This window comes from Ostrea edulis, chromosome 9 (genome assembly GCF_947568905.1).
Source record: "Ostrea edulis chromosome 9, xbOstEdul1.1, whole genome shotgun sequence".
In the NCBI taxonomy this organism is placed as follows: domain Eukaryota; kingdom Metazoa; phylum Mollusca; class Bivalvia; order Ostreida; family Ostreidae; genus Ostrea; species Ostrea edulis.
Genome location: NC_079172.1, coordinates 42,595,503 through 42,739,681, shown reverse-complemented (window position 1 = coordinate 42,739,681; position 144,179 = coordinate 42,595,503). Strand labels below are relative to the sequence as shown.

The 144,179-nt window shown below is 35.7% G+C and overlaps 7 protein-coding genes across 11 annotated transcripts; 4 read left to right on the top strand and 3 right to left on the bottom strand.

The window, feature by feature from the left end:
* Nucleotides 1–7,860: 7,860 nt before the first annotated feature.
* Nucleotides 7,861–15,582, top strand: LOC125659702 (uncharacterized). The gene is made up of 3 exons (XM_048891451.2): nt 7,861–8,405; nt 11,895–12,079; nt 14,777–15,582. Exons 1-3 carry the CDS (start codon nt 8,068–8,070, stop codon nt 15,010–15,012), a joined length of 759 nt encoding a protein of 252 aa, XP_048747408.1. The 5' UTR covers nt 7,861–8,067; the 3' UTR covers nt 15,013–15,582.
* An 8,764-nt stretch (nt 15,583–24,346) lies between these two features.
* On the top strand, nt 24,347–47,301 carry LOC125658759 (protein FAM43A-like). Of its 3 annotated transcripts, none has more exons than XM_048890155.2 (5): nt 24,347–24,483; nt 24,738–24,866; nt 31,715–32,048; nt 35,838–36,930; nt 45,692–47,301. In XM_048890155.2, the coding sequence occupies exon 4, from the start codon at nt 35,880–35,882 to the stop codon at nt 36,900–36,902; it is 1,023 nt and encodes a 340-aa protein (XP_048746112.2). In that variant the 5' UTR covers nt 24,347–24,483; nt 24,738–24,866; nt 31,715–32,048; nt 35,838–35,879; the 3' UTR covers nt 36,903–36,930; nt 45,692–47,301. The 3 variants fall into 3 exon arrangements, with proteins under 3 accessions (XP_048746112.2, XP_048746113.2, XP_056005268.1); XM_048890156.2 differs by having other exon boundaries at nt 31,715–32,189; XM_056149293.1 differs by lacking the exons at nt 24,347–24,483; nt 24,738–24,866 and adding an exon at nt 31,523–31,581.
* An 11,930-nt stretch (nt 47,302–59,231) lies between these two features.
* Nucleotides 59,232–62,641, top strand: LOC125664437 (uncharacterized). Its single transcript, XM_056149290.1, has 8 exons — nt 59,232–59,445; nt 59,796–59,971; nt 60,148–60,293; nt 60,470–60,689; nt 60,819–61,012; nt 61,276–61,344; nt 61,566–61,801; nt 61,952–62,641. The coding sequence occupies exons 1-8, from the start codon at nt 59,342–59,344 to the stop codon at nt 62,286–62,288; spliced, it is 1,482 nt and encodes a 493-aa protein (XP_056005265.1). The 5' UTR covers nt 59,232–59,341; the 3' UTR covers nt 62,289–62,641.
* Nucleotides 61,006–65,084, bottom strand: LOC125658392 (uncharacterized). 3 transcript variants are annotated; one of them, XM_056149292.1, is made up of 4 exons: nt 64,803–65,084; nt 64,590–64,608; nt 63,806–64,105; nt 61,006–61,370 (listed from the first exon to the last, which is right to left on the bottom strand). In XM_056149292.1, exons 1-4 carry the CDS (start codon nt 64,824–64,826, stop codon nt 61,366–61,368), a joined length of 348 nt encoding a protein of 115 aa, XP_056005267.1. In that variant the 5' UTR covers nt 64,827–65,084; the 3' UTR covers nt 61,006–61,365. The 3 variants fall into 3 exon arrangements, with proteins under 3 accessions (XP_056005267.1, XP_048745591.1, XP_056005266.1); XM_048889634.2 differs by lacking the exon at nt 61,006–61,370 and having other exon boundaries at nt 62,778–64,105; XM_056149291.1 differs by lacking the exon at nt 61,006–61,370 and having other exon boundaries at nt 62,778–64,023; nt 64,590–65,084.
* Nucleotides 65,085–80,184: 15,100 nt separating this feature from the next.
* LOC130046517 (uncharacterized) lies at nt 80,185–85,632 on the bottom strand. The gene is made up of 4 exons (XM_056149289.1): nt 85,555–85,632; nt 83,118–83,555; nt 82,686–82,822; nt 80,185–82,419 (listed from the first exon to the last, which is right to left on the bottom strand). Exons 2-4 carry the CDS (start codon nt 83,518–83,520, stop codon nt 81,433–81,435), a joined length of 1,527 nt encoding a protein of 508 aa, XP_056005264.1. The 5' UTR covers nt 83,521–83,555; nt 85,555–85,632; the 3' UTR covers nt 80,185–81,432.
* A 4,330-nt stretch (nt 85,633–89,962) lies between these two features.
* Nucleotides 89,963–116,777, top strand: LOC130050160 (uncharacterized). The gene is made up of 5 exons (XM_056149287.1): nt 89,963–90,332; nt 102,474–103,103; nt 103,186–103,227; nt 104,767–104,814; nt 112,839–116,777. Exons 2-5 carry the CDS (start codon nt 102,485–102,487, stop codon nt 115,973–115,975), a joined length of 3,846 nt encoding a protein of 1,281 aa, XP_056005262.1. The 5' UTR covers nt 89,963–90,332; nt 102,474–102,484; the 3' UTR covers nt 115,976–116,777.
* A 1,869-nt stretch (nt 116,778–118,646) lies between these two features.
* Nucleotides 118,647–119,381, bottom strand: LOC130050536 (uncharacterized). Its single transcript, XM_056150746.1, has one exon. It carries the CDS (start codon nt 119,379–119,381, stop codon nt 118,647–118,649), a length of 735 nt encoding a protein of 244 aa, XP_056006721.1.
* Nucleotides 119,382–144,179: the final 24,798 nt, after the last annotated feature.

Sequence of the window (144,179 nt, the reverse complement as noted above, 5' to 3'; positions counted from 1 at the left end):
TGGTTATATCTTTTGAACCAAGAGTGATAGATCTTTGATGTTTCAAACATAGATGTCAATTTCTTTTGTTATCAGAACTGTCAACGTCGACCTTGGACTTTGACCTATTTTTCAAAAACTTTTAACCTTTTGAACAAACAGTTAGGTACAGTCATCTGACAACTCTTGTTTTTATGTACATATTAAGCATGTTATTTAATTGTTTAAGGGTTGCTGCTCAATTTTTTTCTGGGTACGTCATTTGTTAAAGTTTGATGACATCTAAAAATTCCTAACCACAAAGTACTTTTTATCTAATATATTGTACCTGACAACTTCATATGACGTGTTAACTGTCCCGAGGAAAAGATAAAGATTTGGGGTATTATACTGTGGATATTTATCAAGTTTTGTCTTCACACAAGTTTTACCTTTGAACTTAAAGCACGTCAGTCTTTAAATTGGTCTAAATGTTACTATAGCAACAATTTTATTTGTTTTAGAATATCAATATTGTGACTCTCATACAACTTTTCAAAAGTTACATTGCTGTCTGGCGTAGTATTTGCGATTGAGTTTGATTATTTCAGAATGTTTTCAATAACCAGTCAGATTTTTAAAAAATAGATTTATCCTTATTGTATCCATGGGAAAAGCAAATCTATGAAGAAATATGATCCAATTGCTTGTGGTATATTTAAGTCTCTGTAGGACCACAATGTAAACTAGTCATTTGTACTAATCGTGCTATCCTATCTAAATAAAGAATTTATTATATATAGCATATAAATTGGCATGAAATTTGTTTTTAAAAATTGCATTTTAAAAGTACACAAATATCAATTTTGTTAAATTACAACTATTCATACGATGCATATTATTTTTATTTAGAAACGTTATTTTTTCAAATTTTGCAATTTGTCACCATGGCAACCAGGACCCATAGCAACAAAAATGGTTGATACATACTTCTGGTCATCTGATGTGAAATAATAAAATTATATAAGACTTAAAAAGATAACAAGAACCATGCATGGCAAACAGGTTTAGGTGGCTACCAGAATAAAAGCTCTACAAGCAGGAAAAAATGCCCAACTTGAAGTGTTAATATATTTACTATAATCGAGAGTCCAAAGACAGATTTTTGATATATGGTAAATATACGTCTTCTCTATAAGAAGAAAGTAATTTTGAATAAATCAAAGCGTTACCTTTTGACTACTAGTTGATTCAAAAGTTATCATTTTCTGCAATTTATCAAAATCTGGAATCGTGCCAAATTTGTGACCTTTGTGCACTTAAACGGAAGTAAAATTTTAGATTCCCACTAAACAATATGAATATGCATATCCAGTTGTTTTATAAACTGTGTCAATTTTTAAAAATCCATTTTCAATAACCTGTTAGAATTTTTAAATAGAAAGGGTAAAATATACATAATTTTACCCTTTTGTCAGAACAAAAGTTCTATTTTTAGTAACATGGCTGCAAATCCCTATCCAATGACTACACCCCCGAAAAAAATATGCCAAAGTATTTGATATTGATGTACTTTATTACACTCAAAATATGTTGTTGATCAGACAACCCTGCTTCCATCACATTTTGCATGCTTTTCTCGTAGACAAGCTCTTAAATCAATGTTAATCTATTATATATTTTAAATTACCCGCCGCTAAGAGAGTGGCCAATGAAGTTTATTTTATGACGTCACGCCGTCGATTCCAGTTTATTTCATCAGCAGCATTGTAAACATGACAAATCATTAAAAGTTAAGTTTGGAGTCCTATGGATTTGAGCCCATTCTTTCACAAGTAGAAATTAAGAAAAGAAGACGTTCAGTCGAGTCGCAGACCAGGCAGACGGTACACATACAAATGTATCAAACCTCATCTTGTCATTACGCAAATGATGGATCCACAGTTTACATAGTCTTTCTTTTCAGATGACTTGGTTGGGTCAGGAAGTTTGAAGAAAAAAAACCCCACACCTTTTTTCATATCTCCCCTTCTCATTAGTGTAATTAACTGCTTGACAGGAAGGCATCAACCTATTTATTCGTAAAATCTACCATATGCACACCTTTGATGATCTTAGAATCTCATCAAAACTGGAACAGACGGTATGACGTCAAAATTGATTTTTGTGGTCTTGGATACAAAAGAGTTCCACATCATGGCAGCCTCTATAGATGGCGGGAAGTTCAATTCTTAACGTTTTCAAATTAGTACTGAAGCTTATCTAGGCCGTATTTCAATAGAATAGTATGACCAATTTTATAATATAATCAACCCTATCATTTATTTAAAAAGGTTTTTGATTGCTTTCCCCTTAAACATTATAATTCATAATACAATAAGATTAAAACTAAGTGGATTGAAAATCAACTTAGAAATTGAATTTTCAAGGGAGTGCGTGCTGAAAATGGTCCACCCGTTCGCGGCGAAAGCTTCTAATAGATTTTTTCAATCCACGCTGAGTTAGCATCCGCGCTTTGCATTGTGACGTCAAATGCTGTATATTTCATTTCTTGTTACTTTATGTTCGCCGGTCTTAACTACAGGGAGGGACCGAACTTGGTAGATAGTGTTTATTTGTTTAAATGATATCTTCTTTAACATCATTGATACTAAATTGAAACTAAATGAATATTTTGAAGGAGAGGTAGCCTTTTATTAAAAACGTAAATTTCATTATCCCAGGGTTTGGTACTAGGGTGGGGCCAGAATTGTCATTGTGATTAAATGTCTTTATCATATGGAATACTTCTTTAATTTTGCTGATTCTTTGTAAAACCTGAAGGCATATTTAGGAAAAGCTGAAAGGGATGTACAAAAAATGGAAATTTCGCAATCCAAGGGTGGATCCAAAGTAGTCATATAGTGTTAATGTAAGATATATACTAAATTGTGTGAAGTATTTCATCACTGGGAACACTTTTGGGGGCTTTTGTGCATGTGGGTTTTTTTAAAATCAAGGAACACATCTTGTTTTATACTGCTGCTAAGTATATATATAAAAATTAGCCGGTATATACCGTAAAGGAAACTTATTATAGATTTCGTAGCCCTTGGGGCTAGTGATGTACGCTTTAAATAACACTCAGCTGACCGATACAGTATGTGGGCCTTTTGTTTGATATTATGCGTGGAAACAAATCATTGGGAATTTCAAAAATTCCACCAATGTGCCCAATGAGTATAGTAAATTTCAACCTGTTTTCAGAATTTTTATTCCAAATTTTATTCCGGTTTGGTAATCACTCGATCCCTAGTTTTCTTTTTGCTATGGGAGTTCAGGTGGTATTAAGTTTTGAAATAATGTCCTTAGAACGAAGAGTGATGTGAAAACAAACTTGATTGTACTAAAATAATGAGACGAAAGGACAACAAAAAGCTATGAGACTTAAAAAAAACCCATCGAACCACTACTTGATGAACCGCGACTCACAGCCACCGTAGACACTGGGTATACACGACTATTATATAGTGTTGGTTGTCTCTGTGAAGAAGTCTGGACATGCGGGGATAATGAAATGATGAAGCTCCTCAACCTTCAGAGTAAACTACTAACATCAATGCAAACCGAGTCAGGGAACATGTCAAAGGACATAGCAGCGACACGGGACGGAGATCTTGTTTATACTGACTTTCATAATAAAACTGTAAACCTAGTGAAGAATAAACAGATACAGACCGTACATGCACTTGTTTTTGTGTGATGAACTATTAACTGAAAATTATTCTGTTAACTACCGGTATGTAAAACAATGTATATATATATATATACAAGATAAACATGATTTAGAATTCAGTCTTACGTTATTACTGAGCACTTGATTAGATTTGTGGAACTGTAACAGAGAGTGACCCCAAACGTCCAGTCTTCATCACAGATCTTCAGATTCAAGGTCACAGTCTTCTGTTTACCATCACGGCACTCCACAATCCTAAAAATTCAGCATAGACAAAATGTAATTCAAATCAAACTATATTGTCAAGAATTGTCGTTTGCAGGAGTCCTGAAATTTACAATTTATGTCCCTATTGTCCCAATGATGCTTCATACGAAATGAAAAGAATCAAAATGGTAGTTATCAAGAAGTTAGAAATGTTCAATTGTGAACACACAACGCACGACGATCTGAACAACAACCACTACGTCACCTAAGTTGTAAATTTCACGACCCTTGCACCCATGGGGTCTGAGGGGCGGGACAAAAACTGCCAAAAATCGACCATTTTTCAAAAATCTTCTTCTCAACAACAGCACACGTATAAGAAAACTAAATCCACCATGGTTTAGAGAAGGAATGCCTCTACCAAATTTGTAAATTTCATGACCTCTAGGACAAGGGTTCTTAAACCCATGGCAGGGCCAAACTTACTATATAATGCTTATGTGTAAAACACTTGAATAACATCTTCTTTAGTGCTATTGATACTATATTGAAACTAAATGGATAATTAGAAAGAACAGGTAGTCCTTTACCAAAATTGTAAATTTCATGTTCCCAGGGGTAGGGGTTTTGTATCAGGGTGGGGCTAAAATGGTCAGTTATTAAATGTGTGAACAATAGAACATTTTTAACTTTTGATAATTGTCGTTCCTATTGTTTTTAAATTCGGTACGAAGCATCGTTTGGACGGAGGGGGGGGGAGAGTGAATTGTAAATTTCTACACCCCTTGGGCATTAGGGGCGGGGCAAAAATCCCCCCCCCAAAATCTACAACCGCATATGTGCAAGAAAAACTAAACTTCTACAAAAATTGTAAATTTCATGATCCCTGTAGTAGAGGTTCTGACTTCAGGGAGGGGTCAAACTTCGTATATACAGTGTATATGTACACAGAAATTTAGATAATACATTTTTTAATGCTATTGACACTAAATTGAAACTAAATGGATATTTAGAAGGAGTAACTAGTCCTTTACCAAAATGTAAATTTCATGATCCCTGGGGGATTAAGGGTTTGGCTCCAGGATGGAGCCAAAATTATTATGGCGATTATATTTTCTTTTTCATTTGAAATACTTTTTGAAGTTTGCTGATATATTGGTATAAAAACTAAATGCATATTTAGGAAAAGCAGAGAAGGATGTACCAAACTTGTGAAATTCGCAACCCCAGGCTATATTGATTTTAAGACGAGTCCAAATTAGTCATATTGTGTTAAAGGGGCTTGGACACGATTTAAGCTGAAAATTTTCAAATTCTATTTTTTTCCGTTTTTATTGTTTACATTGCTTAACTAAGTATTTCTAATGGTCAACCAAAATTTTTTTAGTTACATGTACAATACAGCACTCACAAGTCTTTTTTATGTAAACAAGGCTCGTGCCATGTCTTTGTTTACATAGAAAATAGCATGTTTAAAACAAAATGAGATGTGCTTAACACTAGAATATATTCAATTATATTCAGAATTAAGTTGTGAGTTGAAAAATCTACCTTTAAACGAACTTTTATTCGTATATTTAACCTATACGTAAACAAAAACATGGCAGGAACCTTGTTTACATAACAAAGAATTGTGAGCTCTGTATCTCCCATGTACCTTGACAACTGATATTCAAATTTTTATTGCCCATTACCCGGTAGAAATACCTTAGTTAAGCATTCTAAACATTAAAATTGGAAAAATAAAATTTGAAAATTCTCAGCTCAAATCGTGTCCATGTCCCTTTAATGTTATTTATCATATTATGTAAAACCTTTCATCACTGTAGGTACTTTCGAGGGCACTTAAAAAAAAGCTGTGATCTTAGAACTTATACATGTACTTTTGTTGATTATGGTATCAAAACAGGAGTTTTCCCCTAAATTCCATAGGCCTTGGGACTAGTGATACTTATAACTAATACTCAGGTGACCGATAAGGCCTGTGCGTCCAAAAGAGTAAAGAAAATTTATATGGAGTTTTATAAGAAGAGATAATGTATTTCAAATTTTGAACATCATAGAGATTTCTTAGAAGTCCTGTACATGTATCTGTATTTATCACAACCAAATGAACCCCAAAACCATATCAACCCATGCATCCATTATTTTGTTTTTGTAGCAGGTGCCCTTTAAAAAGAAATCTGGTGTAAATCCATGTAAAATTTTATACACTAAACTAAATTTCACTTTTCTGTAATGAAAGTAATCTGAAGTTGTCTGCACATGATAATTGATAATGTCGTTTGAGAAACCACAGGCACCGGTCATTTTGTCGGTAATCTTAGTTGTCTATACCATACCACCCCTTCATAAAATACACAAAGAATGAAACGACATTTTAATCAAAACTCTGATTCAAAATAGCTCTAAAATTCTCCTTTTATTGTCAACTACCTTAAAGTTTTTTCTGATCCAGTATTTCCGATATATATGTCATTGATCCACCATAAAAAGAATCATCATCCACGCATATAACCAGGAATATTCAAAGTTCTATAAACTCTCTCTCTCTCTCTCTCTCTCTCTCTCTCTCTCTCTCTCTCTCTCTCTCTGAAATCCAGAAATAAGTATAGCAAAATCTACACAAGGAAAGCCGTTTCATAGGTTTTTAGCTACCAAAAAATCAGTAAATCTAGTAAGTTTTTGAAATGCCGAAATCGGAATACGGTCGCTGATCCTGCGATCGACCCGTTTTAGAGATAAACATAGACAAAAATGAATCAATTAACTGTGTGTCTACGGTAACTTAATAAAATCGCACTTGCATTTATTCCAATATTGTTTATTTATTTCAATATTGTTTATTTATACATGCAAATAATTGTGTAATCCAACATATGACAGCCAAACAGAGTCGCTCTGGGTAGGGAAAGAGTTCGTCAATGAATAGATATGATACAATATAATGAATATAATAAACATCACACGAATAATTCAGTTGCATCATACCTATAATTAAATGTTTAAATAGATAGTATAAATATGATCAGCATTTTCTTTTCAAGCCAATATTTTCAACAAAAATACAAATGCAATTTATTTAGTAATTTACGAATATTTCACAACATAATTTTTAAGAGTCTAAACAACGGTCATCAAGGTTCTTTGTGCTAAATGTTAAATTATTTTGGCAATTAAAAGTGCGTGCTTCATTTCAAAATCATCAATTACTTTCAAGCGGGTAATCCTTTTAAACATCAGTTGTTGAAACATATTTGTAATTGAATTAATTTGATAATTTTATAATTCAATTATTATTTTGATGCAGTGTATTAATGCATACGTCATTTAATTTAAAGTAGTTCTATATAATATAGAGGAGAACGACAATTTTTTCCACTATCATTTCATCATTAAGACGATTAAAACCTGTATTATCATAAATTCTTTTTGTTTAAATAATCAAAATGACAATTATTGTAAACAAGTGTACTATTGGGGTTACATTATTTACTTTAGGGCAGGGCTCCAAATTTTTCAGTCGACGAATTGACCATATTACACATGGATCACAAAAAAAGGCAGTTTTTAATCATTTTATTTATTATTCTGTGTTGTGGAAATACAATATTGTAATCATAGAAGCATATAAATTTAGTCTGGATTAATATTTTGCATGAATTGGATTACTTAAAATCCAGTATTTAAAAAAGTGCTGTGAAAATGGGCCAGTATCTTTTACAGTGTTTGGGTTTCGACATTATAAAAACGTACTAGATTTACCGTTTTGGCATGTAAAAACTTGGTTCAGTATGTTTGTAAAAGATTTTATGTACCTAGGTTACAAACAGTAACCTCTGAAAATTGTGTGTTATAACATGCAGTGTTAAGAGAGAAATCACGAAAGAAAAAATTGCCATCTGGGACTGGGACTTTGAGCTTTCGGCCCTCACCAACCTGAAAAAGCCGAAATGAACAGGTGCCGAATTGACTCGCACCTGTTTAGATCTACTTTCATTTTACAATGGTGACTGATCGACATTCCGGAGTTACCACGCAGCAGTACGGTCTTATCTTCGTCGAATGGATTTTCTTTTGTCGTTTACTATTTATAGACGGATGTACACTGTAAACATTAAACTTCAACCTAAACCTCGACCATCCAGAACTCACGAACTGTGACGAAGTCGCAGTTAAAAACATTCATGGAGGATAAACAAGAAGAAACCGTCAAAAACGAAGCTGATGCATGCGAAGCAGTGGACGGAAGTGCCTTTGATAATAATTGGCGTTACGTTGCTTCAATGGTTTCCATTATTTTCTTTCTGGTGTCGTTTGATGCAGACGTTATTTTGGCTTATGAGTACCACAGAAGACAGATGCATCACGCGTTTAATGCTACAGCAGCCGTATTGGTGACTTCCGGTGTAGTGATAGGATGCCTGAGCACAGCGTGGTCGATTCTGAATGAAAGTTGGACAAGATATCGTCCTCTGTATTTCGTGTGCCTTCTGACCAGATTTCCGATTGCAGGATTCGCAAGGTAAGTTTCTTTGTTCATAGCTACATGTATAATACCCGAGTTAGATGTATCAGGAGCGGATCCAGGAATTATTAGTGCTTAAAGTTGCATGGACACAATTTGAGCTGAACATAATAAATTTCATTTTTTTCCATTTTTCATTCTTGAATGCTAAACTAAAGCATTTCTAATGGTCAACTAAAATTTAAATGTCAGCTAGTTGTCAAGGGGCATGGGAGATACAGAGCTCACAGTTCTTTGTTATAATCAATCTAATTAAAATTAGATGTTAGATCCGCTCGCGTACTCACATACATAATGTATGCGAGTACGTGAGCGGATATAACATCTAATTTTAATTAGATTGTTGTTATAATGTAAGCAAGGCTCTTGCTATGTTTTTGTTTACATGTTAAATATGTACTAGTACAGCTGTGAAAGTTGCGTTTAAAGCAAATATTTTCAATTTACAAGTTAATTCTGAACACAATTAAATAGTTTCTAAATAGTGTTTGGCACATCTGATTTTGTTCTAAATATTAATATGCTATTTTCTATTAAACAATCAACATTTGTATATATATGTATTAACATAAACGTGCATGGCACAAACCTTGTTTACATAACAAAGAATTGTGAATGCTGTATCTCAACAATTGATATTCAAATTTTGATTGAACATCAGAAATACTTCTGTTAAGCTGTCAACTTAAGCATTGTAAGCAATAAAAATGGAAAATGTTCAGCTCAAATTGTGCCCATGCCCTTTAAGGCAGAAATATACTAGGAGGCCCAGGGGCATCCTCATGAAATTAAAAAAGAAAAGGAAATGAAACAAAATTGTGCATTTTAAGAATTCTCTGGAATCTATCGCGAAGTATCCCCCCCCCCCCCCCATTTCTCCCGTCCGGTGAAGTGGCAAAAATGTGGTGTGAATGTTTATGTTTGTCCATTACAACCTCTATATTTAGTTATATAGCTTTATATAGCTATTTCAGATAGCTTGATGAAACTAGTTTAGATTGAATTTCTCAAGTACAATGGCTTAGTCAAAAAGTTGCATAATAATTTTTGAACATGTTTATTCTTGGAACAAGACAGAACACCCTTCTTAATAAACTAAGTCGTTTTACAAATTTTCATTCAATAGAGAATTTTCTTTGTGTCCACTATCCCTGTGTGTGTTGAGGCATGGCTAAACACTGGGACTTCTGACTTCTTATCCATTGTTATCTTGATCCTCAATGGCTTCTATTTAGTAGCTCAACAACTTTAAAATAATCTTAAACATACAGTAATTTTGAATTAAAATTCTACTTGAGGAACTTAGTTTACAAAGTACTTTTTGTTTATGTACCATGTGTTGTACGGAGTGCATGGATGAAATCATACCAGGGTTTTATCCAGCATTTAGATGTTACTACTCATTTTATATTTAAGGGGAATTTTTGAGAAATCCAATCACGAGCTTCCAGGGGATGAGGATGGGGGACATCCATGGAATATAATATCCACAGATCATTACAGCCATATAAAGTTATTGATTACTCATTTTATCTATATTGTAAGTCTGACAATTATAGAAAATAACTTGGAATATGAAAAAAAGAAAAGAAAGATTTTTGTTGAAAATTCTTATACAATTTTGTGAAGTTTCTACAAATGAAGGGGATTTTTTATCTGTGGAAGGGGAAATATCCATTTGTTGCCAAAGGGGAAAGGTACCTTTTATCGGTAGTAAAAACAACCTAGATAAATCCCTGCATACATTCAAAGAAATTCAATTTTGTTTTAAGCTTTTGTTATCCTATATTCAGCATTGAATAAAAGTCATAGAGGATCAAGATAACAATGGATAAGAAATCAGAATCCCCAGTCATTCTGTAAACCTATTCCATAAGTGGCATTACCGTATGTACACCCTCAACATTATTAAGTTTATAACTTTAATGAACTAATGAATACAAACAATGTGGTTTTTGTTGTTGTTTTTTAAATCAGAGGCAAAATTTGTTAAGTTAATTTTTTTCAGTGTTGTCTGCTCTTCCTGAAATTATGGACTTACACCTAAGTATATATTTATTTTTGATTCTACCCTATTTATTTTGTAATTGCACAGGAATACAAATCATCCCAAATTAACCAAAATCACAATACATTGCAAAAAAATTACAATCAAAATATATCCGCATTACCACCATGCTTTCAGTGAAAATTTTCCAAAAGCATACCCCCCCCCTCCCCTTTCCCGTGAATTATTGGTCTTTTCTAGAGGTAAAATTTCATAAGATTTTATTACCCCCCCCCCTTTTAAAACTGCCCTTCTCATATATCGATGACCAAAATGGAGGAGATTTCAGTGGTTCATAATTTTGGTTGATTGATTATTATCAAGAGAGGAAGAATCCTATCGCTTTTTAGGTTCAAAGGTCAAGGTCACTATGGGAATTTCATAGAAAAAGTTTACATTTACTTAAATTGCCGACATTGCTAGGGATGCTCCGCTCTGCGGATCTCTTGTTGAATTTACTAATAGGACTGGAGGTTCTAAATCATCTTTGTCCATCAATAAATATGTACATGTCTCCATTATGAAACATTAAAATCATTCTTTGGTTAAGTTGTCGGGATATTTTCAGCCGAGTTGCAACGAAGTTGACTCGACTATTGGTATGGTGATGCGGGCGGACGGGTGGGTGGGCGGTTGGGCGTCAACAATTGATTTCCGGATGATAACTCGAAAAGTTTACAATCTAATCAAATGAAACTTTGATATATTGTTGGGTACCAGGTAAGGAAGACCCCTATTGATTTTGGAGAAAAATGGTCAAAGGTCAAGGTCACAGTGACCGAAAATAGAATGAAAATTTCAGAAAAATTTGGTTTCCGGATGATAACTCAGAAAGTTTAAATCTGAATCAAATGAAACTTTGATATATTGTTGGGAACTAGGTAAGGAAGACCCTATTGATTTTGGAGAAAAAGGTCAAAGGTCAAGGTCACAGTGACCGAATATAGAATGAAAATTTCAGAAATATTTGGTTTCCGGATGACAACTCAGAAAGTTTAAATCCGAATCAGATATTGTTATGTACCAGGTAAGGAAGACCCCTATAGATTTTGGAGAAAATATGTCAAAGGTCAAGGTCACAGTGACCGAAAATAAATTTAAAATTCCAAAAAAAATTTGGTTTCCGGAGGATAACTCGAAAATTTATAATTTGAATCAAATGAAACTTGGATATATTGTTGGATACCAGCAAAGCAAGGCCCCTATTGATTTTGGAGAGAAAAAGATCACAGGTCAAGGTCACAGTGACCGAAAATAGATTGAAAACTTCAGACAAATATGGTTTCTGGACAGTAACTCGAAAAGTTTAAAACTGAAATTAGTTCTTCACAATTATAAATATGCCACATCATTCCTGACTTTACAATGTATCCCATGCAACTCGGCTTATGCACTCCTGGGTTCATATATTGATTTTTGAATGATGTATTTGTTTTTAGAGATATAGATATAGTGAGTAGATGGATCAGCAGGAGATTTCACACAGAACAACACACATTTGAACAAGTGTATAGTGATGCCAGAAGCATACGTCTGTACGATGTACTGATAGGAAGCACTCCACAATTTATACTCCAGACTTCCTACTACATTGCAGACTCGTCTCAGACCGATTTGTACCTGGGTAAGTGTCAAAATTTATGTTGTTTTAAGGAGGTATGCTACACCAGAGAAATTTAATATGAATGAAAAGTGGAGGACAGTACAGCAATATTTTGAAATTAAAAACTTTTTAATTTACTTTATTTAGTCAAAAATGGAGTTTTAGTAAAAAGCAATCTGAAAAAAAATTAATTAAAACCCCTGCTGGATTCGAACCGCGATCTACAGTTCAGCAGTTAACGTGCTGACCTACTGAGCTACTCAGTTAGGTCATGATGTTTGAAGGCAAATATTGCTGAATTGCTATTTACATTTTCATCCAAGTTTTTAAAGGAAGTCGGCCATTATAATGATGTGTTTTTGAGAACTGAGTGTATTCCATGTAAATGTTGAAAGAATATCAACTTCGTTAAGAATGTTTAGGAGGTTATTTTCCAAAGGCGTAATAAGTTGTTCTAATATTTACATAATGGTGTGAATTTAGTATTGTACATTTTACGTATGTAGGTCTTGATCTTGTGGGGGGAATGATAAATTATAAGTATAGTCCGGTGTCAATCCATTTTTGTCGCCGTTTTTATAAAGTTTCTAACGCTATTTCATTGTAAATTGAATATGAGCTGTGATACCTTGTTGCACCTGTTCCCATGAGGCCTGCTGTCTATGTTTTCTGTATGGTAGATTGAGCAGTTGTTCCGTATGGATGATATCCAGATATTTTAAAATGAGTGGTCGGAGGAAAGAGAAGAACATTGTTTGAAGAGTTTGGCGTTTTAGCTTAAAATTTTAGATGTCTTTAAACAGATTTGATTTCTTAGCGGTTTTTTTTTAGTTATCGTGTCTATATGTTAATTGAAATTTCCATTAGAAGATAGACTTAGGCCTAAACGTTTATGTTCAGTTACTTCAGGAGTGGGTATTTAGAGTTTTCTCAATAGGTTAATCATATTTCCGTAGCCTATGTAAATTCTCTAAAGCTTAGAATAATAAAGAATTGGATTAAACTATCCTAAATACATGTACATGTACATGTAATTTCTTTGATAACGTTTATCAATCAGATTCATACACGTTTTTATCCCCTCGCAATTCATTGCTAGAGCTGATACGGTGAAGGGACCATTCAGGTGTGACCTGACTTGTTAATTTTTCGATCAGTTTACCAATATTAAGTAATTGGTTTATCGATTTTTTAATGGATAGTTCACTACACCAATAATTTCACATTCATATTATGTTTCGTAACTGGCAATTTTGTAAGTTACGAGTGTATATGTATAGTGATGTATTTTGCGTTTCCTCGAGTCTCAAACTGAAAAAGAGCGACGATGCTTTGAATAGTAATACCTATTTTTAAAAAAAATCAAATATGCTATATTAAAATTGTTTTGATATTCTATGGTAATTACGATGATTGACGATATTGACTTAATTTGGCTATGTTATTTTATTTTTTTTATATATATACAAAAATTGGTATTGTAGAGAGTGAGTAGACAGCAATGTTACAACGGTGTACAATTTAAATTAAGGAGGCACTCTACATCGTCACAATGACTGACTTCCTTTTAAAACATGGATGAAAATATTTAAATATCAGCAATATTTGTCTATTTATTTTAAAAATCCTCGCCTAGCCGAGTAGCTCAGTAGGTTGGCGCGTCGATCTGTAGATCGCGTGTTCGAGTGCAGCAGGGGTTTAAAAATTTTCTAAGATTGCTTTTAACTAAAACTGCATTTTTTGACTAAATAAAGTAAATTTGAAAGTTTTCCATCTCATGATCATGCGTTTGTAACATCTGTCTCTCGAAATTCGACTCTTTATTGCTTACTGGGACACATCTATTGGATGCTTTGACAAACGACAAAATTTTATACTACAAAATAAGTCATGAACTGGAACGATTACGGATGAGGTGTTTGTAAAGATGAGAAAACAAATCTGGTCCAATAGGTTTTTTTTTTCTTTTGTCACCCTGAATGATTTTTTTCATTGACTCCTCCACGTAATAGATAATACATTGTCGATATATCTAAATGTAGAATTGAAGGCCACAGCAAGAAATTTTTTCTTCTCACGTAGAAGTTTTTGATTAAATTCTGCTTCATAGGATAATAAAAACAGGTCAGCTAACAAAGGAGAACAATTCGTGCCCATGGAAATTCCAACAGTGTTGGAAGACCTCATCACCAAAGATGTGATAGAATGATAGCATTATCCACACATGTGATAGAATGATAGCATTGTTTACGCATGTGACAGAATGATTGCATTATCCACACACGTGACAGAATGATAAGATTATCCACAGATGTGATAGAAATATAACATTTGATATCAACAAACGTGACAGAATGATAGAATTGTCTACACACGTGATAGAATGATAGAATTGTCTACACACGTGATAGAATGATAGAATTATATACACACGTGATAGAATGATAGAATTGTCTACACACGTGATAGAATGATAGAATTGTCTACACACGTGATAGAATGATAGAATTGTCTACACACGTGATAGAACGATAGAGCTAGATTATGTTGGAGGGCAACATTAATGATTGGGAGCTAATCCATGGATTACATGATTCAATTTTGTTTATCAAATTAATCATAAGATAATATACAATGAATTTTACTGTTTACAAACCAAGAAACAGAAACATATGATTATAGACCTATTATGTAATGTATTGTTTTGCATTTTTTCAGCCTTTTTACGGAGAGTGTCTGCAATGTCTTCCTATGGTGTCATCATGTGGTCACTGACAGTTTACATACTATCATCGTATCAAAAACCAGACCCCTCCAAGGAAGACAGGAAATCCAGCATCATGGGAATAATACTGGACTTTTTCGCGCGCAAAACAGCTGTTGCCGTGTTCGTCTCCAGTCACGTGGTGTTCGCATTGACCTATTACCTCTTCAGTATTTCCACTACTGTGTAGCTGATATTGAATATTTGTTTAATAAATGATCGTCTTATGCTTTGGTACAGTCAACAGATGTTTGTTTGCCACGATTGTTTGGACAGTTTTATTTATATATTTTTACATTCCACAATTGTACAAATGCATAGTTGTCATAGATACTGGTACAGAACTACAGATAGTTGTATGTGTCATTTCGTTACGTAGCTGTCAACTTGTCATACATACTGGTAGAGAGAGTTTTACAATATGTGTTATACATTTTTTTACGTGTACATTCCACAAATGTATACCTGTCATGCTTGTAACAAGAATATTCTGGGTTTTTTTTACATGCAACAAATGTATACTTGCCATGTTGTGTAGAGAATATGATGTTTAGTTACATTCTGTAAGTATATAGCCGCCATGCTTTTAGAGGGAGCTTTACAATGAGTGCCTTATGTTTTGTTGCCATGCTTCTTTAGAGAATATTTTGTTTTATTTTTTTACATTCAACAAATTTGTATATGACTTACTGGTAGAAAAAGTTTCTACACCACAAATAAAAAATCCATTTGATTTTCCATTTGGATAATGTTATGATTATATACATTGTTGTTTAGAATATATCTGTTTAATGTTTTAAGGCGGTAGGGTTGAATGTTGTTGAACGGAAGCTTGCGCTGTGGTGATCAGTGCCTTTCTGACACTTTGCATTGACCGTAAACGGTTGGTTATAATTAAATGCGAACCTGTTTTAAGTAATTTGGGTTATAGAACTTTTCGGATATACATCACATAGCCTGCTTCGTGAGGGCTGAAGGGAATTGAGTACAGAATCTTCTAAGCGAGGCAGTCAAGAAAAGGAATGACTGGTTGTCCATAGCAGATTTCCTAGACCCGTGATTACATTTCTACAGCTATGAAATAAATGAATAAAAAGAATAAGATTTAGAAAGTTATGTCCACTCAGGCGACAAACATGGTGTAAGGGTTGATTAAATATATTCTCTAGAATTCCTTTTTACCCCCTGACGTTTAGCGGACAAAGTTGTGTAAAATTGTGATAAGATATGCTGTGTACCGACATTGTGACCTCCGTGGCCGAGTGGTTAGAGCATTGCGCTCAAAATCACACGGGCTCTCACCTCTGTCAGCGCGGGTTCGAATCCCGCTCGCGCCGGTAAGTGAGAAAGTTTCCCAGTTTACTTTCGGAAGGTCGGTGGTCTCTTCCCAGGTACATTGTATCTGGGTTCTCTCTTCCACCAATAAAAACTGGGCGCCACCAGATAACTGAAAAATTGTTGAGTGTGGCAGAAAACATCAAAACAAACAAAAGACATTGTGACCAGTCAACACGGGATGCTTACTCCTCCTAGGCACCTGATCCCACCTCTGGTATACCCAAAGTCCATTTTTGCACAAATCTTAATTTTGTATTCCTTATAAGAGTTATGAAATTGATCACTGTTCGTTATCTTCACATTTTCACGAGGGAAACTGCATTGATACACATAAATGTAGATATCACAGGTCAAAATAGAAAACTATTAATTTCCCTCTAATATATAGATTCATTTAATCAATAGTCAACTATGTAATGTGTTGTCATCTGTGTAAGGATGTAAGACATGTATAAAAAGAAGATATGTCAATATCAGAAAATCACACATTTTCGTTAAACAGCATAATAAAATGCATAACAAGACCTATGGGCCACAACGCCCACCTGAGTCAACCTGATCCTGCTGTTCTTCAGAGGAAAATATAAACCTTTTTTTTTTTTGCTCTCTTTATTCCCACGAGAAATTTTAAACCGATATGATGACCTCCACTTATTTCAAATGAGGTCATGACTTAATCCAATTTAAATCCACACTATATTTGGATTCCCTATATTCATGTACATTGTAAAATTTTATCCCCGATCCTAGTTTAACCCTATGGTCCATTTTTTTTTTTAATTTCACATTTCCCCCATACATTCTCAAGTGAAACTTTGAATTCGTATGGTGGCCCAGACCTACTCGGGGTATAAAATTAGCCAGCTAAATTGATTTTGAGAAACTGGAATCTACATTACAGGGGTATATTTGTATATTGATGAACAAATGAAAATATTGATCTATATGTTGTTTTAACGTACAATGTAACAGCTGAAAATCACCTTACCTTGACTGTCTCCAGATTTGGTCAATATTAAATATTGTCCATAAACAATCGTATTGAAGCGAAGTTAAAGTTAAAATCAAAATATCCATCCGTTTTGTGCTGACTTCTGTACGTACGTCATTCCTTTAGGTTCTCAGTAGGCCACATGATACCTGAGTTTGTGTGACCGGTCGACAGAGGATACTTGCTCCTCCTAGGCACATGGTCCCATCTCTGGTATGTCCAGGGGACCGTGTTTGCCCAACTCTTTATATTGTATTGCTTATAGGAGTTATGAGATTGATCACTGTTTGTTATCTTCACCTTTCATTTATACGCTGAGACAGTCGGGGTGATCAGATGTCTGTGTCTGACGGTCGGGGTGAAGAGTAGCCAGAACGTGTAAGGTTTTACAAGTAAGGTCCCGAAATAGCGTCAACTTCCCATATTGATGTAGCAATATTCCATTATCACCTGTATATGGTGTTTATGTTTCTCAACTGTTCCGATGCATAAGAGCTTGTTCTGCATATGATCATTTTTAAAGCACTTAAACGTAGCTGCGCTTTATTTAAATCTAGACAGACTACTAACAAATTGGTGTTACAGGGGTTTCAACAGTGTCGTTTAAAGTCAGCATTTTGCGAATTTTATAGTCGTTACAACGATCTAGTTCGCCAATACAACCTGCCATTGGGTCGAATGCTGTCCACGCGTTCGCAATTGACTACGGGATGCTGGGATATTATAGCGCACAGATATGTTCGTAACTGCAACATCGTGGAAACCGACTTCAAAGGTCTCATACTCGTAGAGCATGGCCGTGACAACGCTGGTGGACAGTTTAATTGGTTCAGCGATGAATTTCGATTTTTACTGCAGAAGCCTGATGAAAGACCAAAATAAACACTTTGTGCAAAATGGAATCGAGGAGGCTGGGCGATTTGGAGGGGTAGTGTTATGATGTGGGAAGCAATATCCTATACAGATAGGACAGCTACGTTAACGGCTACACGGTATATCGATGAAGTCAACAGCCACACGTGGTTCAATAATGCAGCATCCTAGATCAGTATTTTTTTTTATGTTGACGTTTTCGGGAGAAGGCTATAGTTCCATAGAATCTCCGTAATGTTGCAAAATAATTTTAGGAATAACCGATAATAAGCTCCGTGTAATAGTCCCAAATGTGGTTTACACCAAAAGGAGTATCAGCTTTGTGCTTGAACATGTCTAGACTAATAAAGGTGTTTTTTTATATTAAATATCAATTCGACATTTAGATACATCGAAGACGTATTATCTATTAACAATAATAATTTTCATTCATATGTCGATTCGATATATCCCAGTGAACTCGAAATAAAAGACACCACAGAGTCCCACACTTCTGTTTAATACTGAATAGTTAAGAAATGCATGCTGATATTGCACACTTTCACCTTAGATGCCAATATTGGTGAATTCTCGTCTATTTTGGAGTATCTTGAGTGAAAAGGGATATAATTTAACAACTAAATACTTTGGCTATATAATAAAAGGGTTATCGAACTTATATTGGTGAATATTGACACTCGTTGGCTGTCAAAATTGACTCGCAAGCTCGTGCATTTTAACAGCCAACTCGTGCCAATATTCACCAATATAAGTTCAGTAAGTTACCCTATAATATTGACTAAGAAACAGAGAATATCATTTTATTTATGTAAAGAAAGTCAGCAAACGTTTAGACTGATCGAAAATGTTGCGGGAAATAATCACTCCCGGATTTGCACCATTACAGAGGTTCTCAAGAGTTGTAGCCCTCTTCCCCCCAAAAAAATCGGAGAGGGTTACATTATTGCAGCTATATGCTATCATGACAACGCCGGGCAAACACGGACCTCTGGACACACCAGAGGTGGGATCAGGTGCCCAGGAGGAGCAAACGTATCTATATCTTACCACCTGCATACTGCATATGGTGTTTATGTCTCTCAACTAATTTGATAAGCAAGAGCTTGTTCTGCGTATGATCAGTTTGAAATCGAGACAGGCTACTGACAAATAAGATGATGTTACAGGGGTTTCAACAGTCTCGTTTAAAGTATTTTGCAAATTCTGTGATCTTTTTAACGATCTAGTTTGTTTGCTATTACAACCTGTCATTGGGTCAAATGCTGTCTGACGTGCCCGCAATTGATTACGGGATGCTGGAATATTATAGTGCACAAATCTGTTCGTGGCCACAACATCATGGAAACCAACTTCAATGGTCTAAGACTCATAGAGTATGGCCTTGGGAATGCTGGCGGACAGTTTGGTTTACCGCAGAAGCCTGATGAAAGACTCGGAGTGAATAGGTGCCAAAATGAACGTTTTGTGCAAAATTGCATTCAGGAGGCTGACCGGTTTGGAGGGGGTAATGTTATGATGCAGCAATATCCTATACAGGTAGGACAGCATTGGTTCACATAAAGGGTACTTACTGGTATATTGATGAAGTCATACAGCCACAGGAGGTTCAATAGTGCAGAATCTTGGAGCAATATTCCAACAGGACAACAACAGACCACATACTGCTCGTCTAGTTTACACGTGATGTTCTGCAAAGACACAATATACAGGTTCTTCCTTGGCCATCCAAATCATCAAATTTGAACCCTATTGAAAATGCAGAGACCAGATTGATAGGTACATCCACCAAAGACAACGGCAACCTCAGACTCTGCAACACCTGGCTCTAGCTCTGCAGTTAGAGTGGAACAACATCCTTAGACAGATTTTAGAGACTTAATTGCGGCAATGGGAAGGCGTTGTCAGGCCGTCATTGGTGCTCGGGGAGGGGGCACTATAGATATTGAACTTGGGTGACCTTGAACTGATAATGATTGCAGTTATCATTAGTGGTTGTGATACTTTGATTATTGACCCAGTGTTTACATCATTATTGTATTTTAAATAAATCAATTATAAGTATTTCTCATGTACCATGATTTTATTTATGGTACCGTATATTACAGAAGTTATCCCTCTTTGACTAAAGTTTTTTTTTCTTCTGCCCGATCTACGTCACGGACAGTCGTCTCAGCCTTTACGTAATGTGAGATTACTTTCAGGCTTATTTGAGGAAATACAAGGATATTACTCAGGGCACCTACTCTAGTGTGGTTTCTGCGGAATATATACGCAAAACCAGCAGCTAATAGGAATGGCAGATTTCAGAAAATGTTATATTTTGATTAAGTGGCCACCCTTTCATTTGATATAGATCGTGCACGGAGCGCCACTGGTTAGTCTGGGAGCAGTCTGCTGTTGCTCAACAGCACAAGTTTCGAGTGACAGGTGTTAGCTTTGGTTCGTTCCGGGCTATGTAAACGGTGTTTCATTACTCTCTACTAATGTACACATGTAGATACATTATTAGAATACTTGAATAATTTTTCTGACTGAGTTGTGACCCTTGGAGTTAGAAAATCCCAAACATTCAATGTCCGCTCATCACCCCAGTCGTACTTGGACATTTTGAATTGTAATTCAAGATATAGATACACCAAGTGAATACACAGATCAAGTTCGTATTTTCTTCTGGTGGGAAAAGATTGGCAGAGTGATGCCCCTTAAACTTGGGAACTTTTATGCAATAATTATTCAATTTCTGCCCACTATTTTAAAGTCATATATATAGACATTTTGAATTGGTTTGTATTTGGTTTTGGTCCAATACAGGTCAGGATGTTTCAGTCAGATAACGTTCGGCAGAGTTATGCCCCTTCGACTTCGAAAATTTTAAGTTTTACATTAATTCAAAGTTTCCGCTCAGTATTTATCTCAATCATATATGGATATTGAAATTCAAGATGCAGCATATATTATTATCTATATAATTTTTCGTGACATTTCCTGTACAATTCACTTGCATTCTATCTCGTTTCCACAAAATATCTTGGGATATATTGCCATGTCTGTTTTAGAGTTAGCATATTTTGATAGTTCCTGGTTGTTGCAGTCAACTCTTATGTATTACAGTAAGTTGTATATGGACATTACTGTTGAAAAGACTTTAAAACAATTGGTTATCGAACCCGGGACCTTTGCATTATTATCAACTATGGGACTATTACTATAATACAAAATCTTAAACATATGTTGGAATTCATACAATTCTTCATATCGAAGAGATGACAATACAGCCGGTCCCCCCTAAAATGTTCAAAAAAGTAAATCGCGGTATCTTATTTCGGAAAATGTACTAAACGATAAAAGAAACAACAATTTCTTCTACTCCAGGAGAAATAAATGACAAAATCTTTTGATTTCTTGATTACTTTATTGGGAGAACTTATTTTTTTCCCCAAAAAAACCCCTTAAAATTTGTGTCATTTTATTAATTTCACCTTATTAAAATGATAGAAAATAGTACAAATGACTAAATAGGAGAAATATTTCAAGCCCCATAAAATCTGTAAAATCCAGGAGCTTCCGGGGGCTTCGCCCCCTGGACCCCCACCAGGGCTTTGCCCTGGACCCACTGCCTCATAAAGTGGCGCCCCCCGTAACCGCAATTCCTGGATCCGCCCCTGGTTAAAGTCAATTAGATACAAGATGAATAATAGACTGTCAGTGCTGGATTTAGGGGGGGGGGGGGCGCAGCCGGCGCGCACCCCCCAAATTTTTTCAAATTTAAGGTAAATCGTGGTCTCTTGTTTAGAAAAATGTAAACGATAGAAGAACACTCATTTCTTCCACTCTCGGAGAAATAAATGACAAAATCTTTTTATTTGTTGAATTACTTTTATTAGGAGAACTTACATTTTCTCCAAAACCCCTTAAAATTTGCGTCATTTTATTAATTTCACCTTAACAAAAATGACAGAAAATAGTAAAAATGACTGCACAGGAGACATATTTCTAGCCCTATAAAATCTGTAAAGTCCAGGAGCTTCCGGGAGCTTCGCCCCCCTGGGCCCCCACCATGACTTCACCCTGAACCCACTGGGGGGCCTCAAGACGGCACCCAGATCCCCTGCCTTAAAAAGTTGCGCCCCCCCCCCCTAACCGCAATTCCTGGATCCGCCCATGACTGTTGTATCAAAGTACATATATATATATATATATATATATATATATATATATATACACACAGCTGGTCCCGTGATTGCGTACCGACTGTACATCTATTAGATGTTTAAAACTGATACCTTACTTTTTACATTTGTAACCTGATATTGTAAAATATCTTGTTTTGTAAAAGCTCCAGTTAAAAAAAGTTTGACGCAGAAAACTGGTTTGTTTTTGTTTTTGGTCAAAAATGTCCACGGTTATCGCTCGATCATGACGTCACAATGAAATCGCGTACCCTTGATTTATTGATCCAGGAGTGTATCTATGCGACTCTTTTGTATAGTGTTATATAAAATGAAACATTATCAAATTAAATGTAAATATATCAAGTTTGTTGTTGTTGGGTACTTGTAATGTATTGTTAAAACTTCCCCAACTTCAAGAAACCAGTTTTGTTTCCACATAAAAATCTTTGACCATGGCGTTACTTTAGATGATTTAATACTGTGCTTATATACCAGCATGTTTACTATGAGTGACAATTCATTCATTTTCCTGAAGTAAAAGAAGACGTCATTGCTAACATTAACTTTAAAACGGGGGCCCGACACTTATCAAGAGGCCAGTGGTGTGTGTAGTTTCCCTCTTCACAGCTAAGCTGCAAGTCCCCGAAACCAAGTCAATGAAATTAAATGTTAGTGGTTTCCGGAATTGAGCTGGTTGCAGTTTGTTCTACTGAAAACATGCTGACATTTAGTTCTCATATGTAAACTCATTTAACAGAGCAGACATCCTTTGGAGTACTATATCTCAGCGGCAAGGTTAGAATATAGTATCATTGAAAACTGCATATAACTTTCAAATTGGTTTGCAAGGAAATCATTTTACTAACTAAAGCGGAGAAAGTGATATCAAATTACGCAGACTGAAAGATGTCCCTAATGAATGAAAGACTCCTATTGATTCAAACTTGGTTTTTTGCATTCCCTATAAGTGTTTCGAAGACAAGACAAAATCCCGATGACTGTAAATAAATACCACGACTGATACACATAGAAAATTTTGAATAGTGACTTACTTTACAACTGTGAATAAGAAAACACGTTGTAATTTCTAACTTTTATATCAAGAAAACTACGTGAACCAATTAAAAATAGTTTTAACGTACACATTTAGACATTTGACGTCAATTTAGCAAATCAAAGTCTTTAGATACCAGCGAATTTCTCTGAGGGCATAGGACGAAAGTCATCGCGTTTTCGTCACAAATTGTAGAACATAGCAATACGTTCTGGATCAGTGATCACGTGACTGTCAGGTTTACGAGGCCAGTTACGTCATCCGAAGAGCAAACGTGTTCAAATTGTGTGAAGTAATGACTATTTCAAATATAAAATCGCTGAATATATATGACTCAGTCTGTGTTTCTTAATTTTTACATCCTAATCAATATTGTACATCGATGCCATTTTATTTGGTCTATAAATATACATATGATGCCATGTGTGTAAACATGTAGGGCCTACCTGTATATATCCCTCTGGCGTATCTGAGTATATCTGTAAAATTTTACATTGTACCCTATATGCCACAAGTATAATTAGTGGTCTAATAGAAAATAAATGAACTTGATTGTTCAAAAAATTATGAGATTTCATTATACATCCTCTCCATAAATGTCCATCCTACGGTAGATCATAAACCTCAATTTTAAAGGAACAGCAATTATCGGTTCACCTTGAAAATTATCTCAAATAAAACTAGATTTACTGACTTGCAAATGGTTTAAAATTTGATTTTAAAAATATATTCATAGAATCATTTGAACAATTTTCTACAAAGGATATGATTCTGACTGTGATATGATGTTTGCCTCCTGGAAAAAAATTATTTCCTCCCTGTATGCATTTTAATCATGTGAATCATTTGCGTGTGCTATTTTTATACTCATATCTACATACTACTTCAAATATAGAGTGTTACATACATAAGTACCAGTGTTTGGATTGATTGATTGATTGTATATTTTTAACTTCCCTCTTGAGAATGTTTCACATACATGTATATGGAGACGTCACCATTGCCGGTGAAGGGCTGCAAAATTTAGGCCTATGCGCGACGCTTTCGGCCTTTGAGCAGGGAGGGATCTTTATCGTGCCACACCTGCTGTGACACGGGACCTCGTTTTTTTTTTTCGGTCTCATCCGAAAGATCACCCCATTTAGTCACCTCTTTCCACAAGCAAGGGGAAATGAGGACCAATTCTAACCCGGATCGCCACTGGAATCCAGTATTTGAAAATATATTACCAGGGTATGTTACACATGTACCTGTATCAGTATTTAAAACTATCGATCTGCCAGCTTTCACTTTGAATAAGAAATATCAGGAAATTATAGCATTTACTTAATGTTTACATGAGATGATTTTGTGAATTGAAATATTTTACTCTGTAATTAGAGCATATAACTTAAAAAGTAAAAGGTTTTTATTGAAATGCACAATTTTGACTTCCGCCATATTCAAGTACACACACTTAATGTAATATCTAAATATTTATTATACAGCTAGTGCATCATGATGTGAACTAGGATCATTTTTCAATACGGTATTGAAGTGGCACAATACACGCTGGAACCTTGAAGGAACCGCTATGTGATATTCTATAAACTCTCTGGAGTTATATCTTTGACAAGGTAAAGTTATTAGTATCTTCGAAACTGGATATCTTATTGAGTATATCAACAGCAAATGATATCATTTAAATAGTCTATGGAAGTTGATAAGACATACATCATGCTCCTCGGTGTTATTATTGGTTTGGATATTTAATAGGTCGTTGAACTTCAACCATTGCCAGTCACGTGATAAGATCATGTTGAAAATTGAATTGAACAAATTCTACTGACAACATCCATTGGATCACACACGAGTACTAGTATTCTAACAGTTGAACAGAACGTAATAAAGATGTACATTATTATAATTCAAGTTTGATAAATATTTTTTTTTATTGTAAAGAAGTATTGGATAACGATCTGTAAGCCTATAAATACCTCCATCTATGTATACATGTTTCACAATTGTTCATACAATGTACACCTGTATGTAATTCATGAATATACTATCAGTCAATTCGCCACGGTAAATCTGAAGTTAACTTCATATTCAAAACAATAAATAATTTTCTTTTTTTTTAAATAAAGAAGAGGCCCATGGGCCACATTAATCACCTGAGCAGATGTATTTTTTCTCCACCAAAACATCGAAGTCCAGATGTATGACCCAGCCCAGACCCCGGGTGTCATGATGTGAAGCTTTGGAATTTGCATTACATGAGGAGGTTTGCATATTGATATGACGCACTATACCCCCTTGTGGTTCTTGAAAGCATAAGGGTGTTACTATGTAAAAACTGTGATCCTCCCCTGACCACATAAAATCACGGTGTGAACAAACTAGCCTGATTCCCGAGGCCTTCCGAATTTCAAAAAACGGAAAGCCTTGAGAACCAGGCTATGGACAAACATACACGACATGAGCATATGGAGATTTTAAAAGAATGTCCCTTAATACTGGTATCAGATCTAGTGTTTCACACCAATTGTAAATGCTGCTTAATGATGTCCCATTGATTTGTGAAAAATCATCGACATTTTTTGATATTGGGAATTTTTCAAAATTGAATTCCTCCATGCTTGAAAAATTACATAGATTTGATATATAACTATTGATTTTTGTAATTATAGCTTTGTTTTGCGACCTTTTTTTTTTTTTTTTTTTTTTTTTTAACATAATGCTTCATGCAACTTGCAAGCACTTCATATTAAAAATCGAAATTGTACAAAGTTCTAAAAACGCTTGAATAAATGACAAAACATCCTGTTAATGTCCAATATTTTCCTTATCAAAATGCTATTTTTCATAAAGTTGAAATAAAGCTTTAATCGCTTAATCTCCTTGAGAAATTTTGGGGAATTTTTGACAATATTTCTGACGTAGAAAGTACCTGAATAAGGTAGTAATCTTTATGCATGAAAAACACTACTATCTGTAAAACTTTTAGCCTCTCAGAAAATTATGAACCCGCTTTAAACCCAGAAGTCATGGTGCAAACAAACTTGGCTCTCTATTAGATGATGATTCCTGCATATTAATTTTGAAAGTTGTACTGTTTTGGCTCTTGAGAAGTTTCTCAAAGAGTTTCTCTAAATTCCTATGTAGAACGTCAAACGTCTATAGTTCCCATCCCGTGGGGATCCGGGTTAGAATAGATCCTCAGTACCCCCTTGCTTGTCGTAAGAGGCGACTAAGTGGGGCGGTCCTTCGGATGAGACCGTCAAAACCGAGGTCCCGTGTCACAGAAGGTGTGGCACGATAAAGATCCCTCCCTGCTCAATGGCCATAAGCGCCGAGCATAGCCCTAAATTTTGCAGCCCTTCACCGGCAGTGGTGACGTCTCCATATGAGTGAAATATTCTCGAGAGGGACGTTAAACAATATTTAATCAATCATACTAAATCGTTCCCGGTACTGGGATCGGGTGTCATGATGTGAAGAAACCCCATTGTACTCTACAGGAAGATTATTTCATACTAATATATTTACATTCGTTGAACCTTTTTTTCTCTCTCATTGATTTCAATTTCTTTCAATGAATACATGTTTGTTGCAAACTAGTTCGGTCTGGTTTTTTAGTACCACCTGTCGGGCATAATCATCACCAAATATGGAGCGTCATCAAGGTTAACGGTTGTATTGGCTGTTCCGTTTGAAGTAACGAATGGGTCAACGATATAGTATTTTAGTATTTAAATCTAGTTAACCTTTTAAAAATACATAAAAATATCAATAATAAAATGCCTTTCTTTGTTGTTTAATCGGATGATGGTAGCAAACGCGTGGTATGAACTAGTTTATTCCAGTTTTTTAGTACCAAATTTTCTGCAATGTTTGCTACCTTCATCACCCAATAAAACACAACAAAGACATTTTATTGTTTAAATAACAAATTCAGACCTTGGGTTCTTGAGAAGAAAAATTTAAGAAATCCTTATTAGATACATTACCTTATTAGATACATTACTATGTAAGACCCTTACCGTGCCTCATACCAGACCCCAGGTAACAAGGTGTGAACAACTCTGAGTCTACACCCGAGAATGTCTGCATGTTCGTATGACGTATAGTGCCCTTGTGGTGCCCACAAAGATGATTTCAAAGAATCCTTTCATACATTACTACATAAAACTTTAAACCTTTATTGTGGCCCCGCATCTTCATTGTATATCGAATTTAGGCTTTCTGACATTTGTTCTTAGGAATATGACTTTAAATCTAAACCTACGAGTATTTTCACGTTTTCTTATTTATCCCCCCTCCCCTAAAGGATACATGACCCTTCGTTTGAATAAACTTGACTCCTATTAACGCAAGGATGTTTTGTGGCAAGTTTGGTCGAAATTGGCAATGTGGTTCTTGAGAATAGGTCAAGAATATAAAAAGTTAACAGACGGTATATAGACTATGGACAAGGAACAAACTTCAGTCAGAAAATGTCACGTGTGTTCAGAGATTTAGGTTGGCTGATTAATTGAAATCGACTAAAGTTTAAAAGATTTCTTTAGTTAAGGACATTACGTACTGTGTTCATGATATGTTTGTTATTCTCATGGTTATTGGTACTTTGGTGATTTTGGTAAATGTAAAAATAACGATGATTTTTCTCTCTCAAAACCTCGTTTGCACTGTAGAGAAGATAGTAAGTAGAATACATATATCTATCATAATTACATGCGTGAATAAATGTGTATATGTACAAGTATAATTTTACCACAAGGGCTAACTCTCTCAATATAATGATATTGATAAATTTACACATTTTTATAATTTCTTTCTTGCTTGATACATTAAAAGTTGTTGAAATTTTCATTACATTTGGATTCAAAAAGATAATATCTATATGAAAATCAACTAGCGCTTAGTTCAGTACCATTACCTTTAATCAAATAAATAACGAAATTTGTCTCCAACATCATTTCTTCCACATAACATACATTTTCTATCTTATCTCTGATATTTCAAACCATCTTCCTGCTTTACTGGCAGTCTGGCATTTCCAGTTCTTGTAATGATAATAATAATAATAACAATATAATAACAATAAAATCCTAACATTTAGCAGGCAATTCTAACAAGCATTTCTCAAAACGTAAATAATTATTGAAAATTCTAACATTTAAACCGTTTAGATCAACTATTCATATTGCTTTACCAAGCTTGTCTAATTTGGTCATATAGTACATGTAATTAAACATTTTGTGCTTTAACCATATTGGATTAACTTCTTTTGTAGCCAAATATTACCCAAACAACATCCATTCAAGCACAAGCTCTCGACATTTTAAATATCTTTTATTGAAAATTATCTTCCTATAAACAAACTATTGTTTATAGAAAGACAATTTTTTTTATTAAAGATATTTAAAACGTCGAGTGCTTGTTCATTCAGTATATATACGTCTTACGTATTTGCGTCAAGGATCTCTTTAAAAAATTCTGGAAGTGTTGAAGAGACCTTTGTGCAATGAACAAATAACAGTTTATTCCAGAAAAAATTTCATACGCATGAGTACTTTGACATCTAACTCTCTATACATCATGCAATACGGGGTAGTTGACTTTTAAAAGATGTAATACATGTTTACAACACTTGAAAAGCACTGGCCAACACTGAATAGCTAAACCAGCACGCTTCACATTCATATGATAATAAAACTGGTTCCACAATTCTATATCAGACAACCAGCAAGTGACGATGTTTCCTGTATCCACCAGCTTTGCCTGTTTTATTTTACATTTACGTGTATTTTATATCATACATTTGTATACTTAATTAAATAAGTTTTATATAATGTCACACCCAAGTACTTAGATTTGTCAACAAATCTCCAAAATTGTACTATCCAACTGATATGCAATGTGAAAATTTACAATTTCTGTACTTAATATTAGTTTTTTGTTTTACTATTATTCACTTTTATTACGGTGCCATATTTAACACTATTTAAAAAAACAACCCAAAACAACCATCACTTCGATGCAGTTGAGTGGGGGTAGCTTGACTTGCATTGTCAGTAACACTTCGAGAGTTCTTAACTTTCGCTTTCTAAGGGACGTTGCAGCATGGTACAACAGACAGTTGCGTCACATATGACCATAGTAAACTACGTCTTTTTTTTTAAAATTACATATCTATTATACAACGCCCTAGTCAACAATGTTCTTATCATCTTCTATAATAAAATGTACATACGCTCTCTCCGTTTTTTCTTTGTTCATTTCTAAATATATTTACATATTGTGTACTTTTCTAATAATTTGATTTCCTTATTGTTCATGTAATCTCCCATGGAAGAAAATAAAGAATGAATAAATCAATATTTTATTTTCATATTTGCTTTGGTTGTAATGAATTGCTAAAGTGTTAACATTGATGTTTTATACCCAATAATCATAATCATATCGTTATAACCGTAGTGTCATCAGCATAAAAAGGTAATGATAACTAACACTGATCAATCTAATAGCTCTTAAAAGGAAAATAAACGAGAGAGTTGGGCAAACACGGACCAAGGGATGTATACTATAGGTGAGGTTGGGTGCCTAGGGGGAGTAAGCATCCCCTGCCGACTGGTCGCACCCGCTATGAGCCCTATATCTTCATCATCTTGCAAACGGAGTTATCCACAGTAAAAATCAGTGTGCCAAGAACAGTCTAACTTAAAGAAATAAAATCGGTATGAAACACGTCAGACAACATTTGACCCAATGATAGGTTATATTGGTGAACTGCTCATACAAAGCTCTTGTGTATCAAATCAGTTGAGAGATATAAACACCATATGCAGGTAATAATGGAAGATGGCTACATAAATATGGAAAGTTGACGATGGAGAAGCTGAAATCATCCCGTTTGTCATAAAGTTAGTTTAGTTTACCGTTGTTAGTTGTTTGTTTGTCGTTTGCATCTATGTTCAATAAAATATCTAATTACGAAGCAGATGTGGAAGACATATTTGTGGAAGAGATATGATTTATTTCGAGTTCCCTGGGATATATCGAATCGACAGATGAATATCAAGATGATTATTGTTAATAGGTAAAATGTCTGTAAATATCGAGTTGAAGGCTACAGTAAGAGATTTTTCATCTTATGTATGGCTCACGGCGGGTGTCACCAGTCGACAGGGGATGCTTACTCCTCCTAGGCACCTGATCCCACCTCTGGTATGTCCAGGGGTCAGTGTTTGCCCAACTATCTATTTTGTATTGTTTATAGGAGTTATGAGATTGATCACTGTTCGTTATCTTCACCCTTCATGTAGAAGCTTTTGAATAAATTTGCTTCACAAGAATATAAAAAGGTCAGCTACATGTAACAAAGGAGCACAATTAGTGCCCATGGGAATTTCAGCAGACTGTTAGAAAAGCTAATTACCAAAGATTACAAAGCTCTTGTCAATGAGGAACTCCAGCATCTTTTTAATATCAACTTCAGAGTACTTGCACGTATCATATAATGGCAAATTAATTGATTAGCAATATCTTTTGATGACCGATTAGTGTTGAATCCGTATGTATGCATTTTATTTTGTATTAACATATTCATATGATCACATCACAGGTACATTGTACGTGTATAATAACTATATGGTCAGTAATGTTAATATCTTTCAGGAGGAAATAAATGCCCATGGACATGTAGATTTTGTACGTGTTTTTCTGTTTACTACAGAATGCTGTATCATTCCTGGTTCCGTTACTCGTTCAGAAAAAAAACAAATACACCCAAAAAGAAAAGAAAAGAAAAAAAGAATACAAACTCTATTCTTAGTTGTACACACCTTGTTAATTTCTTAGTTGCATCTTGTTCTTTTCTTAGTCGTATACATCTTGTTAATTTCTTAGTTGCATCTTGTTCTTTTCTTAGTCGTATACATCTTGTTAATAACTCAGTTGTATGCACCTTGTAAATTTCTTAGTTATATGCACCTTGTGAATGTTAGATAAATTTTAGATGTATAATTCATCGAATGGACAATAAATTGACATGACGTATAACGATAGGTATAAATATTCAATAAGTGTAATGTAATAATTCTTGCTTCACTAGTAATGCAGCGTAATAAATCAACAATTAAATAATGATACCCTAATTCATAACAGGAAAACATTCCAGAGTGCTTAGAATAACACCTGAAACTGAATCTTTCATTTCATGCGTAATTTCACGGTGAGTTAATTTGTATAATGGGTAATTAATTATTAAAGATCCTTTATAGCGTAATATGAAATATTTTAGAGAATACTTCTAATAATGTTGCAGATTCAAGAACTTCACACTGAATGGTTTGTTCTCTAGTTACACAAAATTACATTTTTAAAAACTCCGATCAATGTCTTATTAGATACTCGTGTTTTCATAGTGTTTAAATACTGTTCACTGAATAAGCTTGGTAAGGGGTATTTTTAATCGTTACAGGACCACAATAGCAAGGAATGCGTCAAATATTTTCTTACCTGTTCAAGAGTTCACCTGGGGCGCATGAACCAATCAAAAAGCCAGGTTTTGCACCACGTGACTCCACTGAGAATATGGACTTGTCATATCAGTGAAAAGGTGTACGTACATAGCAGTGTTGAACACATCGATCGATTGGGAGATCTATAATTTCTTGGGAAGACTATAAATTGTGTCAGGAACATTGTTGTCGTTATGGAGTAATGGATCACTTTACACCAGAGTCTTGTATCATAATGCAAGAAACGAGTATCGAAAAATAAGACTTTGACAACACGGAAATAAACTTCACAAGGTGAGACCTTCAGTTTATACAGGCTCCGGACGTTTTAATTTTTAATACGAGTATGCAGGTGTAAAGGCAGGAGAGAGAGACTAACGCCACATGTCAGTTGCAAGTTTGTTTTAAGCTCAGAATGTGAATGGTTTGCTACAAGTAAGTATAACAGTGTTTCGCGTTAGTAAGTAATAATTCGATCTGTAATCAGTATGTAGATCATTCAATCATCTAACTCAGAGCTGTCACGGCACTACCGATGCCCCCGGGTCAAATTAGCCCGCTAGAGACGCGTGAAGTCTACATGTATTCAATTTATTCGGTACTATTGGAGTTCGCCCCCATCGCGTCTGTCAAATGTATGTTAAAGCTTGGTTATTCAGGTCACTGGTTTTATCCCCATTCTTACATCTGATTATTCAGTGATCGCTGGGCTGGTTTCTTTATACGGATTATTTTAAGTATGTAAATCAGTGACTGGAAGCTTTTATGGATTGTATGTAAATACATGCATGACAAGGTGAAAAACTGCGCCCTCAATCACAAAAATTTGGTGTTATATATTTTACCGATGACATTCTGTTCCTGATTTTCCTAACTCAAGGAATTACAAAACGATATTCTATTCTATGATATGACTATTAATGTAAGAGAGACACTTATATTTTGTCTGGTGACAGAGTACATTGGTAGACAGCATTGTCGCTAGCCATAATAGATTATTACATGTACATTATAATCTGTACACATTACAGAAATGTGAAACAAAGCATAACGAGACTGGTTGTGTGTTGTTACTGATAAACCCCATGTTGCTGGGTTTTTTTTTTTAATCCTAAGGGCGATTTATGTGCAGTATATGTTGACAAAACATAGTCAAAATGTGACATTTGTTGTAATAACGAAATATTCCAAGGGCTTGCTGCAGGTGCGAGAAAACGTCAAAGGTCAAAGTTCGTTGTCTCATATAGATCTGTGTGCATCAGATTGCCCCACTGATAGAATACTTTTGTATAGTACTTGCAATGCTTACAGCAACAGTGCTTAACTTGGGGCAAGGTACACGTTGTCATAAATTCAAAGCACTCTTGAAGAGTCTGTTTTACTACATGTACTTTCTGTAGTGAACTGTCACCATTCCAGTATCTCGGCAATCTGTCGAGCGTATTTTGTCGTTTATCAAGGATTTGAAATATAATAGTACATGTTATATTAATTCACAGACTCCCTAATATTACATATTCCTATCGCGGCATGCTGCAATTCTTTAATCCGATATTGTTAGCTAAAGGCCATGGTATTGAGAGTATGTTCCATGTAACGAGAGAGAGAGAGAGAGAGAGAGAGAGAGAGAGAGAGCGTCAGAATGACATGCAGCTGTCGACTTGATGTATGTAGAGTTCTCTCACACACTACTAATGTACCAGTGTAATGATGTACATGACAGCACAGATTGTTATGTGCAGTGTACGATGCGTACAGGATACATTGTATACCGAGTTTGCAACAATTACTTGGCGGATTAATTAAGATAAGCTTTATTTCAAGTCAACAAGGAAACATATTTTAAACCGACATATACATATGTACACATGTAGGATAATGAGTTTATTACAGGCACACCAGTAACAGTTACTTGGAAGGTCGACATTATGAATGCATTTAACAACATTCGATTCCAAATGTTGCAAAAATGAAATTTAGAATATCATTCTGAAGTAAAAAAAAAAATTTAATTCCTGCTCACATAAACGACAGCTTCCCAAAAGCATATTGAAAACACGTATGCTAATTTATGCATAACTTGGTTGCTTGGAATGATTTGTATTGAAATCCAAATGGCATTAAGTGTCTTCTATATAAGCGAAATATACACGTTTCCTTGTAATTAGAATACGATTTCAGTGCATGGTTTAGTAAGTACTGGTATATACTCAACATAAAAATTACCCCTTTCAACAACATAGAAATTACCCCCGCAACAACATAAAAAATACCCCACCCCACCCTTAACAACACCCCCCCCCCCCAGATTTCCAGTAAGTTTTGTAAGATTTCTGTTTGGTAATGATTTTTTAATGTCTAAACCTATGCAAGTAGTATCTGGGGGATTTGCCTTTAAACTGCCATATGGTATTATACTTTAACAATTGAACAAGGGTCGGCGAAATATAAATAGCCAAAGGTGGCTTCTATGTAATAAAGATTACAAGTTTAATATCTTCATAAAATATCTTTAGATAGGTTAAGCAATACAAACTCTTAACAGTGATCCCCTGATCGGAAAAATTGCATCATAAAACCTGGATCAACAAGTTCTAAACATCTTCAAGCAAATCCAACGGGCTATTTAGAATCCTACCATATCTGAGCTTATAGACAAAAATGTTTGGTAACCATGTCCATAATTGTTACTTTCCGAATAACTTACTTAAAAAAGCTCAAAAAGAATGAACAACTTCATCAGCTGAACCAGTACACACAGAAAAAAAACCCCAACAACAAACAAAAAACAAAGAAACAATTTCTGTCGTTTCAAGTGACAACTGACAGTTTGTTATTGTTTAGTTTGTTTGTTATTGTTTTGTTTATTTGTTATTGTTGTGTTTTGTTTGCTATTGTTGTGTGTTGTTTATTTGTTATTGTTGTGTTTTGTTATTGTTGTGATTAGTTTGCTATTGCTGTGTTTAATTTGTTTGTTATTGTTGTGTTTTGTTTATTTGTTATTGTTGTGTTTAGTTTGTTTTTATGTGCGTTGTTTTATGTCCCAGTCGAGATTTTGTTCAGTTTTTGGGAGACACCTGTAGGTGAGGTGTTTCAGAGTAAGACTGTATACGACTTTAATATTAATTTAAACAGATTTTATTATGAATAACATAATAAGGATTAGGCAGCAGGCAATGCCTATATAAGCTTTAATGATATGGGAACTTGTAGTTGCATTGCATTATGATAAAACTTTAATATAACGTAGTATTGAATGAATTTCACTATCAACAACAAACACAGGTGCTCCCTTGTCTGATAGATTTAGATAAAGGAGTTATATGTAAATATAAATTATAACATTGACCTACATACTGGAAGTCATAATTGGCATAATTTCCGAATTCCATGTCATAACTATACGGAAACTATCATGAAATTCGGAAGTTATGCCAATTATGACTTGTAGTATGTAGGTGAGTGTTACAATTTTCATACTCACAGGGGGCACTGTGTGGTATGGTCATGTATGCGCGCGCACACAGACAAACACACACAGACAAACACACACATAGATAAACACACATACACAACCACACACACACTGAGACTGACACACACGTAGACACACACATCTCATAATAGTTATGAATTACATTCTAGTAAGACTTATGTGAATAGAATACAGAAGCAAATTACTCTATGTGTACGCCAGACAACATATTCTCGTAAATCATACAATTCCTCCTATATCAGTTTTAATTGCAGTTTTCATTGTCACTCTCTCTCATTTGCATACTAATTAAAACAGTATATGAAGAAACATCTACACGTCGGACTTGGTCTTTTTCTTTCTTTTGGCACTTCCTGTAGTAATTTTGTCGCCAGTCCAATCTTTGAGCAGTCAAATTTAGAACATTTCAGATTTTATTTTCCACTAAATATGCTTCAACTAAATAAAAACATAAAGCAAATGGTTACATCAAAACACGAGGGTGTTATATAGCGTGGGATAAAATATTGTTTCAATATAGCTATATTGCATGCAGATCAGTTTTGATTTCATTCGAAATTAATACGAAATTCTTTGTGGTTTTGCAGGTAGAATGAACCTATTTCAACTTTAAATTGTTGTGAACCAAAATGAGTTTGTTCAGTTGGAAAAAGAACCTGTCAATTAGTGACAAAGAACCTAATTATAAAGTTCGTTACCTTGGAAACGTTCAGACGACATTGATGCGGGGAGATGGTTGTGTGGATAAACCAGCTCACGTTATTTGGAATAATCATCTTCGCCATACAAATCCCGGGTTAGAAATGAAACTTACGATTTCAAGTTCTGGATTACGGGCGCACACAAAGGAACAAGGAATGACGGAATACAGAGCACATAGGATATCCTATTGCATAGCACATCCTAAGTATCCCAGGCTGTTTGTCTGGGTCTACCGACATGAAGCCAAGAGAATGAAACTAGAACTTCGATGTCATGCTGTGCTTTGTAAAACGGAAGCCAAAGCCAAAGCAATGGCCGTGCAGTTACATGAAAAACTGAAATTCGCGCTCAAAGAATTCATGCGAGAAAAGACGAGAAAACAGAATTCCCGCTTAGTATTACAACGAACAAAATCGGTACCCCAGTCTGGGGAGGTGTTGCCTAAGAGGACTCAGATTCTTAGCACTGGCAAGAACTTCAAACCCCCGATTTCAAAATCAAATACGGCTCCGCGACTGGGTGCAATAAGTGAAGATCTGGAGCAGGACGAAGTCCTGGAGGAGGAGTGCGAAAGTGACGTGGAAGACAGTGACGATAGCAAATCGGAACCGGATACCGTAAACGCCTTAACTCTGGCCAAGGAATCGGGTGCCCGGAGTCCGAGAGAATCGGACTATAACGGAATCGAAATGTTAGTTCCTCGTGTCATTGACCTAGAGATCGGTAATGATTTAGAGGAATTGAAAAATGACAATGATGTGCAGTATTGTTTGATAAATGGCGATTCTGACGATGAGAGTTCGGAATCAGGATTTCACGAGCAGGATCAGGATTCTAAAGACGGACTCAATGTTAATGACGACACTAGTCTTGGAGAAGAAGAAGTGTGCGACTACCCTTCCGGTTTGATGAACCATGTCTCCGAGGCAACGGAAGTGACTTCTCTATGATGTTATCGCCAGTGCTTAAAAATTGCAGGTAAATGTGATGGTTTTTTGTCGTTGTTTCTATTTGTTTATAAACATTTTTGTGCGTAAAAAAAAATCAAACAAATATATCATGTAGCAGTACATGCACTTAGTACTGCTCACTAATCAAGGGCCTGGCGATTTGCACTGGTCACAAAACTAAAAATACAGAATTTAGTGGCTTGGCTTGTCGTTGTCAGATATGCAAAAATTTGACAAACCATATGACAAAGAGTCGCCTAGGGCTAAACAAGTCGGACTATTTATATCTTTTACCAGCTATTTCGGTGAGGTTGCATTCTTTGTCAGCTAGCTGTGAAAGACGGGAGAGGGAACTAGGTTTGTACTTCCAGTTGTCAATATTTTGATAGATATTCATTGAAATATCTTAAGAACGGCACACTCTAGCATCAAAAGAAAAAAAAAATCTCGAAAATTATTATAGACTGATTTAGTAGTTCAGGAGTTAAATAATCGCTGTAAAGTTCTTTGTTATGTAATGTATTACATAACACATTATCAACCAACATCACATGTAACATCATGTGTTACGTACGCTATTAACAAAATTAAACATTGCATTGACACTAAATTAATCAGGTAAGGATTTGATTGACCTACATAAATTGGTACACGTGTAGGTAATTCATTATGTAAATGGAAAACAAGACTGTATGTATTTAGAACGAAGTTAATCTTTACGACGCATTTAGTCATGAGATTAAGAAAGGCCACAAGTCTGCATGGATTTAGATTGACCTGCTATTTTTGGCAAAGGAGTTGAAAGGGTGTTTTCAGGACGTTGGTTTGCCTATTACCGAGCTAATGCAGATTTTTATCATATTGCATTGCAGTGGTTGTATGCAGGTGTGTGTTTATCAAACCTTTCAAATTTCAAATTTCAGTTTTGTTGCAGAGTTGTGATAACAGTCTTGAGACGTGTGCACTACTTTCAAACGCAAAATTATGATCGAACAAACTCAAAGTTACTGATAAAAAGCATGGACAGAAACTTAGGCATTTTTGGTTTGGCTTCCTGGTTTCGTGGAAATAATTTGGCTTTCTCTGCTTCATGATATCTTTGAAATGATTTTGCTTATTCCCAACATAAGGACAAATACTACACCAGAGAAATTTGATGTGATGATGAAAAATTGAGTATATGTTCAACATTTTGATTTTGAAAATTTTCACGTTTACTTTATTTAGTCAAAAAATGATGTTTTAGTAGAAAAGTGATCAATATAAAAATTAAAACCCCTGCTGGGCTCGAACCCGCGGTCTATACTCCTGTGAGTGGATAAGCTACTCAGCATGGCAATTAGATCTGAAAGGGAAAAATATTGTTGATATCTTTATTTACAATCATGGTTTAAAAGGAAGTCAGCCAGTATGACGATGTGGTATATCTCCTTAATTGTTGTCAAATAATCCACAAAGCCTAAAACACTGTACCAGGCACAGTTTAAAAGCGGAGATCAGCTGTCAAGCCTTGTTACATCACAATATGCTCGTCACTAATATAGAAATTTAAACGTGCTCATCGTCAGACACATGCGCCATGAAATATAGTGCCAGGACGAGGCAACCATTGATACGTCTTAGAGGGGTGGGGGGTCATTTGTGACATGTAACTTTGAATTGCACGTTGTCCTGTCTTTAAAACTGGTCCACAAAATTGCGAGAGAAAAAACCCCAAACATAATGACGTTATTATCTCCTTTTATGAAAATACTATGTGTTTTAATTTAGCAATCTTCATTAAATGAAAACAGGGTATCCACACAATTAAATCCAGAGAATAAGAATAAGATGGATTGTCCTGCACAACGTAATGTACTATGCTAATTAGGGTCATCTGTCAGAAAGGCACTTGGAAATTCAGGAAGAACAATCGTTGGGATTCTGTTAATTTTTAATTGATTAATTAGAATGTCCTACAATTAAACGGTTATCAAACTTTATAGTGTTTCACGGTAATTTTATATCTAAGGCAGCCTGGCGTGTAGACCTGACCGTCTAACCTACTGTAGCGCATTCGTCTTCAATTTAAATAAATATTTCCACGATTCCGCCGACTTTGACGAACAAAGTGACCCCCTAGGCCATGAACCTTGAACTGCTGACCTCATTTAAAATTGCATATGGAAGAAATCATAGAAAGTACAAAAATATTTGAGCTAGTATGAGCCCCGAATATAGAGGTATGCAAAAGTAAAGTTGGCAGTATACATAATGATTATCCTAGGCATACATACTTAAAATCCTTCACGTAGCTAGTGTCCTGTTCTGTATTTTATGTTTAGTTGGTGCCCGAGTAAGATTAATGACCAATCATAGCATTTTATTGTAGGGGAAAAGAGGTCACCTTTCATTTTAATCCATCTCCTTTGCGATCTATACATATAAACGAGACGAGAACTGAGACGAGAACTGGGAGAGGTGTAATCAGAATGACGGAGAGAGTATACAAGATCGTGAAAGTCTCAGATGTAACAATATTGTATTGCCAATATGTAATCCAAAACACCACCCGATTTATAGCTTCTCGTATTACTATCAGTTATGTAAACGTGGCACGACATTAAAAATTACATAATTTCTCGTGATTAAATGGACGATGGGTAATGAAATTACAAACAAAAGGAATGATCTGTATTCATTTTCAGAGCTCATGCGATTGATAGCTTTCAGGAAGGACACGTGATACAGTGCAAAATGTAAAGTTACTTAGAGTCCCGAAGCTGTAAATCTTAATGCTTGTATCAGTGGAGGGCATTGTCATATAACAAATAAATTCCCCATGTATTGTAAGTAGTCGCCATGTGTATGTAATTGGGGGTTTTCACCCTGGCTGTCGGCACGTTTTCGCGGACTTGAAGTTGGCAATCTAATTTGGCACTTTGTTCCTGATTGCTAATGTCTGTTGTTGATTTATCGTTGTTGAAATCGATAACTAATGAATCTCAATAGCAGGTTAAAATAAACATACAGCTTTCTAAGCGGTTTAATGAACTTCCCGGTCCGGAGCATGCTCGATTCGTGTACAGAGAGTTTTTAGATCGTATATAAAAGGAATCACGATAACAATAGCTGCTTCTCTTTAGTGTACGAGTCTAAATCTTACTGCATATTAAATAAAGGTATTACACCTCTCTCTCTCTCTCTCTCTCTCTCTCTCTCTCTCTCTCTCTCTCTCTCTCTCTCATACGAAACGAGACCTGTTTGTGAGACACTGTTCACTGCAACCACGCCCAGCCGCGGCAAATTTGACCTTGACCCATGACCAAAACCAATAACTAGCACTTGAAGTATGGTCATAATATACACAAAACCTCCACATATCTAGTTCATTGTGACCTTGATTTAGGGAAAGGGTTAAACTAGGTGGTGTTTCTGCCCATTCCCATTCACATATTTGTGAATAGAAAAGCTTTCGTTTTGCTATACAAACAGCTCCGACAATGATCAAACATTATACTAAACATCAAGACCCGATTTATAAGAAAGTACTTCTGACCATGATTTAAGTTGCGGAAGGACAGAGAGGTAAAATGGCAGACAAAAAGAAAACAGTACTGTTCAAGCTGTCTGTTGTTGTTTGTTTGTTTTACGTCCCGTCGAGAATTTTTCACTCATATTGAGACGTCACCAGCTGTAGGTGAAGTACCACGAATTTAGACCCATGCTTAGAGCACAGGGTCGTTGCAGTGTCAGATAACGGTTCTTCATCGTGTCAACGCCTGCCGCGACACAGTACCTCCGTTTTGAGGGTCATATCCAAAAGACCCGTAATGCCGAGCGTTTGACAAAGAAGTAATCACTACCTATGTCTGATGCGAGCATGGCAGGAAGCAGGACTCGAACTCACGACCTCCGGGTTATGAAGCGAACGCTCAACCACTGAGCTGCTGTTACTAGTCCTGTCTAAGCTGCTTCCTTTATAATTCGTATAACTATATTTCACCTTTAATTTTAATTTCCAATGGTAAAATTCCACATATTCTTAACACAAAATAAAGTAATTGGTTTAACCCAGCTTTTTATGATACCAAAGTGAAGATGAACGTAAATTTTGTTGCCATTTTTACAAATTGAAAAGCTATATGGCAAAGGCTTAGTCATAGCTTAGAAAAACTGGGAAATTTCTGTAGAGTACACGTGCGTTCATTCATGTTCACAGCCCGTTCGTACATTTACGACCGTATTGTCACAGGACAAGCTAGAGGACATCTTAAGGCTTGTCTTTTAAACGTTTACGTGTAATTACAGGTATTTGTGGGCAGGAACAAGTGTTGATTTTCATTAAAGATGGATTTGTGCAAAGTCAGCCTTACATGATAATTTTGTGAATGAATAATTACATTGGAATTTAGCAGACTGTGTGGTTAGAAAGGGCAGAACAACTCGAAAATCTATGGTTATTTGGTCTCGGTACCTGTGTTATACAGTAGCCACGTGCCGGTCTTTCTTTCTAGAAATCGAGAATATTATAATATGCGAAGTCGCAGTTACGCTAAGTCACAGTTACGTTTTCACAGTTACGCTAAGTCACAATTACGTTATCACAGTTACACTATTACAGTTACGCTAAGTCATAGTTACGCTATCACAGTTACGCTAAGTCACAGTTACGCTAAGTCACAATTACGTTATCACAGTTACGCTAAGTCACAGTTGCTGTCTGAAGTATTGAGCACATTAAAAGTAATATTTGTGATTCCGGCATGCGTAAACTGTACCAGAATTCCAAAGGTCACACTTGAACGCTTTTGCAATAACTTAGTATATCATATGTGGCAACTTTGTCTTCAAACATGCTGTGCTTTAATATATATATATATATATATATATATATATATATATGATAAGCAGTTTATTATTTTCTATTCTCAAACGTGTTTTGTAATAAGAGTTTTTGGAAATGGAGAAAAAATACATTTGTCTACCTTTTCCACCTGGAAAAATGACAGCAGTCGATGTCTGGAGGGCTAAGTGATACAGCACATTTTCTATCTTTCTGTGTCATGGCTGTTATTAATATCAGATAACACATAAAATCGTCTTTCGTTTGACCTCTGTACTCGGTATGACCTCTTCTTTCTTTGCATACACCTTTTCAGACTCCATTTCATATTAGAAATAACTTCCCTTAGAATGAGGTACCTTTTAGAGGTGTTTACAACTTGATGTCGTGAGTTGTTTTTTCTTTAGTCTTTGTTTGAATAAAACTTCTCTACTGTGAAATAGACTCTGGCAAATTCCTACGGTCTCTCACTTCTTTACCTAACACTGCAGACCATTCATTTGGTTCTTCTAGCTGTTTCTTGAATTGTATTGGAAATTACTTTAAATTTTGTATCGCTTGGGATAAAAGGACGAGGAAATAATTTATGTATAAGTGTACAGAAATTTGTAGGATTGTGATTTGTTAAAAAAAAAAATCTTTACAAAATGTATCGCTTCAGTACAGACTGAAATATTTCATTTTAGCAGTACATTAACATTTTAAACTCTAGCTTTGGGTCACTGCGAAATTTAGAGCGATGATGTGAAATTATTTTTATATTATATGGCAATTTGAAAAAAAAAATGTCTTTTTGTAATGAGGTAATGATTCTTTTATTAGAAATATATCTATATTTATTTCACTGCTTGACATGGAATTACCGTTTACAATAATAGTAGTTGGTTTAGTTAATCAAACTATCATTGCCTCTTGGTATAATCGATTTAATAACCGTGTATTTTCCAAATACACAATTGCCAAATTTTACCGTTAACATATCGATATATCGTAAACGCAATCTTATCTAGTACTTTCAGATTAATGAGATGGACATGCGAGAGATGCCGGGTTTAGTAGGGGTGGGGGGCTGAAATTGATGGTCCACAGTACCATTAAAAAATACAGTTCAGGAAACTTGAAACGAATCCTGACGGTCAACTTCTGGAAATCCGGATATCCAATAGAACCGGGAATATTCGGATTTTGCCAATATAACACTAGGTTGGATTTAAAGAACGCATGGGAAGAATAAAATTAGTTTGATAACAGCCAGGATTTAGGTAATCTACACATGTTTACCTATATTTAAAACAAAAAAAGAAAGGCATTTTATTGAATATAAATATAATTTATGCATTTCTAAAAAAACAACAACAACAACAACAAAAAACCAAACAAACAAACAAACAAAAAACAACAAATAAATTAGATTTAAGTACTAAAATATCATATGGTTAATCCATTCCTTACGTTACACAGAACAGCCAATGTACCCTTTGACCTGGATGACGCTCCATATTTGGTAATGGTTATGCAGACAGGTGGTACTAAAATCCGGATCGAACTAGTTTGCAATAAGCATTTATTTTCATTGTATATTTCAAAAGAAATGTAAGAGGGAGGATTCAGTGAATGTACAGTTTTAACATTGTTAGTAATTGAAACCGAATGTTAATTTCGAACAAAGTTTTAACTTTTGAAATAAGCTAATTACTGCGTATGGATACACTTGACCTAAAGTTCATGATCGAAATGCAATTGAAATGATTAAAATGTAAATATAAGAAATGTGTTTCAGTCTTTGGAAGTACCGTTATATATAAGATGAGATTTACATTGAACAGCACCAGTTACACGCGCCATTCAATCTACCGATGTGAACAGACTACAAATACTGTACATACCATCGCATATACAATACTTTCAAAAACCGAAAAACATTTTTTCAAATATGTCTTATCTCGCAGCCAGAGGGTTAGGTTAAGTTATTAATAAAACCCATTTAAAAACATTTTTGAATGCAGAAAACGACATGCGAGTTATTTGAGACCTGTCATTTTCGTGTGACACACAGAGAAGAGTGCTGTCTACCTGTCGGTATTAATGAAGATTAATGAAGCAGAGTTGGCTTTAGCAACATATGACATAATATTCCTGGGGTAGGCCTGGTTCATATGATACTCAACTAATGAGAAAGTCTCACAAATCGATATTCTTGGAAAAGATGTTGGAAATTGTGTTTTAGCTATAGCAGAGGTACTACTATGGAAAATAAGAAGCGTGGTTTATTTGCTTTGATAGAAATTAAATCATTAATCTGATCTTTGATTTCTAGGATATTTCTTGGTCAATTAAAAAGGAAAAATTACGTCATATATTTTCATGACTTTAGTACGTATTCTGCAATTGTTGAGATCGAGGACTTTTACACTATGGCTATTGGTCTTGTTATTTTTCCATTTACAATTATCCAGAATTTTGCATATTTTCTGTACGAGTATACATCCGTATGCACGCTTAATTCAAAAACACAACATCGACTTAATCATTGTTAATACTTCTGAGGTATGACAGTTATCGTATTGAGTCCTTATCGCCTAATTTGTAGCAATTATTCTATACACCCCCGTTGCCCATCATCTCAGATTAATCATCAGCGCTGACGAGGTAGCTGTCTGTCTACACTAATGTACCTAGTTACGCCCTTATAAGGCGATTTAGTGTCTCATTTGGAATGGAAATAATTCCGAAAAAGCTTCAGATTTGTCACTTTGTGTTGAATTCTTAGTGCAAATTCAATGACAGCATTGTGTAAAATGCGTGCACGTAGCGATAAGATAAATAACGAAATAAAAGTATTACATGGAGCAGAGACATGTATAACATGAAATAAATGTCTCTGCATGGAGAGAGAAAAAAACAACCAGTGCTTTATAATTTCCTTTCAATGGTCATACAATTCCTTGTAGATCATAATCACGTGTACTTTAGTTTTATATTTATTGTTATTTTTCAATTTTTGACACAACAAATGTATTTTTCGTCATCAACGGAGAAAGAAGTTTTTCCGAGTTCTGTTTTCCCATTTACTTCGCACTCAACACTGATCTGATCTGATCCAGACTGTCATAGTTTGCTTTTACATGTAAAACCTCTCGTAAGCAAGACGCGTGGGAATAATTTTTTCCTCATATTTACCTTTAAACTTTGTATAATATCCCTAACACATACTGTAAACAATCCAAAAATGTTATGAATTGTAAACGTTCCAAAAACCGCTCAAAGAGCAAATATTGACACAGTACTCGAGGTTTTTAATAGATCAGCATACACTCTTGGATTTTGCTGCCAGTGGTATCTTGGAGAAGTTCCATGTCAGAAATCTGATAGTTTTAATGGCAGGCAAAATCTATCTTTTATAGTGGCAATTATAATAGATCCCGTAAGTGTCAATTTCGGGAGTCAAGTTTAGAAATAACACATACACAGACCTTTGCTGCCATTAGAGAAATCTTTTTAAAATTGGTATGATACCGTCAATAGTGTCAATTGAAATACTGGCCTTACTGGGGGGGGGGGGGGGGGGGGGGGTATTTGATTAAAGAAACTAAAGGTACTTTAACGGTATAGAAAAGGGAAGTTGGATTGAATTAGACGAGACGGGGGTTAAATAGAGAAACAAACGGAAGGTAGCCGGGCTTAGTTCCGGTGAAAGTTATTCGTTCAGGTCAACTTCTGTATATGTGCTAGGTCTGACATATGTGTTTGTGTGCGCGTAATTAATAAGATAGGGCGAAGGCAGGTGGACCCCTTCCTTGTTCACCTCTCCCTTAAACCCTAACATGACACAATGCATACCAATGACAACCATGCTTTTCAAAGAGACCGTATTACTACCTCATATGCGTACGCACAAACAGGAAGTGGGTTAAGTATGTAGTTACAAGTATCCAAATTCAATGTATGCATTTTCTTTTTACAGTTTGTGATAATACGAAGATGATGGACGATGATAAATCGCACCAGATGTCAAGGAGAGACTCTCACTCCGACTTCCTGAACACAAGTTCTACCAAGGATCTGAAATCACCACTTGTTACGTTTTGTATGCATTATATGTTGAGGTTTTTTTGTTATTATATTTTTTTCATATTGTTAGCCCAACCATTGCTGTGTACTTGTAAATGTAATCAAAGTCTTTCATACTGCATATACAGGTAGAAATGGAGACATCACGGTATCATAATGTAAAAGTCAACAGGACGCACCACTGTAGATAATGAACGTTTATATATTTTTTCATTACGGAGTAACATTGCAGATATTGAAAATTTTCTTTGCTACTTGTGGAATATCGTGAGAGATATGATAAAAGAAATAATATACTCGCGTAGTATCTCAGAACTAAAACAACATACCCGATACATTACTTATATTGTACTATAAATCACTAATATGTAACACTAGCTAAGATATTATTTTTGATACACGCCACTAAGTTTTATACTGTATAGATCTACTTGGGTTTTAGTTGTTGTTGTTATAACATGTACCATGGAGCAATTATATTTTTGCAAATATTGCTTATTTTTTGGAGAGAAAAAATCACGTATGAGGACAAAAAATATAAGAATCGGACTAATAGCTCAGACAATCATTTCTATTTCATTAGCTACACGTAAGGTGTATTTACCACGTGCGTGTAAAGATATAAACTAAATTGTGCATGTATAGATATAAACTAAATTGTGCTCATAAGCCGTAGAGGAAGATACACCGTACAAAATCTGTCTATTCAAAATGGGGATAAGGAAACTATAGCAATGGTTGAATTACGAGGCAATATTGAAGGTTAACCGAGTGATTGTGTTACTGTCTAAACCCTTTTGATCTCCTTCACGTAAAGGCATGTCTCATCATCCGGTGCAGTTCAAAATTTGAATCACAGGAGTTAAAGGGGGTATTTAGGCCATCCTGGGCTCCTTTGGCTGACAGACATCTCTCTAGGTTTCTTTTACTGGCAGACGACATCTATCGGTGTTTATGTTCCTGCCTAGACTATAAACCGTCTGACCCTGACTTTTATCTGGCCTCTGTGCCAGGACAGAAACGCGCGATCTCTTGTCGTTCGCGGAGCGGATGAATACAAATATTTACCAAACTATACAGAGATTTTGTAATTACTGATGAAAATAACCTATGTACACAGTCTTGTTGATAATGGAAAGTATCGTTAAGATTTCAACTTGTTAACAAGAATTTACATGATAAACGGTTATAAACATTGAGAGTGTCACTTCCTCTTTCGCTCAAAACAGTTGATTTGCGTACATATTGATATTATGTTCTACCAGTAACATGTTTTTTAAACAGTTGTGTACATATATTTATGAGTATTTTTTTCCAAAGTTTATCAGTAGCAATTTACACTATCCCTTTTTTAACTGAAGGACCAGAGTGATTGCATGATGATGATAATGTTACGAAAGTAAAATTCATTGAGATGTCTATACTAGTATTTTTAATTATCTAAATTAATTAATCAAGATTATATCACTTTGGTTTTAAGAATAAAACGCCTGATGAAAGAAAGTCTTACTTTTTTATTGCAAAAAAAAAAAAAAAGACTGAATATGAAATGGTAGAAAAACGTCGTCTAGAAGCACACCAGGTTTATTTCGTTGTTGATGCTGCAGGTACCTATATCGATCACTCGTACCGGAAGTTATAAGAAAACACGCCCACAGAATTTTATTTAAAAGGTGTACAACGAAAGAGGACTTTCTGTAATTTAAACGAAATCTGAAAAGTTGGCCACTACATATTCCACTGGGTCTAGAAAGAAACCGTGCAGAGCTCTAAATGCAAAACGTTTTATCACATGAAAAGTGAAGATAACGAACAATGATCAGTCTCCCACAAGGAATACAAAATAAAAAGTAGGGCAAACACGGACACCTGGATATACCAGAGGTGGGATCAGGTGCATAGGAGGAGTAAGCATCCCTTGTCGCCCGGTCAAATTGCCTACTGAATTACTTGTGGTTTCATGCAATGTACCATTAATAAAAATCAGTCAGGAATGTGACTTAATTAAACTGACATATATATTTAAGTTAGTGGACCCACGAATACGTAAATGGAAAAATTTCTACAGGGGTCAATTTGTCACGACATTGACGGGGCGGACCCATACAATATTTTGAGGGCCTTCCATAAAAGGGGTTGCAGTCCTCAAAGTGGGATTATGAAGGTCAAGTGGTATGCGAGGTGACTACATGCAACTAAAATGGAAAACGTAATAATTTGATTAACTGGCAAAGTGATTCCTTAAATTTGAAAAGAAAATGAGAATATATGATTGATTAATTGTATCTTGCTCGAGAATTTTTCACTCATATGGAGACATCACCAAGACCGGTGAAGGGCTTCAAATTTAGGCCTTTGCTCGGCGCTTACGGCCATTGAGCAGTGAGGGTTCTTTAGCGTGCCACACCTACTGTGACACGGGTCATCTGTTTTTAAGGTAATCTCCGAGGACCCGTGACATTCACACCTTATGCCGTGCGTTTGGCGATGGAACTGTCACTACCTGTTTTAACGACTTAGGTTTGTTGCGGACGGGATTCGAACCCCGGCCATAAAATCCACATATGAATAACACTGCCTAATTCCGTGTTACTTTCCATACCCCCCCCCCCCACCCCCACCCCCACTACCCTTTCATTTGTATGGAAGCGAGAATTTTACACCCAGTTGTAAGTTGTGGGGGAAATTATCACAGAGGTCAAAATCAACCAAAGTGGGAGAGATTATTTCTCCTGTAGAGATCAGCTGGAACTGGTTCCATTTCATACAGTGTATCAAACTGACAAAAGTCGACATGTGATGATGATGCGCATTGGTCTGCTGTACTCATCTGAATGTGTTTATATCAGCACTATAATCAAGCATCCTTGTGATGAGGTCCATTTCCCTTGAAGGCCACATCCACAGCCGATAATGTTCAGAGACCGCGAAGCTTTACCACGGTCCCCCGCTTCTCTATTGATTGCCCGCAGCTGATCTCGACTACGAAATCGCTCCCAAAATTAACTCAGTCAATCTTTCGTGAATATCTAAATAAAATCGAATCTGTAGATTTTATGCAGCCCTGTCTGCAAAGTAGCCGCACACAAACAAACAAACAAACGGGATACCCTTAGTGGCATCGGAAAGGTAAACTAAAGAGTACACAATAGAATTCATTTCCGTGTGAAGACAAAGATTAATGTATTCGAGGCTTTCGGGGCCACGGGGATCTTAAAATCTCCACATTGAACCAAGGGACAAAGTTACGAGCAGAGCTGTTGGGAAGCAGCGTCTTGTGGATCAAAGGAAGTGGAATGTTTAGATGAGGTGAATGACCGATTGATGGGAGCTTTATCCTCCCTAGCGTCAACAAAACATCAGTACGCGGAATGGCGTGTTTTTATTTTTAATTTGTTTGTTTTATTTTTGCAAGCATCGCGCACACCATTAAAGGAACTTTTTACTTCATGATTACTATCTCAACCAGGCACCCACTTTCAACATTATAGGTAATTTTAATCTGCAATAATTCTATGGACAAAAATTTTAAATTTGCAATATTTCTATGGGCAAATTTTGTCTCATTTGTTAAATAAATCTGTTTTTAAAAATGTTCAACTGAAGTGCTCCCACAAATACCGGAAATAGACAATGTTGAGAAATATAAACCTTGAAAGATGCAACATGTTAACAACATTTCCTCATATCAATTCAATCAATACATGCACCTTGCACCTTGTATGTACTTTTTATTGACAGGAAATATATATGTAGTTCAAAGTCTAGTCACTGCAAACCCTGATCTCCTTCAGACTTACCTGCATAATTTTATGGTGTTTATATCTCTCAACTGTTACGATAAGCAAGAGCTTGTTCTGCTTATGGTCAAATCGAAGCAGGCTACTGATAAACAAGTTGATGGTGCAGGGGTTCCAACAGTCTCGTTTAAAATCAGCATTTTGCAAATTCTATGGTCGTTATAACGATCTAGTTTGCCAATACAACCTATCATTGGGTCAAATGTTGTCTGACGTGTTTCATACCGATTGTTAGACCGTTCTTGGCACACTGATTTTGACTACCGATAACTCCGTTTACCTGAACAAGATATAGGACCCACGGTGGGTGTGACCGGTCGACAGGGGGTGCTTACTCCTCCTAGGCACCTGATCCCACCTCTGGTATATCCAAGGGCCCGTGTTTGCCCAAATCTCTATTTTGTATTGCTTATAGGAGTTTTGAGATTGATCACTGTTCGATATTTTCACCTTCACTAGTATCTTTTCAATAAATGTATGTTTAGAATACGTTTATGATATCATTTTTACCGCAGTATTTATCACGTGTTTACTCCTTCATCCGGTGGATATCATCTATTACATGAAATATAATTATTACACTATGTTTTTCAACGCCGTTTGTGACGTCACAAACAAACTCAATATTACGTAGTTTGTTTACAAAATCTCAGGAAGCAAAATTCCCAACAATACAGTAACGTACGTTAATGAATAACTGGGGAGATGGGTTTTAACATGTGATTGATTGATTGAATATTGTTTTACGTCCCTTTCGAGAATGTTTCACTCATATGGAGACGTCACCACTGCCGGTGAAGGGCTGGAAAATCTAGGCCTATGCTCGGCGCTTATGGCCTTTGAACAGGGAGGGATCTTTATCGTGCCACGTCTGCTGTGACACGGGGCCTCGGTTTTTTGTGGTCTCATCTGAAGGACCGCCCCATTTAGTCGCCTCTTACGACAAGCAAGGGGTTACTGAGGACTTATTCTAACCCGGATGTGATAAAAAGATGTCTCGCCAAAGCTCGGGGAGAAAAAAACACAACTCGTTGAATATAAATCATATCAAACCATAAACCATTGGATATCCTATATATATTAAGCAAAATAGATTACAGAAAGAAAACAATTTTCACGATCGAATTTTCTCTATTGCTCTAATAGTCTAATGACCTGAGCGCCTATGGATAAAATATTTAAAACGTGGGTAAATTAGTTCTATGGTAATTGGTAATGATACATGTAATTAAGCTTCCCGAAACATAAAAAATGTAAAAAGAGACAACATAGATCGGAGAGAAATATTTATATATAGTTCGAATTTCTTCCATTGTTAACATAAGATCTACATTGAGGTTACATTGTAGTGTGCAATATCCTTGACCCAGGCGCCTGTACTTTTGGCAAGGACGAGAGAACCACGTCTATATTTACTGACTCTAGCTTGATCTTGACCTTAACATTTGTATTCAAGTCGAATTCTCGTTGATTGTGACCTTGACCTTTAATTTGACAATGACCCCACATCTCCACTATATCCGCAAATAAACACAGCGCTGTCTTGGTGAAACATGTGCGTTGACTTCTACATGGATTTGGTAAAATATGTGGATAAATATTGATTATGGTGGGGATCTCTGATCCCACCTCTGGTATAACCAGGGGTCCGTGTATGCCTAACTCGATCTCTATTTTGTATTCCTTGAAAGAGCTATGAGATTGATCAATGTTCGTTATCTTAATCTTTCTTTCAGGAATACATGCGAATGAAACACATCAAGAAACATTATCGATCTAATAACTTCAATTTCATCCAATCATTGGGCACCTTCTAACAAATTGTGAGCAGCGTTCGATATTATAGGGTTATTTAACTTATATTGGTGAATATTGGTACGAGTTGGCTGTGAAAATGCACGAGCTTGCGAGTGCATTTTGACAGCCAACGAGTGTCAATATTCACCTATATAAGTTCAATAACCCCTTTATTATATAGCTACAGTATTTAGTTGTTAAATTATATCCCTTTTCACTCAAAATACTCCAAAATACACGAGAATTCATCAATATTGGCATCTAAGGTGAAGGTGTGCAATATCGTCATGCATTTCTTAACTGTTCAATATTTAACCCGTCATTAATGCATGAAGCAAAGTGATTTTGTGAATGGGGACATTATAATTTATGTACAGTAAAAATTTGCTTAAGTAAATATCAAATACCGGCTCTGTCAGATTCGGAGGAACGCCGTCTACCATTTTGGCTTGTTTACGTCGTTACGGTAACGTCAATATTGAACGCTCATACTCGGAATGTTTCGGGCGCATACAATTTACGCAATGCAAAGTTAGCGTTCAATAAATTCTCAGGATATTGAACACCAACATTCTCTAGATTTTACGCAGATTTTAGACTATTTATTAGCTATATAATAAAAATTGATATTGATACAGTTCTTGTATTACAAATCATAGATTAAAATGAAAATCAAACCTTCATAAACTTACATGTATTGATGAATATAGAAAAAAATCGTCTACGTATTTTTTGATTATCAGCTGAAGTTTGCTATGTGTTGTGCTGTTCTTACGAACATACAGGCAAACTATATTGAAATACTGTAATCAATGTCCAAGTTTCTTAAAAGCATATTCATGTTGCTAATCATTACAATAATGGTATTGTTTTTACATGAAGAAATGCTTTAATAATAAATCTGTATAGACAATCACTACGACTCCCTCACACGATGCACACTTTAATCTTCGTTAAGTTGGAATTCAGGATATTAAGTATTGATTCATTTGATTCTAATTTCCTTTCCATCTACAATCAGCGTCCTGTGAGAGCATTCATTTGACAACGCCTCCGGAAAATGAAAACTTTCATCATTAGCGGGGAATACAGGGGTTCACCAACGAGAGAGAGAGAGAGAGAGAGAGAGAGAGAGAGAGAGAGAGAGAGAGTAAAACTAACAGGACCCAGTTGCACGAGGGTTAGTTAACTTTAACTAACAGTTAATTTTACATTAACTCTTAATTTTTATGGTGATAACTAGATGTTAACTGTCAGTTAAACTTAACTCATCTTCATGCAACTTGGTCCAGTTTGATAAATGACACTTCTAGTTATGAGTGGACCCTGTTTGAATGAGAATACGTTTAAAAGTGATCTGACCTTCCAGAATTCATTTTGAAAATAAAAATGTGACATTATTTTCACTACAGCGTATTACATGTGTAGAAGTACATAGAAGTATACAACACCTGTTGTAATACTCTCTTCTGACGTGCATCCTTTGGAGACGAAATTCATTTTTGACAAACAGCAAATATTTCTGTATTGATTCATCCTATGTTTGATCGATTTCACAGAAGAATGCCCCCGGGCTGCATTAGGTGATCGCGATATACACATGTAAATCACACAAAGTTTGTTATGATAGAAAACGCCGATCTTTCAAATATTCAATAGTATCTTCTTGAAAATATTTAATATAATTTCTTCTTGGTATAAAATTGAAAGGGCTTCATTGACTGTAACGCTGATGTAAATACTAATGAAGGTTAACAGGACCTGATGGTCATAGTCTGTGTTTGACGAGTATATATGATAAAGCTGTGACCTATATATACATGTATATACATTTCCAATGTTTTTGCCTTTGGTAGCTTTACAAATTGTAATGATAGCAATACGTTACATTTATGAACAACTGGCGTATTAATCTGAAAGAATATAGTACGTCGAATTTAACGACTGGGAATTCCAAAAGAAATTAAAGTAAGAACTTGAATGTAAATATTAAAAAAAAAAAAAATCATTTTTGAAAATACATGAGGGTATGAACTGCGACGCTTCAGCTGTAGATTCAAAAATGAAATGCGTTTCTTAAAATGTCAAATATTATCGAACGAGTTTATGGATCACTCTTTGATCAATATTAACATTCTGTATTATATTGTAAGATATAAGGATCTGGCATTAAACGTAAGTACCATAGTACGAGCATAGGCACCTCATATTTGCCCCCACATTCTTTGATCCACCATTTTAATGTACAAAACAGTAGCTATTTAATAAGAACTACATGTATTTCCTGAAATTCGTGAATTCTACCTACGTCCACTGTACAATGCATCTATTTGACAGGAGGTTGTTCAAAGTGTGTGATTTTGTATCGGCTCGTTCCATTGGTCCGTCATATACATGTATAGCCAATGATATATAATGCATGTAATGCATAGCTTCGTAAAATAAGAAGCATTTTAGGAATATTACACTTCACGCATTTCAAGGAAATATTTAGTAACATTATATCATGAATGGGTGCTTTTTCCATGTCGCTTAAGTAATACATTCGATGGCGGGTCTGACCAAACTGACACTGACTAACATCTATAGTAAATTAGCTTCGAGCAGAGAATTGTCACCGTGTGTGGGAATGGGATGGTTTGTCGAAATCACACATGGATATACATGTAAATGAAAGACCAATCAAGCTACACCCCCTAACTTGCCACTGACCGGAAATCAGAGCTCATTTACATTGAAAATTCCGATCAAATGGAGTGCCCCTGATTACTGACAATTAATAGTTTGTTTTTCACTCTGGTGATATTTATAATGCAGTAAAACTGTATAACCTAAGAATTTAATAAAAGTGCAAAATGGCATTGGGAATTGAAAAATAAATCCCTGAATTTTCCGGGTATAGTTCTTTTTAGTTTTGTTTTACACAATCAAAGGATGACGGCGGATCAAGGGGAGTGTGGGACACACGTCAGGTGTCGTGAATCAGAATCCCTCGGTCGTCAGTACGTCTCATCTGAGATTACACTGACCAGCATGGATACTTGATGTTCAGGTGTAAAGGATATATGACTGAATAAGATACATACTACATATGTAACATGTAAGAGATGTCAATGAGCCATCTTTCAAGTTTTACGCTATATACGAGGGTTGATTCAAAAGTTCACGGAATTCCTCTGCAACTTTTTAAATTTTTCAATAGATTTAATTCAAAAGTATACATGATGATTTTTAACCTACTCTGAAATTATGCGCGAAATGTGTCTGACAAAATACGGGTAATGCCACTTTGACAGTTGTCATAGAAACGGATGTTGTGAAAGGCGTGGGAGACTTAATATTGTGTTATTCTGGCTATTTATGAGACAAAAGCGAGACACGTAATGTGATACCAAATTGGCGTCATAATACTATCAGTTGTTGGAACTATTAAAAATGTATACAAGTTTTATGGATTTTACTGATTATTTAGATATTCTGTGTGTGGTTTATTGTTGATCATGACATCATTAGAAAATATAAAAAATCGATCAGTTATTCTTAAAAGTTGTAAAAATCTTGTGAACACCCTGGCACAGACGCATAAATTGATAACACAGACAGGACGAGTAATAAACATCTCGCGTTAAAGTGGCACAAGAGAAAGATGATGAAGGGTCTGGCAAGTCGGTAGAAGATCGTCTTTTTCTTCTTGAAAGAGTGAGTGTGTTCATGCATTTGGACCGCCGACACACTGTGCGGGATATTGTTGCAGAAATTGGGATGCCTAGACTCTTTTAAGGCAGAGATGAAGAAGGAGATTTAGTGTTTTATTGGTTTTTACGTCAAAACAGGCGAATGTGACACGAACAAAACAGGTGTATGTGAAACCAAAATATCAGGCGAATGTGACGCGAACAAAGCAACCGGAAGTGACGCGAACAAAATAGGCAAATGTGATGCGAACAAAACAAGCTAATGTGACGCGAAAAAAACAGCCTGATGTGACGCGAACAAAGCAGCCGGAAGTGACGCGAACAAAACAGGCGAATGTGACGCGAACAAAACAGGCGAATATGATGCGAACAAAGCAGGTGAATGTGAGGCGAACAAAGCAGCCGGGTGTGACGCAATGTTTTTAAAGTAACGTCACGTCAAAGGCTCCCTTGGATATCGCAACATACCACGTTCAATTTATATTATGTCGTTGCTTCATCACAATGAAATTGTGGGGAAAAAATCCATGAACGTTTGGATCAGGCCTCGTATTTCATTAAAAAATCTTTAAAATATCTGGACATCAATATTTACAAAGCCTTTTATAAAGGTTTGACCAACAATTATAAAGATATCAAAATTGAAATACAAATAACAATTTTCAGCGCTTATTTCGTTATATATAGAAAACCTTGAGCGTAATATTCTTATAATGATATGATATGTATGGGTATTTAGAAAAGAAATACATGTAATATGTACATCTGCGACCATGCAGAAATTGTAAATATTTGTAAAAGTATAGTTTAAACTTGAATGGTTTGATTAAGATAGTTTAGAAAAGTGCTTATTTTGATTGAATTATGTAGTAAAAATGATATAAGTTGACAAATTGATGGCACAATGCTGTAAATGTAACCAGCGCAGATATTCCGTACCTAGCGATATTTCCCATTATGTAGATTTAATCCAGAGATCATATTATTTTACTCCAGTCTGTACTCGGTATGCATCATGTTTACCTGTTTAAAGTACAGTATATGCACATTTAGATTTAAAAAACCCACTTATGAACAAACGTGACCCCGTACAGACGTTGTAGCACGAACAGCCTGCGACATTGTTGGTAACAAATCAACACCTGCTGAAGAAGATCGGGACGAATTCAACATGTCGGTACAGTCAGGGCACACATAAAATGGATTATATGCAGATGAAATCAAGTTTTATAAGGTCGCATACGTGTTAACGTATCATCACCCAATATCTGGAATAGACAGAAATCAATCTGAATTGGACCCAAATACATGTACATAACCTAATTACTCCCAAGACAGTAACTAACCATCCGCGTGGATCTGTCATATAAAGACAAAAAAAAAAACGTCTACACCATTTTTATAACTTTTATTTCGCAAATTATATGGTCGTTATCACGATCTAGTTTGCCGATGCAGCCTGTTGGGTCAAATGCTGTCTGACGAGTTTCATACCCATTGTTAGACCGTTCTTTGCACACCGATTGCGACTACTCATTTCTCCGTTTACCTGATCAAGACATAGGGCTCACGCCGGGTGTGAACGGTCGTCAGGGGATGCTTACTCCTCCTAGGCACCTGATCCCATCTCTGGTATATCGAGGGGTCCGTGTTTGCCCAGCTCTTGATTTTGTATTTCTTTAGGAGTTATGAGATTGGTCACTTGTTCGTTGTCTTAACCTTTCATACAAAATTGTGAAATAAAGAATATATTTGATTTAATGTCTGTGTGAATATTGTTAACTTGATCGAACGTCATGATGGTGATGAGATATAACGCAGTAGACACCATGATTCGGGCTGTATCTTGAACTCATGCGTATGATCAGAGTTCATTTCAAAACAACAGTCGACTACACTACTTTACGAATATACGGCGAGTTATTTTCTCCCTCAGTGCCCTCGTCCGAAAATAAATATTTTCTTGACTATTTGATTATAAATCAAAACAGAAAATGTGAATAGGTTGGTTGCGTTCGTTACAAGATCGCTTTTAATAAGCAAACATCAAATCGACAAAGCTGAAAAATCACTAATGAAAACATATGAATTCAAAACTGAAAATGGACTGAGTGGGAGGGAAGTATAAGGCACATAAATACAAAAGCGACCGTTGTTGCTTGTAACGAACCTCGCACTGCCGGAACACTGACCAGTAGCAGTATATATACTAAACGCAAATGCGCTCATGCATGAGCTCAGAAACCCGCGAAATGTATTCACGGAAAATAACGAAAAATGACGAAATGTATAACGTAAAGAAATGAATGTATGAAGCGCCAGCTTCGAGAAGGCTACAACATTCATGTAGCCTAGTTCCCGAAGCTTTCCGAGTGCAAAGCCCGGATACTAGGTTAGCTACAACGAAGTTACCATTTGGAAATATTTTTGAAAGGAAGGGTTATTTCTCATATATAAGGTACATGTATATGATTAGTGAAGTTAACCTTTTCAAAATGACCTTGAGTGACCTTTGTCTAAAAGCCATTTCCCTATTACTTATTTGTGTGATATATGGTCAATTCCTGTTCAAACACTGTTGAAATAAGGTACTTTTTCCTTATTCATATATAGTATATGTTCTGAGTAACCTTGACCTTTCAAAAATCACCTGAGTGGCAGTGGTCCAAAAGATTAATAACTTGAAATATTGTTGAAATGAAGATGTTTATTCATATATATGAATATGTGTTCTGAGCGACGTTGACATTGAGTGACATTTTTTCTGAAAGCCATTTTCCAATTACTTATTGTGCGATACATGATCAATAACTGTTCAAACAGAGTTGAAATAAACATTTCTTACTTATGAAAGGTTGGTTGTATATTGTTTAACGTCCCGATCGAAATTCCACTCATATGGAGACTTCACTATTGCCGCTGAAGGCCGCAACTTTTAGGTCTATGTTCGGCGCTTACGACCTTTGAGCAGGAAAGGATCTTTCTCGTGACATACCTGTTATGACACCTGAGGGCCTTGGTTTTTGCGGTTTTATCCGAAGGAACTTTTATATCTTCTGACTGACCTTGTCATTTCCAAATTGGCCTTGAAAGTCCTTGTTCTACGGTAAAAGTCCTTGTTTCAAGAAACACCTTAAATTGTGATAAATTATATCAATTTCTGATGAAAGGTTTAGGAGATATGAGCTCAGACGGACGGACAGACATGACGGCAACCATTTGCTCCCTCCGAAATTTTTCGGAAAGCATAAATTTGTTTTTGAAAATGCATAAGAGAATGAACTACGCCGCTTCACTCCGGCATTTTTATCATGAAGTATGTTGGCGTGAAGCGTCGTACCACGGCAGTTCATACTCTCATGTATCCCCCCCCCCCCTGCTCTCTCTCTCAACACGGGTCATGAACATCAATCACAATATGTATTAGAATGGGGTATAATCTGAACCCATGTAGACACATTTCACACAGAAACAATTAACAGACTATTTCCGTTACCTGTTGTTGTCTCCAAGCAGCACGAATGCCACGCCCACTCCCAAGATCGTGTAGATTTCATGATAGCGGGAAGTGTTGACTAACACCCTGCCTTTAAATAAGCCTAGATGAACACCCGCGTTGGCGCGAGAAATCATAATATACAAATAAATAATATTGCATAGAGGAAAGACATTTTAAATGTGCACGTTCGTTGCGCACATGAGTTGAATGAACGATATCTTTAATTCAAATGAATGAATTAAGTACGATATTTGAATAATAATAATAGTTATGATATAATATAAATAGGAAGTCTCGTGGACCTCTAAAATTTGTTATTTATAACATAAAGTATTGTTATCCATATTAAAAATCATATAGTGTAAATTTTTCCATTGGACTTGAAAATTCTTCTTTATAAAAGATAATTCCTATTATTATACCTCAGTATGAGAATTCTATGCTACACGTAATCTGATTGGTTTAGACAGTCACGTGCCAGGGATGACAAAACTTCATATCTCCCACTCAAACCTCATGTCTCCCTATCATATTATATACTTTCAATTTCATCTCTTCTTTTTTCTTTAAAAGTTTGCGGGCATATATCACACGATATATGCCCTGAAACATTCCGGCCCGCAAATATTACGTCACAATCAATACACAAGCAAATGGTATTCGCCGACGACCGTTACCGGTTCTAAAAATTATGTCGTTATGGGGGATACGTTAAAACGCTTTATTTCACTTAGACGCTTGTAAACACTGAAATGGAAAGAGAAACTTACGTAAAGTTTTCCGTCTCTCGACTCAAAGACGAGTTAAAGAAAAAAGGAGCCACCACGAGAGGCAGAAAAGCCGACCTTATAGACAGGTTTGTAGTTTCATACCTCATAGCCGTTATTTTCGTTTGTAATATTTCAACAAATTCGTAGCTCTGCACTCATGCAGACGACGGAGGATGTTTACGCCGGCATGATTATGCCTAAATATTGTTTTGATGCTCAGTGCGACAATTCTTTTATCAAAATGCATCAAAATTCAATAAATTAATGTGATATAAGTTATATTTATGTCATCAATTATACGTAATAATTATAGTACTATACGGACTGTTGTTATTGTAATACATGATACAATGGCATTCACTGACATGTACTAGTACGTCTTGGTACCTAATATTTTTTTTATGGGAAGTGGACATTGTACAGTACTTTATTGTAGGCTTAAGGCATATGATAGAAATAAAGATTTCAAGAATGACCCAATTCATATACCTGAGCCTTTGGAAGTTGATTGGCCAACGAGGGGATTTCAACAGCTCCAGGAATCACATAAAGAAGAAATCCCAGAGATAGGCATTGAGCAGATAGACATGTATTTTGTACATAGATTAGCAGGTTTGTTCTTATAATTTACTTGTATGATTAAGAACAACATTTTTGTAAAACATACATCTAACATTAGGAGTCATTTAATGAATGTGCAATATCTTATAGAATAATTTGTACATATATATAATTATGTGTTTATAAGTAAATAAATTTTAAAATCATGAGCTTGTACTTATGTGTAGGTGACAGACAAAGCACTGGTGATGTCAAGGCTATCGAGAAAGGAAGGCTGCTTGTTGAAAGTGATAGAGTCTTGGCTGTGTCATATTTAAAGGAAGATAATTCCCTGTTCTTTACAGGCATTGTTGGCGCAGCCATGAAAACAAAGGCAAGTATTACATTTAATTTGTGGATATAATATACATTGTAGTACTAATTGTACATGTACCATGTATGTTATCAGTTATTTTCTCTTATTTTATTACTCTGTACTGAGATATTTTTGTAAAAATAACTAAAAAAAATTATATTACCCAGAATACATGTATGTATTTCAAATTAAAGGTAACATACAACTTCAAATTAAAATTTGACAAAAACTCGGGAGACATCTTGAACAGCCATTGTGAGTGTCCTGCAGGACGAGGTCCCCATGGAACTTGCAAGCATCTTGCTGCTGTTGCCATAGTTTTACTCTCTTGTTCTGAAGGAAAAGGTTTGAGGATTCAGAGATCATGCACAGAAAACCTGCAGACATTTCATAAACCCAAACATTCATACTCAGGTAAAAATACATGAATATTATGTGATGTTCCATGATGAACAGAAGCAATAGTTTTATGACCATATATTGAATCAAGTACAATAATTTATTTTTTTTCCACATGTTTAACATATTCAAATTTTGATATAGGTTCACCAGTCAAAGCTGAAGATCTGCCCAGGAAGCGGAATCTGACTGATGATTTTTTAAATGATCCCCGCCCTGAACATCTAAAAGGTGTAGCTGGTTACCCGGATAGGGTTCGCAATATGGTCTTAAACCATTGTGCAGAGACCTCAGACAATCTGACATACAGATATCTCATCGAGAAAGCAAATATTCAGGTAAACATAAGCATGAAAATGCATTACTCACACAAGCAAGAATCTCACTTAATGTCCCTGTACATCGCTAATTATAAGCAGTGTCAAGTCAAAAGTATCTCGCTAGTGAACTTATAGCAAGCTATATTAGTAATGCATATAAAATGTTGATTTTAAAATTATAAGTCTGTTAATCTAAAGCAGTAAGTAGTGATGGGTAAAACTGCACATATAAAATAAAGTGTTTAATAACAAACAAACTGTAACACCTTTTGTTTCACTAGGCAGCAGTATTGGACCATGATTATTTGGAAAGACCCTTCACAGAGTATTGGGTTCAACGAGCTGTTGAGGTAGGTCTTTTGTTAATTGGCTTAAACTGCATTTCAACAAAATTAAATTTTATGACATTTGTGCAAATGTTGTATATGTGTTAAAATAAGATATAATGTGCAATGTAAATTGATTGCAAGGATTTTTTCTCATGTTCATATGTATTACTAATACCATGCAATTTTATACTACAAAACACAGTACAAGATATATGGTTTTTGTTATATACAATTTTTTAAAGGTAACAGCAGATAAAGTAGTTGCCATTGAGGAGCAGACACGTGGACAAGCCAGCTCAAATAATTGGTTCAAGGAGAGATCATGGCGGATCACAGCCTCAAGATTTGGAGATATCTGTTTAGCTACAGACAGGCGTAATAGGCAGAAACTCTGCGAGTCCCTATACCAGCCTTCTGCTGCTGTATTTCGCAGTGAAGCTCTAGTCCATGGAAGTACCTACGAGACACGTGCTATTAGGTATGTTTTAGTGTGAGCTAGTCAGACAATCACGTGTACAGCAGAGACCTGGTTTGTAAATCTTAACGCTCTATATAAGCATTGGTCAAATCAGTAAATTATTATTTACATATATTATATGCCTTTTCTTATTTTTATCTCTCATTACAGATCCTTTGAAAGAGAGACTGGCCAAGGTGTTCAAAGATGTGGTTTCTTTGTTGATATGGATCGACCTTACTTGGGGGCATCACCGGATGGACTCGTTGGCAATGATGCACTAATTGAAGTCAAATGTCCCTTTGCTGGTCGCTTTGAGAAGATTCAGCCTGGAAAGTACTTCCCATATCTAACAATGGACTCTGTAACTGGTGAAATGAAATTGAAACCCACCTCTAAATATTTTTTCCAAATACAAGGCCAAATGCTTATTGCCAAAAACAAATTTGCTATTTTGTTGTATACACTTTCAAAGATTTGTTCATCCAGAAAGTACATATTGATGTAGAATGTTGCCAGAATTCTCTTCTTCCAAAGCTTGATGTATTCTATGATAAATTTTTCATGCCATACTTGTTATCCTTGCTGTAAAGTGGAAGCATATATGCAAACTTGTGTAAAAGTTTCTTCTAAATGATTTATCGAGACAGTTCATTTTTTTTTATACAGAATCTTTTTTGTATTCATGATTTCATTAGAGTCTGCAAATGATTCTTCATGTTTTTTTGCCTAAGTTTCTGCCCAGAATGCCAATCAATTTCAGATGAAATACATTGCATATCCATGATATGAAATTTTCTGTATCGACAATATACATGTAACAATGCATAGATGTTGGTTATATAAAGTGTTAAACTTTTTAAATTGATTTTTAAAAAAAGATATTGTACTTTGACCCTTTCAAGGTAAATAGCTTTTACACTTAAAAGTTGATATGTCTACCAAGATCCTTGTATGATGTATCCCTTTGAATATTGACAGCACATGTTGCATAAAGGATACAAAAAAGGTACGATACATTTAAAACTTGTAAGCAGAAATATGAACACAACTCTCAAGGGATTCACTGTATGTGCAGGGCATACATTTATTAAACTTAGACATGTATGCATGTACATTTTGATATACTACTGGCACATGTTTAAGCACTTTTATCAACAATGCAATTCCTAAAATTTGACAACATAAAACAAATGTACACAATTCTGGAAGCTAGGGGGATTTTTGACATTGGTAGCTCATGTTTCAAAATTTTGAACCTCTTTGCAAGCCCAATCACCCTCTCTACATGAATACGTTTTGAGGCAACTCGCCTATCTCTAACTATTTCTTCGGGGTCAAGTTGGCTTTTGCCCTTGAGAAACGTAGGTGTATTAATAAAAACATTCTGATTCGCAAATAAATCTTGAACAAGAATTCCCCGATCTGCCATAATGCTGTCACCAGCATCAAATTTGCCTACATCTAGCAGAGTAGAGTGTTCAATGATTTGTCTGTCAGACACAGAGCCCCCATAAGTAGAGGATACATAAGATACTGCTCCATTTGGAGTTACACCTACCATGGTTTTCAACGTGTTTTTGTGTTTATAAGAAGACCATGTTTTGGATTGTGCCTCAACATTTGATGGTTTGTGAATTGGTTGCTCGGTTGCATCTAAAATTACGCGTGTATTGGGAAACTTTTTAGCAAAATCTGTTGGCATATGTTCTTTAATGATGTCTTTAGAAGGCCAGAATTGTTCCTCTAACTCTTTTAATTGAAAATACAAAAAGTTAATCCAAGTTGTTACAATTTTAGAAACAGTAGATTCACAGACTTTAAAGAGCATAGCAAGTTCCACATCTTCTTTTGCTTGTCTGAGTTTCATCAGAGTTAAAAACAACTGATCTTGTGGACTTAATAAGCCACATTTGTAATTCAAGTCAAAAGCTGCTGGCCCAAGAATATTAAAAAGAAGCATGAAATGATCATAGCCATTCAAACCAGTGTAATAAGAAAGCATCTTAGTGTCCAGTTTCATACCTTCAATTGAAAATCTACCTAAGGTAGGTATGTCACACTGGATTTCTTTCTCAGCTGTTGAACACATTTCTTCTGGCATGGATGTGGACATACTTGTAGATGACTGATCTACGACAACTTCGTGATGTACAATCAATTCATCCATATACATGGGCAGGTCTTCAATCATTGGAGTACATGTATCTTGAGTAGACTCTCGCAGCCTCTTTCGCTTAGCTCTGTCAGACTCCTGGGTAGTACTGGTATTCTTGAAGTCAAAAACAGAGGGCGCAGCTCCATACTTAAGTCGTCTTCGTTCACCTGTCACAAATTGAATATGTTACAGGAATGTTGGTTGTAAGTTATACTTTATATTTAAAAGCTTTAAGATTCGCTAATTATAAACTAGATTTGTTATAATTGATTTACATAAATAGTCATGTAGCAAATTCAACCTTGCATTTTTAGCAGTCACTTCTACTGTAAAAAATATTAGGTGGGGGGGGGGGGGGGGGGGGGGTGTCACCAAATATATGAAAATAACACCAGAAAATGGTGATTGTTAATGTGGAGACCCAATCTAATTAAAATTAGATCTTCCATCCGCTCCCCAGTTTGGGGAGCGGATGGAAGATCTAATTTTAATTACATTGTGTGGAGACCAGGACTCAGCTGGTTATATGTGTGTATATATATATACATATATGGTATCATAGCACTCTTTCATCCTGTAACGTTTTATCAAAGCAGTATATGTCTCGTCATATAGCCTAGTATTATATTAAATGAATACTGTGATACATACCACATGTCAGTAGTTGCACCTGAAAAAGAGTAAAAACAAACCACAAAGCAACGCATTCAAGAATGTAAAAAAGAACGTTATCAATACACGAATACAAGACAAAATGAAGAAACTTTATAAATCAATATTTGAAAGAAGGAAAAATTCAAACAATTCAACAAATCAATTGACGATGCAGCTTTATATAACTGATTGATAGGACCTCGATCTAACCTGATTCGGTGATTTTGTAGTCATCTTCTGTGAAGTGTATATGGCAAACAACGTCTTCTTTTCCTGGGTTCCATAATTTTTTTGTTTTCCTATCCATCCGTTTGATCGCTACCCTCCATTTCAAGAGTAATTCCTGATCTGTGGGAAACTTGTGACCCCCAAAACCACCACAAAGTGGAACACAACAATATTTCACCATTGTTTACTTCAAGCGTCTAATTGATAAAGCGTTTTCAGTATCCCCCATAAACCGTGACTAATATTTAAAACCGGAAACGGTCCTGGCGTAAACTATTACTACGTCGTTAATTTTCAAATTTTTCGTGTTTTTCATCTTTTACTCAGTTAAACAAATAAAGAAATTGTAAAAAATAAATTATTGTTAAGTTTCTAAATGAAATTGAAAGTATATAATAAAAAGGTTATAGACTTTGTATGGGAAAATATGTCGACCTCGTTTTTTGTCGCGGACAGACCTCGCAAGCTCGGTCCGTCTACGCGCCAAAAAACTCGGTCGTCATATTTTCCCATACAAAGTCTATAATTATAGGTTATAGACTTTGTATGGGAAAATATGACGACCGAGTTTTTTGGCGCGTAGACGGACCGAGTTTGCGAGGTCCGTTCGCGACAAAAAAACGAGGTCGTCATATTTCCCATACAAAGTCTATAACCTTTTTATTATATACTTTCAATTTCATTTAGAAACTAACAATAATTTTATTTTTAACAATAGCTTTATCAGTTTAACTGAGTAAAAGATGAAAAACACGAAAAATTTGAAAATTAACGGCGTAGAAATTTGATTGTGACGTAATGTTTGCGGGTCGGAATGTTTCCGGGCATATATCGTGTGATATTTGCCCGCAAACTTTTAAAGAAAAAAGAAGAGGTGAAATTGAAATTATATAATAATAATATTTTCCCATACAAAGTCTATAACCTATAAATATTTACCCCTTGGGCAGCCTCGTGCATTTTCCGTAAATTTAACGTCAAGGTTGACGAAATGTATTGTGACGTCACAATAAGTCCGAGTCATTCTACTTTCATAGTTCGTAAGGCAAAAAAATATGCGGATCAGTTTTGGTTGATACAAATACAAGCAAGTAAATCAGCATTCAAGGAGAATGGAAACACAAAAACTGGTTATCATATCACTGTATTTCGTAGTTTATAGCTTCTACCGTACTACGTTGACGGTGCGGTGTTACCGTTGGGGCGATCTCAGCTACATACAATGTATAGATGAGCGGACTTCAATTTCAAATGCATTTTTGTAGTCTTGCTTTGTTTCGGTATAATAAACAATTTATTGCATGAATGTTCGGGAGAGATGAAGATTTATTCACCCAAGAAAAATCATATTCCCCTCGGGCGTTGCCCTCGGGGAATATGATTTTTCTTGGGTGAATAAATCTTCATCTCTCCCTCACTATCATGCAATAAATGTATATTATTATACCTCAGTATGAAAATTTTATGCAACGCGTAATCTGATTGGTCTAGATGGTCACGTGCCAGGAATGACAAAACTTTATATCTCCCTCTCAAACATCATATCTCCCTATCGTATCAAGGTAGACGAAGTGTATTGTGACGTCACAATGAGTCTGAGTCATTCTACTTTCATAGTTCGTAAGGCAGAAAGTAGGTGGATCTCTGATACACAGTTGAATCGCATGGTTTTGGTTGATACAAAAACAAGCAAGTAAATCAGCATTCAAGGAGAATGGAAATACAAAAACTGGTTATCATATCTGATTATTACTGTATTTCGTTGTTTGTACCTTCTACCGTAATACGTTGACGGCGTGGTACGTGTTACCGTTAGGACGATCTCAGCTACATTATATTCTCCCTCACTTTGTTCGTCCGAATATAAAATGATTAAACTTTAATGATAACAAAAGACACTATATAGGAATGCTGCTCGCTAGAACATTTATTATCAATGCTACATTTCATATTACAACATATATGCATACAATAAACTTGCAGGGCTTTCCATCCAATATAAGGCCTAGTATATACGCTATTCACCTAAGTTCTAGCGAGCAGTAGAATGGTTAGAAACGAACACGCACTGACTATTAAAACTACCCGACCACGTGACTGACACTACCCGGGAATAAAACTCACCCAAGCATAATATTAATACAATGTACATGTATATAGATGAGAGGACTCCAATTTCAAATGCACTTTTGAGTCTTGCTTTGTTTCGGTATAATAAACAATTTATTACATGATAGTGAAGGAGATATGAAGATTTATTCACCCAAGAAAAATCATATTCCCCGAGGGCAATACATCTTCATATCTCCCTCCCTATCATGCAATAAATGTATAATATGCGAGTTCCTTATTAGAAAGTTTTACTGTAAATATAGATTATTTCTCTTTGAAAATCTTTAAATTATGAATGATACATGTATATAATTAATTAATTAATGGGCTTTGTATATGCCAATATAACACAGTCCATCATAGAATGATGCACCTTAGAGGACGTATCTTATAATAATATACGTGTATATAACACAATAAAATTTCGAAATACAAATGACTTTGTCAGTGTTCTATGTTATATATCAGTATACACATCTTGACCACTGTCCAGCATTCCTGAGAGAATACCACAGTATAAATTTTATAAATCGACCGGACCGCGGCGTTCTACAACTGTCACGGTAACAAAATAGCCATAAAGATGAACACATATTAATTAAGAAATTACAAATCATCCTCGAAGTCAAGTGCACTACACTTAATCAAGAAACCCTAAGAATACTTGTAACACATTATGATCAGCTATGATGACAACAGTAGTGTTTCAGAGACCTAGTGAATAGCGATGTCGTTAATTGACAGACTTTAAATTACAGAAAAGGGCAGCCAGAATTATATTGAAAGTGAAAGTAACTCAGACTTCTACAGCTGATATTTTTAGTGTTCTTAAATGGATGCCTTTCATGATTATTTTGTATATAGAAAACTAGTGCTTGCTTTTAAGGTTCTTGATAACATGACACCAGAATATATGAACGTTTTTAGTTTTGTCAGCCAAGTTAGTTCCAGAACAACAAGAAGTAGCAATAGTGGCATTTTATATTTACAAAAATTTCGAACTAAATATTATAAACGGTCTTTTAAGGTATCCTCCACAATTTTATGGAATCAGTTGCCCGAGTCTGCAAGAAGCTGTGGTTCTATTACATCTTTTAAATCAGCATATTTGCAGCATTATTACTCAAATAAGTGATATATATATATATATATATATATATATATATATATATATATATATATATCTATCTATCTATCTATCTATCTATCTATCTATCTATCTATCTATCTATATATATATAAACAGGGATTACTTGGGGTATGACAGAAGTACTTGAAGACCTTGATTTTGCGGACGATATTGCACTGTTATCTCACCGTCATCGAGACATGCAAGAAAAAACCACCCAGCTCGCAAAAACAGCTGAAACAATTGGCCTTCATATGAACACCTCCAAAACTAAGATCATGAAGGTCAATACCATATTAGAGGAACCTATATCTTTAAATGGCACAAACATAGAAGATGTCACCAACTTCCCATACCTAGGAAGTAAGATCACCACTGATGGGGATTCAAAGGCAGATGTACAAGCTCGCATTTCTAAAGCCACAGGAGCGTATGCTGCTCTGCGGAACATCTGGAGGTCAACAAAGTTTAGCACCAACACCAAAATTAAGATCTTCAAGAGCAACGTGCTTGGGTCCTACTATATGGTGCTAAATCTTGGAAAGTAACCAAGTCTATTTCCAACAAGCTGGATTTATTTCAGACCCGATGTCTCCGCAGAATATTGCGCATCTTCTGGCCTAACACCATCTCAAATGACGAACTGTACAAAAGGACAAACACCACTCCTCTATCCCAGACGACCAGAAAGAGAAAATGGCTGTGGATAGGACATGTATGCAGAATGTACCCAAATTCCATTCCAAGGGTTGCTTTGAAATGGTCGCCAACTGGCAAGAGAAAGAGAGGAAGACCAAGAGAGACCTGGAGAAGATCCGTGGAGAAAGAAATGAAAGATAACAACTGGAGTTGGGGACAGGTCCAGAAATAGGCGAAAGACAGACCAATATGGAAGTCTCTGGTGACGGCCTTATGTGCTGACCAGCACGAAGAGGACTAAAGGTAAGTGATATATAGATATGATGTATATGTTTATTTTCCCCCCAGTGATATCGTGTGTATATTTTATGTATATATTTATTAGGTGCAGAACTGTAGCTCTCAGAAAAAATATTTTGACATAACAGAGAGCTACAGAGCCACCCCTTATAAAAACCTTCGATTTACGTCGCACAAAAAGCTGCGCACGGTTGAGGCCTTATATCGTTGTATTCTTGAGTTGCTGTCTCATAAATTTTATATCAAAAAATTCTTAACATATTTTCCTACTATACTTGTGTCTAAACATACCTTCAAATATTCATTGAAGCCCCATACGACCTGAAAACTCCCAGCTTCAAATGATTTCGTTTGTTGACGTAGCCATGTTTCAGAGAGCTACAGTTCTGCAGCTAATATTTTATATTATGTTATCTATTTTTCTATTCTCTCATTATCTGTCTGTGAATATGTTTTATACAGGACCACGATGTAAACTAGTCATTTGTACTAATTGTGCTATCCTGTCTAAATAAAAGAATTTATTATTATTATTATTATCAAATAGGATTTTCAGCCCACAAGCCCCCTCCATACGCATGCGCTGCCCCCACCCCCATGGGTGACAATGTCAATACGAATGTTCCCTGCAAGATTAGAGCTGAAGAACTTTCTCCTTTACGTTCGGGATGCGGCATTTATCTTAATTTTGTTGGGGTTCCGCTAAACGTTTTGATTTTGGTTTTCTCACCAACTACATGTACTTGTTATATTAGTGTAGTAAAGAAAGAAGCAAAAACAAGGTCAAAACATTTACGAACTTAGACTACATGTAGTATATGGGTGGTCATATTCTGTAACTGCTTTCAAATATCTTGTGTACTTGGAACCATTGCATGTACATAATGAATACCAACTGCTTTAACGTCTTCATGTGAGTGAAAAATTCTCGAGTGGTACATTAAACAATGTACAACTAACCAAATAACCAACAAACCAACCAACCAACTGCATAAGGTCAGCTCCGTTCTTCTGTTAACAAAAACAGCTGATTTATCTAAGGAATAAATTTGATAGGAAATCCCTACGTATGAAACTGGTTTCCTGTTTGTCTGTCCCTCTCTTTGTCAGTCAGTCTGTCCGTCCGTCCCTCCGTCAGTCTGTCCATCGTCCCTCCCTCTGTCTCTCAGTCAATCTATCCCTCTGTCTGTTAGAAAGTCTGTCCATCTGTATGTTAGTCTGTCTGTTAGTCTGTCTGTCCATCAGTCCCTCCGTCAGTATGTCCCTCTGTCTGTCCATCGTCCCTCCTTCTGTCTGTCAGTCAATCTATCCCTCTGTCTGTTAGTCTGTCTGTCCATCTGTCTGTTAGTCTGTCTGTCAGTCAGTCTGTCCATCAGTCCCTCTGTCAGTCTGTCTGTCTGTCCGTCCTTCTGTCCGTCACGCAGTTTGTCCCTCTTTCTGTCAGTCTCCCACTTGGTTTCCAGACTTTTTTCGCCATGCCTTAATTAGGAGGCTAAAATTTGGTATGTGGTTTACTACTTATGTTTACAGATCAACTTTACGTTTCGTCACAGCTGAGTGGTTTTTATGAGATTTATGACACTTTGTGTTGAATACAGTTTTCCTGTTTTGCTTTGGTTTGTTGTTGTAGTTTTTTTGTTGTTGATTTCTTTTTTAAATTTGACATGTGCTCACCTAATGAGCAGATACAAATGAAATTTCACTTTCGTTTACGGTTTACCTAATCTAAAACAAACTAAAATTCGTATAAAAAAGAGTGTACTTACTTTTTTGCTCTAAAATTAATTTAAAATGACTTTGTGTGTATCCCGTCAATCCTCTTGACAAATACATTTAATGACGTGTTGCGTAGACACGTTAATGACATCACGATGCTTTGCGTAGCACGTTATGTTTTTGACCAATAAAGCATGTTTCTCAGCTAATCAGCTAAAATTATTTACCAAACTTTCCTTATCGGTAAGTCAAATTAACGTCAAAACCTCGGTAAATACACACTATTTAAAGCTCCAAGCTGGTAGGTTTTCACTCTTCTCATGGCGCTGAACAGAAGCATCAACGACTGCTGCTGACACGTGACAGGCGTGGACGGCGGTGTGTCCAGCTTAATTTCATTCCTATCCTCTCCAACTTGTCAATATCATATGTCAATCACGAAAATGATTGTCCTCGGTTCATATATTGAAACGCATACATGTACATCAAAACAAAGCTCAATTTGTTATGAAATAGACGGACATTACTAGATCGTTTACGATACATTTACTTGGAATCTCTTTAAATACCAGGTACAAGTGTATCATGGAGGCTACATAAAGATACATAAATGTTTATTGAAGCAAAGTGAGATAATGACCGAAAACAATAGTAGGAATTGCTACACTGTAATATATAAATACATGTACATTCATACTTAACAGAAACCTCACCTGTTGTTTCATGTTCGTAGCAAAATCCTGACTACATTGTTTCATGTCTAACTTCTATTAATGTTTGATAACAAGTTTTAAACATTATATCCACCTCGAAGTACCTAGAAAAAAAAATGTTATATTTCTTGAGAACTTTGACACCTTTAAGCCATTTAGACAATGTATTTGGCTCTAGATCCAATTGTCCGCGTAATCATTACCAAATATGGTGCGTCATCAAGGTCAAAGTGTACAATGGTGTTTCGTTTAACGCAACTTGTGTCAACGATATGTTTTATTAATTAAATATAATTTTTATTTCTTGAAAATACATTTAAATGAAAAGCAATAAAATGTCTTTCTTTGTTGTTTTATCCGGTAATGAAGGTAGCGATCATTGCAGAAAAAAAAATTACATAACCAGCTAAAGCTTGGTACCTTCACCACCCAATAAAACAACAAAAGACAATAGGTATTTCATTGTTTAAATGACAATAATTTTGATATATCATATAACATACTAACTACATATTTTGAGGAGACATCTGGCCTAGCAGAACTTCGGTGGAATCTAATTAGAAGATACAGCATTGACTGTCTGACAGCTGTATATTTCTGTTCACGAAAGAAAAACCCCATCTGATATTGACATGATTCGCAAGGCTAAAAACTGGTATTGAACATGTATAAGAAATCAAATCAGTTTGACGGAACCTTATCCAAATGTAGATATATATATGTTATATCACATTTATCAGTTCATTGTAATTAATTCCTTCTAATTGATTCTCACCGCCGCGATGGTCTAGAGGTAGAGCGTTCACCCCGCAAGCGGAAGGTCGGAATTCGAATCCCGGCCTTGACAGACCTAAGTCGTTGAAACAGGTAGTGACAGTTCTATCGCCAAACGCTCGGCCAAAGGTGTGAATGTCACGGGTAATCAAAGATTACCTTAAAAAATGACCGTGTCACAGTACATGTAGGTGTGGCACGCTAAAGAATCCTCACTGATCAATGGCCTAAATTTGAAGCCCTTCACCGGCCTTGGTGACGTCTCCATATGAGTGAAAAATTCTCGATCGAAACATTAAACAAGATTCATTTACAATCAATCAACCATTTAATTTTTATCGTTCTTTCTCTCTTTTGAAAATGACTAGGACGCGTTTATATTTAGGAAGTTATACCATATTTATCCATAAACATATATTACACTTGTAAGCAATACATGTCCCCTACCGGCGATTGACGGATGTAATGTTGTTTAACCTTGAACTGTAACCTAAAATATTGGTACCAAGGAGGTAAGTGGAATTGAAATTATATATTGTCAACTTCATCTACTATCAGTTTTTCATCTGTGATATATGGTGTCCGGGTAGGGCCATTTGCAAAAGCGTGACTGCGTGTTAGTCACAACAGGCCGTCACGCCAACAAGCAACGCGCCTTCGCGCTCTCACGCCAACAAGCAACGCGCCTTCGCGCAAATAAGCAATGCACCTTCGCGCCGTTACGCCAACAAGCAACACGGTGCGAAGGCATGTTGCTTGTTGGCGTGACGGCGCGAAGGCGCGTTGCTTGTTGGCGTGAAGGTGTGTTGCTTGTTGGCGTGAGAGCGCGAAGGCGCGTTGCTTGTTGGCGTGACGGCGTGTTGTAACTAACGCGCAGTCACGCTTTTGCAAATGGCCCTATCCGGACACCATAGTGATAGAATATGAAGTTGTTGATATATTTCAATTCCACTTACCTCCTTGAGCCCATCGTGATAAGCCACGCGTATTTTCTCCGTTCACACTACGTCATATTTTGAGGTGGAGCAGGTACTCTCGGACCCAGTAAGCGTGGCTATGCCGTGGGTCTGGCTAATTACCAGTTTGCATGCATGAATAAGGTATGTAAATGGGCACATAAATCTTACCTAATCACTCAAAAGTGTTCCAAATTACAGATAGTAGAATTTGCCTTTGCTGATCAATCATTACTTGATCATTTGATGTTAAAATACGGATGTCTTCAGTTTTCAGGACTATTTTTTGTCTTTCGCAAAACAATGTCAGTAGACCTCATTTTGTGGAAAACAGATATTGAACAGCTGTGGTTGTTTTGTAAACCTACGAGGACGGAGTATGCAATAATTCTAAAAAAACAACCAAAAAAACAAAGACTCAAAAATACGTTGATTTTCGTAAAATTGAAATGATGTAAATTATGACGTGTAGAAAATCCTACAATATGAGAGTATACAATTTGAAAAACCGTTATGAAAATTATAGCAGTGTACTTTTAAAAAAATAATGTAAATCATAACGTTTAGAAAATGCTACAACATGAGAATATGCAAATTTAGAAACCGGTATAAAAATTCTAGAAGTGTACTTTTCAAATTATAACCATTCAATGCTTGATTATATATATACAATATATACCGGTATATATAATTTATGTAACTGTTGCCCGGCAAATTTTTGCATATGTTTAGTCTACTTTGTTAGATCTGTGTTCCGTGAAGTAATTCCTTAATGAAAGGTGAACGTATTTTATCAGATAGTTCCTTCTCGCTCTACGAATTACATGTATAAAGGTTTATAAATATACCCACACAATACGATGTAAGTATAGCAGATAAAATCGCTCTTTGGTATGCGAGGTAAAACCTGATATTAATTCAGGATTTAATTAATTTCGAGGTTATCTGCTAGATGTTGGCAAATTAGCGTGATTGACAAGTTATTCAAAAGTTGACGTCCTGTGTCAATCTAGGTTCAACTGTAAGTTTATGACTTGCAAAATAGCTATAATTAGTATTCCTGATGTTCATTGTGTCAAGTCTGACCACGAGTTCACCTGAAACACTTGTGTAAGGTAAATTCATTTGATGCTGAGTTTTAAATTAACGTTTAGAAAAGGTGTACTGGTCGAGGAAATATGAATATCAATTAACGCTGAAAATAACCCCTGACACTTATTAACAGGTGCTTCATTAAAGACTACGATGGAAAATGATTTAACGCTGGATCAGCGAAAAGGAACGACTTTATTCGATGGAAGGTGACACATACCACGTCACACAGAGGTCTTTGTTGTGGGTGAGATTATGTATGAGGAAGTCCCATTCAAGGAAAATGCCTCCTCAAAAGTATTGAATAAATCAGATGAAAATGAATCTAATTATAGAAAAAAGATATTATTAGCTGCATTTCATTGATGAAAGGAAAAAAAACAACACCTGACGTATATTACCATCTTTAACGAATTGATTTGAGTCAATTCTTGTTACGTGTATAACAAGTTATTGGGTTCAATGTAACGCATTAAAATTTACATTTTATCTTTAAATTTGTGTATCTCCTAGATCTTGCGATTATTGATTTTGTTTTTGTACCCGCAGTCTCTAAACAAACATCGCGTATATTGTTGTTACCCTGATCTGTTCGTCCGTCTGTCACACTTTCTTCTTCCTCAAACCCCGTTTTATTTTAAAGCAGTAAACAATTAATCTTTTGGAATATGATAGGCGATGACCTGTAGATGTGCAATAATTTTTCCGAATTGGGACAATAACTAATTTTGCAATATTTTGATCTGATATAAAAATGGAGGTTAGAGTGATACATTCTAGTTTGTTTTCCCGTTTGCCGGATCTAACCAAAAAGTTGCAATTTGCACCTCTGTGTATCATTAAGCAAGATTTGTGTACTGCATTTAATTATAAATTCAACAAACCCCGGTTTTGTTTTTCGACATAAACATTAGATATTCAATTGCTAAAAAGTGTAGTTTTGTTTTAGTTAGATCGTATTACTCACGGCGGATGTGACCGGTCGACAGGGGATGCTTTTTTCTTGCAGGCACCTGATCCCACCTCGGGTATATCCAGAGTCCGTGGTTGTCCAACTCTCTATTTTATATTGCTTATAGGAGTTATGAGATTGCTCACTGTTCGTTATCTTCACCTTTCTAATATTTCCCAAAACTTTGGACTACATGTACATCGTGAATGAACACACACCGACCATTATATAAACGTAAGCAAACCCACGTGTTCAAAACGTGCAGAGAAAAGAGAACAGAAAGTTTGCACATTGTATTTTACACATGTAAAACATTACAGGCCCGTGGGATAACGACAACTCGAGGCTCTTATAGCCGCCCAGTGTGAACATCCAATCACTCAGGTTCCAGCTTTATATATGTATTTATTAATTATATGTAGGAAAAACCTGTAAACTGCAATTATACCACGTATAAACGTACAAACCTTGACAAGACAGGCATAGACATTATATATTTACTGTAATCTAAACATCAACAATAATTTCTTACAGAGACACCCTGGAGAAATAAAAAGCTTACGTCTTGCTTTGTGAAGGGCTAGACTGACAGTGCTTGGACAGAAATCGTGTAGCGAGAAAAATGCTACTAGTCACATGTCTGTCATTGGATTGGTTAGTGTCTTTCCATTCATACGTCACATGCAGGATCAAGATATAGGGCTCACGGCGGGTGTGACCGGTCGACAGAGGATGTTTACTCCTCCTAGGCACCTGATCCCATTTCTGGTGTTTCCAGGGGTCCGTATTTGCCCAACTATCTATTTTGTATTGCTTATAGGAATTATGAGATTGATCACTGTTCGTTATCAATTATAGCAATACAAAAAAGAGAGTTGGGCAAACACGGACCCCTGGATATACCAGAGGTGGGATCAGGTGCCTAGGAGGAGTAAGCATCCCCTGTCGACTGGTCACACCCTCCGTGAGCCCTATATCCCTCATTTAGAATTGCATTTTATTAAACCAGTAAAAGGACAATTAAAAGAGAAACATCATTATAGCTTGATTATTATCTGGTAAATTCAGCATTTCGACAGTCTGTGTATTCGCAAATGTTGTTAAAAGTTTCCTTTTAATATCCAGTTCAATTTTACGTGTCATAATTATATTTTGTATCATGTTTTTATCAAAAACATCATCAAAACCCCACTTTTATTCAACTTATAAGGCCAATCAGCGAGTGAAATGTTCATACTTGAAGTGACACGGCGTCGTTGAAACGCTCTGAGTTTGTGTTTCACCGACATCTGACGTTCGATGATCTACTCAAAGAGAGACAACTCAATATTGAATAACGTCACAGATGTTTGATTCATAGACTGCCCAAATTATCTGTCTTGAAAGGAATCAAATCATATGTATTAAACATGAAATGCGGCGGTCTGGATAATTTATAGTCACATCGTTATTGTTTGTCAATATCTTATATCATTACATGGCCAAAATGCCACATGCTAAGTACTACGTTTTCATTTGTCTGAATACTGAATTCGGACGTGTATTCATGGTGTATGATGGCTTTCAAGGTCATTAACATGAAGGTCAACGTCAATAGAAGGGAAGGGGGTGAAGACGTAATTAACACACAGTTTTAATCAAATGAAATTGAAGTCAGCTTGTCTTGAAAAGTGCGCAGAAATTCTTTTGAAAAATTTGCTACTTTTTAAAGCAATACAAGCTGTAACTGACGGTAAATGAATTGAAAAATAAAAGAACAAAATAGTATGTGATTGAATATATATAACTTCATAGAATCTGAGTGAATCTTAAGCAATAAAGTCGTCAAATCAGCAGAAAATGTCGATTCATGAATCTTTATCATCCTGTTAGTAATCCCTGCTCGTAATCTCCGATGTGCATTGACCTGGGGGGTCACCAGTTAGGAAAAAAGCGAAAGAGAGGAACTGCGTACGTGTCAGATTTGCAAACATTTTTACATGCCAATTTTATAGAATAGTCACTATCAAAATTTCATTTGATTGGCACATTTGCGTATATTATTACGTTCTTTCACTTATCGTACTTCTTGTCATTAATGAAACGATGTTTTAAACAATCGAAACGTGTAGTTACTCACGTCAGTTTTCATCTTTGTATATGACCTCGGTCTCAGCAACCCGATTATGTTCGTAAATCATCGTTCCCATTGAAGGCAACAGCCAGAAATTTTCTTCCCACGCAGAAGTTTGTGAATAAATTCTGCATCATAAGAATATAAAAACAGATCAGCTAACAAAGGAGCACAATTTGTGCACATGGGGATTCCAACAGACTGTTGGAAGACTTGCATTCTCTACCCAGAGTTCCGTGCGCTTCTCGCACTACACCTCTGTCAACGGCTATTTACAGAAATCTTGTAAAAGTGCCTAACATGCATCATTTATGTTTTGGACTAAGTATTTAGTCATATTTTAAAATGATTTGAGTTCAGTTAAATTCATCTTCACTGTAAATTATTTAAAATCGTTGTTTTCTAGTCCTGAATATTGAACTACTTTGTGTATTACGCGTATGAATATAAGACGCGCAACTGGAAATGTTAATATGTAAACATGGAATCGAAAGTGATGGAAGCTCTTGGAAAATACGACAGAACTTTAAAAATAAGAGAAAAACAGCTTGCTGCTCTATGTTTTCTGCTCAATGGTGATGATGTGCTATTGAATGTACCAGTGGGCTATGGAAAGAGCCTAGTTTACCACTTATTGCCGGAACTTTTAAAGACTGAGTCCAACACAACCCCGGTTGTTATTGTTGTTTCCCCACTGAACATTATACAAAAAGACCAATTGGCCACGCTAGCAGCTCATAATATTCCAGCATGCTGAATACCAAAGATGGCCAAAATTTGCTGGATAATGACAGTTTCCGAAGCCATGTTGTTGCTGTTGTAATTGATGAGTGTCATCTGTTAGAGAAACGGTAAATACAACTTTTTATAAACAAATTTATATGAAAACCTCCAAACTATCATAGAATAGAATGATTTATTTCCAAATTAGGGCCCTCTCGGGCATGCAGCATACATAATTATTAACATTTCAATGTGCAATGTTTATATATAAAAAAAAGATAAGAAGAAAAGAACCAAAACAAGAACAAAATATGCACCATTAGTATGAGCAATGTTCATACATGAGACATTTTGAACATGATAATACTTAATGTATTACATGTAATGAGCAATATTTACTTTACATTTTTAGGGGAGAGGAATTCCGAAAGGCATTTAAAAAGCTAGGCAGTCTCAAGGTTTTCTTTCCCAATATACCGTTTGCTGCATTAAGTGGAACATTAACAGCAGTGGAAAAGAAAGGGCTTCCTAAAAAACTAAACATGGATAACTGTAAATTAGTAGAGGCTAGTCCAGACCGAGATAATATATTCTTTACCAAGATGAAGAAAACTTCTTCGAGGGAGGTTCTTGAGGAGTATGAACATGTGGTTTTACCCATTTGTGACAAACTATGTGAATTGAAGGAAAAGTTCCCAGTGACCCTACTTTTTATTCCAGTCTACTACATGAGTGAAACTGTAATGTACCTTAAAGGTGAATTCTCAAATAACGATATACATGATTCATTGTATAGTGCAATCTGTGCTGGACAAGAACAATATATCATTGACTACACTATAGCGGAATTGAGGAAACCAGAACCAAAAATTCGATTGGTTCTTACAACATCAATTGCAGGAATTGGATTTGACCCTCGAAATGTTAAGCGTGTTATTCATGCCTGTCCACCAAGAAACTTATCTCAATACTTGCAGGAGGTAGGAAGAGCTGGAAGGCAAGGTCAACCTTCCAAAGCCACTTTGCATTACAGCAATAGAGATATTGCCAGAAACCTTCGATCCAGGAATCCAAGACGATATCATCATTTATTGCAACAATACAACAGAGTGCCTTCGCAACAAGTTACTAGGAGAATTTGGTTTCAAGAAAGATGATAAGATTTGTGGATGTTCATGTTGCTCTGTTTGTTCAGTGACCTGCAGCTGTGATGAATGTGGAAATAAGAAATAAAACTAAATAGTTCCCATGTATGTCTTATTTTCAAGCCAAAAATGTGTTTACTGTTAACCGACTGAACCACCACCCCCTTTTTTTTGGCCTAGACCGCATTCTTTTTTAATTCTCCAAAAACAAATTCCTTACTGTTATAAACTTTGTTCTCTCAGATAAAATCTCCATTTCAGGTGAACACAAGGAGCTAAAAGGTTTTGGCTCTGATAATGACACATTTTGCCACGTTCATAGGGGCAACGTTGATTTACATTCAAATCTTGTTAAGGTAGTACTCTACATCGTCATAATGGCTGACTTTCTTTAAAAACATGGATGACAAAATCGATATCAACAATATTTGACTTTTCCTTTTCCATTTAAATACCTAGCCGAGTAGCTCAGTAGGTTAGAATACCGACTGCTGAACTGTAGGTCGCAGGTTCGAGTCCAGCAGGGGTTTTAAATTTTTTTCAGATTACCTTCTACTAAAACTGTATTTTTTGACAAAATAAAGTAAATTTTCAAATTCAAAATATTTTTGTACATATCCTACACTTATCATCTACATCAAATTTCTCTGGTGTAGCATACCTCCTTAATTCTAATATATCAATGGAAATAAAAAGTATTCTTTTGCTTTATTCCTTATCAAAAACATTTTCTGGGTATAATTCCTAACATTGTTAATGACACTACAAAACCCTGTAGTGTCCGTTACCTGTATTCAGGTCAGTTTTCAACAGTCTCCCTAAAACCATAAACACTTGTATTTTCACAAATGTAAATGTTGTGTTTTACAAGTTAATCAATTTACTTCATCTCTTCATCCTCTCATGTTGATGATAAAATAAATTTATGAAAACCTGATGCATTGTTATAACCTGGTAACATCATGACATTAAGATGCCATAAAAATCCTGGAAGATGAGAGAGATAAAATATCATTTATTTGTTCAATGTTGAAATTTACTGAGAAACATAATCTACTAAGAATTCCACTATTCAAGGCAAATCTCACCTTTTACAAAACACGCAAGAAAATTGCACAAAGCATACATAATTAAATCAAGATCTGAAGGTTTTTGTTAAAAAACATTTTTACAGGCATTATAAAAATATGGGCTGCAAGAGTAAACTTTATCATGCTAAAACAATCTTTTCAATACTGTCTCGTCAGATACTTTTAGTTTAATATAAATGATAATTTCCAAATTGCTGGTCTGCCATATAATTATGGCGTTAACATACATGCAACCAAACCCTTGTGACGTGAACTGTGCCATTGTGATCGTGGGAACAAAAATATAAAATCCATATTGGGAATTCAAGTAGGCTTACAAACTTACAATACCATAAAAATTATTTCTTATCCAATTGTATTTATCACCTCATAATACTTACACCAGTTATTTTTAAACAGAAAAACTTTCAGTTAGGCAGACACAAGCCCTGTTGGCATTTTCTAACCAGAGTTTTGTACGCCACTCTCGCTACATAATATACTAGGAATTCCACTATCATCTTTTACACAAGGAAATTGCACATAAATAATTTCAAAGCATACATAACTAACATAAGGTATAAAGATGTTTGTTAACAAAACACTCTCACAGGCATAACATATGTATAAAAATATGGGCTGCAAGATAAAACAACCATGTTTAACATACACAAATACACCGGATATCTTGGAAAATTAGTATCGCCACAGTCACAATCACTGATCTAAGTAATATCACCACAATCACTATCACTGGTCTAAGTAATATCACCACAATCACTATTACTTGTCCAAGTAATATCACCACAGTCACTATCACTGATCTAAGTAATATCACCACAGTCACTATCACTGATCTAAGTAATATCACCACAGTCACTGACAAAAGGGATCACTATCACTTTCAGAATCAAACACTTGAATAAAGTTGTCAAAGACTTAATAAATAACAATGTGTATTTTCACTAAACAGACAAGTGTTTAGTGTTCATAACTGTCAATGTGTTTCACCATTACCCAAGTCCATAGCAAACTGCATTTTACAGAGGTGGTAAATTGTCCGATATCTCATTCTCTTCCTGCTGGTCTTCCTCCTCGGTGGATATGGTTCGTCCTCGGGTAAGACGAGTAATGATCTGGTTCAATCTAATTTCAAGTTTGGAAATATCTTGAGATTTTCATGGTACATGATCAACATTGAATCCATCACAGGTTCTACCTGAGGTATAATGAAAAGGTCTTAGTTTCCTTAATATCTTGTGCAGACGAGTCTCGTCTACTTCAGAGAATGGCTTAGAATGTCTGCCACTCTTTGGCTGAAGTTCAATGCTGGCATCAAAATTTGAACATATCTGATGAATAGCATCAGCACTCTTGGTGACTCGGGAAATAGCCTGCTCTGACTTGTTGGCACCAAGAGACTTGATCAGTTTCTTTTGGTTGCAGACACTGTGTTCCTGCACTAAGTCACTTTCGACGTTTTTTCCAATTCCCCCATGAGAGTTTGTGAACGAACCTTCCAATATCCTAATTCTCTGCAGTGGTGATGACAGGACTTCACTTTTGAGAATGTAGTCAACGTTCTCCACTAAATATTTGCTTAAAGCAGAGTGCGAATAAAAGAATGGGAGACAATACTGAGAATTAAGCACAGCTCTATTCAAATCTCCCTCTTTAGCTGTGTCATTCATTTCTGCAATGTGCATGTACCAGTGACACAATTGCATGCAGTAATTGTACAGTCTGTCATCTTTGCGTTCAACAAGTTGTGGCACTAACATGAGAGTTTGGTCTGCTATCTGTAACTGGTACTGCTCAACTGCTTGTAAGTCTTGTGGAAGAACCCCTTTGTCACATTTGCAATATCCATAATATTCGATAAACTGTGCAAGAGTATTCAACAACAACTGCTTTTGCTCTTCCTCAGTTTTCTCGACTATGTCTGCTAACAAATCATGGATTGGCCTGGAATCTTTATCTTCCATTTGAAAGAATTCCAAAAACTGTTCTTTCACCATTGCTTCCCCAACAACCATGAGCAAGTCGTGATGAGGCCGGAATCTTCCTTTTACAATCCCATTGATGTTGGAACGGTGAAGTAGAGTCTTGAAATAATGCAGAGTTCCAGGGGTATCTTTGTTTTTGTAGAGCCTCTTGTAACATTTCTGAAATATAAAATATGAGTATATAGAGATATGTAAAAGAAAATTGGGCTTCAACAATTATGATCAATTATCTAAAGGTCTTCAGCAGGATAAATTCGTTACGCAGTTAGTTTGGGATATATTACAGAGTCATCGGTCATAACAAGTTGCGGTTCTATATTCGATTGTGTGTGTATATATATATATATATATATATATATATATATATATATATAATTATCCTATTCACATACGAAATCCTGTTTACTGTGCCACAGTTCGCATACCATTGGGTTCAAATCATCAAATCGTTTTTCTGGGGTAATTGACAGTGTTCGTAGGTTTTTTGCCTCCTGTAGCCTGACTCTGGTCAATTGGTCACCACCGACCACACATTGGAATTTTCGAAGTAGTTCCTCACTGCCTGAAATTGAAAAATAGATTATTTTCAAGTTCCCATTTAGTCTTTCATCACGCATTATATCAACCTAACATTTTGCATTTGTTCTACTAGCTAATTATTATTTGCATAATTGGGGTTTCCTTTGTAAAATTAGGATGGAATTACATATGGCCAGACATACCGACCAATTCTTACATGCTACTTTCTAAAGATCAAAACCATAAACATTATGGAATAAGTTACTATCCGTAAACCTATATATAAATAAGACATTAAGCATAAGAAAAAGAAAACATAATATCATAAACTTAATTACCAAATGCCTTTGTGTATAACTGCACAAGCTCACTTTCATACATGTCCATAATTGCTAAGCAGTCCTCATGTTTTGCTTCATTCTTAAACATGACAGGCAAAGGAAACACTTTCGAGACTGCAGACATCTTCCTACTGTATTCATGGGGAATATGGTCAGGAAACAGATTTCGAAATTGTCTGAATGCCGGAATTTTGCAAAGGGTTCTTCCAAGTAAAATTTGGTAGGCATATATTAATCTATTCCGCTGGACACAGGATTCAGCAAGTAACACTTTATCTGCAGTCAAAGTTTTGGTATCCACCTTTGGCACATCATTGCACATGTCTATTGTTGCAATACGGGGAAATATCACATTTGAAGTGAAAAGGTGCATATCCTTATTCCTCTTCTCTGAGGTCATTATGGAAGCCTTCACATACAGGTCAAGATTATCACCTGTTGACAAAAGGAGCCAAAAAATAAAAGTAAGAACATGGGTTATAACAAAGGAATGCAATATGTAGACCATAAGCACACGTTTTGAAGAGAAACTTAATATTCTACATTGCAAATGAGAATTTGTTTAAAAACCACAGAAGCCAGTAGGTGCCAGTTTATTCAACTGACAGACACTGTGTAAAATAAATGGCGGACACCACTTAATTGATGTGGCAAACACCACTTCATAAATATGGTTGAAATTAGCCCAGTGGAGAAGATTTTCCTATATATCAGCATGTAAAACTTTGATCCCACAATAACTTTGATCCCCTATTGTGGCCCCACTGTATTCATTGCATCCAGTGACCTTTCAATGTTTGGAAGTCAGTAGGGGTCATCTGCTATGAATATATATCCAACCCAAGTATGAAATATCATCACTATCAAACAAAGGATTTTCAAGATATTGGGCGAATACCAATTGTACTGAGTTCCATGCAAGTGTGACTTGCAAGCTATATTTGTTATTTGTTATTCACATGAAAAACTGTCTTCCTGCAGCATAGAAGATAATAAAACTAAAGATGCCCTCCTTCAAAGAGGAGGGGCATGTTGCTTTGCACATCTCATGACTGGTAGACCACATAATAAAAATCATGCACATGATTGTATTGACATTTCATCATATGTATATGTGGGTTCTTTATTTGTAGAAGAGGACCCTTATTGATTGTCAGGTCAAGGGTCAATTCACTCTGGACAAAGTTCAAACATATTTTATTGAGAAACTCTGGACAAAGTAATATACTAGCTGTATAAGGAGTAGGACCCCTATTGATTTTTAGGTAACATATAGTCAAGGGTCAATCCACTCTAAGATTTGACATAGGAAGGTATTGTCTGCTCAATATCATGACTTGCTTTGGCACTATTATTAGTTAAATGGTGCAAATGTATATAAATCTTTTCAATTTGGCACCACGGATGGCATACATGTTTCTGAAACATTTCTTGCTGAAACATATGCCTCGGCAGCACATTTCTAACTTTCATACACTGTGACCTTTAATCTTTTCTTCTCAAAATATTTAGGCATGTCCCACTCAATATACCCTTTTAGTGAAGTTTCAATATAACCCAATTTAGTTTTTCAGGATGCCATGCTGATGGTGAGGGTATAATAATCATAAATGTTAAAACCAGTCACTAACCTGTCAATTTGATAAGTGGATTGAACTTCAAATTCTGCACAATAAGGTTTTAACATGATTCTCCTAAACTATCTTGAAACTTCAATCGCCTTTGGGATGCGAGAACAATTCCCAGGACTTGAAGCTAATTTTTTTATGTCACCAGTCCAGCCGGACTGATGGTGTATAATTTCAACCAGTCCGCAGAAAAAATTACCAGTCCAACAGAGTTTTCCAGAAATAATCAAACACACTTAAATGTGGGAATTATATTTACGAATCAGATTCGTCTGATATCTACAGATCGAAGCATGCCAAATGTGTGTATAAAATTTCATAAATATATTTTCCAAAATGATGCTTTTAAAATTAACCAGTCCCATCGGACTTACTAAAACAAATGTCAGTCAGTCCGCCAGACTTTTAATCAGTCACAGACTGACGGGCATATGTTAATTTCGAGTCCTGATTCCCAGTTGGTTGAATCTTGTCTGGCCCTTTAATTGTGATTAAAAGATGTTGTGAACAAGTATGTAATAACATGAATAAATACATGGACACAATTTTATACTTGTATAATTACTAAATTGGATTATAAATTAATGAAATCATAAGAGATCATAACAATTGTAAATTTTATTACCTCATTTTACATTCGAAACTTATCAAATAGTATAACTTTCAACTCTTCAGTAACTAGAAATTAATAATATGTTATTTTCATTAAAATTGTAGTTCTCTTATACAAATATTTTATAATAACTGGTATACTTGAACTCATGTGGTTTTCTTTGTTCCCTTAAGGATTCAAATATACTTTATACCTTTTCTGTGGGTACTTTCTTGTCAATCTTTGTTAAATGGAAAGATCTTCTGAATCAACAAAGCAACCTGATAAATGCTGAATGAAAGAAAATTAAAATAATCAGGGATTGGTGTTTTTGATAAATACATCATTTACTAATTAAAATTGAACTGTAACATTTTAACTTTAAACATTTTATTTTGGAAGTGTTAAACTGATATATGATAAGCTTATATTGTTAAAGAATATGTCCATGATGTCACTAATCCCTGATTAATTGATCAACAAACAAGCAATAAAATACAAACAAAATAACACATGCAAGAATTGATGTTAATGAATATATGAAGGATAACAATCAGGGGTGGGATCAATTACATTGAAAATGTAATTCAATACTTTTAATTACATTGGTTTTAATATATATATGAGATTAATTACTCTCAATTACTTTGAAGAATGTAATTCAATACATTTCAATCACTGAAGTTTTTAATTAATACATCATTTACTAATTAAAATTGAACTGTAACATTTTAACTTTAAACATTTTATTTTGGAAGTGTTAAACTGATATATGATAAGCTTATATTGTTAAAGAAAATGTCCATGATGTCACTAATCCCTGATTAATTGATCAACAAACAAGTAATAAAATACAAACAAAATAACACATGCAAGAATTGATGTTAATGAATGAAGGATAACAATCAGGGGTGGGATCAATTACATTGAAAATGTAATTCAATACTTTTAATTACATTGGTTTTAATATATATATTAGATCAATTACTCTCAATTACTTTGAAGAATGTAATTCAATACATTTCAATCACTGAAGTTTGTAAGACTTGACCGTGAATACTGCTTGGATTCATATTCCAAGCCTTATAAGGAATTCTGCTAAAATTTTGTTTTGGAATGTACATTTAAATACATTCAATTACTTGTAATTGAAAACAAAGTCATGCCATTACCAATAAATCCAATTAATTTATAAATGTATTTAAAGAACAGCATATTACAACTTACATTTTTCAATTATCCATCCCTAATCACAATACATTCAAAAGTTTAACATTTTTAATGAACTGATTCTTATCAACTATTAAACTCAAACTAAAAGTTGTTAAATTTTCTATCCATGGATTACAGAAGGTACCTATACTAAATATTATATATATTCAAATTGAAACCCTGAATTAACTAGATCTAATAGTGCTAAACAAATTCAAAGGTACAACCATTTGATTCTGAAGGGAGAATGGGGTAGCTGTCTGACAAATTTTGTCAATATCTTCCATTTTTACAATCAAAATATACAGATGCAATTTAAAGATTTCAATAGTCAAAATGCTAACAGAGTGATGGATGTAATTCAGTTAAGGGCATTCAACTTGGTCTCAATCTACCAATTATGAAAATTTAATCAAATGGTTATAGCCAAGATCCTTTAAACAAAAAACAAACTTTAATGTCAAGAGACATTATGTACATAAAATGTAGAAACACTGTACCCTGTCATCAAGTCCAGCTTCGGCAGCTATTGCTGAAGTCATTTTGTGATATACGGTAAGATACTGACTTCTATTTTTCATCAAGATAGCATAGCATGATGCTAATACAGGAATAACTGAAGGCTTGATTTTCTGGGAATTTGGAACAGCAATAGTCATGAATACTTGTAGCAGAAAAGGCAATCTGCAAAAGGAAAGAGTGAACATAATCTATATTTATCTAATTGACATACATCTTTAGCCTGAAGAATCAAGTTCTTTTTTCAATAAATTTTATATCAATTACTCTAAATTGAGTAACTTGAAACAGATTTCACTTAAATAGTATGCTGACAAATCCTACCAGATAACAATATCAGAGTGTTTGAGAAATATGTGTGTTGTCTGTAATAGCTTTTATAGTTGTATATTATGAGTGACTGCTAATATATCAAAGTAGACTTAGCACTTATCAGACAGACAAATTGTAGACAAAAATATATGTCATGCACTCAAGTTATTGAGTTCAGAAGACATTTTTTCTTACTCCAACTGCCTTAAAAACTTTACGGTCAGGGATGGGGGTAAATACTAAGGTTGGTTATGAGTCTTACCTCGTTTTCAATTCAGATATAATGTCAAATATCAAATCTTCTTTTTCCACCACTTAGTTTGGACCCTTGAAGTAAAGAACAGATCCAAAAGGAACAGACTTTGTAGTCAATTGGAATGACTGAGACCTCAATGTTCTTAGAATATCACCTTCTTTTACATTTTCTCGTTCAGTAAAAATATCTGTCAAACACTGCAGTGTTTGTTTCTCCTTCACATCCTCATGACCAGCTTCCTGCATTGTCACATACGAGTGATCGTGATCCTGGTCAAAGAAAGGCACTTCTTCAGGCACAGACACACAGAAATCTATATCTTTTGACAGTTGAAACAATTTGAGTTGTTTTCGTGAAGTTCCACGCACCGTGGACACTGAGTCGGTGACGGCAAGTGATTTTGGGGTTATTGGTGACAACATACCCCTTTTAGTTGTTGAAGCACCCGTTGCTATGTAAGATGAAGCCGAGGATCTAGTCTTGTGAAGAAAATCGTTTAACTTCAACACCTTACCGTAACAATTTCGGCAAACTGCTGCATCCATAGCACACAAATCACCCACTACCTTTGCACCTAGGATTTCATTTAGTTTAGAATTAAAATCCTCTGCCAACAGTTTTTGTCCTGCTAATTTAAATGTCACAACTTCTTTCGAAAAACAAATAAAACAATCAGTGGAGTGGATAATTCCACCATTTTATCCAGTCAATTCAATTGTCACATCTTCAAACAGAAAACAAATAAAACAATCCAGTCAATTCAAATGTCACAACTTCAAAAGGAAAACAAATAACACAATCCATTCTTGAGTGTTTTGTTGCAGTGTGTACAAAATCCGCCATTTTAACCGCGTCATGTGATAAGATTAATCATGTGACACAGGACTACTTTCTCAAGCGTTGACAGAGGTGTATGTGTAACACGCCCTCTGGTGAGAGAATGGGAAGACTTGATCGTCAAAAACCACGAAGATATTGTCAATGTACAATGTACTCAAGGATATATTTTATTTCAACTTCAGAGTACTTGTGCGTGGAATCAGAGTGGCCTTTAACAAAGTAATTTTTTTGGATGACTGATTACTAAATTAGAATATTTGCGTTTTCCATTTTTGTTGAAGATGCAACTGTCTATGATGTCAAAAAGTCTAGAATTTAATTCAATGGTCGTGTAAAGTGTTGAAAAGTAATACGTTTTGATGTTGTTGATTTGAAAAAAGGTTTGCGATTTCATGTTTACTAAAAGTTCTTTAGAATTTTTTAGAATCCACATTTGATTTACACCAGTTCTGGCATATGTAGTCGCACAGTACGCTTGAAGTTTCTCCTTCATAGCTGTTAATATTTTCGTGAGGAGCAAAGTTAGGGGCTTGGTAGAACATTTACTGGATCCAGCAATGTATCTTTGTTTGTAAGGGTTTTCATGAAGTTTAGGAATCCAGTATAGGTACGGTAACTCATATTCATCCGACCCATTGACTTGGAAACTATATGTGTCTAAAACTGAAGCATGGTTTTGAAGAATTTCGTCTTTTGAAGGACAGTTGGAATATAAGTACGATTACCAAAAGTGGAATTAATGCCAAGTTAATTTAAAATGCAGTTATGATAATGAACCTTACAAACAAAGACAATGTTGTTACAAGCTTTGTCAGCTGGAACCAAAACATATTACTTATGTAACCTATCTAATTCTTTTATCACTTCTGGTTTACTATACGCAGACGGATAGACAGTACGTACTTTTGTATTAATATATCTAATGCTGGCTTCTCTCAAACTGCTCATAGTAAGCGGCATCTCTCTCACCTCCCTCTTTGCAGATTTAGTTTCGACTGAACTACCATCTAACGGATCGAGCGGTTATCGTTCTTGACGAAAACAAAATGCATTATGATTTATGTTACATGTGTATGTTTATAAAATGGAATTGACAGATGAAAAGAATAAAATTCTTTTTCATCTATGTGTGCATACTTGATGTACGCCTATGTCACCTTTGTGTTCAAGGCGTGATTAAATCACGTATCAAAACATGCCACTCTTTTTAAAGACAAAATATCGTGGCAACGGCGACAACACAGGCTAGACACAATTGGAACTCATCGAAAGTCTCGTGCACTCTTTCGAGTGCACTAGACATTCGAGGAATTCTGATTGGGGATAGACATGGGGGCCGCCAATACTCAAACCAAACTGTATATATGGCGTTATTTGATTGGATGTCTTGGAAAGTCAACTATCAATATTTTGAAGGCTTAGAAATGCGACGAAATCCGCCAAGATGAAGCTTTTCATACTTGTCTAGGGGTAAACGAGGGCGCGTTTAACCAGGTTTCACTTCAATCATACCGATTGAGCCGAAACGTCTTACTACCCATTTATATGAATGTGTTACCACTCTCCTCAAGTCTAATCATTCGAGAGTTGAATTGCAAGGGTACCTCTACAGCGTTCTATCTAAAGCGACCGAAATCCCCAGCTGCGATATTCGCTCCTACACTGGAACTACTTTTACACCCACCCATGGACCAGATTACGTCACATTTACCTGGCAACGCGAACACAGATTAGACGCAGATTAGACGAGGAACTGAAATATATTTGTTGTCGATCAGAACTTTGTGAAGAACACATGGAACTGACTGTTTATGATAAAAAGGATATACAGTTATCAAAGACGACACAATCAGGTGAATATATCAAAATCAATGAATGAAAAGAACGAAATACGAATTTTACTTTCGGTTTGATATCTTAATTAGTAATGTGTAATCTTAACGAGATTCGTTAAGGCTGGACAGAGTTCTTTGAAATAAAAAATCACTGATCAAGTGGACCAATGAATTAATTAAATTTACTGGTCTGGACAAATGTTTACCGGTCAGTATTTTAATTAAGTTACAGAGAGGTCGCCTATCTAACCAATCACTTCGTAGTTCGGCGCCGATAGTTTGTGCCCGAGTTCGAGTTCAATCTTGTATGCAAACATGATTATTACTTAAACTGTTATACATATCATTTCTCATTAATCACTCATTACATAAAAATTATCGGTATTTATTTATGAATAAAGTTGTCTCCTTTACAGGATCATTTCCTTCATTTGGCGAATCACGTGACATCTTTGCTAGCCAAGGCTAGCGAAGATGATCACGTGACACATAGAACTTTCCTTGCTCCTTGTAACTATGAATAATTAATGCAAATTAGGTGGCCTATGACGTCAGGTATGCGCATTTCTATTTTCAGACGGGATTTTCCCTCTGCACATGCGCACTGATAAGAAATTGAGAGAATATAAATAAGCGGTTCGTTGGGGAAAAAATTATAGAAATTGATCAAGAAATGAATTTTTAATGATTTTTTTTTTTATTTTCGACTGGTTGTGATTAAAGAGATTGATATACTCCCAACTCGGTGATTAAACTAATAATTGTTATGAGGATATTTTGATTTGAATCTTCGATTTTTGTAAGTAGCTTGAATTTCCTCTGACGATTAAGTTGCAGCAAGTCCGATTCAGTTTTTTCCTCATTTTCTGGGTAAATCATATTTCCTTACAGCAAATTTTGAGAAAAATACTACTTCCGGTTGATTGTTTTCATTATTAAACGTATTTTTTCGTTAGATTTTAAATTTTTTTCTCGGCTTTTGAAATGATATTTCAAAGAGAATTTGATTCAAATATGCATTCTTATCTCTAAAGTTTTCAAATTTAGGGAATACACTTGATTTTAGTTCCCGTTTCTATACAAACCTCCATAAAATAAAAGAAAATCATCAGTTATCTTCGTCAAGATTCAATAATGACTTGTTCTGGCAGATAGGGCAGTGCCTGTCTGAACTGTTTTACTTATTGCCCCTACACCACAGTCAACAATGTTTATTGTCCACTTGCTTTCATTTACATGTATATCAAAATTTAAAAATCATCTGATGTGCTAAGCTAAGGGTGTTTTATCCAGCCCTCTCCATACAATATTTTGTACAAAGACTACAAGCTCTTGACTGAAGAGGGGGGAAATTATAATCCTGAAGAGATTATTTTGCCAATGGCCTGTATATTGAGACATCAGATTCCGTAACAAGGAAATCAAAATTTGCTGTAAGGTCAAAATGATTCTTTCATTCGTTTGGCACCTAGTGCCCCCACTGAGCATACATTCTTCTATTTTTAATTTCATATATGAATTTTCTTCTTGAGGTGGATAATGAAAATTTTTCATTTCCAGCTCTACCTTGCGCCGTGTACGTAGCCTTACTAGACTCGGCTCAGGGAAGGTAGAAATCGCCAAGACATCGTTTACTGAAAATTTATATACACGTGCTTCCGCTTCTAAAAATACACCGGATGTTGATATTTTCTCATCTATTTACGTATGGCGCATGCCCCAAAACATGCATATTAAGTACATCCGGTAGGAGCATGATTAGTTCAAGGAAAGTTCTATGTGCGTGACAGACCTAACTATTTCTGTTAGGGACATTGTCAAAATACAGTTTTACGTCTTAAGGAGGGAGGAATACGAAGTGATGAAACAATGAAATATTTGTACCATATAATTTTATTGCACCTGACAATAAATGAAAATATTAAAATGAAAATAATGAGTAATTATGTTTGAGTATTCTCTGTCAACAAGTACATGTATTATGTATGGTGTAATGAAGTTGAAGGAGGAGAGGTAAATGAGGAACAAGTTTTAAGTGCATTAAAGTCGGCACTGACTAAAACCCAGTCTTCGGTCTCGGTCCCGTGACTAAAACCTGGTTTTCTGTCCCAGATTATATCTGAATTTTTGAGCCCCATTTTTCGCTGATTTAAATGACATATCATGCCTGCATTTTGGTAGTTGATTGGTCATAATTTCTTCTTTTATAAGATAGGAATGGATTGATTCAGATCCACTCTAATTCTATGAAATTACATGTATATACATTCAGTCAACGCACCTTGACGTACTCTAGTCTAAGTCTAATACATGTAGTACAGTAGGTCAAACAGTTTTCGAAACTTTATTTTGTTGTGGATACATATATTGCTCTGAAATCTAGCCATAAACTTTCTCTCGGAGGAATACGAGTTCAGTTTGCATTTCAGCTGGATTGCTCAGTCCGTCCGTGTCCAACATTTGGGCTAAAATTAGGTTAAACAGTTTTCCAGATTTTTTAAATCATGGATACAGACATTGCCCTAAAATTTAATCACAGGCTTGATATAGGAGGAATAGATGTTCAGTTTGCAGTTCAGCCAGATAAATCCATCCTTGACGTACTGTAGGACTAAAAGTAGGTCAAACAGTTTTCCTGGCTTTTTTCATTACGGATACAGATATTGTCATAGGCTTCCTCTTGGAGGAACATGTTTAGTTTGCATTTCAGCTGCATTAGTCCATCATTGACCTACTTTCAGGCTAAACGTAGATCAAACAGTTTTTTAGCTCACCTGAAGCGAAGGTTCAAGTGAGCTATTCTGATCACATTTTGTCCGGCGTCCGTCTGTCTGTCTGTCCGTCTGTCTGTAAACTTTTCACATTTTCGACTTCTTCTCCAGAACCACTGGGCCAATTTCAACCTAACTTGGCCAAAAGCATCCTTGGGTGAAGGGCTTTCAAGTTTGTTCAAATGAAGGGCCATGTCCCTTTCAAAGGGGAGATAATCACAAAAATGCAAAAATAGGGTGGGGTCATTTAAAAATCTTCTTCTCAAGAACCACTGGGCCAGAAGAGCTGAAATTTACCTGAAAGCTTCCTGACATATTGCAAATTCAAGTTTGTTCAAATCATGGCCCCCGGTGGTAGGATGGGGCCACAAGGGGGGATCAAAGTTTTACATACAAATATATAGGGAAAAACTTTAAAAATCTTCTTCTCAAGAACCACTAAGCCAGAAAAGCTGAGATTTACATGAAAGCTTCCTGACATAATGCAGATTCAAGTTTGTTCAAATCATGGGCCCCGGGGGTTGGATGGGGCCACAATAGGGGATCAAAGTTTTACATACAAATATATAGGAAAAATCTTTAAAAATCTTCTTCTCAAGAACCACTAAGCCAGAAAAGCTGATTTTTACATGAAAACTTCCTGACATAGTGCAGATTCAAGTTTGTTCAAATCATGGGCCCCGGGGATAAGATGGGGCCCCAAGGGGGGATCAAAGTTTTACACACAAATATATAGGGAAAAACTTTAAAAATCTTCTTCTCAAGAACCACTAAGCCAGAAAAGCTGAGATTTACATGAAAGCTTCCTGACATAATGCAGATTCAAGTTTGTTCAAATCATGGGCCCCGGGGGTTGGATGGGGCCACAATAGGGGATCAAAGTTTTAAATACAAATAAAAAGGAAAAATCTTTAAAAATCATCTTCTCAAGAACCACTAAGCCAGAAAAGCTGATTTTTACATGAAAACTTTCTGACATAGTGCAGATTCATGTTTGTTCAAATCATGGCCCCCGGGGATAAGATGGGGCCCCAAGGGGGGGATCAAAGTTTTACACACAAATATATAGGGAAAAACTTTAAAAATCTTCTTCTCAAGAACCACTGAGCCAGAAAAGCTGATTTTTACATGAAAACTTTCTGACATAGTCCAGATTCAAGTTTGTTCAAAGCATGGCCCCCGGGGATAAGATGGGGCCCCAAGGGGGGATCAAAGTTTTACACACAAATATATAGGAAAAAACTTTAAAAATCTTCTTCTCAAGAACCACTAAGCCAGAAAAGCTGAGATTTACATGAAAGCTTCCTGACATAATGCAGATTCAAGTTTGTTCAAATCATGGGCTCCGGGGGTTGGATGGGGCCACAATAGGGGATCAAAGTTTTACATACAAATATATAGGAAAAATCTTCTTCTCAAGAACCACTGAGCCAGAAAAGCTGATTTTTACATGAAAACTTTCTGACATAGTGCAGATTCAAGTTTGTTCAAATCATGGGCCCCGGGGGTTGGATGGGGCCACAATAGGGGATCAAAGTTTTAAATACAAATAAAAAGGAAAAATCTTTAAAAATCATCTTCTCAAGAACCACTAAGCCAGAAAAGCTGATTTTTACATGAAAACTTTCTGACATAGTGCAGATTCATGTTTGTTCAAATCATGGCCCCCGGGGATAAGATGGGGCCCCAAGGGGGGGATCAAAGTTTTACACACAAATATATAGGGAAAAACTTTAAAAATCTTCTTCTCAAGAACCACTGAGCCAGAAAAGCTGATTTTTACATGAAAACTTTCTGACATAGTCCAGATTCAAGTTTGTTCAAAGCATGGCCCCCGGGGATAAGATGGGGCCCCAAGGGGGGATCAAAGTTTTACACACAAATATGTAGGAAAAAACTTTAAAAATCTTCTTCTCAAGAACCACTAAGCCAGAAAAGCTGAGATTTACATGAAAGCTTCCTGACATAATGCAGATTCAAGTTTGTTCAAATCATGGGCTCCGGGGGTTGGATGGGGCCACAATAGGGGATCAAAGTTTTACATACAAATATATAGGAAAAATCTTCTTCTCAAGAACCACTGAGCCAGAAAAGCTGATTTTTACATGAAAACTTTCTGACATAGTGCAGATTCAAGTTTGTTCAAATCATGGGCTCCGGGGGTAGGATGGGGCCACAAGGGGGATCAAAGTTTTACATACAAATATATAGTTAAAATCTTTTTCTCAATAACCACTGAGTCAGAAAAGCTGATATTTACAAGAAAACTTTCTGACATAGTGCAGATTCAAGTTTGTTCAAATCATGGTCCCCGGGGGGTAGGATGGGGCCACAAGTGGGGGGGGGGGGTCAAAGTTTTACATACCAATATAGAAAAAAGCTTTAAAAGAACCATTGGGCCAAAGAAGTTGACATTTACATGAAAGCTTTCTGACATAGTGTAGATTCAAGTTTGCAAAGGGTAGTTTGGGCCATAATAGGGACCAAGGTTTTACATGCAAATATATATGGAAAGTCTTCAGATATGGGCCAAGGTGACTCAGGTGAGCGATGTGGCCCATGGGCTTCTTGTTGGACTTCTTTTCGTTATGGTTACATATATTGGCCTGAAATTTAGTCACAAGTTTCCTCTTTGAGGACAACAATTTCAGTTTGCATTTCAATTGGATTGGTGTATCCGTTTGTCTGTGTCAGTCCAAGGTCATGTTTTCCAGACTTTTTTCCATAACGGATGCTTCAATAGTACAACTTTGAAATTTGGTCACAATTTTTTCTTTAAGAAGCGTAAGAATGCGTTTGCATTTCAGCTGGATTAGTGTACCATGGCCAACTTTTGGGCTAAAAGTAGATCAAACAGTTTTCTGGATTTTTTTTTCCAGTTACGGATACAGATATTGCCCTGAAATTTAGTAACAAGCTTTCTCTCAGAAGAATACAAGTGAGTTAGCATTTCAACTGCGTTGGTGCACCATGACCTATTTAGGAGTAGGAGTAGATCAAACAGTTTTTCAGATATTTTTGTTATGGATACAGGTATTGCCCTGAAATTGTGTCACAACATTCCTCTCGGAGAAATATATAGCGCTATTTCGCATTTCAACTTTAAGTTGGTGCACTGTGACCTACTTTAGAGCAAAAAGTAGGTAATTTATTTTCCTGGAATTTTTCTCATCATAGAAACTGATATTGCACTGACATTTTGTCACAACATCCCTCTCGGAGGAATACGTAATCAGTTCACCTGTCAGATGGATTGGTACACCAGTCTTTCTTATTCAGAATGTGTGCTTTAAATCCAGAGTGCATAATATGCTTACAAGTTGAATTTCACTGTCCGCCGAGCATATGTTGTACCGTTTGCAGTACTCTTGTTCCATTTTTAATGTTTACAATGCATATCAAACGTAATGATCAGCAAAAATTGGAACGTGGATCAGTTGTTGAGATACAAGTGAAATACGGCACTCATCTTTTCTATAGACATGTAAACAAGGCTTGTGTCATTTTATAATAATACCAAGTTTTTAAAATACATATTTTGGTTTTCCAAATACTTGTTTGGTTTATTTTTCAATGAATTAACAGTGAGATTGGTGATGGTATTTTGTAGAACTTTACAGTGTCTCCTTTGAATAAACTTTTGATATGACTGAGTAGATACTAAGCTACCTAAATTTTGTAGATTACTCAAAGATTTAGTATCTGGTTTATTTAAAGAATCAATAAAACGTTTCCCGTGCTAGATTGTTATAGTTGGACTGCTAGCGCTATTTTAGTGGTTTCAGATTCATTAATGGACCTCATTGTTTGAATTTGATTTTGCTGCCATTTTTTCCAGCGAAGTGGATTATAAAAAAGCATAAACTGACCCAAACCAGGTTATACTCGTATAATTTGCCCCAAAATTAAAGTCCTTTCTTATGATTTAATGCAAGAGACAAAGATACTAATCTTCGTTTATCAAAATGTACATAAACTCGGAAAAATAGGCCTGCAAGTCAACTGAGCCGCGCAATGATTCACTTTGCAACAACGAAGAAGCGTCTAGCTGTGAAAGTCGCCATCTTTAATCTTAATTCTACGGAGCCTAGCCTTATTATTTATCAAAATATTGTATCGAAGGTAAAGTTTGTCATGATAGAAAGTATATATGCGTAGACTATTCATGCAATGCGTATTTCGCTGCCCTTTAGAGATAGAGATCGATTTGCTCATCTCCGACAGATTGAGAACATACGGGAAATTGCATTGTTTATATCAGAAAATGCAATAATTTGCTGCTTTTAACTCTGTGAAAACTTCTACTACATGAAAACTTACCATTGCATGCAACGTTGTCACTAATAGTAAATCCAACACAAGAAAATATGTATAAATAAGCAAGTGACAAATTGCGATCCACATGTCAATGTGATTGACGTCATGTGATAAAATGTAACGTATGAATTTTTGTTTGCTTTTTTGAAAGGCGGATCATGCAATGACCCCCCCCCCCCTTCCCCCCAGTGAGAAATGTATTTCAAAATGAACTGGGAAATGCTTACTTGGTAAATCATTAATTCGTATATAATATCGTTGTTTTAATCTACTATTCGACCATCATACAGAAAAAGATGTTTTACAAAAGTAATTTGCGTACAAGTATATAGAGATCTATGCTAATATTGCCACAACGAGAAAACAATATATGTACAGGCTGAAAACAGTGCTGCGATGTAAATTGAGAGAGAGAGAGAGAGAGAGAGAGAGAGAGAGAGAGAGAGAGAGAGAGAGAGAGAGAGAGAGAGAGCATAACCTGCGTTCCTGAATTGAAATTTGACCAATCAGAGACAAGGATACAATAAGAATCAAATTATTCATGTATGTAACAATTAGTCGTAAAGACTTATCATTATTTTAATCAATAAGTTTATTTAACATATCTAAATGAAGTATTGGTGGTGATGTTGGTGGTGATGGGAAGAGGGGGGGGGGGGGGGGGGGTAATCTATATTTGTGAAAATACAGGGATGTTAATCCAGGTTAAAATAAAAGGCGGATCCAATACAACATGTGCACCCAATTTTCAATAGAAAATGAAATAATGATTAATGGATATTTTCATAAGTTAATAATCAAAACTTCTTTCTTTTGATTTTAAAAGATATGTAACATAGTAACAGTAATTAAAATTTTTGTTCCAAAAGTACCACGTACGATTTAACATGCTCGTAGAATCAGGGGGAGGGGTGCTTTTTCACGAGTTTCTTCTGCCTATCTTTGTTTGTAGGACCCATTCCCAATCCAAAGTAATAATTGATATTAATTTGTTTTCCTGTGCAAAATCGTAAAATACTGGAAATGCAGAATCGGGGCCAATATTGTCAAACGCGATCGGCATTCCTTCGAAAACTACGTTTATATATGTAGGCTATATACATTTAAGAGGAGCCTTGAGTAGTGCTATATTGTCCCAATGAAATGTTTTATCGTAGAACAAGCTTTACTTGCGATAAAAAATATTAATATGATAAACTCTATCATTTATTGGGCCTTGCTATGTATTTTATCTATCGCATGGATCCATGTGTTTATATCTTAAATTCGTTTTTCGTTGATGACATGAATCACCGAGTAGTTCAGAGCATATACATTATCTACTTGGTTAGTAAATTGTATTGTAATTATGTTACATGATTTAAAATATTATTAGTCTACTCAATCTAGCAAATCATCTCAAAGTAATTGCAACAGAAACAATAAAATCGGACAAAATCGGACAATGGGAAACATTTCAAATTTAGACTTAAAAAATGTTTTAGTAAACCATCGATATTTTGTGGTGTTTACGGCACGCCTTACACGTAAAGGGGAGTGACTCAACTTTGACAGTCATTGGAATAAACATATACATGTACACGACGATCTAAGGTGCATGTATGAAAAAACGTGATTAAACAGCTAAAAAAGGTGATTTTTGACATCTTATATACACATACAATATTGCTCAGCATCTAATATTCTTTGTCGACTTCCATTCCTGGGGAACTTTCGGAACAAAGCTTCAAAAAAATTTGTTTGACCCTTTACTGAATTAATTTTAATTATGAAACACAATATTTATTTTAGAAATTATAAATAATCAATTATAAATGAAATATTAAAGATTTAGTGTCAATTTACAAAGGGGAACTATGTTTACTAAAAAAGAAGTATGGAAAGCCATTAAGGTTAAAAGTTTCAGTTATTTTGTATCTTCATCATTTGAGCAAGCGTTTTGCATTAAAAACTAATCAAAAAAGTAATTTTGCTATTCTTTTTGAAATTCAGGTTTGGGGAGTCATTCATGGGTAATAATAATGATGATAAAACAATGATAATATAAATATAATAAAAATCAATGTAAAGTAAGCACTTGAGCCCAGTATCATGATTTGATTTAAAATGAACAATCTTAGAATCTAGTAATTACTATTGGTAATTAGTGTTGAACTCACGACCTACAGAACCAAATCTAGCAGCATGCGACCTGCGCGCTACACCACTCGGCCATCTATTCAAGACGAATGCCAATGTAACCTATTATTGGGTCAAATCTGTCTGACTTGTCTCATATTGATTGTTTGGACGTTTTTGGCACAATGATTTTGAATACGGATAATTCCGTTTGTCTGATCAAGATACATGTGTATAGGGCTCACGGCGGGTGTGACCGGTCAACATGGGGTGCTTACTCCTAATAGGCATCTGATCCCACCTCTGGTATATCCAGGGGTCCGTGTTTGCCCAACTCTTTATTCTGAATTGCTTTTAGGAGTTACGAGATTAATCACTGTTCGTTATCTTCACCTTCCTAAATGAGGATTCAATAAAGAAAAAGTTATCTTCTGGTGTCGATGTCATATCGACTGTGTACATACGGTGGAATACCATAGAGACACTTATGGAAGATTTGCTTGTGAAGTATTGTCTAACACATTATCATTTCTACAAGTTCAGTCATTGTCACTAATTACAGCTGCAGAAGAGGAGCACTGCAAGAATTTTTTTAAGTCATGGAGTGGACTAGAGAAGAGATTAATTTGTATCCTTCGAACTGGGGCTTATCACTGCTTTCAGCAATTCTTGTATCCGTTAAAACTAATTACCAGTCGCACCAGATAAACTTTTGAACGTTATTCGCTGTAAATGCAAGGCATTGTGACACTAGCCGTTGTACTTGCAAAAACATGGACTGAACTGTACTGCAATTACTCAAATGATCACTAAAATAATTATCAGGCACGTAGCAACAATGGTTCTACCCCCTTTTATCATTACATGCACATTTTTAATATGTTGTTTGCATGTATTTTCTTGAATGAATATCTGTTGCAATTAGTTAGAGGTTTTGCTCATATATGGCTAGATTGACTAGATATATACGAAAAAACAAAATATAGAGAAAGGACAGTTCAAAACACGGCAAGGAATTTGGTTTCAAGAAGCAGTTTTATGCGAGGATGAAATTGGTCGAATTTCCTCGACGAGTGATACCAGGCATTTAGCGGAATCATTAAAGCGGACTGTGAGGATAAAGAAAAATCATCCCCAAATTTTTTAATCTCTTAGTGATTAATGTTTCTTTTGGTTAAAGCACAGGCAAGTACATCTGAATATACATCTGTGCAAAATAACACATCTGGCGTATTTCCCCCCACACAACTCATTGCGAGAGGAGATATACATGCAGTAACGGGCCTGTATGTGTGTAAGTGTGTGCGAAACACGAGCTTGTAGACACTCTAAACCACACTTTTTGCTCTATTTATTTCAGATTTCACATGTAGTTTTATTATCAAAAGATGAAGAACCCTATCAACTTTGAGAGCAAAGGTCAAAGTTACTATGGGACTACTAGAAAAATCATGTAGACACTCATTGCGAGGGGATGTGCTCCACTTTACAGAGATCTTTATTTATTAATCTAGTCTTTCAATTTTGTAGGATGTCGAGAAGTTTCGACAATTGTAAAGTCAACTTCTCCTGCGGCTGTTTCCCCTTTTGAAAAACAACGCTTGCCGAATACGAAGGATGTTCGGATTTTTATTTTCCTTTCTGATCGATTTGTTTTATCTAAAAAAAATTGGTGGGCATGTTAATTAAACGGATACTAGAAATGATTATTTAAGATATAATTTGTTACCTTTTCAAAACGATATATGTATGTGTGGAAGGTGGTTACCCTGGGCAATCATGAAATCAGATGTGCAATAGAGAACATGGAGGATAAGAGGCCCATGAGGATGAACGGTGTAGTCGAACGATTTTCGCATGAATAAATTTGAGAAGTATTTGAACAAATAGATGAAAAAAATCCTCTGTTGCTTCAGACTTGGAGCTGGTTTTCAACTACGGCTTGTTTAAAGCCAGAGCAAATAAATAATAAACACATGCATGATTGTGTTTTGTGATAAATTGAAGCTAACAATATAAAGTACAGATGAAACAAACGGGAAAGGGTGAAGCTTTATTTTTGTTATTTACTGTAGAATCATTTAAATTCATATATATATATATATATATATATATATATATATATATATATATATATATATATAAAGTTTTACATTATGACCCCTGGGTCGAGGCCTCTGCTGGTGGACTGTTAGTCCCCGAGGGTCTCTACAGCCCATTAGCTAAGTACTTCGTTACTAGCTTGAAAATACGGATGTATATTTAATTGCTGTTATAAAATTTAGAAATTCATTTCAAAATTAAGGATTATCTCCCTCACACATAGCTCTTATCCTTAGATGAATTTGACTCCACTTTTTAGCACACTGTTTTCCCCTATAATAGCTCTAAAACTTTATTGTTATTTCGGATTCCAAACATTTTGGTTGAGCATCACTGAAGAGACATTATTTGTCGAAATGCGCATCTGGTGCATCAAAATTGGTACCGTATAAGTTTTACATATATATAATGTATATTCGTTGAAGATGTAAATTCGTGGGTGAGGGGTACCCACGATTTCCACGAAAATTGAGTCATCTAATGATTCCACAGTAGTTAGTTTAATCCTCAAAATTAAGTGTAAATGTAAGTTATTGTGTCGTTGTATCGCATTTCGTTTCTCTGTATTGCAATATGTATCTTAACGAAATTTTCCAAACGATATACCCAGCTCTAGGTAAGCCTTGCTTAGTTTTATAACATGCAACAGAATTCCTTCTCGGGTAAACCTGACTCAGCTGGCATTTTAACCTGGCTTAATTAAGTGATCCGCGGATCAGCCGCTGAGCCATTCTTACCTGATCCAGAGATACGCAACTGGCCATTATAAGATTAAAATCCTAAATAAAGTTCTGTTAATAGATAGAAAAATCACACATTACACTAATTCATGTTTTCATTTCCTCCACAGATTAGAATATTATGGCAAGCTCTGTGTATTCATCAACACCAGAGACGACGAATGCTAACAGAGCTTGCCGTGCTGTACTCGGGCCCTGTACAGATGGACTACGAGACACACTACGTCACTACGTCCCGCCACACACATTCCCCCATGTTGTCAAACTATACAAACTCAATCTTCCTCGATCACTGACGGCAGTTCAGCGAAACCTCATTTTACCAAAAACTGGAAATTATACAGGACGATATGATGACATGGACATCTCATTATTGTATATCTTATTGCGAAACATAACCAACATATCTCCTCACTCCAAAGGCTGGGGCAATGATCCCGACCCCCGTGACTCGATTCTATCGGCCAACATCGAGAGAATTCGATTGGTCCGGAATCGTTGTGTTCACTCATGTGATCCATCCATGTCCAACTCGGACTTTAACTCCATCTGGTCCACCATTAGATCAGTTATGGTGGATCTGGATGCCTTCCTTGTGAATGGAAACAAATATGAAAAGGAGGTCGATTTCCTACGTCACGAGTCCATGGACCCTGAAAATGACCTACATTACGAAGAAGAACTGAGGAAGCAGGTGGAGGAAGATACCAAGACGAGGGAAATGGTGGTCAACCTTGAGAGTAAGTGAAGATTCTCAGAGTATTGCACAGCAATCTCAGAATACTTGTTTGTTGGTAATCATTTGTCATCATGTCTTTACAGGGAGGATAGAAGACACATCAGAGAGAGTGGAGAAGTTGGATGGTACAGTATATAACTTTATGTTTCTTGATACAGTAAACACTGAATATACACATCATCATACACTAAAATTCATGACAACATTATTATTTGACCAACATATCAAACGTCATCATGTCTGGACTAATTCATTGTAATTAACGATCAACAGTATAACAACCATACTTTCCCCAGTAAACTTTCTGTTAATAATCCACATCTTGTCTTTGTGTAAAAGAATTCAATCAGTGAAGAAAAAGTCGTTATTTACAGTCAATTCATTCTCTTGTTCTTACCTTTTACAGTGGCCGAGAGGTTAGAGCGTTCGCCCCGCATGCGGAAGGCCGGTGTTCGAATCCCGGCCGCGACAGATCTAAGTCGTTAAAATAGGTAGTGACAGTTCCATCGTCAAACGTTCGGCATCAGGTGTGAATGTCACGAGTCGTCCGAGATGACATTAAAAACGGATGTCCCGTGTCACAGTAGGTGTGGCATGCTAAAGAATTAACCCTCACTGCTCAATGGCCGTAAGTGCCGAGCATAGGCCTAAATTTGAAGCCCTTCACCGGTCTTGGTGACGTCTCCATATGAGTGAAAAATTCTCGAGCGAGACGTTAAGCAAGATACAATCAATCAATCATACCTTTTACATACATTAGGGTGATTTCAAGGTCACAGAATAGCATTCATATTACCCCGTTGAACATACCATAAATTTAAAAACTGGATATCTAGACAATATCAAAATATGAACATCTGACAGCCATGTTCATTTTCGTATATAGCTTAAAGTTCCATAGCAGTATACTGAATGAAATATTATGATATAATGCACAATAAATGTACAACTAACAGCCATGTTCAAGGTCATATATAGCTTAAAGCTTCATAGCAGTACTGAAAGATGTTGGTTGAATGATTGCTTTTCTGTCCAGTTTAGAATTTCCCCCTCATATTGAGACATCACCAGTTGAATGTGAAGTACCACAAATCTAGACCTATGCTTAGCGCTCAGGGCCATAGCAGTGAGTGTTCTTTAACGTGCCAACACCTACCGCAACACGGGGCTTCCGTTTCGATGTCATATCAGAAAGACTCGGGATTCTCACTTCTAAATGCCAAGCGTTTGAGAAGAGCAATCATTACCTGTGTTTATGCCTTGGGTTTGATGAAGCTATGGCACAAGTGGGGCTCAAACTCAGAACCTCCCAGTTACGAATTGAAAGCTCTACCTCTGAAATACTGCGACCAGTCCAGCACTGAATGAAATATGATGAAATGCACAATAAATGAACATCTGACAGTCATGCTTTACAGCAGTACACAATGAAATATGACATTTTCCTTGAAATACAGAAACTGGACATTGACACCGAATCTGCTTAAGCGTAAAAACATATAATGGACATGTACTGCACTTTGTATTTATGAAAACACTCATCTGATATAGTACCTATCAACGTACTATTGCATGTAGATGACTGGTGTTTATTAAAACATGACATAAATATGTTTGATAAGATGTCTTGTGATTTAAGTAAATCAGTGTTTTCTTTGTTGTAGATAAAATGGCGAAACTGACAAAATCCCCCATTCCCTCAAATGTGAGAGGTATGTCAATAAGAAAAGCAATTTTATTAATTCACCTGATTCACTCAGGTGACCTATTACAATTGGTCTGCGTTGTCCGTCGTGCGTTAACAATTGAACGTTTTAATTGAAATACGCAGTATTGTAGAGCAGGACGGCCTCTACCAAAATTGTGTATTTCAGGATCCTCAGAGTAGAGGTTCTGACTTTAGGACAGAGCCACACTAGGTACATGTATATAGTGTTTATGTAGAAACATTTTTAAAAAGTTCTTCTTCAATGATATTGATAATAAATTGAAAGTAAATGGGTATTCAGAAGAAGTAGGTAGCCCTTTACCAATTTTTTTTTTTAGATCGTTTTGGTACTAGAGTGAGGTCAAAATGGTCAGTAATTAAATGTGTGTAACATTTCAACAGATTTAACATCTGTTAGATAACTACATGTACCTTTCCAATTCTTTTCAACTTTAGTATGAAGCGTTGTTGAGACAAGGGAGAGGGGGTATAAATTATAAATTTCGGGACTCCTGCATCCCAGGGCAACAATGAACGGATTTTCACAAATCTTCTTCACCACTGCACATCTGTAAGAAAACTAAACCCTTAGTCATTTAGATGAGGGTGAAAAGCTCTACCAAATTTCTAAATTTTATGATCCCTTGAGTAGAGGCTCTTTTTCATTAGAGACAAACTTGGTATATAGAATTTATATGTAAAACCTTTAAATTGCATCTGCTTTCATGTAAATGATATAAAAGGAGCAAATAACTCTATGATCCTATGGGTAGGTATTTTTATATTCCCCACAAATGAAGCTGGGGGGGGGGGGGGGTTACTGGAATAACCTTGTCCATCCGTTTATCTGTAAACATCATTTTTATTTATGTCTCCCCTCTTCCAGGGGGAGACATATTATTTTTTTACTGCCTGTTTGTCCGTCTGTCCATCTATTTGTCACAAAATCTTGTGAATGCTTCTCCTATAGGGCTTCCCTTATAGATTTGAAACTTTATCCAATGCTTCATTGCCATATGTAGATGTGCATATTGTGGGGACAGGAGGATCCAATGATTTTCCTAAAAGTTATAGTGGATGCAAAAGGGGCGGAGGATGTTAAATAACTTGTTAACACTTCTTCACCTATATGTCTTATCCAATGGACTTGAGACTTTGTACAGTGCTTCAATGCCATTTGCAGATGTGCATATTGTAGGGACAGGAGGATTCAATTGTTATCCTTAAAGTTATAGTCGATCTGAGGGGTGGATGATGTAAAATAGTTTGTGAACACTTTTCCTCCAATATAACTAATCAGAGTTTATAATGTCTATGTTCCTGCCCATGCTTTCTCCTCCATACCATGTATTACATTAAGGGGAGGAGGTTTCATTTGGTGCACTTCCAATTTGGGGAGTTAGGGAGACATGTTTTTCATTAGAACAATCAAAATTATTTTAGCTCACCTGAGCTGAAGGCTCTATCTATTCTGCAAATTTCGATTTGATATCTTGAGCTAGGATTTTACATTCAATGACAAAAATTTCAATGGGAAAAGTAGTAGTCGATAAACCCAAACTGAAAGTAAATTTGTGTTTTAAAAAAAAAATGAATGAGTTGGGAAATAATTGATCTAAATTACTAAGTAAATTGTTTTGTAATGATCGAAGGGCACATTACTGAGATACTGATAAAAGGAAAATATAAGACGAACCAATACAATCACTACAAAAAGAAGACATTAATAAGAAATAATACAATCACTACAAACAGAAGACATTAATAAGAAATAATACAATCACTAAAAACAGAAGACGTTAATAAGAAAGAATAGAATCACTAAAAACAGAAGACGTTAAGAAGAAATAAATAGAATCACTACAAACAGAAGACGTTAATAAGAAATAATAGAATTACTACAAACAGAAGACATTGATAAGAAATAATACAATCACTACAAACAGAAGACGTTAAAGGACATATCTCATGTTTTCAAAGTATACAATATTACATGCATTTTGTCTTCTTTATGCTTATAGTAATTAATTCTAATAGTTCGTTCGCCGAAATTTTGCGATAATTAACCACAATACAGACTTAAATCTTAGCCCCGATTTCAAAAAGTCAAGTTAATTAGGTAGGTAGTCACGTGGTACAGTGACATCACATGTGCCCATCGGATTGTGAAAGTACTGCGAGATAGTATTAAAAACTCAACTTTTAGGGGCCTAATTAATTTACCATGGGCAACATTTAAATCGATGTTGATAAATTGTCCGAGTTTTATATGTGTTCGCCACCAGTGCACACATATAACGATGTAAATACCCAAATATAGCGAGTAAAGCGTGTATGAAATCGGCAAAATTGTGAGTAAATAATGTTTATATGGGTCGCTGTCTACAAACTGTTTGGGGATGTTATTCCTTTATACATCTGTAATTGGCGCTGTTTTTCTTAAATAAACAGTGCAATCATTATTTTTTTTTTTTGGATTAGACAAATTATGATACGTTAAATTGTTGACAGCTAGGCCCTATGCCAAGCTATTGTCACGCGTGCATTTCGGAAAGAAAGAAAAAGACAACACACACACAAATCAATAAAATTATTCAAATTTAAAGTGGTAATCACATTATTTTATTTTGATAAAGCAATCTTATTACTATTTTTGAATTGTGATCTGCACGTCTTTAGGAAGTACGAAGTGGGAGCACGGCGTTATAGCCTACTGACGCACTCAAGATGCTACGAGTTCAATAAAGAAATAATTTTATAGTTATTCAATTTTAAGTTAGGAAATACAATATTCTATTATTTGAATAATTAAAAGTTCAATTATTTTGTATCTTTATTTTTTGTTGTTGTAAATCTACCACTTGGTAGAAGTTACATTGTATCGTCGATATATGTTGTTACAAGGTGAAGGTCAGTTGATCCGAGTGTGTATTGAATTTGAAGAGCAAAACAGAATGTATGCTATAGGCCTACCAGTGCTTATAGCTTCGATATATCCATTTTCTCGCAGTTTATCAGGGTCTCTGTCCAAGCGATGTTTGAAAAGGTGACTGGGTGTGTTTTTTAAGGTAAAGTTCTTGCTCGAACAAAAAAAAATTATCCACGTCTTTTTTCTCGCATCTTCCTTCGAAAAATTGAAAAATACTCAGTCTAAATCCTTTCTACCGACAACTAGTACACCCGAGCACGGCACAAAACATCTTAATGCATTATTATTTACAAGCCGTTAACATGACAATTGGTTTTTTGTCGATTAAATCTAATCTGTTTATGAAATGGCTAATAGATGTTTTCAAACCCGAGGGCGCATATGACGTCACACAAAATGGCGCGTAAACTAGCGAAAGAAAATATGCATATCGCAAGATTTGAATTTCATCGCTTTCAAACTCGAAAACTACGCAAAATATTTCATTTAAAACACATTTAAAGTAGTTTTAGGCATAAAAAGAGTTAATTTTGCTGAAAAAATGAAAAAGTTTAGAAACATGCGTTGTGTCCTTTAATAAGAATTATAGCATCACTATGAACAATATCATTATACGAAATGTCATCAGAAGAAACTGAGTAAACAGTATCTCCCTAACTCAGTTTGATAACAGAATCATACAATAAGACAGGTATTACATTAGTGGTTGACATTACAGAATCATACAATAAGACAGGTATTACATTAGTGGTTGATATTACAGAATCATACAATAAGACAGGAATTACATTAGTGGTTCACATTCCAGAATCATACAATAAGACAGGTATTATATTAGTGGTATTACATTAATGGTTGACATTACAGAATCATACAATTAGACAGCTATTACATTAATGGTTGACACTACGGAATCATACAATAAGACATGTATTACATTAGTGGTTGACATTACAAAATCATACAATAAGACAGGTATTACATTAGTGGTTGACATCACAGAATCATACAATACGACAGGTATTACATTAGTGGTTGACATTACAGAATCATACAATAAGACAGGTATTACATTAGTGGTTCACATTCCAGAATCATACAATAAGACAGGTATTACATTAGTGATTGACACTACAGAATCATACAATAAGACAGTCATTACATTAGCGGTCGATATTACAGAATCATACAATAAGACAGGTATTACATTAGTGGTTGACTTTAGAGAGTCATTCAATAAGACAATTATTACATTAGTGGTTGACATTTCATAATCATAAAATAAGACAGGTATTACATTAGTCGTTGAAAATTACAGAATCATTCAATAAGACAGGTATTACATTAGCGGTTGACATTACATAATAATATAATAAGACAGGTATTACATTAGCGGTTGACATTACAGAATCATACAATAAGAGAGGATTACATTAATGGTTGACATTACAGAATCATACAATGAGACATGTATTACATTAGTTGTTGACATTACAAAATAGTATAATAAGACAGGTATTACATTGGTGGTTGCCATTACAGAATCATTCAATGAGACAGGTATTACATTAGCGGTTGACATTACAGAATCATACAATAAGATAGGTATTACATTAATGGTTGACATTGCAGAATCATACAATGAGACATGTATTACGTTAGTTGTTGACATTACAAAATAGTATAATAAGACAGGTATTACATTGGTGGTTGCCATTACAGAATCATTCAATGAGACAGGTATTACATTAGCGGTTGACATTAAAGAATCATACAATGAGACAGGTATTACGTTAGTGGTTGACATTACAGGTGATATCTACATTGTCAACCACTTGTGTAATCCTTTGGAAAGGCATTACAGAATCATACAATAAGATAGGTATTACATTAGCGATTGACATTAAAGAATCATACAATGAGACAGGTATTACGTTAGTGGTTGACATTACAGGTGATATCTACATTGTCAACCACTTGTGTAATCCTTTGGAAAGGGATTTCTTTAGCTGGTGTATTTACAAATATTGATATAATAGGGATTACATTAGGCCAAATAAGAAAATAGGTGTGGTTTCGGTTACCCGACACTCCCAAGTTTTTACCCCCGACCCTAAACTTTTTTTTACTATTTCCATAATCAGTTACCGTATTTTGCCAAATATAATGCACAATTCTTTCAAGATTTTCTTTTATGAGATAATATAGTGGCATAATATACCGCTATACATACAGGGTTTTGACCCGTTTTCCTTCAGCTGAAGCTTGACAGTAAGTTCATTCATAGCCAATATATAGATACCGCTAAAATGCTAAGCTTTAAACACTTACTTACAGGCCATCTAACATTAGACTGAATGTGACTTAGAACTAAAGAGTGCTTACATAAACAATAGTGCAAATTTCAGATTGTTTGAACATACTGAGCGATCACCCTCCTTATTTTTGAAAAAGTTGGATCGATTTAAAAACTTGGAAGGACTTGAAAACAGTACTCTGGTTGAAATATCATATTTAAAAACACAATTTTGGCAAATGCACAAATTTTTATGTCCCCGAGATCAAAGATCGGGGGGGGGGGGGGGGCATATTTTGTTTGTCCTATCTATCATTCTGTAATTCCGTAATTCTGTCATCCAATTTGAAACTTTAACCTTGCTAATAACATTTTAACAGTAAGTGCTAGAGCTTTGATGTTTCACATGAATATTGTTTGTGACAATACCTTTCCGTGGGTACCAACATTTTTGACCCTGTAACCTTGACTTTGGAGTTTGATCTACTTTTCGAAAATTTTAACCTTGCCAATAACTTTTGTACAGTAAGTGCTAGAGGTTTGGTATTTCACATGAGTATTCCTTGTGACAAGTCCTTTTGATGGGTACTAAACCTTTTGACCTTGACATTTGACCTACTTTTAAAACTAAATTGACATTGGTCATAACTTCTAAATGGTAAATATTAAAGCTTTCATATTGCACATGAGTATTTTTTGTGACAAGATCTTTCTACTGGTACCAAGATATTTGTCCTTGTGACCTTGGCCATCTTTGGAATTGACCATTATCGGGGGCATTTGTGTTTCACAAACATATCTTGTTTTTTCTGTATTTATTTTTTATTTGAAATATATATATATATATATATATATATATATATATATATATATATATATATATATATAATGATTGATTGAATGTTATTTTACGTCCCTCTCGAGAATATTTCACTCATATGGAGGAGACGTCACCACTGCCGGTGAAGGGATGCAAAATTTAGACCTATGCTTGGTGCTTAAGGTCATTAAGCAGGGAGGGATCTTTATTGTGCCACACCTGCTATATATATAGATATAGATAGATAGATAACTAGATATAGATATATATCACACCATTTATAAATGGTACATGCGGTGAAGTGAAAGTAAATTATAATTGTGTTTCCATCTAAAATTCATCATTAGAAAAATAAATTCAAAAAATAAAGAAAATCCCTACCTATATCCTATTTTTCAAGGGAGCGTAACCGGAACCAGGCATTTTATTTGGTCCTAAGCTGTGTGACTCGTATTGGAAACATTATTGGATTACATTAGCTATGTCACTCGTATTTGTAATATTATTGGATTATATTAGCTGTGTGACTCGTATTGGTAATATTATTGGATTACATTACCTGTGTGACTCGTTTTGGTAACATTATTGAATGACATTAGCTGTGTGACTCGAATTGGTAATATCATTGGATTACATTAGCTGTGTGACTCGTATTGGTAATATCATTGGATTACATTAGCTGTGTGACTCGTATTGGTAACATTATTGGATTAGATTAACTGTGCGACTTGTATTGGTAATATTATTGGATTAAATTAGCTGTGTGACTCATATTGGTAATATTATTGGATTACATTACCTGTGTGACTCGTATTGTTAATATTATTGGATTATATTAGCTGTGTGACTCGTATTGATAATATTATTGGATTACATTAGCTGTGTGACTTGTATTGGTAATATTATTGGATTATATTAGCTGTGTGACTCGTATTGATAATATTATTGGATTACATTACCTGTGTGACTCGTATTGGTAACATTATTGGATTACATTAGCTGTGTGACTTGTGTTGGTAATATTATTGGATTACATTAGCTGTGTGACTCGTATTGGTAACATTATTGGATTACATTAGCTGTGTGACTCGTATTGGTAATATTATTGGATTAAATTAATTGTGCGACTCGTATTGGTAATATTATTGGATTAAATTAATTGTGCGACTCGTATTGGTAATATTATTGGATTAAATTAATTGTGCGATTCGTATTGGTAATATTATTGGATAACATTAGCTGTGTGACTCGTATTGGTAATAATATTGGATCAGATTTACGGTGGACTGGTATTGGTAATATTATTGGATTACACTAGCTGTGTGACTCGTATTGGTAACGTTATTGGATTACGTTAGCTATGTGACTCATTTTGACAAGTTTTTTGTGAAGTTTGGTACATGTAATATGCTGAATAAGTCCAAAGTGATACTGTGGGGCCCATGGGATTGGACAAAGATGATATACAGTTATATCTTATTAAAATTTACGTTGTCATTTCCAAGAGCTCGAAATTTGAATTGAAAGTTATTTGTCTCTTGGATACGATTTTAATAAAAGAGGTACCGTGTCACAGAAGGTGTTGACAATAAAGAAACCTCACTGCTTCGGCTGACTTGTAAATGTCATGCATGAATGGAAAATTGTTGCACTTCACATAAAAGCTGATGATGATGATGATGATGATGATGATATATATATATATATATATATATATATATATATATATATATATATATATTAATACATGAGTTATAAAATTCTCATATGTGATGTAAAATAAAATGACCAACATAAACAAAAGCTAGGATGTGTTGAAATACGTATGTATAGCACATTATTATAATACATTTTCAGTGTGGCCTATTGACTGTTAGTACTATTATGGTATTTTTATGCACTTCATTCTAACACATCTAGTTTACATTAGGAAATAAAACATCATCATTGGTATTCAGTTGTTTCATTAACATGTAATTTCAGAGCAATACGATATTGATGTTCAGAAATGGAGAGAGGAAGACAAGCTTTACTGTGAAACCCATAACTTTCCATCAGTGATGCAGAAAGTGAGAGATAAACCTTACGTAACGTTTGTTGGTGTGCCTGGGTCTGGGAAGTCTGCCACGGCTCACCACATCGCCCTCAAGCTCCAGGAGGAAGGTTACGAGGTTGTACCAACCAGAGACGTCAGGAAGATGGAAGACTATGGTGACCCCAGGAATCCGCAGGTTTTTGTTATTGATGATGTGGTGGGTGTCTTTGGCCTCCAGAAATTTAATTTAGATGTGTTGACTAATTATGAACAGAAAATAACAGATCCTTGCATGGTTAAGTCTAGAACTTTGATGACATGTAGAGAGGCTGTGTTCAATGAGACACTACCTTACAAACCATTCCTTACCAAAGAAGAGGCTGTGATTAAGTTACACAGTTCTGATCATGCATTAAATGACAAAGACAAAAAACAGATTCTCAAGAAGTATGGTATAAATGTAGATCTAATGTCGCCTGCATTGCTGACATTGACATCTCGCATGTTTCCTCTTCTCTGTAAATTGTTCTCAAAGGAAAGAAAATTCAAAGCTCTTGGTTCAAAGTTTTTCCTGAATCCAGTCGAATGTATCCTTGATGAACTTGATGATATGCAAAGACATAACAAACTGAATTATGCAACACTTGTTTTGTGTATGCTAAATGGAAACAGTCTCTCAAAAGACATTTTAAAGGATAAAGAATTTATTGATAAGAAAATGAATGTTTCGGAAAATTGTAGATTAGAACACTACAGTGATACTAAGTTTATGGATGCCTTGTCAGCAATGGAGGGGACATACACAAAACAATGTGGTGCGCAATACACATTTATACATGACTCCCTGTTTGAAATATGTGCTTATCAGTATGGCAAACAGTTTCCTGACCAAATGTTGCTGTGTATGAGTAGTAGTTATATTGCTAATTATGTCAAACCACAGACAAGTGAACCAGGTATTGTTAACAAAACGAAAGTGAAACAGAGTGATTCTCAATCAGGAAAGGGGGCTAAGGGTAGCAATGACAATGATGTAAAAAAGGAGGAGAGCGATGATAAAAACAATGAGAGAGAGGAATCGTCTGATCTGTGTATAAGGTTACGTGAGGATCAGTACCTACTGTTAGCAGAAAGATTGTACAGAGACATACAGAACATGGAGCTGTATGATGTTTTCAGAAATCAGGTTTTAAAACATCCCCAGGTGTGTCAGGCTTTTATTGGTGTGTTAGAGACAAAGTCATACACAGAATTAAAATCTGTATTTCTGTTCAGTCACGGAAAGTTAGATAAGATAATGATGACTAAACGAAAGTGTGTGGTGCCGGATTGGAGTGAGTGGAGGAGACAGGGGGCACTGGTGGCTCAGAGGGAGTACGTAGATGAAAAAGAAGGAATACTAGATATTAAACACACGTACAATGTGAGAGTGATCAGCTGGGTGATTCGCTATGGACATTATCAGATAATAGATTACATAGTACAACAGACAGAACTACACAATGAAATAAGTGAATTATTTGAGATAACAGGAAATTATCTACTACTTCAGTCTAAATCTGTGATAGATACATGTAATAAACAGGAAAATGAAATCAAAAGACTTGTAAAACTATCTAAACCTGGGATATTTCAAAATATTAGGAATATGATTACTAATAGAATACAAAAGATGGTAGAGAAGTTATTTACAAGTGATAAACAGGAAAGTGAAATCAATAGGCTAGTAGAAGAGTGTAGGTTACTTGTATTGAGTTGTTATAGTGGTGATGTACAGACAGTCAGAGTTCTGCTTCCTGTCTGTAAGAAAACAATCAATGGGATAGGTCAGCAGGTCAGTAAAGGTATTTATTGGTGTAATTATTCACCTCTTACTGCTGCATGTGGAGAAGGACATGCAAGTATAATGGAGGAGCTGGTGAAGGCGGGGGCTGATGTCAGTCTACAGGATAGATGGGAGAATACACCACTGGTAGTTGCATGTGAGGGAGGACATGATAGTGTGGTGAAGGAGCTGGTGAAGGCAGGGGCTGATGTCAATATAAAGACTACCATTATAAAGAAAAATACACCACTGATAGCTGCATGTTATAGAGGAGATGTGAGTGTGGTGAAGGAGCTGGTGAAGGCGGGGGCTGATGTCAATCTACAGATTAACAATATACTGGGGAATGATACACCACTGATAGCTGCATGTAAGGGAGGACATGTGAGTGTGGTGGAGGAGCTGGTGAAGGTGGGGGCTGATGTCAATCTACAGGATAGATGGAGGATTACACCACTGATAGCAGCATGTAAGGGAGGACATGTGGGTGTGGTGGAGGAGCTGGTGAAGGTGGAGGCTGATGTCAATCTACAGGATAGAGAAGGGAATACACCACTGATAGATGCAGTAAGAGAGTGTCCTTTATCAACAATGAAATATCTAGTGGAACATGGAGCTGACTTTGTTACTCAGGTTGTTGATATCAATGTGTCAGCAGTATATAAAGCATTAATACTGAACAAACTAGATATAATGAAATATTTCATACAGGAACAAAATAAAATCATTCCAGGACAATTTAATGGAAATATACACCTATTTAACTGTCTGGTGGACATCAGACATGCTAGAGTTAAAACAGACAGTAGGGATGATGTGGTGGTGACAGACAGATCAGTGTGGTGCATGTATGATTGGGGAGATTGGTGGGAGAGAATCTGTACAGGAGACTGTGATATACTGAGACATCTGTTGTGTGTTGGTCTGGATGTCAATCAGTTGATACAGTTGGATAGCTACAGTAGGTTTGATGAACCTCTGTTGTATACACTGATTGATGGTCAGCATACTATGTATGTTTATCATAGAATAGAGAAGATGAGGATGCTGCTAGGGGCGGGGGTGGACGTCAATGTCAGGATGAGGTATAGAGAGTATCACTCTGTGTTAGACAGGGAGGGTGTGTCTGTTCTAGAGAGGACGAGGCGACTGGTGTGTGAGTACAGTGATAGTGTAGAATTATGGGTCAGAAGAAGAGTGCCTGAGTACAAGAGAGTGATGTGTGAGATAAAGAAACATGTCAGAAGACACTCTGTATAGTCCCCGATAGAATTGTAGAGAGATGGTGTTACTGAGTACAAGAGATAAAGAAACATGTCAGAAGACACTCTGTATAGTCCCTGATAGAATTGTAGAGAGATGTTGTTACTGAGTACAAGAGAGTGATGTGTGAGATAAAGAAACATGTCAGAGGACACTCTGTATAATCCCTGATAGAATTGTAGAGAGATGTTGTTACTGAGTACAAGAGAGTGATGTGTGAGATAAAGAAACATGTCAGAAGACACTCCGTATAGTCCCTGATAGAATTGTAGAGAGATGTTATTACTGAGTACAAGAGATAAAGAAACATGTCAGAGGACACTCTGTATAATTCCTGATAGAATTGTAGAGAGATGTTGTTACTGAGTACAAGAGAGTGATGTGTGAGATAAAGAAACATATCAGAAGAAACTCTGTATAGTCCCTGATATATATTCAGTAGATGTACGGAGTATAAAACCCGATAGGTTACGAGTATCTTTGTACATAATGTTATTTAATGGATTGTCCCGCAAATCTCTCTCGTTAAGTTTCCTCTTGTCTGTGTACAATGATAAAACGTTGAACATACTCTGTGATTATTTCATAAACAAATAAATGTTTAACATTAAACATTCTTGGAATTCAGTTATTTTCTATTAAATTATTGTCTAACTCATTAATTATAATTAGGTGTACTTGTGTATATTGTTTAATGTCTCTGTTTATGTACCATACATATTTATAATCCATAGAATCAAATATCTAGTACTTCTGGTACAGTATATTGGAGGATTGAAATAAATAATTTGAAACTTTACACGTGTGTATTTGTTTAAGATTTTTTTTGTTCTTGATGTCTCGTTCACATGGATTTTTTATGCGAATGAAGATCAACCCCCTCCAGAAAAAGAGTCCTAGTAGGATTTCCTGCCCTGCCGGGGAAGGGGGGCGGGTGCTAACAATACCGAGTACTTAAAGTCAGTATTGCAATGGCTTTTTGGATAACGCCTGGACAACACACCAGCTACACTCGTCAGTGCGCAGGCGTGTTATTAACAATCATTGTTTTTGTTAGTACATATATATATATATATATATACAATCAACAAAAAATACTTGTCAACACATTTTAATTGTCAAACTGAAACCTGGGAATTGCTAGATGGGGATGGTATACTAAATACACATATTGAGTAACATTTTATTAGGGCGTAACATGAGGGGGGGGTGTCTATGCCACAAAACTTATTCGGATTCCTTGATTTGAAGGAACACCCCCCCCCCCCTTCGTGACTAGCGTCAGTTGTATTTTCGGTTTATCTATATTATTTATCAATTAATGCTACATCCGTTATTGATGCCACCCAAATTCTGTATACCCAGGATTGTTTTAGTGTATAAAATGGGTGGTGGTACTGAATACTAATTAATGATTTAATTTTACCAAATGTCGTCAGATTAATTCAGCCATTCAAAATTATAAGATGTTGATAGATACATTGCCGGAACACCCAACACCCCCCCCCCCCCTAGAAAAAAGCAGTGAGCTATTGGATAAGAACAAATCTGATTATATACATGTATTTATGAAAGGTGATGAAGATAACGAACAGTGATCCATCTCATAACTCCTGTAAGCATTCAAAATAGAGAGTTGGGAATCACGGATCCCTTGATGTACTAGAAGTGGGATCAGATGCCTAGGAGGAGTTAGCATTATACGATGAAATAAGTTCAAATCATAGAGACTGCTTTCATAAAGGAAAGCCCCCTCCATAGAAAAACCAAACAACTTAAATTAGCGCCTGTACTGTTAAAAAACAGTAATACCGTATTGCGTTTTTAATACAAAGACGGACCGAAAGCTACCATGTCTATATTCATACTGCGAGAATGGCTATGTGTTGATGTACGGTAGACGGGACGGAAAGTCACAGGACAAAGAGTCATAAAATCGGTAGAACAAAAAAAGTCACAGGCAATGTTGTCCTTTCCTCAGGTGGATAAACTGTCACAGGATAAAACGTTATAAAATTGACAGTTCATGCCATATTCATTATTACCCCCCCCCCCCACACACACACACTTCCAAATAAACCCACATTAACTTGTTTATCTTATCCTTGGACGAATTTGGCTCCACTTTTTTGGCACGCTGTTTTTGGCTATATTTAGCTCTAAAACTTCATAGTTATTTCGGATTTCAAAGATTTCGGCTGAGCATCACTGAAGAGACATTATTTGTCGAAATGCGCATCTGGTGCATCAAAATTGGTACCGTATAAGTTTTACACTATGACCCCTGGGTCGAGGCCTCTGCTGGTGGACTGTTAGTCCCCGAGGGTTTCTACAGCCCAGTAGCTAAGTACTTCGTTACTAGCTTGAAAATACGGATGTATATTTAATTGCTGGTACAAAATTTAGAAATTCATTTCAGAACCGGTTTTCTGCGTCAACAGAACTGTAGGTGACAAGATCAACGGCGATTCTGGGTCAGTTGAAACCGGAACTATGGGCCAAGAGTTGATAATGGCGCTGAATTCCGCTATTAAAGTTGAAAAGACTTCATGATATAGCTGTCCTTGTGTTGCGTTGAGCAGCATGTTATCGAGGATACGCCTGGTTACCCCCATGAGCCTCTCCCAAACCCCACCCATGTGTGAAGAGTGGGGTGGATTAAATTTCCCTATTGTTCGTTTGTCCTCGAGAAGTTCTTCATATGGTTATCCTCTACGTTTATAACACTGATCTGTAAAGCATCTGTCGATCCTACAAAGTTTGTTCCACGATCGGACCTAAACTCTTTAACTTCACCACGGATTGTGTAGAATCTTCTCAAGGAGTTTATAAATGAAGAGGTACTCATTTCTTCGATCAGATCAATATGAACAGCCCGGCAATACATGCAGGTGACAAGCACGGCCCAGCGTTTTGAGTTCGCGCTCCCTCCTCTGGTACGTCGTGTGATGACATTCCAAGGACCGAACACATCCACTCCCACATAGGTAAACGGTGGTGAGGGAGAAAGGCGGTCACAAGGGAGATAAGCCATTTTCTGTTCAGAAAACTTTGCTCTAAGACGCCTGCAAGTCACACAGTGGAATATCAGGGAGGATATTAGACGCTTACCTCCTGTGATCCAGAACCCGACCTTCCTGACTGCTCCTTCAGTGAAATGTCTACCCTGGTGTTGGACTCGTTCATGAAAATGTTTAACAAGAATCGATGCAACATGATGTTTACCAGGTGACAAAATGGGATGCTTCTCGCTCATGGATAATGCAGAAGCCTTAAGTCTTCCTCCGACACGAAGGATCCCGTCCTCGTCTAGGAACGGAGACAATGTAAGAAAAAAAAACTCTTGCTTGGCAATGGTCTCTACTTTTGTAAAGCGGAAATCTCCTGATGGTATGTTTCGCATTGGACCTCTCGCAAAATGAGGTTTTCAGCCCTCTGAATCATTTTCAGGTCCCTTCAGTTTTCCTTGTTGTCTTTAAGCCTGATTCTGTCAGCAAGTTTCAGAAGAAGAGTGATAGCTGACACAAGGGTTTTCCATTTTGAGAAACGTTTGAAACGGCTAGAACCAAGACGGGCACTATTCATTACTTGTGTGTTATTCACTTCCACACCTGGACGTATTTCCTTGTCAAACTCAGAATTCATCAGTGGGAATGCATCGTTGTCCAGAACAATATGTTCTGTATAGAGAAACGACGGTCCTCTCAGCCACAAGCTCTCTTGCAACTGGGAAGCATCACAGCTTCTAGTCCCCAAGTCAGCTGGATTTTCTTCAGAGATCACATGGCGCCACTGAGAAGGTGAGGAAAATTTGAGAATCCTTGCAACACGGTTGCACACATAAACATAGAATCTCCTGCTTGTGTTATGCAAGTATCCCAAAACAACTTTACTGTCCGAATAATAACAGACTGTCTATAATGGTACATCAAGTTGTTGAGATAGCATCTCAGCGACCTCCACCGCCAATACTGAAGCACAGAGTTCTAAACGTGGAATTGTATGTCCATGTTTTGGGGCTACTTTATATTTTCCGTAGACAAATCCTACATGAATTTTTCCATGTTGATCTATAGCTCTGAGAAAGGCCACTGTAGCTATCGCCTTTTCAGACGCATCTGAGAACACGTGAAGTTGTTTATTTGTGCTCTCCTTGAGGGAAGTTTGTAGAAAACAACGTGGAACATACAGGTCCTCGAGAGGTTTGAGCGAATCTTTCCATTCTCTCCATTTCCGTTCACAGTTGCTTGATAGTGGTAAGTCCCAGTCTGTAGTTTCTGATACTAGGTCTCTCATAAGAATTCGTCCCTGGATGACAACTGGCGAAATTAGACCTAGTGGGTCAAAGAGACTGTTTACCGAAGAAGGCACCCTTCTCCGGGTACATGGTTTATCATCGTTGGCGATTTCGAATGTAAAGGTATCTGAGCCTAGATCCCATAGCAGACCCAAACTGCGGTGATAGGGCAAGTCATCAGCACCAGGATCTAAAGTTTTCAAGTCACTTGCAAGATCTTCCTGTGGGAAGCTGGCCATCACTGATTCATTGTTGGACGCAATCTTGTGAAGTGTCAGGTTTTCTTCCCTTTGTAAGGTCAGGTCTCTTGAGTCTTTTTGAGAACCTCTACACATTCTGTCGTTGTAGAAAACGATCCCAAACCATCATCCACATAGAAATTTCTTCTTACAAATTCTCTCACAGCAGCTCCACAATCATTGTCTGGATTCTCTACACAGCGACGAAGCCCATAAGTAGCGACAGCTGGAGATGTCGCATTACCAAAAACATGTACGCACATCCTATATTCAATCAGTTCATTAGTGGGGTCATTGTCTCTGTGCCAAAGGAACCGCAAGTAATTTAGGTGCTTCTCTGAGACACAGAATCCATAAAACATCTGCTGGATATCTGCAATAGCGGCTTTTGGCTTTTTCCTGAAGCATAATAAAACGCCAACGAGGTTGTTGGGAAGATCAGGTCCGGCTATCAAAACACTATTTAAAGAAACTCCATGATGTTTCGCCGATGAGTCAAAAACAACTCTGACTTGGTCATGCTTGTGTGGGTGGTACACACCAAACAATGGCAAGTACCAACATTCCTCATTTCTAGCAAACGGTGGTGCAATTTCAGCATGTCCATTATCCATGAGACGCTTCATGAATGCAGTAAAATGATTTCGTTTTTCTGTGTCCTTTAACAATGATCTCTGAAGAATGTGAACTCTCTTCAGGGCGTCATTTCTGTTGTTTGGCAACCTAGGTCGTGGCGAACGGAATGGCAAGGGACCAATCCAGTGCCCATCTGATGTTTTTGAGAATTCACGATTCATTATATCAAGGAACATCCTGTCCTCTACAGATTATCCCATCCTTTCATCGTCTACTGATTGAACAAATACTTTACGACCGATATCGTCGCGGACATGTTTCTCATCTAAAGTAAGTCTGTGATCACACGAATTAAAGATCGTAAGACGTCCATTTTCTAAAACGGTTCTGTTCACATTGGCAAGAATACTCGGAGGGTGAGTCTTCCCAAGACAAACATTACCAATAACAACCCACCCTAACCGTAGCTTCTGAGCAAATTGTGTGGCTTTTGGTCCTGTCCGTTGATCTAATATGTGGTGAACTTCTGGAAGGTCTCTTCCGATAAGAAGAAGTATGTTAGCATCTTCATCTTGAGGTGGTAGATTCACATCTCTGAGATGTTTGTAATGTCTAATGATATCAGGCGTAGGAATCTCTTGGCGGTCTGTTGGTATCTGATTGCAATCGATAACAGTTGGAAGTTCTATACTGAACGTACCATCCAGGGACTCCACAATTAAATTAGAGACTTTTTGTCCACTTGCAAATGAACGTCCAGCACATGTCGATAGTGTGTACTGTAATGAATCTGATTCTTGGATTTCGATCATGTCAAATAAGTCAGACCGAGCTAAAGTCCGATTAGATTGGTCATCTAACAGTGCGTAAAGTTTTATGTATTTCTGTGGTGAATCCGTCCTGTAAACACGTGTGAGCATGAGTTTTCCACATGATCTTCCTGAAAATCTACTACCACAAATCTCTGTACATTGAGGACGGGCATTCTCCCCGCCTTGGACTTTCATGGATTGCGATGGTTGAAATTTAGCTTCCGGTTGACCCTCAGGGTGTAAAGCATAAGCGTGTTTCTGGCTTCCACAGATGTCAAATTTAATGGCTACCGTGCAATCTCTTGATATGTGCGAATTGGAAACACAGCATTTAAAACAAAGTTTGTGGTCTTTAAAGAACTTTTTCCTTTCAGCCATTGACCACTTCCTAAACCCACGACATTCATTCAGCGAATGTTCAGTATTATGTACTGGACATTTAAGACCAGCTGTCTGACTTGTATCTTACATATTAGTCTTCTTTGTGTATACTGTAGGTTTCTTTGAAATATGAGGTCCTGCATCTTTCTGCTTCTTCGAATACTGTGGTGTGTACGAAAAACATGGGTCGTTCAATGCAGTACTTCGTTCCCTGATGAATTCATAAAATTCATGGAAAGGTGGGAACGGTAGGTCATGAATCCTTTTGTACTTCGCTGCTCTGTTAGTCCATTTGCCTTGCAAATTTGGAGGGAGCTTTGACACAATGGGAATTAAACCAGACGATGCATTGTAGTATGAAAGTAGTCGCTGAAACTTCGGGACATCCATCACAGACTCTATCTCAGTCAATATGTCAGAGAGAACGTATAACATCTCTTTTTCCTTAAGCGTTAATCTCGGAAAATTCTCTAGTTTCTTCTTAAACGCGGCTTCTATTGCTTCTGGACTACCATATCTTTCGTCGAGGGGACTCCAGATTCTTTGGATTCCTTTAGATTGATCACTAGCGTTCGTTGCTCTTATGCTCACTGCATGTTCATGAGACTGAGGTCCTAGATACATGACTAACAAATCAAGTTCTTCAGATGGGTTGATTCCTAGTTCTTCCATGACTGACTTGAAACTTCTCTTCCATGCCAAATATTTCTCTGGCTTATCGTCAAATATAGATAACCTAGCAAACACAAGGTCCTTCCTCAGCAGGAATTTTGCAAAGTCTGAACACTGGTTTTGAGCAGAAACGTTTGTAAACAATGGGATGTCAGGTGGATTAAAGGTATTCACTGGAAAGGGTGACGGTATTCCAGGTGCATAATTTGAATGTATACTGTTCGGTATAACACTTAATGGTGGCACACTATTAAAGAGGTTTCGTGGATTTGTATGTGCATAGCGAGGAATGCTAGCAGGCACAAAGTCCGGAGCACTTGCAGACAAAGTTACATGTGTACTTGTAACAGTAACAGACATTGGTAGTCGTAGACTAGTTGGCATAGGTGTGTCCATCAAGGGAGCAAGATGCATTATATTGGTCAGGTTGGTATAGGGTTGATCACTCGACAAGAGATGATTTGAAGGTGGGATCGAATGAACGTTGTCTCGTATGAGAAACGGTTTGGATGTAGACGACACTGTACATGGAGGCACCGTGGTAGACTTGTATGAAGGTCCATCCTGCGGTTGCAAATGTAAGGCACTTTGATCAGCAATTGCATTTCTGCCTGTGCTCTTTTCAACACAGCTTCTTCTCTTGCGAATTTCAGTAGAGTTTGTGCAGCTTCTGATTTCGCTCGCTGTCGCATGACAACGGTTGAGATTGAAGAATGGTGAGAAGCGCGTGATCCACTGGTTGAGCGACTAGGTAGTGTTTTCTTGATCTCTTCCAATGTGACATAAACTTTACTTTTCAAAGCGTTCAGTATAAGATTGTGAGTATAATTCTCTTTCGCTGTCCTCCGACCGAGTGTTACGCACGAATTCCACAAACTTCGCAGATCTGGTAAGATAGCTTGAGAATGTAGTTTCTATTGTTTCTTTCTTCTGGGAGAGCTCTTGCAATGCAAGTTCCTTAGTTAACACCAGATGAGATTCGATTTCTTTCCTTAGTAAACTCAGTTCTCCAGCCATAAGCTCCTGCTTTCGAATGTATTCCTCATATGCTGGTTCAGTAAGTTTTCTGTCGCTTCGTAGCGAGTATCCACACCAGCGGCTGACATGTTGAATGTAAAGTGATCCAAGTCTTTTTACTGTAAATCTCAATATCGTAAACACCCGGTGTTTGTAGATGACGCTTTATTCAGTATGGTGATCATACAATATGTAGTGAACAGCTGAAATAACATTGAACAACAAGTATTAACACTTTGGAAATAATATTGAGCAAAAGGTATCAACACTTCAATAAAATACAATCGCACAAATCATGACAGTAGGTGTTTTCCATACATACAAAATAAATCTTAATTTATGACTATAAATGTGTTCCATAGCTTTGAATTTCGACCATAACTTCCAAATAATTCTTAAGTTCAATTTTCAAGTTAAAGAAATGATTGGATATACATCAGACTAATTATAATTACGATGCATCATCAAGTATGTAGAGATTAATACAAAATATCAACATGTAAACGTGACCTGGCCAAGAATGAGTGACCTGGAGATGCCACGACCGGTTAACTTTAAAACAATGCAGATATTGATCATAAAAATACCCTGTACATTTAACCATGATTTGTTCATACATAAAGACATGCAAAATATTGATAAACTTACACTGTGGTAGGCAAAACAAACAACAGTCTGCATCGTGTGAACATAAAGTAGCAGGGGAAAGTTTCGCACTATAAGTTTTTTCAAAAAATGGAAATACCCCATATTTGAAGTGATATTACATGTGTAAAAATGTATACAATAATTTTAGGATGCATTTCAAATGTAGCTCAGTGCTTAATAAAAACGTTGATATACAGCATGTAGGTGTCACCATGATTCCTAGCATATAGATGGGTGAAAATACGAAACTAAGACACGTGGTCAGGTGCTGAAGAAATTCCGGTGAAAACATGCAGGGTCCAGCAAAAGGTCTGTAGCTGTGAGGGAAGGTGGATGGCCCCATATGAAAGGTAGATTTTTGAGAAGGGCAGATAGGGTTCTTGATTGTGCACATTGTCTAAATCCCCATGTTTGGTACTGTGATGGTGTTGGGGTGATGTGGATTAGCCCAAATTAGAGAAAATCAAAGCAAAAAAGGGGAATCTGCTCAGAGCATGCTTTGTGCACCAGCACCAGTATTTATAGATTACCTGTAATTTAGGGTCATAATTTATTAACAACACTAATATGAAATACAAGTATTGACATAAAAGGGAAATATGCTGTTTCATTTGTCTGTCATAATCTGACTTTGATGTATACCCCCTATCCACATGTTTCAGAACCAAAGAAACTGTCCCCTGCCACCTAAGCATGTGGTTTCAACAACGGAAATTGTATGCATTTCGTGGTAGGTAACACGACAGTACATGCAATAAAAGGAATAAAAATTTATCAATAATTATTGAATTATCATTATAAAAATTCTCATAGAAAATTATATCTTAAACTTTACAAAAAGAAAATATCGTTTTTAATATATATAAAATGAATATATATATTTTTTTATTTTAACTGTGACATATTGTCATAATTTCACAAAATTTCTAATCGTGACTTTTTGCTCATGTTCATTTTGTCCGTGCCATTTTTTCTGTGACTTTCTGCCCTACATGTACATTTGCTGAAAATCACCAAGACACAATGCACCATAACGGAACCAATTTTTTTTTTACCTGAGAAGTAGGCATTATCTTTTCAGCATAGTTGTTATTTTTCGGGAGTTCCCAAGGTGGGGACAAGTAGTGTTAGTTACTGTAATACACAGGAAATATAGGGGAACTTCTAATTAGACAAAACCGGGATTTTTAGCATTAGATAATTAAATTGAATATTGAGATCGCAATCTTTAACTACACTACGAAATTAATACATGTTGATTTTAATTTGATTCAAAATCATACTTTTATTGACTTTTTTGAAAATAATTTAAATTGGAATCAACAAAATATTCAGGACTGAAATGTCTATAATCAAAGTCTGCGATTTGGTTTAAACTATATTTATTAAATGAAGCATTGCATGAAACATAGAAACATATGCAAAATGAACAGGATTCGGAAACAAGTGCTAGCACTTATATAGACCCGTCTCCTATTTTACATTGATAAATCAGAATCGTGTTATGGTTATGGCAATAACATACATATGCGATTCTTCATTTACATGTACATACAAAATAGTGATAAAACAATGGTGATGATAAAGTGTGATGGGGTTGTGTGAATATTTCAACATTTAAGTCTGCGATTTAATTACATGACATTGTACCATTTGTATGCAAATATTCAAAATGTGTTTTGCCCCTGACTATGGATTGGATCCTTGGTTTTAAAATGTTTCACTCATTCCATATGCAGGACACATCAAATGATTGGTTTTTTTTTGTAGGTTCACTCTCACTGCCCGGGTCTTGCATTCGGATAAGTTTGGTGTAAACTTAATGGTGTGCATAACTACGTGAATACATTTATATTATTTGTAATTCAGTAAGGGTTTGTACTGTAATTGTATATGTGAGTAGGTGGGGATACGGTGTATAGGAGGACGGGTGCCCCTCCCCCCTCCACCGGGTGTACGGGATTCCGGATCCGTCAATGCTCTCTCTCTCTCTCTCTCTCTCTCTCTCTCTCTCTCTCTCTCTCAACAAGACTGATGGTTTGTGTTAACCTCGCACGAGAATATATACTTTGTTTTAATACATATGTAGTCATACACAAAAAACTACCCAATCCTTGATGGCTCAAATAATCAATTTCCTTATAATCAGTAATCGTAATAGAAAAACTCGAAAGCCGAATTTTCAAGCATCCAATAATAAAATAGTGGGAGATAACTCGCATTTGTTTACTGTACAAAACCGATTGATTTTTTTTGTTTGTTCCCGCGACCGGGACAGGTACATGTAGTCGAGGCTGGCGTAGTCGAAAAGAAGAAAAAAGCTACATAACATGCAGTCCTGACTTTGGACATTTATACTATATTGCATACATACAATGTCTAGCAGGCATAATCATGTTATTCGATCCCCGGACTTAACAATATCGTTATCATGGTTATGTTTATAAAGATATATAATTATAGATAGTCGGCACACGGACTAACTAGTTACTAATACTTTTATATTTTCACACATGTTAACTAATCATGTGATTTATTTCGTTTTTAAAAGTCACATTTACGGATTAAATGCTATCGTAAAGTCCGCGGATCGAATCAATGTGTTCTTTGTGTGCAACCCTCTTCAATTAACGTCAAATGACTGTATCCCATTTCCATTATCAAGGGGGGTGGGGGAGGGGTCCTACCCCCTGTCCTCCCTCTCATATCAATAACTTACGACCTCTGTATACTAATAATAGTGTTATTATTAGTATACAGAGGTCATAAAATCATTTACAGAATCAGGTGCCAGGTTACATTTTAAATTGTAAGACCAGACCTTGAAAATTGTATAAGATTTTAGAAACTGACATTACTCCTGATATGTCCTTTTAAACTATCAATTTTGATATCATGAAGTTTTTCGTATATCAAGTGAAAAATTTATTTCCATTACTAGTATTAATTCATTTATTTTTTATCTATAGTGTTAGAAGACATGATTGTGTATCTATTTTATGTAATGATTTATTTGTGTTGCTTATGTTGTGTTCACACCGACAGAAATATCAAGTTTAATTGAATAAATTTTAAGTGCAAAAAGGTCATGTTTAGAACACAATAGCTCAATAACAAGCTTTGCAACCCCAGTTTTTCTGTTTGATTTCCTAATTCTCCCTCAATGTAGAAATAGAAAATACACTTCCCAAAAAATTGACATTACTCCAAATCTCAGGTGCGAACCCCTTTAACACTTATCGGGAGTCGTGTATCAATGCTTTTAAGAATTTTATGTATGTAGGATTGCATCTGTGCATTTCCTAGCAGGGGTCTTAACAATTCAGGACAGGCAGTTGAACCATTTTTATAATATGTTGGTTTACGATCGTATATGTGTTCCTGTGCAAATTATACATGCTGTCTAAATATCACAACTGCTTGAAGACAGAACTCCTACAAATCCTACACAGAAACCGATTTTTTCAATATACATATGTAATAAACATCATGTCACGGATTTCTACGGGGAGCTGGGTTCCGGTCCACAAGGATGCACCTATGCTCATATGCACTGAGGCACGTAATGAAAGATGGTTATTTTGAAAGGTTATTTCATGACAAACGGGATGATTTCAACTTCTTCACCGTCAACTTCCCATATTTATGTAGCAATATTCCATTATCACCTGCATATGGTGTTTACATCTCTGAACTGATTCGATACGCAAGAGCTTGTTCTGCTTATGGTCAGTTTTTAAATCGAAGTAGGCTACTGACAAACTTGTTGATGGTGCAGGGTCCTAACAGTCGTCTTCAATATCAGCATTTTGCAAATTCTATGGTCGTTATAACGATCTAGTTTGCCAATACAACCTATCATTGGGTCAAATCCTGTCTGATGTGTTACATGCCGATTGTTAGGCAGTTCTTGGCACACTGATTTTGACTACAGATAACTCCGTTTACCTGATCAAGATATAGGGCTCACGTCGGGTGTAACCGGTCGACAGGGGATGCTTACTCCTCCTAGGCACCTGATCCCACCTCTGGTATATCCAGGGGTCCGTGTTTGCGCAAGTTTCTGTTTTGTATTGCTTGTAGGAGTTATGAGATTGATCACTGTTCGTTATCTTCGCCTTTCATAGTTCTATACTTACATGTAATCAATCAGTCCTCGTCCCCGCTAACGCATGACATATGTTAATTGATTTATTGTTGCATACAGCATTTCAAAATATAAAATTTAAATACGTAATTAACAAGGACACAGTAAAATCTTGCAAACATAGAAAAAGAGTAGGCATTAACATTAAAATCAAACCCAAACATTAACTTGTTTATTTAGCAATTATTATATTACTTCAATTATTACTTCTTTTTTTTTTTTTTTTTTTTAAACTAATTCATATTTTACAATGAATACGATGAAAGGAATGAGATTTTGATAATGATTATTTTAGTTTGAAATTTTGATAATTCTCATAGAAAATATAACATTTTACATAAATGTTTTCTTAAACTTTAAAACAAGAACTTTTTTTTTTCAAATTGATATAGGCCCCTAAAAATTAATATTTTCTTATCGACTGCGGAAACCCGGCCACGACAGACCTAAGTCGTTAAAGCAGGTAGTGACAGTTCCATTGCCAAACGCTCGGCATCAGGTGTGAATGTCACGGGTCCTCGGAGATTACCTTAAAAACGGATGTCCCGCGTCGCAGTAGGTGTGGTACGCTAAAGAACCCTCACTGCTCAAAGGCCGTAAGCGCCGAGCAAAGGCCTTTATTTGAACCCCCTCACCGGTCTTGGTGACCTTTCCATATTCATGAGTGAAAAATTCTCGAGAGAGACGTTAAGCAAAATACTATAGGGTTATTGAACTTATATTGGTGAATATTGGCACGAGTTGGCAAGCTCGTGCATTTTGACAGCCAACGAGTGTCAATATTTACCTATATAAGTTCAATAACCCTTTTATTATATAGCTAAAGGATTTAGATGTAGTTGTTTTCACTCAAAATACTCCAAAATAGATGGGAATTCATCAATATTGGCATCTAAGGTGAAGGTGTGCAATATCAGCATGCATTTCTTAACTGTTCAAAATTTAACCATCATTAATGCATGAGGCAAACTGATTTTGTGAATGGGGACATCATAATTTAAGTACAGTAAAGGTAGCAGGGGACAGTTTCGCACTATAGGCCCGGAACGTTTTCAAAAAATGGAAATACCCCATATTTGAAGTGATATTACATGCGTAAAAATGTATACAATAATTTTAGGATACATGTCAAATGTAGCTGAGTGCTTAATAAAAACGTTGATATACAACATGTAGGTGTCACCATGATTCCTAGCATATAGATGGGTGAAAATACGAAACTAAGACACATGGTCAGTTGCTGAAGAAATTCCGGTGAAAACATGCAGGGTCCAGCAAAAGGTCTGTAGCTGTGAGGGAAGGTGGATGGCCCCATATGAAAGGTAGATTTTTGAGAAGGGCAGATAGGGTTCTTGATTGTGCACAGTGTCTAAATCCCCATGTTTGGTACTGTGATGGTGTGTGTTGGGGGGGGGGGGGTGCGGATTAGCCCAAATGAGAGAAAATCAAAGCAAACAAGGGGAACCTGCTCAGAGCATGTTTTGTGCACCAGCACCAGTATTTTTAGAATACATGTAATTTAGGGTCATAATATATTAACTACACTAATATGAAATACAAGTATTGACATAAAAGGGAAATATGATTTTTCATTAGTCTGTCATAATCTGACTTTGATGTATACCCCCTATCCACATGTTTCAGAACCAAAGAAACTGTCCCCTGCCACCAAAACCTTTTGCTTAAGTAAATATCAAATACCGGCTCTGTCAAATTCGGAGGACCGTCGTCTGCCATTTTGGCTTGTTTACGTCGTGACGGTAACGTCAATATTGAATGCTCATACTCGGAATGTTTCGGGCGCATACAATTTACACAATGCAAAGTTAGCGTTCAATAAATTCTCAGGATATTGAACGCTAACATTCTCTAGATTTTACAATAGACTATTCATTAGCTATATAATAAAGTGCAATATCAACTGTGACGTTTTGTCCTATGACATTTTGTTCCACTTTCATTAAATTTCTAATTGTGACTTCTTGTCCATGGACATTTGTGTGTGACCTTTTTGTCCAAAGACATTCTGTCCTACATACTCTATTTCACAGAAAAAAATGGATCATGTTATTTTATTGTACAAAATGTTTAAGGATTTAAAATAATAAGGAAAATATCTTATTTAAATTTATTTTGAAACCAGTTAACCGAACAAAAGTTTAATCCAAACATAAAATTAAGCATATGGTACATACTATATAGCAGTGTCTCTGTATCATGACTAGAATCGACTGTGACTAGACTACTGACTGGAACGACTATCAAAATAACTAATAGGGGGAAAACCTGTGGAATTTATTTCACACGATCTCAAAGTCTAGAAGTTCTTAGAGTCGCGAATGACGAGAACTTGTACATGTAGAATACGCCTATCCGCTACTCTAAAGAGAATAACGAGAACATGTGCGCACGAACGTGTTCTTGTTCTTCAACCACAATTCCTACATTCTTGCACCTCAAACCTGGCGTTCAGAATCAGCAGGAATTTGTACTCGCGCGAAGAACGGTGGTTTCGAACGCACAAGTCTGCATCTGCCATTTTATATTTTTTTACGTAGGCGGAAATGGTATTCAACCCGCATAAACCAAATAACATAAAAACAATTTTTTATAATCTACCTTACATGTATATATCAAAATGTTTACTTTTAAAATGAAATGTTTTCTATTATTTGTTTTTTAATTTTGATTTGTTTTCATATCTTTAATAATCAAATTATCACGTTTTATACTTCGTATGTTTTACCGATTGTGTGCAGTTATTAGACTTACCTTTCATTACATCACAACGAAGGAACGATGCAAATAAAGTGAGTCACTGCATGCACAAATTTCTTTAATTATTTTTTTCTTAATATTTTTTCTTTGTTTCAATTTTGAATTTTTGTATAGAGTTATCAGACTTGAATATACCGATATTTCGCCTCTTGTACCGCGGTACATACCGATACCAGAAAAATACCGGTACACCGTTATACCGGTAATACCGAGCACCTCTCAGAGAGAGAGAGAGAGAGAGAGAGAGAGAGAGAGAGAGAGAGAGAGAGACCGATACTGATCACTACTACAGTATTTATAACCATGGTTTTCATTTGCTGAATTCTAATTCACTTTCAAAACAAGAATTGTTTGCATCCATTTGTAAGCAAGTGTACCCTGTGTTACAGGTACTCTCTTTTCCTACCCCAATTCTATACTTAGAAAATTCATCTGTTTCCATTTAGTATAGAGTTGAGACGTACCATTTGTAACCAAGTGTACCCTGTGTAACCATTGTAACCTAGCCTCTCTATTCCCACCCCTGATTAATTAGATCTTGTATTCATTCTATTAGAGTTGTGACCATCTGTTCCCTACTGAGGCCTCCAAGTCTCATACAGCTTGTATTAAACTGGCCAAGCCGATTGTGGATTGATTGATTGATTTTGGTTTTACGCCGTTTTTGGCAATATTTCAGCCATTTTACGGCGGTCAGCTAATTGAAATATGTTTGGATATGAGTGTTTGAGTTTCCCTGACGGCCCCCAGTGGGCCTACTCTTTTTCGAAAATCAGGGAAACGATCTTTTGCGTGCCAAAGAGGTTGTGATCCTTGACATGGGACACCCTTTAACGTCCCATCTGACGAACATAAAAGTTAAAAATACATAAACAGGTAAAAAAAAAAAAAAAAAAAAAAAGAAGGTCTTTTCGTGTATTTAAAAAGTTGCATTATAAAAGTATTCAAATGTTTCTGTAAAAATCGCATTCTTGTGAATATTGTATAATATAATGATTTTCAATGTTTTTATAAAGTTCTTGCATTGATTGCACATTACCAAAGAGTCTATTCGTATGGACGTAAAATCACTGCATTCTAAAAGAATGTGATATAATTATAGTTAATGGACAGTCACAAGATATACATTCAGCCAGTTCTTTGTTTTGTAGGTAAGAATGGGTCAATTTTGAATGCCCAATGCGTAGATTTGAAATAATCACTTCGTCCTGATGTTTCATAACGATGTTGCACAGTGTGTTTACTTTGTTTTGAATAGAATAAAGATTACTTGTGTCACAGAAATCCCAATAGATTTGCCAAAGAGAATTTACGATTCGTAGATATAGTTTTATGAAATATTTTAAATCAATGTAGGGGAATTTTAAAGTGTGCAATATGATCTTGAAGTGCATTTTTTGCCGCTTTGTCTGCTTTGGTGTTTCCAGGGATACCAATATGGCTTGGGATCCAGTAGAACTCAACTATTTAACCTTGTTTAGTGCGAATGTAGTATCGATTTATGATATCTAAAATATATGGATGATCAATATTCATGTTGTTTATTGACTGAACACATGACAGGGAATCTAAGTAGATAGTAAAATATTTGTCATGAGAAATTTTAATGTATTCAAACGCACGCCGAATAGCCTTTGCTTCGGCAGTATAAAGTGTTGCTTCATTAGGAAGTTGTGCAGAGAAAACGTCGTCTGTGATAACTGCAAAAGCAGCTACTTTATTTTGGTCCTTTGAACCTTCTGTATAAATATCAATTGCAGAATGTTTGGATTGTTTTATTTTGGATAATTTTTGCCTGAAAACAACGGGATTTATTTCAGATTTTATATATTCAGAAAGTGATGAGTCTGCTTTGGGTTTTAGTAATTTCCATGGTAGTATTTCAGAAAGTGGTGTGGGTTTTACGATGCCCAAAGGTAAGTTAGAATCATGTAAATGGGTTTTTTTAACTCGTAGACAGATTAATTTTATACGCATCTTGTTTTTGTCATATAAATGTTCAAACTGCGGATGGAAAATGCAATTAAATGCAGGATTGTCAAAATTAGCTTTCAATTTAACATGAAAGTCGTTTTTAAGAACATCAGCTAGACTGTTTATTTTCATACTAAATAGTGTAACAGATAAAATACTTCCTTGTGGTACGCCCATTTCTTGTTCGAAAATGTAGATCCTAAGCGAACATTGAAATGTCTATCACTTAAACAATTCTGATGAAGTTTGGGAAATGAGTTTAAAGGCCTACGCTGTATATTATGAAGACCTTTTAAGATACCATATTTCCCTGTGGTATCGTGTGCTTTTTCTAAATAAAAAACCCCGATAGAAACCATATGCTCTTTGTTAACAAAGGCATCTCGAATATAGGTTTCAAGTCTTACCAACTGGTCGATTGTGCTTCGATTTTTCCTGAAACCACATTGTATGTCAGTTAGAATGTTATTAGTTTCGAGAAACCATACCAAGTGTTCATTGATCATCCGTTCCATGGTTTTACATACACAGCTTGTTAAGGAGATCCTTTCCATGTTTTCGGATAGGAATAATTGTAGCCTGTGACCAGGAAGATGGAAAATTACCACTTTCCCAGATTATGTTAAAGATTTGCAGAAGACGTTCTTTGGTGGGTTTAGGAAGATGTTTTATGATTTGATAATGGATTTGATCCGGACCTACAGCTGTATCATGACACTTTTCTAGAGATTTTTGCAACTCGTCGTAGGTAAATGGTTCGTTATAACACTCATTGTTTTCAGATATAAAATCCAAAGTTTTCTGTTCTTTATTTTTGTTCGAGATAAAATTTGGGCTCATGCTATCCTTTGACAAATTTTTAGAAGTATTATTAGCTATACTGTTAGATATATCTTTCTTATCTGTGGTTATTTGATTTCCTATCTTCAGGTGGTGATATTTTTACCTGAACCTTTACTTTTTATTTTCTTTATCGCATTCCAAACTTTATTTATAGGATCATGGGAATTTAGACTCAAAACAAATGTTTTCCAGGATTTTCTTTTCCTCATATTTATAGTTCTACAAGCTTTTACTCGATATATGCGAATATTATTCAGATTTAAAGAAGTAGGTGGGGTTTTTTTTGCGAATTTGTCGAGGTTTTAGGTATACATATATTTGCTATTTATAGTAAAGTTTCAGTATTTTTTAATGCGGTCTGGGTGGTTTTCAAACTTTTCAGCTGTGATATCTTGCAGACATAAAGCTTCGAAACATGGCCAATCAGCTTTGTCAAGTTTCCAGTTTTTAACAGGATTTTTTTTCTGGAAGATTATTTGCTTTAACTATAATTGTGAAATTATCGCTTCCGCACAGATGATCAAGTACAGACCAGTTTAAATCCAAAAGTAAAGAGGGATCCACTATACCAATATCTATTGATGAATATGAATCATTGCCTGGATGAAGATACGTGTTAGAACCGTCGTTTAAAAATGCAAAGATTGTGGTTATATATTGCATCTTTCAGTGTTTTTAAAAACTTTATCTGACATTTTATCACTACCTCATAACGGGTTATGGGCATTGAAATCTCCCATAAGTAGGACAGGGGCTGGAAGTTGTTGTATTAAATCTATAAGTTCCCGCGACTGTAGTTAATAGTTTGGGGGAATATATACCGAACAAAGGGTAATTGTTTTAACAAGGGAGACATGTATTGCTATTGTTTGGAGATTTGTTTTCAAATTTATCTGGCTATGAATGAAGTTGTTATGGACGGCTACTGAAGAACCACCAGAGGCCCTGTCTGTTTGAGTGTAATGGTTATACGTAGTATGTTTTTTATTTTATATATTTTTCTTATCTGTGCTTTTAAATGTGTTTCTTGTAAACATATGGCTACCGGGTTATGATTCGGAATGAGTAACGATAGTTCATTGAAGTTTACTCTAAAACCTCGACAATTCCATTGAATAAATGTTGGATGATCCATGATTTTTAATGTCTCACCGGGGATATCCTCCCTTTATTCCTTTTTAAAAAAAGACTCCGAACTCGTGAAGAGGAGTGTGATGGAGTAAACTCCGTCTCCAAAATTCCAAATTTGTTGTGTATAGCGACGAGATCTTTCGCCCCCTTGGGCACCCGATCGCTATACTGTTTTGGTTTGTTTTTCCGTGGAGACGTGTCACGTTTCCCAGACGATTTGCTCTCATCAAATGAATTAATGCGTGCATCAATTCAATTATTTTAATGCGCGCATTACATCTATTATTGCTCTCTTCAATTGAATTATAGCATGCATCAATTCAATTGTTGATATCATTAATTCATTTGAAGAGATCATTAATTCAATTAAAGCGCGCATCAATTCAGCTGAAGAATTAATGCTATCATCAATTCAATTAATGCGCGCAATAATTCAGAATTGAAGATATCATTAATTATTGAAGAGATCTTTAATTAAATTGTTGCGCGCATCAAATGAATTGATAATATCTTCAAATAATTGAATATATCTTCAATTATTTGAGTTTACATGTATGTTAATTTGGCGCTCCATACAAACAACAATGGTATATGCTGGCTATTTAAAGACTTGCACAGATGTTGGTGCTTGAGGGTCATTTTGTAGGAGGAAAGCATTGTACCCAGAAGAAACCCATGTGTTCGAGCGAACAACCACCATACCCTCTCACATACAGCCACTGTCAATTATGGGGGTTGAACTCGGGTCGCAGCGGTGAGAAACAGTTGCATTAACCACTACGCTACCTGGAAACCCCATGTTTCTATTACTCTTACTTATTAAAGAAAGGAGGTGATTAAGGCACATCAGGCTTCTTGGCATACAATTTGTCAAGTAAAACTAAATTTAACAATCAAATGGTTTTAAAAGTATAACTTACATGTAGGTATGCACCCTTCATATAGTTTTAATATTCTTCGTAATTTATGTTAAGATTGTGTTAAATATTGATCAAACTGTCCTGTCAAATGATTTTTGTGGCTCTCAAAACCTGGGGGGAAAATGTGAATTTCCTCTTCCCTGTGCATTTCTTCATTTGCGGAAAGAGCCTTTTTCAACTTCTGTGCTTGGTTTATTCTCTTCCAGATAGAATCATCGCCAAGGATCTGTTCAAGTGATTGCAAAATATCCACAATTTTATATTTAAGATGCACGATAGTCACTTTGCCTACATTAGCCAAAAGTTGATCACAGAGCATTCATGAAGGACAAAAAGAAACAATATGATTTAAATAAACTTTAATCCATATCTAATCTGGCCAGGTTAATAAATTAAACGATTTTATTTTACCAGTACATGACTTATGATTACTGCTTTACCTTATCATCAGGAAATTTGCATATCTTTTTCATATAAATTCTGGCAGGGCAATCAAGTTTTTTTGTATTTTGTACCAAAGTCCTGCTCTCATGTGTATAAAAATGATCTTGGTCTGCTTCTATGGTCTGCAAATTTAATTATATACACTTGTACATAAATTGCAAGAATTTTTATTGATGCTTAAATATTGGTATGAGATTAAAGTTAAAACATAGATCGGTAAAGTTGGCTACTAGTAACCAGCTACTAGTAACTGGCTACTTAAAAAGAGAAAAGTTGGCTACTAGTAGCCAGCTACTTGAACCAGGAAAAGTTAGCTACTAGTAGCCAGTTACTAGTAGCCAGCTACTAAAAGTATGAAAAGTTAGCTACTCGTAGCCAGCTACTACAAAATATAAAAGTTATAATTACTGATAGCTCGCTACCAGATAAAAGTTAATGAGTTTGAAAATTATTATCTATCAGATTTATTTCTAAAGAGGACGAGGAGTCGTATGAAATTTCATGCTCAATTATCCCCAATTACATAACATTGCAATGCAAAATATGAATAAACTTTTTCAACTGAGTGTTTACTTTAAAAGTGATACGGATTGAATTCAGACCTTCAATCATTTGATATACCATCCATTTTGAGATATCTGCTACTTTTACAATTTGATTCGAGTTACCCTGAAATTTCAACATAAGTGTGAATACCGTAAGAAACTTTATGTTTGACTTTATGTTTGTATTAGATATCTGACGAATTTACGACTATACATATGGCAAGAAGTGATAGATGGTGTTTTGGTACTCCACGAATTTTCAGATATCGCTCTTTAGGAAATCAGTTACTTATACATTTTGATTATCGGTACAATGAAATTTCAAGACCCGTGTGAATACCTTAAGGAACTCCGTGTTTATATCATAAATTTTACTAACTTACAACGATACGTATGGCAAGTAGTGATATTGGGTATCGTGATATGTCATCAATTTTCAGATATCACGCTTAAGGAAGTCAGCTACATATACCTTTTGATGGCAGGTAAACTGAAATTTCAAGTTTTTCGCAAATACCTTAAGGAACTCTGAGTTTGTATTAGATATCTGACGAATTTACAATTATCAAAGTGAAGAAGAGTGATATTAGGTATCTTGACATGCCATAAATTTCCAGATATCACGCTTAAGGAAGTCAGCAACTTATACCTTTTGATTCCTGGTGTCCTGAAATTTCACGTTTTTCATAAATATCTTAAAGAACCCTGTGCTTGTATTAGATATCTGACGAGTTTACAACTATCCATGTGGAGTGGAGTGGTACTAGGTATCTTGATATGCCATTAATTTTGAGATACCACGCTTAAGGAAGTCAACTACTTATACCTTTTGATTGCAGGTAACCTGAAAATTAAAGTTTTTAGAAAATATATTAAGGAACTCCGTCTTTGTTTGAAATATCTGATTAATTTACCAATGCACATATGACAAAATCTGATACTAGGTATCTTGATATGCCATCATTTTTCAGATATCACTCTTAAGGAAGTCAGCTACATATACCTTTTGATGGCAGGTAAACTGAAATTTCAAGTTTTTCGCAAATATCTTAAGGAACTCTGTATTTGTATTAGATATCTGACTAATTTACAACTACCCACGTGAAGTGGTGTGATATTAGATATCTTGATATGCCAACAATTTTCGGATATCATACTTAACGAAGTCAGCTACTTATACCTTTTGATTCCTGGTAACCTGAAATTTCAAGTTTTCCGTAGATATCTTAAAGAACGCCTTGTTTGTATTAGATATCTGACTAATTTACAACTATCCATGTGAAGTGGAAGGGTATTAGATATCTTGATATGCCATCAATTTTCAGATATCACCCTTAAGGAAGTCAGCTACTTATACCTTTTGATTGCAGGTAACATGAAATTTCAAGTTTTCTATCAATATTTTAAGGAACTCTGAGTTTGTATTAGATATCTGACGAATTTACAATTATCAAAGTGAAGAAGAATGATATTAGGTATCTTGACATGCCATAAATTTCCAGATATCACGCTTAAGGAAGTCAGCTACTTATACCTTTTGATTCCTGGTAACCTGAAATTTCACGTTTTTCATAAATATCTTAAAGAACTCTGTGTTTGTTTTAGATATCTGACGAGTTTACAACTATCCATGTGAAGTGGAGTGATATTTAGTATCTTAATATGCCATCAAATTTTAGATATCACGCTTAAGGAAGTCAGCTACTTATACCTTTTGATTGCAGGTAAACTCAAATTTAAATTTGTTAGAAGATAGTTTAAGGAGCTCCTTGTTTGTTTTAGATATCTGATTAATTTACCAATGCACACATGACAAGATGTGATATTAGGTATCTTGATATGCCATCAATTTTCAGATATCAGGTTTAACGAAGTCAGCTACTTATACCTTTTGACTCTAGGTAACCTGAAATTTCAAGTTTTTCATAAATATCTTAAAGAACTCTGTGCTTGTATTAGATATCTGACTAGTTTACAACTATCCATGTGAAGTGGAGTGGTACTAGGTATCTTGATATGCCATCACTTTTCATATATCACTCTTAAGGAAGTCAGCTACATATACCTTTTGATGGCAGGTAAACTGAAATTTCAAGTTTTTCGCAAATATCTTAAGGAACTCTGTATTTGTATTAGATATCTGACTAATTTACAACTACCCACGTGAAGTGGTGTGATATTAGATATCTTGATATGCCAACAATTTTCGGATATCATACTTAACGAAGTCAGCTACTTATACCTTTTGATTCCAGGTAACCTGAAATTTCGAGTTTTCCGTAGATATCTTAAAGAACGCCTTGTTTGTATTAGATATCTGACTAATTTATAACTATCCATGTGAAGTGGAATGGTATTAGGTATCTTGATATGCCATCAATTTTCAGATATCACCTTTAATGAAGTCAGCTACTTATACCTTTTGATTGCAGGTAACATGAAATTTCAAGTTTTCTACCAATATTTTAAGGAACTCTGAGTTTGTATTAGATATCTGACGAATTTACAATTATCAAAGTGAAGAAGAGTAATATTAGGTATCTTGACATGCCATAAATTTCCAGATATCACGCTTAAGGAAGTCAGCTACTTATACCTTTTGATTCCTGGTATCCTGAAATTTCACGTTTTTCATAAATATCTTAAAGAACTCTGTGTTTGTTTTAGATATCTGATTAGTTTACAACTGTCCATGTGAAGTGGAGTGGTACTAGGTATCTTGATATGCCATCAATTTCTAGATATCACGCTTAAGGAAGTCAGCTACTTATACCTTTTGATTCCTGGTAACCTGAAATTTCAAGTTTTTCATAAATATCTTAAAGAACTCCTTGTTTGTATTAGATATCTGACAAATTTACAACTATCCATGTAAAGTGGAATGGTATTAGATATCTTGATATGCCATCAATTTTCAGATATCACCCTTAAGGAAGTCAGCTACTTATACCTTTTGATTACAGGTAACCTGAAATTTCAAGTTTTCAACAATAATTTAAGGAACTCTGAGTTTGTATTAGATATCTGACTAATTTACAACTATCCATATGAAGTGGAGTGGTATTAGGTATCTTGATATGCCATCAATTTTCAAATATCACCCTTGAGGAAGTTAGCTACTTATACTTTTTGATTCTAAGTAACCTGAAATTTGAAGTTTTCCGTAAATATCTTGAGGATCTCTTCGTTTGTATTAGATATCTGACTAACTTACAACCACCCACGTGATGAAGAGTGATATTAGGTATCTTGATACCTATTATCATACCTCTTCACGTGGATAGTAGTTTACAGTCAGATATCTAACAGTTCCTTAAGCTATATACAAAACACTTTTTTCAAGATGTCTGGAATCAAAAGGTATAAGTAGCTGACTTCCTTAAGCGTGATATCTAAAATTTGATGGCATATTAAGATACTAAATATCACTCCACTTCACACGGATAGTTGTAAACTAGTCAGATATCTAATACAAGCACATAGTTCTATAAGATATTTATGAAAAACGTGAAATTTCAGGATACCAGGAATCAAAAGGTATAAGTAGCTGACTTCCTTAAGCGTGATATCTGGAAATTTATGGCATGTCAAGATACCTAATATCACTCTTCTTCACTTTGATAATTGTAAATTCGTCAGATATCTAATACAAACTCAGAGTTCATTAAAATATTGGTAGAAAACTTGAAATTTCAGGTTACCTGTAATCAAAAGGTATAAGTAGCTGACTTCGTTAAGTATGATATCCGAAAATTGTTGGCATATCAAGATATCTAATATCACACCACTTCACTTGGGTAGTTGTAAATTAGTCAGATATCTAATACAAATACAGAGTTCCTTAAGATATTTGCGAAAACTTGAAATTTCAGTTTACCTGCCATCAAAAGGTATATGTAGTTGACTTCCTTAAGAGTGATATCTGAAAATTGATGGCATATCAAGATACCTAGTACCACTCCACTTCACATGGATAGTTGTAAACTAGTCAGATATCTAAAACAAACACAGAGTTCTTTAAGATATTTATGAAAAACGTGAAATTTCAGGATACCAGAAATCAAAAGGTATAAGTAGCTGACTTCCTTAAGCGTGATATCTGGAAATTTATGGCATGCCAAGATACCTAATATCATTCTTCTTCACTTTGATAATTGTAAATTCGTCAGATATCTAATACAAACTCAGAGTTCCTTAAAATATTGGTAGAAAACTTGAAATTTCATGTTACCTGCCATCAAAAGGTATAAATAGCTGACTTCCTTAAGGGTGATATCTGAAAATTGATGGCATATCAAGATACCTAGTACCACTCCACTTCACATGGATAGTTGTAAACTAGTCAGATATCTAATACAAGCACAGGGTTCTTTAAGATATTTATGAAAAACTTGAAATTTCAGGATACAAGGAATCAAAAGGTATAAGTAGCTGACTTCCTTAAGGGTGATATCTGAAAATTGATGGCATATCAAGATATCTAATACCCTTCCACTTCACATGGATAGTTGTAAATTTGTCAGATATCTAATACAAACAAGGAGTTCTTTAAGATATTTATGAAAAACTTGAAATTTCAGGTTACCAGGAATCAAAAGGTATAAGTAGCTGACTTCCTTAAGCGTGATATCTAGAAATTGATGGCATATCAAGATACCTAGTACCACTCCACTTCACATGGACAGTTGTAAACTAGTCAGATATCTAAAACAAACACAGAGTTCTTTAAGATATTTATGAAAAACGTGAAATTTCAGGATACCAGGAATCAAAAGGTATAAGTAGCTGACTTCCTTAAGCGTGATATCTGGAAATTTATGGCATGTCAAGATACCTAATATTACTCTTCTTCACTTTGATAATTGTAAATTTGTCAGATATCTAATACAAACTCAGAGTTCCTTAAAATATTGGTAGAAAACTTGAAATTTCATGTTACCTGCAATCAAAAGGTATAAGTAGCTGACTTCCTTAAGAGTGATATCTGAAAATTGATGGCATATCAAGATACCTAATACCATTCCACTTCACATGGATAGTTATAAATTAGTCAGATATCTAATACAAACAAGGCGTTCTTTAAGATATCTACGGAAAACTTGAAATTTCAGGTTACCAGGAATCAAAAGGTATAAGTAGCTGACTTCGTTAAGTATGATATCCGAAAATTGTTGGCATATCAAGATATCTAATATCACACCACTTCACGTGGGTAGTTGTAAATTAGTCAGATATCTAATACAAATACAGAGTTCCTTAAGATATTTGCGAAAAACTTGAAATTTCAGTTTACCTGCCATCAAAAGGTATATGTAGCTGACTTCCTTAAGAGTGATATCTGAAAAATGATGGCATATCAAGATACCTAGTATCAGATTTTGTCATATGTGCATTGGTAAATTAATCAGATATTTCAAACAAAGACGGAGTTCCTTAATATATTTTCTAAAAACTTTAATTTTCAGGTTACCTGCAATCAAAAGGTATAAGTAGTTGACTTCCTTAAGCGTGGTATCTCAAAATTAATGGCATATCAAGATACCAAGTACCACTCCACTTCACATGGATAGTTGTAAACTCGTCAGATATCTAATACAAGCACAGGGTTCTTTAAGATATTTATGAAAAACGTGAAATTTCAGGATACCAGGAATCAAAAGGTATAAGTAGCTGACTTCCTTAAGCGTGATATCTGGAAATTTATGGCATGTCAAGATACCTAATATTACTCTTCTTCACTTTGATAATTGTAAATTCGTCAGATATCTAATACAAACTCAGAGTTCCTTAAGGTATTTGCGAAAAACTTGAAATTTCAGTTTACCTGCCATCAAAAGGTATATGTAGCTGACTTCCTTAAGCGTGATATCTGAAAATTGATGACATATCACCATACCCAATATCACTACTTGCCATACGTATCGTTGTAAGTTAGTAAAATTTATGATATTAACACTGAGTTCCTTAAGGTATTCACACGGATCTTGAAATTTCATTGTACCGATAATCAAAATGTATAAGTAACTGATTTCCTAAAGAGCGATATCTGAAAATTCGTGGAGTACCAAAACACCATCTATCACTTCTTGCCATATGTATAGTCGTAAATTCGTCAGATATCTAATACAAACATAAAGTCAAACATAAAGTTTCTTACGGTATTCACACTTATGTTGAAATTTCAGGGTAACTCGAATCAAATTGTAAAAGTAGCAGATATCTCAAAATGGATGGTATATCAAATGATTGAAGGTCTGAATTCAATCCGTATCACTTTTAAAGTAAACACTCAGTTGAAAAAGTTTATTCGTATTTTGCATTGCAATGCTATGTAATTGGGGATAATTGAGCATGAAATTTCATACGACTCCTCGTCCTCTTTAGAAATAAATCTGATAGATAATAATTTTCAAACTCATTAACTTTTATCTGGTAGCGAGCTATCAGTAATTATAACTTTTATATTTTGTAGTAGCTGGCTACGAGTAGCTAACTTTTCATACTTTTAGTAGCTGGCTACTAGTAACTGGCTACTAGTAGCTAACTTTTCCTGGTTCAAGTAGCTGGCTACTAGTAGCCAACTTTTCTCTTTTTAAGTAGCCAGTTACTAGTAGCTGGTTACTAGTAGCCAACTTTACCGATCTTTAAAACATATTCAAAGTTAGAAATGCATCTCAAAATAATTCAATGAAATAATCCTGAAGAAAATTACATGTAGCATATTAGCTGCAATAATGTAGCCCTATCCAAATTTTTTTTATTCTGACGTTTTCGGGA

What these genes read in the sequence shown, in the direction of transcription:
- LOC125664437 (XM_056149290.1), top strand. Translation starts at nt 59,342, where the DNA reads ATGGAAAGAGAAACTTACGTAAAGTTTTCCGTCTCTCGACTCAAAGAC. An exon ending in GCGCAGCCATGAAAACAAAG is followed by an intron (nt 60,294 to 60,469) that starts GCAAGTATTACA and finishes TTCAAATTAAAG; the next exon opens with GTAACATACAACTTCAAATT. An exon ending in ACCCAAACATTCATACTCAG is followed by an intron (nt 60,690 to 60,818) that starts GTAAAAATACAT and finishes ATTTTGATATAG; the next exon opens with GTTCACCAGTCAAAGCTGAA.
- LOC125658759 (XM_048890155.2), top strand. Translation starts at nt 35,880, where the DNA reads ATGAGTTTGTTCAGTTGGAAAAAGAACCTGTCAATTAGTGACAAAGAA.
- LOC130050160 (XM_056149287.1), top strand. Translation starts at nt 102,485, where the DNA reads ATGGCAAGCTCTGTGTATTCATCAACACCAGAGACGACGAATGCTAAC. An exon ending in AATGGTGGTCAACCTTGAGA is followed by an intron (nt 103,104 to 103,185) that starts GTAAGTGAAGAT and finishes ATGTCTTTACAG; the next exon opens with GGAGGATAGAAGACACATCA. An exon ending in GAGAGTGGAGAAGTTGGATG is followed by an intron (nt 103,228 to 104,766) that starts GTACAGTATATA and finishes TCTTTGTTGTAG; the next exon opens with ATAAAATGGCGAAACTGACA.
- LOC125659702 (XM_048891451.2), top strand. Translation starts at nt 8,068, where the DNA reads ATGGAGGATAAACAAGAAGAAACCGTCAAAAACGAAGCTGATGCATGC. An exon ending in CCGATTGCAGGATTCGCAAG is followed by an intron (nt 8,406 to 11,894) that starts GTAAGTTTCTTT and finishes ATTTGTTTTTAG; the next exon opens with AGATATAGATATAGTGAGTA. An exon ending in TCAGACCGATTTGTACCTGG is followed by an intron (nt 12,080 to 14,776) that starts GTAAGTGTCAAA and finishes GCATTTTTTCAG; the next exon opens with CCTTTTTACGGAGAGTGTCT.
- LOC130050536 (XM_056150746.1), bottom strand. Translation starts at nt 119,381, where the DNA reads ATGCGAAACATACCATCAGGAGATTTCCGCTTTACAAAAGTAGAGACC.
- LOC125658392 (XM_048889634.2), bottom strand. Translation starts at nt 64,826, where the DNA reads ATGACTACAAAATCACCGAATCAG.
- LOC130046517 (XM_056149289.1), bottom strand. Translation starts at nt 83,520, where the DNA reads ATGACCTCAGAGAAGAGGAATAAGGATATGCACCTTTTCACTTCAAAT. An exon ending in GTTATACACAAAGGCATTTG is followed by an intron (nt 82,823 to 83,117) that starts GTAATTAAGTTT and finishes TTTCAATTTCAG; the next exon opens with GCAGTGAGGAACTACTTCGA. An exon ending in TTGATGATTTGAACCCAATG is followed by an intron (nt 82,420 to 82,685) that starts GTATGCGAACTG and finishes TTTATATTTCAG; the next exon opens with AAATGTTACAAGAGGCTCTA.